General features: G+C 41.6%; 1 protein-coding gene and 2 long non-coding RNA genes across 5 annotated transcripts; 2 read left to right on the forward strand and 1 right to left on the reverse strand.

Moving 5' to 3' along the window:
* The first annotated feature begins 46,909 nt into the window (after positions 1 to 46,909).
* On the forward strand, positions 46,910 to 59,248 carry LOC137466555 (uncharacterized). The gene is made up of 3 exons (XR_010995215.1): positions 46,910 to 47,761; positions 49,500 to 49,607; positions 58,884 to 59,248. It is a non-coding gene; the product is annotated as an uncharacterized lncRNA (long non-coding RNA).
* Positions 59,249 to 83,677: 24,429 nt separating this feature from the next.
* Positions 83,678 to 89,992, forward strand: LOC137469021 (uncharacterized). The gene is made up of 2 exons (XR_010996312.1): positions 83,678 to 84,326; positions 89,436 to 89,992. It is a non-coding gene; the product is annotated as an uncharacterized lncRNA (long non-coding RNA).
* Positions 89,993 to 91,067: 1,075 nt separating this feature from the next.
* Positions 91,068 to 119,259, reverse strand: FGF9 (fibroblast growth factor 9). 3 transcript variants are annotated; one of them, XM_068181344.1, is made up of 3 exons: positions 117,723 to 119,259; positions 111,058 to 111,161; positions 91,068 to 92,782 (listed from the first exon to the last, which is right to left on the reverse strand). In XM_068181344.1, the coding sequence occupies exons 1-3, from the start codon at positions 117,997 to 117,999 to the stop codon at positions 92,537 to 92,539; spliced, it is 627 nt and encodes a 208-aa protein (XP_068037445.1). In that variant the 5' UTR covers positions 118,000 to 119,259; the 3' UTR covers positions 91,068 to 92,536. The 3 variants fall into 3 exon arrangements, with proteins under 3 accessions (XP_068037445.1, XP_068037446.1, XP_068037448.1); XM_068181345.1 differs by lacking the exon at positions 117,723 to 119,259 and adding an exon at positions 116,298 to 116,367; XM_068181347.1 differs by lacking the exon at positions 117,723 to 119,259 and adding an exon at positions 111,672 to 112,675.
* Between the last annotated feature and the right edge of the window lie 2,637 nt (positions 119,260 to 121,896).

The raw sequence follows: 121,896 nt of genomic DNA on the forward strand, positions 1-121,896 counted from the left end.
CAACGTTGTCACAGTACTCAGTCAAGTCATGAGATACAGACATTAAAATGAAGTCTGTGCCTTGACTGTCCTGCTTATCATACCTGATCTAGTTGAAGGTGTCCCTGTTCATTGCAGGGGAGTTGGACTAGTTGAGTTTCAAAGGTTCCTTCCAACCCAAATTATTCCGTGATTCCATGGTTCTGTGACGCTGTTTCTTTTTTCAGCACTGACTTGACCATATCTGGTTGACCCGTTCTGTGTCTGAGGCCTCTTAGCCTGCATTTAAATGGCAATTTTTCACAGAGTAATATGATAGAAGGTATTAACCAGTCTATTGTTATGTTTGCTTCTTTGGAGTCAAATGGGTTAGGTGTTGCATGACATTATGGAAATACTCACAAAAATGGCCTTGCTAGTAAGGAAAACAGAGTCAAGAAGCACGGTAATAGAACGATAATGTCATAACTGCTGTGCTGACAAATAACTTCCGAAAGAAAACGATGGAAGGAAAAGCTGAGACTCCCCAACACATGAACAGTGCCAATATAGCATATGTTCCTCTTGCTTTATTAAGACAAGACTTCACTGCCAGCAAAATCACTGCTATTCAAAGTTTAACAAAGATGTATCAAACGACAGCAACCAGCAAGAGCATTAATATTGCCTTTGAAATATTAATGTGCTTCCTGTCCTCCACATGACAGTTTTGTTCGATATCTTTGTCACAGTTAAAGCTGTCTCCACTGCTTCATTACACCTGCCAAGTTCTGAAAATGTGTTTGGGGCTTAAATCTGGATATCAAGCCATCAGCAGGGGAAAAGAGCACAGCACTTTACACAGTAATTGAGATTCTGACTTTGAGCTAATGAAAACAAAATCCAGTGCTTAGTCACTGATGGGAACTGCAGGCATTTTAGTCAAGGCCTCAAACCTCAATTGCTGGCTGCAACTTCTGCTGCTGCAGTGTGGGGTAGTCACCTAAAGATAAGTGCCTTATACGACAGCCAAACCATTTTCATCTTTGAGCAATTCTGGCAGTTGCCTGGCTGTCTGCCTGCCAAGCAGCAGGGAAGGAGAAGGGAGGGGTGGAGACATGAATTGTCACTGTGCATAAGCATACACGAGATGGAAGTAGTGGCAGGTGACTCAAGATTACAGAGACAATGTCTGCATGTGCAGGAACAGGATTTTGGGAGCCAAAGAAAATGAGAAGTTGAACTTCAGGAGAGACATAAATGGTGACTGAAAGGGCTTATAAAGGTGTATGAGCAGCTAAAGGAAAACTAGGAAAAATGTGGTCCTGCTGCTGAAAGGGGCAGGAGACCTGAAAGCAAAGGACCTGGAAGTTCTCAATGATTTCTCCACCTTGATCTTTACCAATTAGAGCAGCCTTCAGCAATTCCAGGCCATGAGACCAGAAGGACAATCTGGAGCAAGGAAGACTTATCCACAGTAGAGAAGAATCTGATTAGTAAACATAAACAAGAACATGAGACTTGATAGGACAAACACACACGTGCAGAGACACCTGGCCAATGTCACTAGAAGGTCAATTTCAATTGTCTTTGAAACATCATGACAAGCAGCAAAAGGTCCTGACAGCTGAAGAAAACTTACGCCATTCCTATCTTCAAGAATGGCAAGGAGATCAGTGATCTCCATAGCCCAGCCAGCCTCACCTTAGTCCCTGGGAAGGTTAGGGATCAAATCCTTCTGTAAGCCATTTACAAACATGAAGGACAAAATGGTGATTAGAAGTAGTCAGCATGGATTTACAATGGAGAAAACATGCCTGACCAACCTTGTATGAGGAAATGTCTGGCTTGGTGGATCAGGGGAAAGCAGTGAAGATTTTTATTCTGGATTTTACCAAGTGTGTCAACAATGTCTTATATAACATCTTAATTGACAAAGTGAAATACTGAGTGAGCTAGATGAGTGGATAGTGAGATGGGTGGAAAACTGGCTGAACTGCTATGCTCAAATGTTTGTGATCAGTGGCATGAAGTTCAGATGGAGGCTAGTCACCTCAGGGGTTGGTACTGAGGCCCATAGGGTTTAGGGTCTTCATTTATGACCTGGATCACAGGACATAATGCACTTCCTGTATGTTTTCAGACCATACTGAACTGCGAGGAGTGGCTGATGCACCAGATGAGCATGACATGCTGCCATTTAGAAGGATCTTGCAGGGTGGAAAAATGCACCAACAGGAGTCTCATGAAGTTCAACAAAGAGAAATCCCAAGTTCTGGCCCTAGTACAAGTGGGGTCTGACCATCTGGAAAGCAGCTTTGGAGAAAAATATCTAGGCACCCTGGTGGCACCAAGTTGAACATGAGCCACCAGTGTGTCCTTGAAGCCAGCAGCATCTTGCTTTGCATTAGGAAAATGTTGTCAGCAGTCTGAGGGAGGTCACCCTTTCCCTTCTCTCAGCATGGGTGAGACTCAGCGGGAATGTTGGATCCAAGCCTGGGCTCCCTGCACAAAAGAGTCCCTTAGATACTGGAGTGACTCCAGGGAAGGACCACAGAGATGATTTAGGTACAGGAGCATCTGTCATTGAAGGAGAGGATGGTAGAGCTGGGACTGTTTAGCCTAGGAAAGAAAAAGCTTGGTGGAGCTTATCAGTGGGAGGGGAGGTGAAGACAGAGCCAGGCTCTTCTCAGCAGTATCCAGTGTCCAGACTTGTTTCCTAGAAAGGCTATAGAGTCTCCATCCTTGGAAATATTCAAAACTCAGGTGGACCCAGTCCTGGACAGCCTCCTGTGACCCTGCTCTGAGCAGAGGAGTCAGACTAGGTGATCGAGACCCCACCCGACATCAACCATTCTGTGAATGTGTGAATCTGTGATTCTGTGTCAAACAACTTAGTCTTCAGATGTTCATCACTTCCTTCTGCACTGCAGAGTCCACCCAAACCCTGCAAGAAAAGCATTGACAGGCTAAAAATATTCCTGCAATGGTGCAAAGAGTAATCACACATTATTGTCTTCCCCTTATTGTGCATGTCTGATTAGCTCATGTTGTGATCATTTCACCAAACAGAGAAGCCCCAACAAGCCTGTGCATCATTTTTTAAACAGGAGCAAGACATAAAAAATCATCTTCACAGTTCAGGGACAAAGCGTCTTTTTGGCAACGCCCTGGGGAGATGGTTTTGGCTCACTGTCTCATTTCCTCAGCAGTACAAGGCACTGTAGGATCAAGAAAATTACAGGAAAAGATTAGCAGGCACCTTCTGTCCTCCTGTCTTAGGATATCTTGTGTTCTGTTGGAGCCCTACATATATGACTTTCTGAAGGAATAATTGTGGTTCTCAGAAAACAATTACTCAAAACTTGCTAAAAATAATAGAAAATTGAGATTTGTCTGAATTTGGAGCTCTCTGCCAGTAAAATATGCTTCAGTGTGAATAAACACTTGCTAAACTAACAGAACCTATGGACAAAACTAATTATCACCTGCACTGTGGTATTAATGACAGAGAGCATCTTGGTGACGACACTGTGCTACTTGAGGCTGACAGGGCCCAGTTGTGCCAATGGACACACTTTCATCAGAAGCTACTGCTGCTCCTAAAATACTAGGAATGCTGTGAATGCATAAAAACCTCATTGAAAGTATCCAAACCTTGAAACTACTGGGAGAAACTTAAAATCTGTTCTGAAAGTTCAACAGTCTAAGTGGCAACAGTAGTACATGTTATTGATGATTTAAGATAGCCTAGTTCATATCATTTGAACATGAGTTCAGGAGTGTTCCTTATAGTTCCTTCTCTCAGACAGAGAAGAGAAATCATCCATCTTTGCCATTGTAGGGTTCAATCATCTGAGCAAGGCCTCTGTCTTTTCTTTTTTTTTTTTGACAGTCAGACAAGGGCTGCTCTTTACCAGCAAAGAGGTGGAATTTTATACATGAAACAAGGAGGCCAAGGTCTTGAGAAACATCTTCTTACCATAGCTCAAAGTAATTTTTTCCTTAAATCAATGTCTGTTGTCACACACTGTCTAGATTTATAAAGTTATTATCATTTTCGCTAATAAATACCCTGTAAGATTTAGTAGCAATGTCAGTGTTACAACCAGAAAGATTTTCAGCTTTTTGTAAACTCTTAACTCATGATACCTTGTTCAGCTTCTTAAGCTTTAATAAATATCAGGCTGTGCTAAAAATACTATTTGTCAGATGACATTTTAAAAAATGTTTTGGATAGAGGTCTCAAATCCTATTGAAATGTTTTGAGAATATTTTTGACTGCCAATGCACTATGAACAGCAGGAGACCTTGCTGACCCCACCAGAGATTAATGGGTTGGAATTTGTGTCTTTCTGAGGAATGGAAGACGTCAACGCTAAAAGTTCCCTTACCCCACAGATAGCTGGTCCCCAGTCCTGTTGTTTTTTCCAGTCTTCAGAAAAATCCTTGGCAAGAACTATCATTTTTCCAGTCATCAAATTTCCAAGAATCTTCTCTTCACATCTCTCTCTTTTTCTTTGATGGACTCTCTCACCATAGTAAATACAGACTTCTTGCAGGAATGTGGGCCAGACATGTGTGTAAGCCAAATGGCTTATGCCTGGAACAGCAGCAAATGAACAATGAAATCCAGCAATGAGATTAAATAAAAAGGGATACTTTTTTTTAATATAGAAATGTTTCTTACTTCTTAATTGATTTGATTCAACTGCACAATTAATTTTAGTTCATTGAATGGCTGTCCGATCATGTAGGGACATTATATCAAATGCCACCTTATACATATTTGAAATTAAGTTGTCAAAACTGGCAGCACTGCAGAAAAATTTTCACAATTTAACCTAAGACAGAAGAGGCAGGTGAACTTCTTTTCCTCTTTTTCTCAATCCAGATATACCAAAAAGCTTGTTTCCTTGAACAGATCACCTAACATCCAGTGAATGAGTATGTTTTTGCCCTTTGCTGCTTGGCTTATACACACTAACATTGACCTATTAGTAGGTTCTTTCAATAGTATTGTTCCTGTTCGAATGGTAGAGTTTGGGGTTTTGGGCTGTCTCACTGATGAGAGACTCTGATTTATATAATTAGACACACATTTTTAGTTTAAAGCCCATCAAAGTGCCTTCAAAATCTTTAATTTTAAATGACCTGCACTGTACAAACTCTTATACTTGAAAACACATTTAAGTGCTTTAATAATTAGACACCTCACTTGGGATGTACAGAATTACAATTGTATTCTGATTTTCAGATATACTTACTAATTTTGACCTATATTATTATTTTCAATTTTTTCCACTGTTATGAGTCTATCCTGTCTCTGGTAAATAAAGAAATGGAAAGCTACCTCTAGCTTCTATGTGTAGTTGTATGTTGCCAAACACCTATAAATTAGAAACACTGTTTTTTAGGGAATGTGGATAACTCTAAGGAATAGTTGATGGATTCCTTGAGTTCTAGGCCTCATATTTACATCTTAAAATCAATCAATCAATCAATCAGTAAATCATATTTATATCTAAAAATCAATAATTCCCATATATTAAGAATATTACAGTCAGTCAAAAATAACCTCAAAAAATCAAGGAGATGGAGTTATACAAAATAGTCAGAATTACCTTGGTTCTGGTAAAGATTACAGAGAAATTCTCGCAGGAGTCATTTTTAGGAAGTTGGCTGGGAGAAACCAGCATAAATTTACCAATGACAAACTGCCTGGCTGACTCAGCTGCCCTCTACAACAGGAGGACTGGTTTTGTGGAGAAACAAAGCAGTGCATGTCATTTTCCTCACCATCAGCAGGCCTGTTGACATAGTCCCGCCTGGAGACAAACTGGGCAGACATGGACCCTGGGCAGATTCCAAGATGTGTGAAAGACTTTCTAGGCTGGCAGGCTTAGAGCAACAGTCAACACTTCAAAGGAATGACATTGAAGAGCAATGTTCCTCAGAGATATGTGCTAGAGCTGACACTGACCTGATGCAGGAGAACAGACTGAGGACAGCTCCTCTGCAAGGAAGTGTTGGGCTGGTCTTGGACAACAAGTTAAATATGAACAATCAGTGCATCTTTCAAAGACTAACCATGCATTGGCTGCATTAGCAAGGTGGTCGCAAGAAGACAAAAGGAAGAGGTTGCCGAGTTGGTACTTTTGGTACTTTTGTGTCTCTGTCTGGAGTACTGAGCCCATTTAACTGAGCAATTTAACTGAGCCCATTTATGAGAGAGATTTTGTCCAGCTAGGAATATCTGCAGCAGAGGTGTGGGGACTGGAACAATTGATATTTGATAAGCTGAGTCTTTCAATGTGGAGAAGACTAAGGAGGGGTCTAATTGCTGTCTTGAACTACATATAGGGAGGTTGTAGAGGAGGCTTACAGTCTTCTCAGAGGAACACAGGAAGGGACAAGAAGCAGCAGTAAAAGGCTGCAACAAGGGAAAATCTGACCAGGTCTGGTGAGGGTGGTACAAAACTGGGACAGGGGCTCAGAGATGCTGGTGGCATTTCCATCCTTTGAGGTATTTAAAATACATCTAGCAGTCAGACCTAGCTGTAAGTTAGAATTATTGAATCATAGAATACCTCAAGTGGAAAGGGACCCATAAGGATCAGTCCAAACCCCTCTTTCTCTCAGAACTACCTAAAAGTATATACCTAAAAGTAAACCATCTGATTAAGAGCACTGTCCAGACACTCTTTGTACTCTGATAGTCTTGGTACTGTGGCTGCTTCCACAGGGAGCCTGTTCCAGTGCCTGACCACCCTCTGTGTGAAGAACCTTTTCCTAATATTGAAACTGTGAGCTTCCCTTGACACAGCTTCATTCCATTTCCTCATATCCTTGTTAGCCATGACTTGAGCAGAAGTTTTGCCTGGATGACCTCCAAGGTCCCTTTCAACTGCAGTTATCCTATGTCCATGTCTCTAACAATAATTTAGGTCCTGTTTCTCACAGTGAACTAAGGAACAACAGTTGTCACAGCCACTACCCCAAAGACTATTAAGACACAGGATCTAACATCTTCCTATCTATAGAAATGCTCTTCTAGTCATAGTTGAAAATACATCTCCTTTACTAGTCTTGGAAAACACCCAAAATCCAGTTTTAACAGCTTAACTGGGAAGGACTGGAAGAAAGAATTCATCAGGGTAGAAGGAAGGAGCCTGGGATGCCACAAAGCCACTAAAATGAAGTTTTTCTCTTTCCTGGTCTCTCACAAAAGGGATTCTAAGTGTGGTGGAGTGTGGTAAGCAAGGGCTGCCCCTGGACCCAGGGCCTAGCACACCAACCAGGCCACAAGCAGCCCCTTCTGCGGAGCCAGCCAGTGTCACCCCACCCCCAGGCGCAAGCAGGCAATTTAGGTCAACCCAGCCCCTTTCCACCATCACCGTGCTTGCTCCCAGTGCAATAAATAGAAAGGCTATTTTGTCAAGCCCAGCTGTTTTTATTCAAGAACTTCTCAGAGGAAGCCTGAGTGCGTAAACAGGAAAGCAGGGGCTGTTTTTACTTCACCCATCTATAGCCAGTACACGCGGGTTGACATCAGGCAAGGGCCAGCTGCACTGAATGCACCCAACAATTTGCTCCCTAGGCAGCAGTACCAGCACCAGGCCAGGCACGGCTGGAGGCAGGTACAGACAAACACAACACCCCAATACCCCAGTGCCCATCCTGGATGCCCTCCAGGTCCCCATCCTCGCTGGGGGCAGCAGAAAGGCAAAGGGGCACCTGGAGGATCATCCTCTCTCCAGAAATTCACAAACAAGATATTTTTTTCCTGCAGGAGTGGCAGCCTCTTAGTGCAGCTTGCTGATCATGGGGGGCCTCACCACAGTCCCCCAGGACCCTCATGCTTGTGTGATGTGAAGTGCTGCAACCAGCAAGCACTGGGCACCTATTTTTAGCCCTTGTGGACTGGAATTGCAGGCTGCATTGCAGATCTCCCTGCAGAAACACTGGTGGGAAGGAAAAGCAGCACCACACTGTAATTTTTTCTCTAGTGATGGGGTTTTCTTTCTAAATCCTGAGTATCAGTTTCATTCACTACTCCAGGCTACAAGAAATATGCTTCACCTACAGCTATAACATCTTCTCTCCTGCCTATATGTCACCATATAATAAAATGTGCAGCAGTTTTATGGTCACTGTAGAGTTATTACAAGACATATGTGTAGAGAGCACACTGGCTCATATGACCACCCAAGCGATTAATAAAACTGGTTGCCTGCTAGAAGTGATCTTTAACTAAAGGTTGAACAAAATGGGTCTGGAAACCTTGAGAATAATTTAGAGTTGTTGCTTAAATCACAGAGACACAAAGTCTGCAGGAGGTGGTTCTTCATGTAGCTTTCATGATTAATGTTTTTTCTTTCCATGGTCTCAACACCTTTAAATAGAACAACCTACCAAATAATACTTATGTTAATTTGTTTATTTGCTGCCATAGAAAAAAAACAACATCAACAACAGTGCTAAGGGAACAAGTGTGAATAGTAGTGAAGAAGTGCCTTGGTTATGAGTAATTTCTGTCTCTATTTTAAACATACTGAACAAATTCTGCTCAGTTACACCAGCCTAAATTGGAGAAAAATTAATTCCATGAGAATTGATGACAAAATTTAGCCTGCAAGCTCAAATTGCCACTTCATAAAATAACAAAATCCAGTTATTAATTTCATAAATTACTCTCAGCATGTTTCATGCATTACTTGTAAAATTTTCCTTGCATATAACTTAGTTATATGCATAAACTGAACATAAATTAATTTCCTTATGTGTTTTGCTACTTGTTAATAACTTGAAAGCCACAACAGTAGTGATCTTAACTAATATCAGAGAGTAAAATGACCATTAGATCTGCAACAGAAAAGATAGGACATGCAGACACAGCAAGTCTGCTCTGCCAGGACAGTACCCCCTTATGTTTTGTTTTCATTGTACAAATCTGGTTGTAGTGTAGAGTACAGTGAGATCCCTCAGAAAAACAGATTTACTCCATGGTTTTCTAGATCCTCAGTTCACTATAAATAGAAGCACATGAAGACTGTTTGGGAGACATTATTTGTTCTGCATATATCCTATCATTAAGGGGGCTTACTTATTTTCTACCCTGTCTTTAATCTGGAAAAGATAAGAAAATAAGTAAACAGTAAGTTTAGGCTGGAAACGTCTCTGCTCTTGACCAGTTGAGTCCATGTCATACTGTCTCCCAGTTAATGCCCAGCTGCCTTTTTAAACTGTCCTCCTGCTTCAATTCCATAGAGTCCATCTGCCAGGCAGAAGTCATATACAATGCCCAGAGAGTCACTAGATCGACTTCAGCATTTACTAACTTTAGTTAAACTCACCAGGGACTACTATAAAGATTTGTGCAGAACTAACATAAGTCTTGGATATTTGATCCAGGGTTTAAGGTTACTGTTCCAGTAAAAAGGCAAAAATTTCTGACAATGTAAATTGAATAGTTAACAATAGACATTGACTATTCCAGATGAGTTTGAATTTGTTGAATTTAAATTATAGAAATAAGCAACCTCAGACACCTCTTCTTAGGTCTTCAAGAGTTGTAAATCAAATATAAACTACAGAAATTCAGTGGAGTTACTTGGATTCAAATGAGATTAGAACCTGACTCTGCAACTCTTTCAAGCAGTGCCCAGTGTTCTTCAGCACCCCACCAGTATGTAAATGGCTCTGGCCGTTCATAGTCACATCCAGAAAGTCTCTGACAGATGCCTTTCAGGGCAACTGCTACTACATGGTTATCTCAAGTTGTGATAATGTGATTTAACAGATTTTCTCTTTAACCTTGTGCAGGTGTCAGAGTGCAGGTAAGGAAGCGAACAAGTCCATGCCTGCCATCCAGTCCATCCTTTCTAGCCTCCCTCTGCGTCAGCCATTCAGAAGTGCAGTTATGGAGCCTCTTCTCATCCCAGCACAGGGAGACATACTGCAATGGACAAATTCTCATTGTCTTTTCATTCAAAATAACATGATACAACAAGATCTCAAGAGTGACTGCCTTTCTCTAACCCTAACCTCCAAAAGCTTAATACAAGACATCCATGACTTTTTGCTTTAAGTATGAAGGGGAGGAAGAAAGTATCATTTTACTGCAAAAAGACAATATTTCATTTTAAAAAGAAAAGCTGTGAGGCCAATCAATAGGTCTTGCCTGATGCACATTAATGGAAGAAATGCGTTAGTTTAGGAGAAGTTGGGAGGCTGAGTGGTGAAACCACAGACTAAGAAAAGGGACTCTGGGACAGAGCCCCTTGTTTCTTCAGCCTGTAAATTTTAATATTTCATAAAATCGTATCCATCCAGCAAAATCAGTTCATACATAGGTAAATAAGAACACAGCAGTACATGGCAGGAGACAGAATCAGCTCCTGCTATTCACGCAGGCTAAAATTTGGGGCAGTTTAGTTGTCAGTTCATGCACTAGGGAACGAAAGGCATATGGCTTTTCTGGGTCTAGGAATAAGAGAGTCACCAGTATGAAAACAAAGGAAGACATGGTAAAAAGCTAGAAGCTACTCAGAGAGTCCTGAGGTACCTGTTTTCAGAAAACAATCAATTCTGTGATGCAAGGAAAGAATTAAAAAGCTCCCTGGAGCTTCACTGCAGTGTTCAGTAGTGTTCCTCATGTTACCTAGTACAAATAAAATGTGAACTTAATAGGCCTATGTAAGGCATATTCAAACTCCCTTTTCCCTTTCCTTTTAGCTTTCTCTTTCATGTCTTTCTTCTTTGATTTCTGAATGAAATTTCTGCCTTTCCTTTGTGGTCAACCATGCCAGCCATCTAATGATCTCTTGAGAAAAAGACTCTTTCAAGAGTTAGTAATCATGTGCAAAGAATTTTGGTCATAAATACTTCAGGGATATTTTCAAGAATAAAATCCAACAAAAATAGGCAAGTTAAAAAAAAATACGTAGGAGTAGTCCAACAGAGCCAGCTGCACTTCCTCCTGTCACACAATCCTTCATGTATTCTTCAGAACAGGACAATTCAGAGGATCCCAGTAATTTCTTCTGCGGGGGTAAGCTGCTATTCATATCCTCAAGCAATACAAGTCTTTCTATGTTAATGGACATGACATAATTGACACTTTAAAGACATATATAATTCATCTTTCATGAAGTATTACCAGTACCACAATTACCAAAGGAATTTAAGAGACAATTCCTAGCTAGTCCCTTGACTTAAGCCTACACTTGCAGTTTCTGAAACTATTATGTGCCTTCTCCATCTGTGATGAAAAGGCATCTCCATCTTCACTGTAAAGGAAACCACAGCTTTGGAGATCACAGCAACAGTGTGCCCATAAGAATGATAACAAAATCAAATGCTCAGCTCACCTTTGCTAGTAGTCTGGTGTCCTGTGCCTCATCCATCAGTATGAACCCTGACAGCATCCTTAAACCACCCCTTCCTCTCCACCATATAGGTTGTGGGATTCATTTTCATGGATAGCACCCTACAACCACTTCAGCAACAGGTGTGGCCCTGACTGTGGAAAACACAGTATGGTCAGGCAGAAGCAAGTGCTTTGTGGGAATTCAGTCAGCCTCGTCAAGTCCAATGCAGTGACTGCCATAGGGCAAAAACACAGAGGTGTTGCATCCTGTTTAACACTTGCTACCTACGAAAGGCAATTTTTAGCAGCAGAGGTTCCTAAGGAAGAGAAAGAGAAGACAGCTTCTAAGACCCTCTAAGAAATATTCAGCATTCTTTTATACAGTGCAGGTGTCCTTTTCTAAACAGATATTATTTCATTTCTAAAATCTGTTAGATTTCTGCTTTATATCTATTTACAGTGACTCTCAAAGTATCCCTAAGAAATTTTGAAGTGGTGAATTTAGAGGAAGTTCTCTCTATAGCTGTGGTTCCCTCTGCCACTAAGAGATGAAGCAAAGAGATATTCCCCTCAGTTCTTTCACCGCACACAAAGTTCTGGCTAAAATATGTTCCTAAATAAAGCAGCCCTGTACCCTTGTTTTTCTCCCTTGTCTGTTGTTATGGTAGAGCAGGAGTTCATTACTCCTGTCAAAGCTCCAGTGGTACACCAGGACTGAAGTCAGATGGGAGAGAGAGGACATGTTTACTACATGTACATGTTACGGGCAACACCTGTGCTCAAAAGTGGGGTTTGCACCAGGCTTCAGCTGTGGCAAAGCAGGCAGTCACAACATGAGAACTGATGGCTGGAGGGCAAAGAGTTCCTTTCCAACAACCAGGAGTACCAGGTGAACTGAGTTTCTCTTAAATGTCTAAAGAAATAGCCATATTTAATGATCATAATATCCTTGCAAGCAGTCTGGGAGACCAAAGGAAATCAAAATCCAAAAGAGACGTTTACAACATCCAATTTGTTTCCAGTGAATCTGGTTCGTACATCAAAATCTGAAGGCAGAGAAAAGCACTCAGCAACAACGGCACTGCTCAAACTAACAAATTACTTTTCTCAAGGTTTGGATAAGTAAATAGATGCTCTTATTACGTGTTTATATGAATCATTTGATATGATTTATTGGTTTGTTTTGTCATTAAAAACTACAGGCCCTGACTATTCTCTACTTGTGCTGCATGTGTTAAGTTTTATCAGCCACATGCATTTTAATTTGGCTCTATTAATGGCTCCAGCTTTTTGAGTTTGAATAGATCATGGGGAATAATGCAAGGATCTATTTTAAGTCTACAGCCATTTTCTATTTTGGCAAAGAAATAACCGACAGTAAATAAATATCATGCCATATTTTAGATTCATGTGAATGATTCTGGATGACCTTACAGAGCTCAACAAAATAGGAAGCAAAAGAAATCAACAGCCAATATTAAGAATGTACAAAAATGAGCATAATACCGTTGATCTGCTAGTAAATGGAAGTGTGGCTGTATTAAGCTAACTTGAACAGCTATTTGATAATTTCTTCCTTTTCATACTTGAGACAAAAATAAGTTCCTGCTGGATTAATACCAGATCCAGGGTCAGCTTCTTGAAGCTAATCATGATATTTTATGCACAATACATAAATTAGGCCATTTCTGCATTTTTAAACATATTTCAGTTACTAATATTTGAAGCATTTTTCCTATTAGACCAGTCCATGGTCATGACATGGCCATAGATGCATGAGATAAAGTGCTGCTTTGGTCTTTGAAAGCATTGTTGTGAAGTGGTACTTTATTTTCCTTCAGCCCATCCAGCTCCCAGTCCAAGGTTATTTCCACAGAGGTCTCACAGTAACCTTTAAAACTTAGGGGAGTATAAAACTCTGAATAGAGATCTTGTTCATAATGTAAAGATAACTAAATCAAATTTGGCGTTTCATCTCTTCAAAATTTGCCTCACCTGCTGGTAAAGTAAAAGTTATTATGAAATAGATATCTTACCACTTTCCAGGGCACTTTAATGGCCCACTGGTAGAGAAATAACTGGTTTAAAGATATATTCTTGTAAGGGTGGATGTATGAAGCAGCACATTAGATGGGCAGTAGCAGGATGAATTTACTCTTTTTGTGCAGTTCTTATTTTACCCATTTTCCATTTTGTCCATATCATCACCAAGACTATGTAGGTCTTTCCCCTAATAAGAACTGGGTTTACTTTAGCTGGTAGTGCTCCAATTAATGTTATGTTTATCTCTAAAATTGCTAGAATTTATTAGAAATCCAGTGTGGGATGATATTAGGTTATTTGGCCCATACTTTTAAAATATTTTTTTTGTTTTTCTTAGGCAAAAATATGCAGGCCACTCCACTATCTGACTGCATTAGAGCTGTGCTCACTGGATTTGATCCACAAGACCCAAAACAGAACCAACATGGGTTACCCACAGGACAAAACATCTCATCCTGAGCTGGTGACCTGCCCAGTACAGGCATCACTGCTGTCACTGATGGTGCCACACAGCTCCTTTCCCACAACAGCATGAGCTGTAGAGATACGTGAGCAAACAAAGTTCAGCTCTCAGTTACAAGAGATTGCCCAATGATAAATGCAGAGGCCACTTAGACCTTTCTTCTTGTGTTCAGTCTCCCCTACATGTTCTCTGTTCTTTTTCTCAACTTAGAGGTATTTTACAGCACCCATTGCTAAGTAACACCATAGAGAAAATCAGTGTTTAGTTGTACTCCTCAGAGCTGAAGTCCTTGAATACAAATCAAGAGTTAAACCTGCAATAGGTACAAATTGATATATCTCCATTAATTCCTTTGGATCTACATCAGCACTCTGGTTTTCATCAGGATATCTAGTGGGAAAATTTTCAGATGGGTTGTTTTTTTATACTAAGACATAGCAAAATAGTAAAATAGTTCAGCCATAGATCTCTTCCATGGAACAGTCTTCGTCTTCGTTTTGAAACACAGATTGTCAGCTTACTTGTAAAAAAATAGTATAACAGCCTTTAGGTTCACCCACAGGTTACTCTTTTTTTTGCCTCTGAGGTTTTGGTTCATTGGGATATTTTTTTTATTTGTGGGACTTTTTATAAATCTCATAATTCATATATATCCACACCTTTCAAAAATCACTCTGTTGTTCTAAAGGAACTTGTTTTCAAAATAAAGAACTCATCCACATGTCCTGTCCTTGTGCTGGAATTGCTAGAGGAAATCAGATCTGCAGCCAGTATACTTTAAAGCTTTTTTCACTTAACAGACCACTTAGTTTACACAAATTGCATACTTGCTGGTTTCACCTGTCCAAATTGCAAAAACAAACATCTACAAAAGAGCCAAAGTAAAATCCGAGCATGCATTCAGAAGATAAATGGCACCAAAAAGTAGCTGTTTGTGGATAGAGAGCATTTACACTTGCATTCAGTGCAGAGTTATCAATGTGACAGCTTCCTTTTGTTACTGCTATGTATTGGCTTTGATTACAAACCACCGCGGAGCTGAAGGCTAAGAAAAACTTCCACATTTCCCAAATTATTTCTGGAATACGTGAAGGTCAAAAGGTCAGATTCTGCTCCACAGCATACCCACCAGCTGACACCAGTGAAGCAGCTCCCTTGTGGAGAGCAGGCTGGCAAGAGCCAAATACACTGAGATTTTAAAGAAAACTTTTTCACAGGTTACACCAGCTCACCTAAGATGCTACAAGGAAAGGGGGGGCAAAATTATATTTATACTGGGTAAAATCTCCCAGTTGAGTAATCAGGGGACTGAATGCTATAGGAGATCTTTTTAATAAAAAGTGTGGTTTTTGTCACTAACTATACTTGCTCCCATATCCTCCCCAGTCTCAAAAGACCATGAGTTCTTCCTCTTCAGCCACCATCACCTCTTTTCAGATATTCCTCTCCTGCTGTAAATGTGCCTATGAAAGCAGTTCCACAGTGGGCATGCAATCAGCACCCATGGGAACATTGCAGCTCCAGAACCCCTTCCTACATGTGCAGTTTTCTCAATCCCACTGAAATTTTTTTTCTTCTTCCTGCTTTTCCCCAGGTTCTCTCCCTTCATATTTATTGCAGAACAGCAGATTTTCTACAATAAAACAGGAGGAAAATTGAGTCCATCACTAAATGTAAGCACTGGCTTTATTCCTTCTGCCATTGGGCCCCATATGTGCTTTGCTTTTCATGATCTCATGTAATGGAGGGTTCAGGTGTTTCTGATGCTGCAGCCAGGCTCTAAAAGCAGAGTGATACAAATCTGAGGTAAAAAGGATCCTTCGATCCCTCACTGCAATCTCAGATAAAGCTGGGAATTCTCCGGCGCACACCAAGCAGCAGCTGCTGTGAACTGGCTCCAAGGATGTACTTTGGTGCATTCTTGGCCTGACTTAGTGCCTCATTCTAACTCAGTTTTCAACCACAGTCATCCTTGTGCTGGCTCATTATTACAGCACAATAAAAATAAAATGTTTGGACAGAACTGAAACTTCCTCCTAGCTGTCACTCTCCTTTGCATAGCAGGCCATTGTCCTGTATAAAGGCTGGCAGTTGTTTCCATCCTATGGCTTCTCTGATTTTCCTGTCAGATTATGTTTCCCTCTAATGCCTTTTGTGTACCTCTAGTACAATTAACAGTGTGGCTACTTGATCTCCGAATAGCAAAAGTCATATTCAACTCAGCAGGAGTCAAGCAAAAGAAGCATAAGATCTTCTGGCCTTGATCTGGTTAATTGACTTGCTAAATCAGACAATACTGAATTATCAACGTTCCTAAGTATTTTTCTTGCATATTTTAATTGTAACTGTTAGGAAAATTCATGTTTCATGTGATTAAAAAAATATGTGGGTATTTATGCAGTTAATAAAGGGAATGAATTAGACATGTGTTTTAATTTAGATATTACAAGGCTTTTCATCATTTAATGAAGTGAGTTGCATCTGCTCTTCACACAGATTTTTTTTTCTTTGAATTTATGAATAAAATGGATGGGAAAGGAAACAACTACAATCAAGACATTGTAGTCCTCAAAATTATAAAACTCTCTAGCTTGTGAAAATGTGGATTCTTCATTTCAGATCTTGCTCAGCAACACACTTCCAAAATACAATCATTCTTAAATGTTAAAACCACTGACTCTAGCCACTCAAGTGAAGGTCCTCTGACCAAAATATTAAGGAAAACTCATTCCTTCATCTTTATTTGATGTTTACATTACAGCTCTGGGCCTTAATGGCCTTTTTGAGGAAACTGATACCTTCCAAAATCATCTTTAAGCAAAAAAACAACAAAAGAGCTTCTGCAAACAGAAACTAAAATAAAAGGTTAGATGAGAGCCTGTGCAGGAACTGTGAAATATTTCTGTAATATACTATCTTTTAGGAATATACAATCTTTTAGGAGCAGTTCTCAATGTTTCCCAAGCTGTACAAGCCACCCTGCAAAGGACACCTGGGTGCAGGTGTCAGAAGACACTGACACCACCTTACTCTGACCAGAACTGGACAAACAAGATCCAGGCCTTAGGTCAGCCTATCCATTCTTGATTAGAATTTCTGTCAATGCCCTCAATAACATCATGACGTTACTCCTCCAAAGATGCTGCGGTACTGTAACATTTTAATTTGCAAGGACCTGCTATCCTTGCAGGTCCAAAACAAGAGACATCTTACATATTATTCATATTGTCTTGGGCAGTGCATATCTAGAAATAAATACAACAATTAAAGCATTTAGAAATCCCATATTGAAGAAATTCAGAGCTAGTTGGTTTTCACAGTGATCAGACTGTAAAGGAATTAACTGCATTTAAAAAGAGAAATATTGGTGAGAGTTCAAGTGATTTATAGTCTGAGATTTTTGGCCTGGACTGCTTTTGTTTTCAAATAATTGTGTTTGCTTCCCAGAGCAGGTGAGGAATAGGAATGTGGAGAACAGTGATCAAATTTCACCCAAAAAAATACTGAGGAATAAAAGCAGCCATTACATTAATCCTCATCTTCAGAAAAATTCCACTTCTTGTCAGCAGTTGGTAAAAGGAGCAGGCATAAGGTGACAACAGGGTAATCTGCCCTTTCCATGTCCCTAAACCTCATGAAAAACCCACTATCCTTGTCTCTGCCAAGATTTAAGCTTTTAACCCTTTAGGTAATGTACAGGAGTTACACTCTGCTCAAAGGATAAAACCATGCTTTCCCCACCTGGAAGCTGTCTTGGCACTCTGCTTCCATCCTGGCGACCACTTGTATCAGTGATTACACTCACATTTTTTACTTGCAGGTAAGACCTCTGAGTGTCTGGCCCAGAATCAGTCATCATTTATCTTGCTGGGAAGACTTCTCTCAGCCATCTAAAGGTTAGGCATCTCATCCAAATATGTGGCCCAGGCACATGGGACGAGGTTCATTCCTCCTCAGCCTAAATGACTAAGATGGCTCAGCTCCAGAGGGACCTCCATCTTTGCACTGGTTATAGAGCAGGCTAGACCACTAGCTTAAACCAGACCTGCAGCTTTTTGACACCTAATGCTAAAGTAAATGGATGCCACCTTCCTGACTTGTGTGGTCTTCAGACAGCCTCCATCTTCTCTAGTTCCATTTCTTCTGGGATGTCCTGACCACTGTATACTGGACAGAGCAGACTTTACCTACATTATTAAGATGTAGGAATTATAGGCATTATTAAGATGCATGGCATTATAGACCAGTGTGGCAGCAGAAGCATCTGCCTATTGAACCATGCTTGAAGTGATCTTGAGAGAATTTGTAAATCCATGTTCCCTTTTTAGGCTATTTTTATGCAAAATGTACATTAGAGTAACTTTAACACCTTTATTAATATTATCTGAGGTGTTGAGTTTACTTCTGACCTTTAGTAAAAGGAGCCAACAAATTTTTGAAAGAGAAGGTCAGCTGAGCCTCTTTTCATGAAAATCATATCTAGAAAATCTCTACTAAAACAGAGTACTCGCTGACTTGAAAGCCATCTGATTCTTAAACAATATTTCAATCCAAACAAACTGATCTTTAAATTGAACCTTGCAACTACTTTTGCAAAATCAGCCCTGACATTGAGGTACATCTGGTGAGCATGATGTCACATTTTTTTCTGTGCATGAGCATTCCAGTAAGTTTGCAGATGAACTCTAAGCTCTGGTGCAATTTAAAAGCTGTAGACTGAATACGCTCTTTTCAGTCCCTGCCAAACACCAGCTCACTGCAGGATTAACATATACATAACATTCAAACCATAGCATGTGTCTGAAAGAACAGCTCACCATAGTGCTTGGACCACAGCAGTGCCATAACAGACCTTCCAGTCACCCCTAGACTTGCCCATAATAACACACAAGTGAAAAAGTCTGAGGATGAAGTGAGCTAGGACCTAGTCTCTAGACCCTCCCCAGAGACAATGGAGGGAGAGAAGCTCTGCTCTGGGGTAACAAATCTTGGATGGGATAGGATGGAATGGGACTAACCACCTTCTGGAAGTGTCTATTCACTGTTCTTTGTGCAGAGATTGAAGACAACTATTTCAGGAGAGACCTCTGACTTTTAGACAGCATCTGTCAGGATGAAACCCATCCATCCCTGGACAGGAGAAGCTCACATTCCTGTTTTTTCAGCCAGCTTGTTTGTCTTTGCCCTGAAATGAACTCCCATTAACCTCGGAGTAAGTTGTGGCTGAGAAGTAGTTTGTGAATCTGTTTTTCATCTTTGCCACCTTTCAGCTCTCATTTACAAGCTTCCAGCTCAGCCTGGGTGCCTGGCCATGGCCATGTGCGTAGGCATCCTACCAGACATGCCAGGGCTCTTCTCAAGAGAGGGAACTCAGCCACCAAGCTGTGTAGACACAGCCTTTGGCATCTCACTAGAGAAAGGGCCAGAGAGACTTTATATTCCTGGAATGGCCTTGCTTCCTTACAAGAATATCTCAAGTTGTACTTATTTTCTTGAGGTTTTCTTCTTCCTGGAAGGTTGTTATCTCTGTTTTTATTCACTCATGAGAAAGTGAAAAGAACTAAATGCCACAGGGCTAGGACATGTAGGAGGGCATGTAATTTGCCAAAGACTGTCTGAGTGCTGAACCCAAGTACTGCTGGAATCGTAATATTTACTACATTTCATATTAAAGGCAATACCTCAAGCTCTATTTTTTGTGTATTTTGTTCGTCCTGGCTATTAATAGCCTATATGACACCCATATGATCAAATAAATCTGGCCACTGTGGAGAGCCCCGTGGAAGTGGCTTGGTTGTGCTGTGTGTGGGCTGAGTTTATGAGCGGGTTTCGAGGAAGCTGTTCAGGGGTTTCACCACCCTCCAGGGAGTGTCTTGCAGTTTTCAGGGTAGGGGGGAGAAAAGGGAACTGAGACCCCCTCTGTGGTGGCAATACCTCTGACTGCTGCCAGCCCGGGGCCAGAGTGAGCCCAGGACCTTTGCTGTCCAGCCCTGGTGATAAAATACCTGGCCATGTGAAGCAGTTTCTACCCCTGAGTGAGAATTTAATTCTTTGTTTGCAATTTTATTTCATTCCATTTTTAAGCAGTGAAAGAGTAAGACAAGCTGGTAAATAAAATCTCAAGTTGCTTATTCAAGCTTTTACTTCTTTTCATTTTGTCTCCTAGAAACTAAGGGCAAGTTAGTCTGTTATGACTAGGGCTTGGATAATTAGGCTTTTGCAATTATTTCTTTTTCTTAGCAACAGAGTACATGGCAAAGTATTAATAATATTCCTTGTTAAGGTTAAAAAAATATTCTTTTTCTGCAGTTAATCAAGGCATTCTTTTTAAAATCATTTTGCCTATGAAATTGTTAATGAGATTTAAAAATGTTCTGTGCTTTGCCTTCCCCCAAGAGACCTTGGCTAAGTACTACTTCAGATAATGGCAAAACATACAAGTAAGTTGCTAAAGGGACTACCCCAGCACTGAATTTACTGCAAAACAAACAAAAGTGGCATAAGCAAATAGGTGAACTCTTGAAAAGGGCCCCAGCAGGGCAAAGATTTGAGGTTTTTTTCATTGGTTTCTCTGGTTCAGAAAGCTTAATTTCTCAGCAAAAAACTAGCCATGCATGGCCAGGCAGTAGCAACTAGGCATGCTAACAAAATAAGCAATTTTAAACCATTCAATCAAGCTAGCCAAGGGGAGTGGATGAAAAAGGCATTTTTAAAAGCTGTTCTGTGCACTTGAAGTGTCTTTTTTCATTCCTCTGGTCTTCAGATTCCATCCAGGACACGTCTTTGCATGTCAGCAAAATCCAGATGAAATCTCAAAGACTGAAATTCTCTGCTGGGGGTTTAGGAGAAACTTGAGTGGTCATAAACCTTGAATGGAGGAATTTCATTCACAGGAGGAATTTCATTCACAGAGTTCATTTGCCATATTATTAAGTATCTTTTATTTACATTTTGTAACTGTATCTTCTGCCTGTACCATGAAAACTCTTAGCAGCTTTTAAACAATGGATCTTCTGTAAAATGTGCTTTTTAAAACTTCCTGAAATGAACTCTTCACACTGTATATATTAGATAACTAATATTGTACTACAACTCTTTTGGCTGCATGTTTTTCCAAGAGCCACAGGAGTTCATTCTTCCTATGCATCTCATTGGAACATATCTCAGAACCATCCATCATGTGCAGATCAGCAAGGTTGTCATGAATGAAGAAATAAGAGTTTTAAATTGCAGCCCTACCACCTGAGAAATACACTGGCTTTAAGACTTAGCAAGGTGTTTGCATTCCTGTCATGAAACCTTGAACATCCAATTAAGCATAGGGCTCTGCCTGAAATACAGCATTTTGTGGGATTACTTGTATGGATCACAGCATGGCTGATGAAGTGGTATTTGCTTTGTACTTTTTATGTTAGATCTGACTCTGGAATTTTACCACCTGAAGTGTATTTTATTGACAGTTCAGATGAGCAATGCTGATGTCCTGTAAGCAGCAAGTTGAATTGTCAATACATAAAGGCAAAAGTGTGTCTGCTATGATACTGCTCTGTGCAGATGGGCTTGGCTGGACTGGCTGCATTTCCCCAGGATGATCAGGCTATACTCACTAGATATGTAAATGTAAAAAAAAAAAAAAAATCTAATTTCTCAATGTCATCTAAAAGCAGTCATTTCTGTGGTGTGAAACTAATCTATCAAATATATCCTGTGTATGACTTAGTTAAAAATTTTGATCTTTAGAAGTGGTTTATATGGGAAATATACCAAGGTGTCATGTATAGGTATTTCAGATTAAATTAAGGAAAAATACGAATCCATGCACAAGAAAAAAACAAAGGTAAAAGAGGGGCTTGTGGAAATCTCCAAGAAATGGGTTTCCTTCTCTGTATTTTTTTTTATTATATTCTGGAGTAGGTTTCTAAAAGCTGCCATAACCAGAAGGCTCAGCAACAGCCATAGTTCAGCTCCTAGGGTAGAGGATTATGCCATGTTCAAATAGATTTGGGTACATTCTGCTCAGCTCTGTTCTTGGCATTTGGTGTCTGGAGAGACATTAATACTGGTCCTTTTCGAGATTTCCTCATCATTCTTCAGTCCCACACTTTTAATGCCCTTGTAATTGCCTGCCTTTTCCAGATGCAAGACAAAGCATGTCTTGAATTTGGCAGAATAGAATCCAGTAGCTGGTTTTCCTTAAAAGTGTTTTGTCTAGATCCAGCAAAACACTGCACAGAGCAGGCAGTATAAAACCCCATTCTGTTTCAAACTGAGTCTCTCTTTTCTTTCTCATAAGTATGTACTATTCCTGCCATCACACAAGGCCCAATATGAAAGTAGATGCCACTAAAAATCAACACTTCTAAACACTGCTTCATTACAGTAGCAGACAGACAAGTTCTACCAGTAGAAGGGCTCAGATATGCTGATTAGTGTTATAATTGATGGTAAATATTTATAAAAACAATCCTAAACTCAGTATATATCTGTAATATTTTTTCTCAATTATTTTTCTTTCCTTTAAATGTAATTTCCCACTGTCTAAAATACTTTCACTCAGTTCTCATGAATTTTAGGATCCTGTTCTAACCTGCTTCCTTTACACTTTTTAAGAGGGTTAAATTTCATTCACTTTATGTAGTATGCTTTGACACTTCAGTTGCTACAATAGAAGATGGAAAGTAGGTAATGCATATTCACAGCTCCTGAAACAAAAGAAAGCAATAAAAGACATTGGAATTGCAAAATGAGGCAAGAAGAAACACATTTTTCCCCGAAGGGATAGGAAGTACTATTTTTGCCTTTGTGTGGAAGAAGGTGATGCTGCAGTCACCTAACACATTAGTAAGATTAAATGTTGATAATATTACTCTTTGTCAGCCTTGAGGAGGTGAAAAAGTCACCTGACAGTCATATGAGGAATACAGAATGGTGGCAATAAAAACATCTACATAGTTGCCACCCCTATTTTGGAAGCCTGCTGGAAAAATCCAGAAATCTTCAGCTGTAGGCTGAATCTGTACTCTGCTCTAACTCCATAAATCTTGTTATTGAGATAGCTGTGAATTATTTGCACTCCTGTAAGTCAAACTGGAAGCCACAAATGTGCATTCACAGTGTTACCTGAACAAGAACTGGTGAAAACACCCAAAATGATGAAGAAGCCAAAAGCCATTGTTCAAACATTTGTGGGATAACCAGACTCTGGAAATAGTCTTAAAATTTTGTTCTGATTTTTATCTTTGGCCACACAGAAAATAAAAAAATATAAAGATACATTAAATAAAAGTGATTGCATTGCAAAATGAGAATATACTAAAACATGTCTGCAAAATACTCTTTTTATTATGCTACATTTTTAATATCTAAAAATAAAGACTTGTTTATTCAGATTTGATGATAACATTGACTCACCTATGATGCAGCAAACCAAAGATTTCTCTAATGTGTCTGTTTTGAACAACTAACTCACAAAACAAGAAGTCCTTTTAGTGACAATAACATTTTATTATCGCAGAAGGGCTGTCATTTTTCAGGCTGGGAACACAAAATAGCACTTCGTATTTACCATGTTCATAGTCATCAATCTAAGTACCCTGGAGTGGAAGACTTGAAAGGCTTTACATATAAGCTGCCTCATATGGCATTGCACGTGTTTCCTCATTTGATATAAATAGCTTCTGGTTGTTCTTTTCTCCACTTGGCTTCACCTCTTCTGAGGTCAGGTATTGTGCTGATCTCACGCGTGATGAGGGAGGTCAGCCATGGCCATTTGGAGATGCACAGGCTGACTCAGAGCATGAATCACACTATAAAGAAGACAGTCTGTCGCTCAGCTTTTATGAAAAATTCTCGCTAATTTCAGTTAAGCTTCCTGTTAGCAGCAGGCACTTTAGAAAAATGAAACTGGACTAGGCTTGTTGCTTCTATTGAGAATACATCTCCTTAAGGCAGAAAATATATGTCTCCTTAAGATATGTCACCTCAGGGACAAATCTCCTCAAGATACATCACCAAGGTGCCTGTTGTTATGATTTAGCTGTATAGCCCTGCAACCCCAAACATTTCATTTCTTCCCTGTGAGAACAAGTGCAGAAGTAAATAAATAAAAGAGGATCACTAGACTCCTTTAACGCCTCCCAGACCAAATGGCTAAAATGGCCTGCCAGCCATAAACAAGAGCTGGGTGACTATCTGTACAGCATTTGTCCCATGATATGGGATGACACATGGGAAACACCAAATACACTGAAAGGAGAGGAAAGGTTTGGAGATACAATCAACCTAAGATCAGGAGAGATGGATTCATCAAGATAACCCAGGCAGTTCACAGAGAAGGGATGAGCACAAGGTGGTCTGTGGTCTTCCATTAGCATCAGGGTGCCCTGCAGCTTACACACACACTGCAAGAACCACTGCACTTGAGTTAAGCTCTGCCTTTTTCTCTTCTGCTGTCTGCTTGTTTTGCTCAGCAGCAGATCCATCTGCACAGTGGTCAGCCCTTCCTACCTGCAGTGCCGAGGCAAGGTCTCGCAGGCACCATCGTACTGCGAGCAACAAAGAGGATTTGCCAAAGGGCCTGTCCAAAGGCTACACAGTGATGTAGGCACACACAAGGGCCACGTGGGAGTCTAGTGATGTGCCAAATTGCTGGGCAACTGCCTGTTCTCAGTGTGGCCATAACAGTGTCGACAACACAGAGTAGCACACTGAAGTAGGTTCTTCAGGTTTGGCTAATGTCTCTCCACAAGCACTGCTGCATCAGTGCCATTAGCTGTTAGCACCAGACAGGTTGATCCCTTCTCCCAGCTCAGTGTTACAGTAGGGAAATAGGTGTGGGGGTGTGAAATGGGCAGTTCGGTCATAAAGTGAGAGCAGCTACTCCAAGCCTGCAGGTTTGAAGAGGCATTGGCCAAAACACTTTCCTCAGGAAAACTGCAGCCCTGAGCACTCAGAAGGGGAGGGTGCACACACACACCCCCAGCTCAGGGGCCTGGGCTTGTCTTGCAACCTACTCAGTGCCAGCAAATATGTGGGAGTGAAATTCAATTGTTCAACACCACAATCAACTCATTCAGTGCGAAAACCAGCCTTCAGACTAATCCTCCTCAGAGACAAATTACGAGGAAAGTTCCAGCTTGTAATGTTGTCATTTTGGTAACACACATGAAAACAAGAAAAGGAATAGCTTGATTTGAAATGTTCAACACCTGCAGCTCCTGTTGACTGGTATTTCTGACTACTTGACAACTCTGGAAACAAGACCAATCCCTTCACAGCAGAAAAGGGCTCTTTTTTCTCCCTTGTAAGCAGAATTCACATATAAATCATATAGAAACTTGAAAAAAAAGTTTAAGGCTGAAATCAGAGAGATAACTGCACTTTCGGGCTGAAAATTATCAGCACACAGAGATACAGATACTTGTAGAAGTCTCCATTTACAGTGCAATATGACGTTCCACCACAGTACAAAAAAAAAAATTATACAAGTATGATTATTACTGTAAGAAGCTATTGCAGCTGCAGTAAGTGATCACACCATTTAGAAGACTGTTAAAGACACATTTTAACTTCATCTCCTCACTAGGGTCCCTGGGATTTTTTGCTTTGTTATTCTTTCAAGTAAGTGCGAACTGGGGGTTTTGCCTTTTACAGACCCAATGTTCAACTCCATTTTTGTATCTCTAAAAAACAGCAATTTCTGATTTAAACGGCTCTGAGCAGGCATTCATAATTGAATTCCACTACAATTTTTGAATAAAACCACAGATAGGCTGTTTGTTTTTTCAAGCTAAAATTAGTTATAGCCACCAATACAAATGGTCTGCATTCATGCAGGTTTGTGTAGTGGGCTGCCCACAGCACCAGCATGGTGCCAGATACAAACTTAAACTAGTAATTTGGAAGGATTTCAACATCAGCCTTCCCGATTTCCCTGTCTAGGGGCCTTTTGAGTAATTAAAGATTACCCAGCTCTTGCAGGAGGCCACCAATGCATTAGCTAGAGTCAACATCAAGCTTTGGAACAGTGTGGCTACCTGTGCTTAGTCCCAGTATTCGTAAGTTGTGAAAGAGTGACAGAGCTGGTGGTAGGGAAGAAGCAGTTGCCCTTCACAGGTGCCACTGGTGAGGTGAGCAGTTGCTTCAGGGGAGGATGACAAACAAACTAGAAAAATACCTGAGAAACCTATCAGAAAATGTGGCAAATTTTATTAGAAGTCCTTCCCTCTGAAAGCAATTTTCAATGCTGCTTTACCAAACTTGAAGGATATCCTAAAGCAAGGTCTGGTACACCTTGATATTACCATGAGAGGTGTGGGCAACTCAGTACAATGAGTTTGCAGATATCTCCAGCTGACAGACACCGCGTCCCTGTTAAAGGGTAAGCATTCAAAAATATCTATAATAATAGGGAAAAGGAATCTTAAAAGAACAGAATGTAAGGTTCCAGAAGGTACAGAGTTATAAAATTAAGGACAAATAGCAAATCCCTCTAAGTGTGAGAGCCCCATGAGCAAAGGCAGTTTAGACAACACAGAAGAGCAGCCTACAGTAGATCACAAGGTGAACATTAGCATATTGATGCAAAAAGAAAAATAAAAAACTACTGAAACACATAGTAAAATTATGTGTAAAACCTTAATTAATCTTCTGCAGTCCTCAGGAAAAAAAATGTTCTTGTGAGAGTACAGCTCAGTTCCTGCAGAAGTATAAGCTCCTACCTGTTTGGACTTCTGCAGTGAAGAAGGACACACTGACATGACACGAGAGGCACCTTCTGTCCAGGGTAGGGGAATATGCCTATTCCTACTTCAGTTCACTGGCAGCTCCCAGCACAGCAGCAGGAGGTTGTCTTGTCTAGCTGCAGAAGAGAATCAGTTGATATGGATAATCAATGCTCAGCCGCCCAATGCTGGAAACATCAGTGCCAAGTAGCAAAAAATGTCTAAATAGTCTGTTAACACAACCTATTAATAACTAATTGGAAAACAGAATCAGTTCATAAATTATTCTTAAGTAGAAATAAGTTTTATTTGAAGGTCCTACAATTTACAAGAGATAATGTCAGCTCTGCTCCCAACCATTTTCCAGACTGTATTTCCACCATTCATAGCCCAGTGTCTTTTGTATTCAATTTTTTTGAAAGAACCACAAGAAAAAGGTGTTTACGTGAGATAAGGCACCAAAAGTCTAAAAATCTAAGTGGCTGTCTGCCCTGCAGTGAACACTAAGTGTAGGCTAATTTTCAAAGGCTACAAACTAAATATTGCATATTGTATGGACTGTTCAGCAAAACCAAATTTATGCAAAAAAAAAAAAAACTGGTGCTGCTAAACCAGTTTTTTACAGAGTCCTGAGTTGTTCTCTCCTCCCCTTTCAAATACAATACATGTAGTTCCTGATAGCTAAGACACCAAGAGGCATTTGCCTCTGTTAAATCCCAAAGTGTGATGTGGTACAGTATGTAAACCTGGATATACAAGATACCTGAGAGCAAATTGTGAACACTAACTCAGGGAAATCCCACAGTATATTAATTTCATGTGATGGGATGGTAGAGAAATTTAATGAGCTTCTACTGGAAGCATAGGAACCCCTTTTAATCCTGGGTTAAGTAAACGTTCTGTTCTGCCATGTACCTCACCCAGCAGCCACAGCCTGGAGAGAGGCAGTAGCAAACACATCACAGGCAGGTACAATTAATCTTACTTTAAGTAGCTATGAAGCAAAATGCCAAAGAGAACATTCCTTCCTAGCCCTAAACATATTTGTATAACTTTTAAGACTTTAAAACACCTGAAATCCAGAAACTGTAGTAATGGGGAAACATTCCTGGTATGATAGTTTTTAAGCATTTTATATTATGTAAAGATGACAGCATTCTAGAATTATTTTTACAAGTATGTAGAGGTGATTACCACTTACTTAAGTCTACAGGATTTTTCCACAATAGGATCTTTGGCTGAGAAAATCAATTCCAAAGTCCAAAGTTTGTGACAAGCGATTAAACAAAACTGTGCAATGTTACCATGAGACTGGCGACTGGTGTTGGCATTAGGATCATCAATGATAAATCCATCTTTAACATGTTTAAAAACTCTTAAAGAAAGCAGATCCATTATTATTTTTCAACTCCTTTTTTATGAAAATTAATATTTCTACAGAGAAATTTTTTTGTTGATTTATAATTTATGTCAACTGGTGAAATCCCTGAGGTACAAAAATGTAAATATTTACCTAGCCAAAAGTGCTTTTATTAAGTCTCTCTTCAGGACAAAAAAAGGAGAGGAAAAAAAAAAACAGCTATTGTTTGTTACATAAAAATAGGAAGCACAGTAGAATATTCAACAAACTGATTTCTGACACCCCAGTGCAGCCCAGTAGGTTTAGCATAAAAACTTTAGTTAGGAGCTGCCAGGAGATATTTCATTGCATTTGTGTGACATTCTTTAACTGGTTTTCATACATTCCAGTTTCATGTAAATATATCCATGTAGAGCTAATGCTGTGGTAAAAGTAAATGTTTGAGACTCTGCAAAGATTAAAGGGGTACCGTTAACCTCACTCTTGCCTTTAGCTGAAATATTTCCTGATTTTTTTTGAAAGTTAAATGTATATTTTTTCTATCATTTAAAAGCAAAAATAATATAAATGTCTCTTTTTCTGGCAATTCATTGTCATTTGAATGCTAAAAGCCACAAACATATTATTGGAACTGAGTAGCCGTGACATTGTGATACTGAGAGTCTTAAAATAAAGGAGAAAAGAATAAAATTACCCCTTGAACCTCATTTCAATTCAAAAGAGAAAAAAAAATCCCAGGCTTGTTAACATAAATAGTATGTGCAAATATGCATAAGACAACAGCCCCTTGGTAACATTTTTCCCACAGGAGGGAATTCCTGCAAAATTGTAGGCTATGTGCAGATACTTTATTTTCTAAACAAAAATTGCATTATGCCAAAAGACATATACATTTCAACCACTATTAGGGTGTAATTAAATTATGTTAGTTATCTTTGTTTGTAATACAAGGAACAAGATTTCTGTTGAAAGCACAAGGCGCTCCTAGGTTAATATCCTTTCATCTCACTAAGTGTCACACTGTAGGTGGTCTGCAGTGCTTTCTTTATACAGAACTTTTCACAGGATTTGCTTAATTCAATGCTACTTTTTAGCTTTTGGGTCAAGTGAAAAAAATAGCAGGAAAGCCACAAGAGGACAAATTCCCCTTTCACTTAGCCTGTGTAAATCCTGTTGAATGGGGAAAGCAGGACAAAGGCTGAATACTGTGCCTTTGACATAAGGAGAAATACAAATATTTCATGAACAGGGCAACAAATGTCTTTGAAAGTTGCAACAAAGTAACAATTTCTGTAAAACTGCAGAGCCCATTATTTCCTATTCATTGAAAACATATGTTGATGCTGTTGCATATCAGAAACAATCAGAAGTCATTTGATTTCTTATTTCTAAGACTAAAACAGTAGCTTACTTTTTAATACATAACCAATTGTTACAAAACATCTGGTGAGCTGTACCTTTCATAGTTTATAGACAAATTGGAAAATCTTATGCTTCCTTTTCCCTATAAATGCAGTATTTCCTCAGTCCCAGTAGAACTGCTTTGCCTTGCTCACTATTTCCATGCTGCTGGTGGACATAGATATTGTACATAAGTCTTTAAAAAGAAAAAAAATAGATTTTCTAGGACAAACTCTTCCTCTCCCACTCTTCACTTCCCACCTCCCTGCTTCTCTTGCACCTCTTTGTGTAACATTTTGCTGCCTCAGTTCATTGCCCAGGATGCCACACAGCAGAGTTGACAGCTTGCACTGCACAACAATTAGCACAAAGTCTTCCATGCATTAAGAAGAAAACTAATGCCATGCCAAACACTTCCAGTGTAAAATGTGAAACTGCTTTTATTTAAGGAGGGGCCACTAAGTTTTACATACTCAGAGAACATAAATGCTAAGAAAAGTTATCCAGGTCTCTCTTACTGTATTAAATGTTGGAAAGCTTTCTACAATATTTGATTTAGTTCACAAATCTCATTCCAGAGCCAAGGATTCTCATATCAGATGACCCTAATGTGATTTCAAAACTCACCTGCTGACTCTCTGACATACAGAATTTGAATTTCCCAGAGGTTTATATAATGAATTGAGGTGTGCTGAAGTAGCAGCCTCCAAATATATAGAGCAACATTTTTAATTGCTAATAATGTAACTAAACTAGGTTATCAAGAAATAATCCAAGACACCCAGACAAGTTTTTGTAAAGACCAAGGCCCAAAGTTGCCGGAGGTTTGAAATGTCAGGTCTCTCCCAGTGAGAGGAGCTGCCATTGCAGGTCACTGCAGCAGTGCTGGGGCACCTCATCAGAAAGCAGCACACAGACAGCAAGGGAGACAGCACACACTTCATCAGTCTGACAGATAACCCAGAAAAGAGTAGGGGGAAGCAAATCCACAAAGAGAAAAATCTGGGCTCATTGATCATCCAGTAGCAGAAGGAAAAAATTCTGAGGAAAGACGTTAAAAATTATTCCTAAGCAGAAAAGTGCAAGTGTCACCAAATCCATGTTTAGCTGTAATATGAGCAACAACCAGAGGATGTGGTTTTAGCAAAGACAGACGTTACATAGAAGGATGAGGCAATGATTGTCTAAATACAGCAAAAGGACTCACGGTTCCCAAAGGCCCACCATTCCCCAGGTTGCACCATAACCCAAAGCTTCAGCAGCCACCTCAGATATGTGAGAAAGACAATTTGCCCTTGGAACCATCTGAAACAGGTATACATGAAGCAATAGTAATTACAGATGGGAATCCACGGACATACTGCATCTCATAAAAATATGTGTAGATTTGTGGTTTGCAGAAATACGTGTTTGATATATTTGAATGCAAAAACAAGGAAAAATTTTAAAACAACAGGATATTATGTTATAGGTATCTTAATGTGAAAGGAAGAACTTGGAAGAGATGGTTCATCAGAGAAGGAAAACATTAAACAGATGATGCCAAGGAGGGCCAAGTGTTTCACGCCTGGTTGATTTTTGTTGTCATAAAATGGCAACCAGTACAATTACAAAAACAAAATTTAAAAAGAATATATTAAAATAAGGAATGAAAAGTATTCAGGTAAATTGTAAATCAATGAACCCTTTGAAACTTACCACGACATGTCTGGAAAATTGGTTCATACAAATCCTGAAACTTTATCAGTTATCTTCGGAAAGATGTAGAGGACTGGTGACATAGCAGGACACTAGAAAAGGACAAATGAGATGCTTATTCTTCAAGCAGATGTAAAAAAGAACCTGGGCAATAATAGGCTGGTTCAACTTTTAAGCCCCCTTACAGTAATGGAACAAATAATTTCCTTAAAATACACTAGAGAAAGAAAAAAGAATTAAAAAAAAAATAAGAGAACATGGTTGCAGCAAGTGTATTTGGAACTACCAATTTGGCAAAACTGATCTAGCTTCCTGCAATAACTGGGAAACCTGTTTCATGGGTAAGGGAAGGACCATGGGGAAAGACAAATAGTAAATATCATATAGCATAACATTAGTTAACATATAGTTTGACCTTAGTCAAGTTTTTGACACTGCTTATTATGAAATTCTCATAAGTAAGCTCAGAACTTTTGTATGTGCTATAGTTCACAACCAAATGCAGAATCAGACACAGGGCAATTTTTGGTGTTTCACTGTCAAAAAAAAAATGTCCACTATTATCCTATATCTTCCTGAATTACTTGTGTGATGGAGTAAACATACATTGCTATATACATATACACAGACAACAAAGAGATACATTGAAATATTCATATGTATCTTTTGTATCTGAATTAGCTGGTGGTAACAACAGTTACAAAAAGTCAGAAATTCAATTAGGCATGAATCTATAGTCCAGAATTATTTTTTCAGAAACTTGATACAGATTGCAAATATCAGCATAAGATTAAATAAGCTTTATAGGTAGGTAGAAATAACCAATTACATAAGTACAAATAGAGAATGAAAGGAAAGGATGGTTACGAGAAATTAAAAGCAGTGCACGAGTCACCACACTGAATTTCTACCAAATCCCAAACCTCATACTGGCTGAAGGGGTCACTCTAAGGCGTCTGAAGTCATTGTCCCACACTTCTTGGTATTGGAAAGGCCAAGAGGAGTCTGAATTTATATCCAGCTTGGGGAATGTATTTTCAAGGAAAATAAGAGCTTTTGGCTAGATTGTGATTGGAGTTCTGTCAGCAAAAGTGGAAGAATTTGTGCTACTTTTTCTGAGGGAAAGCATGATGCATCAGAAATTTCCATGCAGGAAATCCTGAAAAAAGTCTTGCGTTACAGATCATTAATAGCTACAATAGATTACCTTGAAAGGTTGAATTATCCTATCCTGGAATTACTCAACTTGTGGAAGAAGTATCTGCAGGAAAGAATTAAGTGAGTTAGTGCTGACTTTGTGCAGGGGAATGGACTATCTGATTTACTGACATCTTCTACAACTTCACCGCCTGGGATTTTGCATCAGGGTTTGACAGTAGCTATTTGCATGGAATTTGTATCTCCTGCTTCATCTGTGAGTATTTGATCTCAACCAACTGTTAATTGGCCCATTTCTAAGCATTTTTTCCCGTCTGGTACATCTGTATATGATGTAGACAATGTTTTGGGGTCCCTTGTTCATGGAAGAGTAATGTCTTTTCTGACTTTTTCAACCCTTTCCAAAAGAAGTCTGAAAAACAAAGTATGGAATCCAAAGCATCCCCTGCAGGGCTTGGGAGCAACTGTCTGGTGCTCAGGCTTCCCAAAGGAAGGCAGACTGATTGTCTCACGTGCCATGAGAGTAGTTGGTGGCTCCACAGTCAGCATTTGCTGCTGTCCTGTTTCCCTCTCACCTTCTTGCTTGTATTTGTCCACCATCTCCATTCCTGCCCAACATGCAATGAGCGTCTTTGGGGTGAAAATGCCTTTTCTTCTTTTTGTTCACACACTTGCTATCAGGCTCCTGAGAGAAATCCCCAGGCACTACAATTAATTCATTATTGCTGGTGATAGTGCTATTAAAATTTGCTGTTTACGATTACTCACAAGTAATAATTACATGCATTCTTATTTTCCATTTGTTCAAAATATGCATTGGGAGAGAAAGAGACAATGTTTAATCTTTTCTAAATAACTGATTTGCGAGGTTATTTCCGATTTTCAGATACGAAATATTGTGTTCCTTCTACATGAAGTACAACATTCATTTGGGGAAGGCAGAGATAAAGGAGGGGATAAGGCTTATGTCATTTGTTGTCTTTCTTAAGTCTTCAGTCAACTCCTGTAGGGAAATATTACTCTACTTGTTATTCTTATAGCATACAGATATTAATTCCTATCTTGCATCCACCTGCTTATCTACCACATTACAGAGGGGTCCTGCCCACATTTAATCTACTGGTTAAATGCCAGTTTAATTCTTCTATGCTGTAGGCCACAAGAAATGTGTTCAAAGGACAGCCCCTCATATACACACCACAGTATAAACATTTTAATGAAAGAGAATTTTTTGTAGGAGGGGGAAAAAAGTTCCTTTGCTTTGAAAATAATGAATAAGCTCTCACTGAAATGAACCTTTTATGTATACCTTTATGTTTCTGATCTGGCAGCTTTGAAGAGCTGATATCATCAGTTTTAGAACCTGGAGTCTGGCCACTATTCTCTGAAACATACTTTACAATGGAAAAGACCATTTGCAAGCAAGTAAAACAACACAGAGAAAAAAAAATCAGGTCATTTTTAGAGCTTGCAGGTTTTTTATTCCTTTGCAACTTTTCTGCCTGACATACTAAATATTCAGTGTCTCTTGCTCACCATACCACTGCCCCACTACTCTCCTGCTTCATTAGGACACTAGAGCTACTGATGGCAGAGTTTAACTGCAATTTTAATTTCCACTGGAAGGTGTTTGTGTAAGTCCCACTGCATGATGTTGTGCAGTTGTTCTTAACAGAGCTTGCACTGCACCTGCCCAAGAAGGTACAGATTTCTTCAGTTCCTCTAGCATGCAAGAATAAAAGCACACTGGTGCTTAAGTTTGACTGCATTAAAACCAAAAAAAAATTCATGCGAGGGATTCAGCAGAGATGAGAAACTTGCTCTAACAGCACTCTTCATGCACATCACATTTCTTATGGGAGTTACCCCAGCTCAAAAATTTAACTCTTTCTATGAACATAGGAGCTGAGGCAGAGGCCATAAGGCTCAGCAAGCCTCAGAGGTTGATCACTGACCCCAGCAGAGCAAAGGCAGTGCTTTTGAATCATTTCCTGCCTTGGCTCGGGCAGCTTACTTACCCAAGGCTGCAGTGAGAGCTGGAGTCAGGATTAGGGTACATCATGTTTCTGCACACAGGCTGTAAGCCATGATTTACTACATGGACCTGGGGCGCAGCTTTCCAGATTTGGAGCCACACGACCCTCCAGCCCACCACTTGCACTGATAGTCCCTGCTGGTCCCTGGCTGGTTGAAAACAATCAACCTGACCCTTCACCTGCAGATCCCCAGTGCTCCTCCTTCTGTGAGATCTCACCCTCCAATGCCACAGAGCTCCAAGGCACCTGTTATTCTAAATCTGCTCCAGGTGAAACTGGGATCTTTAAACATAAAACCAGGTTTAAACCATCCAAAAATGCACCACAAACTGAACTGCCACACAAGTTTAAACCACCCAAGTGTTAATAGGCTATTTTCTTTAATGAAAAATTCAGAATCAATTTCCTTCTCTTTTTATAATCATTTCACAGGTTTCCAAAATAGCAGAATCTGTATCAAAATATGCTCCAGATAGTCTTGTAACAGGAACTCATTTTGAGGGTCCTGAGTTCTGAAAGGCACAGACCCTTTTCTGTACATAATGGTCAGATGTGTTGTGGGTCTTTGTGCTTTCAATAGTAGTGTTTAACTCTTCTGTAGAGTAAACAGGAGACAAAAATTCAATCAGATGTCTGTAAGTAAAATCACAAAAGGATGAAGAAATACTTCTGAAGTAATCCAAAGACACACTACTTACTCCAGCAAACCACTTCCTTCAGTGAGCCTCAAAGGCCCTGGGATATGGTCTGTCCACCTCTGCTGACAAACTGAATAGTCCTGAAGGACTCCTCTGCTTTCCACTGGAGCTTGTGCAAGTGAAGGGTCAGGCAGTCTGGAGCACAGCTCTTCTGAGCTCACACTCTGATTATCCCACTCTCAGCCTTTCTCCCACTTACACCAAGGGGGATGGAGCAGCAGGCAGAGGTAGCTTCATAAATTCCATAGATCAGTGTCACTATAAATAATCTCTTGATTTGTAATTAAAAGCAGCATCTAGCCTGAGGCAGTAGGGTGTCCTTGAATTTCAGGCCTAGAGGGAATGTTTTGTCTGACCAAAATGTGAAGATAGTAACTAAGTCTATATGGAGTTTAGAGTTATACCCTAAAGCAGTACAGGGTTTGAAAAATATAAAAGCTAAAATCCTAAGGCATCAATGTAACCCCCTACAGCTTGCAACTACTTGGGGATTTTTCCTTCCACCTCCCATGGACAGCTCATAGCAGGGACACTTCGGCTCTGCTCAGCTCCTGCACACAGCCTGAACTGCTCTTTGTGGGAAGATTTTGGCTTTTGCTGGTTTGCTACATGCAACTCTATTTAGGGTGGCTGACAGTATCCAAGCAAGTATCCACAAGTATACTGTGGTGCGTCAAAGTCTGCTGGGCAGCCACCAGTGATTTGCTTCAGCCAGAATTCAGTGTTATTAGTTCATTTATTTGAAGATCCCTTCTGCATCTTCATGTGAGACCAAATTATCCTCTCAATTGCAGTAATGTAGATCATGACATGAATAGATAAGCAGTGAACAACATGATGTGGTTCCTGTTGCAATGGCAATCTTGTTGGCCATTCTTAGACCTTGGACTGACTCCCTGTGTCTCTGGTCCCTGCAAAGAAGCAAGGCAGAGCAGCCCAAAAAGCAGCACTTAAAAGCAAGGCCTAGGTGGGCACAGTCCTCCCCACAAACATGGTCTAAGAAAACATGGTCAGTCTCTCAAGCAGAGAAGACACACCTGAAAAACTGGAAGGATCTGCACAAAAGCCCATGACAAGCTGAGCTGCCTTAAAACATTTGCTGTGATTTTCCATAAAGAGAAGTTTAAAAAGTCGTTTACTATTCTGGTTATTGGGGTTTTGATTCCATTGTTCCATTCTCCTCACTCAAACACTTTCTTCTCCATATCTCAACTAAAATTGCTTTTTATTAAATAATACTTATTTTCTTTTTTTTTTTTTTTTTTTTTCTGAACATAAGTCTGCTCTTTTTACACTTGCTTTACAAGGAAAATTTGGCATGCAATTTGGTTGCATATCCTGATGTCAGCTTATTGAAGGCAGGTGCACTCTTTAATATATATGGGCACAGGGACCCCTTCCAGACTATAAAATAATACTGGGCATGTCCTCATGTGTAATATCTCTAATTTTTTTCTATTCATAAACCTAAAAATATGAGCTGTTCTTTTGCCTATACGCATTACAAGTGAGTGTGAAGAGGCAGGCAGCATATTTCTACATTACACAAAGACAGTGTTAAAATTACTCCATTAATATTTTTGTCTATCATAGTGTCTTTATATGACAGTAAGGTGAAAAGGAAATTATACTGTGATGTTGCACTTTCATTTCTAACAAGAGAATCGTGATAGAAAATACTCCATGGCAAAGGAGCTTCAGCTGCCCATTCTTTTACATAATCTGGAAAGAGGTGATCCAGCATGCTGTCAAACAAAAATCCTTCATTTTTTATTTACTATTCTTATAGAATTAGTAACATAGAATGGGGAGTAAAGGAGAAAAATTATCCAGTCTGTAATGAAACAAACATCATCCATGTGATGCCATTTTCAGAGATCTATTGTTTGGTATAGTTTTTATTTTGATAGATCTTCATGCAAAATGAGATGACCTGTGAATGGTAGAAGAACACATTTTTTACTTTTTAAAAGTCAAAAAATATAACAGATAATAAATGGCTTATATAATTTCATTCCCATTTTCTTGTGTTCATTCAAACATTTCTAAAGGCCAAATCTATGCAGGCAGCAATCCCATTTAGCTGACATTGTGGCTGTGCCCTGTGCCAGTCCATCTCCTGTTTACCTGGACCTGCTGGAGCATGGATTTTTTTGTCTCTGAGATACTTGACCATGTTCTTCTCTGTGAAAAAACAATATCCAAGGATAATGGAAAGAAGCTCCATGTAGGGCTCATCTCAGCATGAGATCAGGTTAGCTGAAAATAAGAAGTGCCTCAAGGTCAGATATGTCAGAAGATATTCAGCAACATATTTTTCACTGATCCTCGGAGCATCTAAATACTTATGTGAGCCTGTAAGGCCCTCATCACCAGTAACTGAAAAAGGCCAGGGGCACAACCCTGGACACCACAACTCAAGTTTTCCAATCTGCTAAATTGTTAGTAAAGTCTCTGATATATGGATCCAGCCTGTGCCACCTAGCTGTCCCCAGAAATACCCTGCATTTGGGAGTGAATGTGAGTCAGGAACCATATCCAGGAGGAAGCAGGAAAGCAGCTCTTATGGCATGGAGGAGAAGAGAGCAGAACAACAGCTGTGCCTGCCCTTTGGTGACAGGTATTCTCAGCCCAGGAGAGAAGCCTGAGGCATTTGGGAGGGCGTGTTCAAAAACTGATGTAGTACACAATATTTGTGGGTGTTTTGATTTTTTTTTTTTTTTTTTAACTGAGGGTGTTTGAGAGCTAGTGGATGTGACTGACCAATAAACGCCTGCAGTGGAATAAATCTCAGTGGAGATGGGCAAGGGCAATGTGCCCATGAAGCCCAGAGAACACAAAGCAGTTGACTTTATCTCAACACAAAGGGGGCCCGAGGGGATCTTTGTCTTCACAAGAAGCTATCAGCAGTTGAGTGGATCAACCAGTGGTGTAAATGTCTCCCTGAGTTATCCAGACCATTATGAGGGGAGTCAGCCTGATGCAGAGTATAAAAACTAAATAACTAACAAAAGAATTTTGAAGACAACAGTGGGCTTGAAGTGGCTTCAACACGCTCATCCCTTTCTAGAAACTGGGGATGTCCAGAGTTATGACAGTGAGTCATAGAGTCACATAATCATAGAATATCTCAAGTTGGAAGGGATCCATAAAAATCATTGACCCCCAATGCCCTGCTCCTCACAGAACTACTACAAACTAAACCATATAATTAAGAGTACTGTCCAAACACTCCTTAAACTCTCTTCCAGGGACTGTCCACCATCTCAGTGGAGAACTTTTTTCCTTATGTTTAACTTTCCCCAACACAGCTAGTACAGTGAGCCTATTATAGAGACCAGTGATGGGAATCACACTGGTATTGTGACTGAACTTTGCAATTGCTATCATTTGCTAAGTGTGACTTAGATAAGTATTGTGTTCTCAGAACATTTTTTATCACTCTACTAAAAAAGAATTCCTGTGTAATTTAAAAATAACTAATTTGCTATTAAGCATAATTCTATCCATGTGTGGAATATCTAAAAGAAGCTGGTCAGAGAGTATTGGACTCTACCAGGAAGATCACACCTCTTCTTTCAGCAAAGACTGCAGCACTATGGAGCACTCTCTCTGAATTTTGGGCTTACCTGTATCAGCTGCCAAGATGCAGGCATTCCTTAATCCTTAAGTCATACTAAATAGGGACCTGGACTTATAACTCAAATGCACAAATACAAGTCATACCTACAATCTTTGATTCTATCATCTCTCAATTCCAGTCAGTTTGCCTATGATGACACCAATGCTGTGATGTCTTCTGGTTCAGATAGTAAATACTTTTTACTCATTTAGGAGGTTTATTTTCCTTTTCTCAAATCCAAACCTACAGGACAGTGCATTTCTCTTAACTCATGGATAATGAGCCTATTATAAAGTCCTGTACTTTTTGAAAAACACAGCAAACCTGCCTTGGATCCCTGCAAGGAGTAACAGGCCCCAGATCTGGCCTAAAATTCACATTTAAGCACAAACATACACCCATTCAGCATGGACAGGAGATGAACTTGGGCTTTAGTCAGAGCTCAGATCCAGATCAACTCCTTAGTCAAACTTATCTATGATTACTATGCTATTACATTACATAAAAACCAATTAACTTCTGCAGAAGAATTTCATCCCATTCTTCAAAGATTTGAAGGTCATCTGGAGACTGAAAACAGGCAAAACAGTATCAAAGAATCACTGCATCATCAAAGTTGGAAGAGATCTTCAAGATGATCTACTCCAGTGGTTAACCCAGCACCACCATAATCATCCCTGAAACATACCCCCAGGTGCCACATACAGACATATCTTGGGCACTTTCAGAGATGGTAAATTCACCACCTCCCTGAGCAACTTATTTCAAAGCCTAACCACTCTTTCAGTGATCTTTCAGTGACAATATTTTTTCTTTTTTCTAATCCAAACCTTCCCTGGGGCAGCATAAGGTAATTTCCTCTTGGCCTTTTACTTGAGACATGTCAGAAGAGACCAACTCCCACCACAATGAAGCTTCCTTTCATGTATTTGTAGACTGCAATGAGATCCCCCTTGAACTTTCTCTTCTCCAGACCAAATACCCCCAGCTCCCTCAACTGCTCCTCACAGGACTTGTGCTCCAAACTCTTCCCCAGCTCCGTTGCCCTTCTCTGGACACGCTCCAGCCCCTCGATGTCTTTCTTGCAGTGAGGGGCCCAGAACTGAACACAGGATTTGAGGTGTGGCCTCACTGGTGCCAAGTACAGAGGGATAGTCACTGCCCTGCTCCTGCTGGTCACCAGTGCTGACCCAGGCCAGGATGCCATCAGCCTTCTTGGCCACTTGGGCAACTGCTGGCACAGAACAACCTACTTATCTAGAAAGCAAATGGAAAGAAGTGCTACTGTACCATGGTAAAACCTGAGGAGTGCAGCCATGAGGCACCAGCTCGCTTCCCTACTACAACACTTCTGCTCTTACAGCTACTTGCAGGCTTTACAGCTCATATGAACTCTTCTGATAAACCCTCGATGATATCAACTGTCAAACAAGCTTCTTAAAAGAACTATGTAGTTCAGCATTTGTTCTTCCATTTTAAGCTGTGGCTTTCCTGCTTGCACATCTAATACATGCAGGGAACACCACTAGATTTCATCCCGCTTCATTACTATCACATCACAAGAGTCTGATGGGAATGTTCTACTCAAAATCTGTTATACTCATCTTTATTTTTTGTCTTCTTTTCCTTCATTTCCTTTTTTCCCTGGTAGCAGAATAGGTAATGTGTAAACAATTTGTTAGCTGCTCCAGTGCTAAAAGTGGTACTGTTCTTCCAGATTCATAAGTCCAACAAAAGGAATAGCAAAGACATAGAAATTAGAAGTGCTTTTTTTTAAACTATCTATCTGAAGCTGACCAAATCAAGAATGGAAAACCTCTTGGTGTGTACATGTACAACTCATGAGACATAAAAATTTGCATCCTTGATGTCTCACCACTGATGCAAAATGCAGAAAATATTTTGCAGACAAGGCTCTGTGTTCATTAAGCATGTTAGAAATTTGAGCTCTAAAATCCTGTGAATTCTTTATTTTAAATTTTGTACTATGCAGGAAAATGCATTGAAGTACAATTCTACTCCAAGAAATTACTGTAGAATCAGCACCTTTTTCATTCTGTTTATCCTTCCTGTGCACAAATTCAGAGACCTCTCTTCTTCCAACAGTTATAATGGGAGATTTTTTTTCTATGTCTTATTCCTTTTATCACTGAAGCAGTCATACCGGTAAGATAGTAATACATCATTAACAGCATTACAAAGCCAAGCACAAGCTCCCACAGAGTAGGAAGCTACAAGTACAAAATGGAGACAATGGGTAACATAACCCAAGTGTCTGAAAGGAGAGTTTTCCCTGAGCAGCGTGTGTCCTGGAGCTGAGGAGGGTAAAGACAACAGGACTAGTTTAGCTTTCACTAGATATTCGGAGCCATAAACTCCCCTTGTTGAGTTTATAGCTCTGAATATCAGAGAGAGCAGAGAGCTTGTCTCTTTGCAAACTGGGAAGTTCTTGAATCAGAAATATGTGAGTTACAGTAATAAAAAATACCAAGAAATCCCTCAAATCATTTTTTCTGATCAAAGCTTAACACTCAGAAATTCATCCTGAGAGAGACCCTCCTTGTCATCAAAACTCTCTCTGCTTCCAGAGGTTGAACCCATTTCTGAACAAAGCAGAAGCTTCAGGCAACAATTTCATGGGCAGCTGACCTGGTGCGACATCTCATTTCCACTAAAAAAAAGACATTTCACTCTTTCTCTCTGGTCGAACTCCTCCCTCTTCCCTTGTTTTAGTTGACTTACTTTCCACCAGGGTAGCTGGTTCACAGAAGGGCCTGATGAGCCAGCACAAAGTAAACAGTTACAAGATGACTAGGAGTGATAGAGGAGGGTGGAGGAAGGAGGGACCTTACATTTTCAGCAACAATAAGCTGTAATAACATTCACTACCTCTCAGGGAACCACAGCCTAAATTAGATGTGAAGTACTGGGCAGTGCCTATCTTTTTCCATTGTCTCTAAGAAGATCCTACAGCACTGACTTGGCTCAGACCTCCAGCTTTCACACAGCTACCCTCAGGTGGGATCTGTCCCCTTTAGCAGTACTTGATCTGCCAAGGCAGGGTGGACTTGCTTTGATTTTAGCACATTTCAGCCAGGGACATCTTTGGGTCCTTTTCAATCTGTACTCAGTAGCACCGCAGTGATGAAGAAAAGAGTGAAATATAAGCAAATATTTAAAGAGAAACTTGAGATTTTAGCCTAATTATGGAGCACTCTGAGAGCAATGCAGGAATCCCCAGGAGGACACATAGAGTTCTGTGAAGGCACTAAGAAGTTGAATCTATTTTCACTTATTTCTATTTACATTTGTATTTTTACAGCAAACTTAATTCCTTACATTCAGCAGAGTTGAACAAGATCAGAGAAAAAAGTCCATTGTTTCAAAGGAGGAGAAGGCTAGTGTTAGGAATGAAGGTGTGCAGAGTGTGTGGTAGGGTCAGATGCTCAACAGCATTTATGCACTGAAAGCAGGTCAGACAATCTGCAAGAGATGAAAAATTGTCCTTTTGACTGCTTCCTTCAAAACTCTTGGTCTGTGTTCACTGATCTGATTCAGGTGAGATTTCTATGAAAGTACAGGTAGAAATGAAACACAGTACCTTTGTAACTACACATTTGCATTACAGACTTGGATTTTTAAAGAGGCTGATAAAAAACAAGAGCCGCGTGTCAAACCTGCACCTCTTGAGGCTGTCTTAGCATAACTGTCTCTAACTTGCTGAGCATCTTGGGACTCATAAAAAGATGTTCAAGGCATTTTTATACTAACATTTCAGTGGATCAACTAAAACACCAGCATGTCATGCATGGAATGAAAAATACCAAGAGTTCAAATATGAAAGCAATGAGTTCAAGTGAGCAGAACCAGAAAATAATGGGTCCAGGAGACAGAATCTTGGAAAAATCAGTCTTTTTTTCTCTATGATCCTAGTTAGACTGACATTTTTGGGGGATTGCTAGATACTACATGGCTAGTGGATTGTCCTGGAAAGCCTTGTGTGATATTTTTTGTGACTTTTGTGACTGTAAAAGGTATTTGCAGACCACTGACTGAAAAATCTCCTGTGCTGTGGAAGATAGGCCCAGTGTTCCACAATTCAGGTTGCAATGCAAAAATATTTGTGATTACCTGATTTAAAGTGGACCATTCTTTATTGAGACTATTTCATTTGTTGCTAATGAACCATTGATACTGTTTAACACTGCAAATATCTTTACCTTTTAAGCACAAGCTTTTAAAGGAACAAATTGCCTTGGTAAGAGAAATTTTCCTTGGGTTTTCTCCAATCATTCTTGCTAATGTGCTAAGTTCTTCCATCCATGACCTTAGGAATAGGCGACACACTTTAACCTAGAAGGTGGTTTCCTGTCCCTTCATTATCTGGTTCTTTAGCATATCTGTGTTAAACTTCATTTTTATTACTAACTGAATACATTCGGACTAAAAATTTTGTACGGCCAAAGTAGGTGTGGTACTATTTATAAATCAAGGGCAAGTTATGCAGTTTTCATAAGGTGGTTTATATGGCATATTTGAAATCTGGAGGTGTTTCAGGAATGTATCATAAAACCACCTTCCATAAACTGTCTCTCAGGAAACAGTAATGATAACAGAGGCAGACAGATCTCACTTTAAACAAGTTACCTTGTACCCTTGATATACTAAATTTCTGGAATTTTTTTTTACCAGATTGAAAATCTTTCCAACTTTTTGAAGTCTTATCAGCTAAGTTTTCAGAAGATTCACTTTACTGCTAAGATTTCCAAACATTCAGTAATGTTGAGGCTATATAGCTGTATAAATCTTGCCTCATAAATTTTACAGATTTATGAAAATCCTAATTGTATAGCATGTACTGGAAAAAAGTAAAAATAATTCCATATATAAAATAATAAATGTACATATACTATTTAAGCTTCCAGAACCCAAAATGGTGAACTTATAGATTCCAGAAAAAGATTTGACATCTGTGCAGTTTACTAAATGTGAACTCTAGCTTTTCTGGATTTTACCTCACTTGTTATTTTCACAGAAAAAATGTGTGCAAAGCTTCATGTCTGACACTGTGGGTGTCAGAAGCCTGAAAAGGGTGAAACAAATTGGAAAAGTAGAATGAAAATATATAAAAACCTGTAAAATTACTATGTTCCCTGACTGTAGGCAAGAGCTATATTTAGATCTGGTAACCATAATGGGATATTGGTTAGAAGATGAAGGACAAATTTCAATACATGTTCATTACTTTCAAGAAATTACACCTTGGAGTAAGTATTTTATATTGAAAAAGTACAGTAGTAAAAAAAAATAGAAGAATGTCTTGAGTGCAGAAAGTAGTTTACCTAGCCTATATTCTTCTGTGCTCATTTTGCTGCTGTTGGATATAACTGTGTAAACAAGGAATGCCTTTCACAGCCAAGATTCTCCGTTTTTTCCATCCTTCAGTGAAGCCAGTTCACAGCATCATGACCGGTTCTTGTGTGAAGAAGCCCTGGGAGAGTTCCATTTTATTTAACTATACTGAAATATTTTTCTTGCATGTTAAATATCCAAGGTCTAATAAAACCTATTTACCATCTGACATTTATCTCACTTGGGGTTTTTTTTGGTGGGAGGCCTTGACAGCCCAGAGGAATAGCTAGGATACCACAGATAAAACACAGATATTGATTGTTCACAAAGGAGCATTTCTTCCAACTGTTTCCTAAGTATTTGAGTTTTATGCATGCTAATTGAAACACAGCACACATATACAGTACAAACTAATTTTATTCCTTTACACAATTCCTTCATTTTACACTGATGCCATAATCATTCTGACTACACCAATATCTACTGAAAACCATCTGGTTTTGCAATACTAAACACAAACACCCATAAATCAGAACATCTAAAGCAACAAAAATTAACTTTTCCAGATTCCTTTATAATGAACAGGAGCTACTACTTTGAGGAACTCTTTGTGTAACTGTTCATAGAAATTACATTATGAACCTGGAATATAATATATATATCAGTACAGCCTGAAGTTATGATGTTTTGAAAAACACCATGTCATTGATGCTTAAAAAACACTAGTAATGAGATAGAAACATTGAAAACAAAATAAAGCACTCCTGGGACTGAATCTGATTCAATGGGTTCAGTTTTCATCATGATGAACTTAATGTGAAGCCAGAATAGTAAAATATCTGAAATTAGATTTTTTTATCCCCCCAACTCCTCTCCCTACTGTCAGCCCTGTTTCCCACAGCCCAGCTTGGAGTGTTGGTTTAGTGAATTGATATGGAGTGTGACAGGAAACAGCACAAGGTAAAAGTCAAAAATGTATGGTGAAGAGCAAGGTGGATGTGAGAAACTGAACTCTTCCTTTTGGATAGGGTGGCCATCCTCCTCTGTGAAGCAGTACCCTCATCTCTCTGATGCAGTAACACTTCTTATGCGCTATTACACAAGACCTGGGGAGTCAGAGCTTAGTTCCAAAGGAAAATCACAAAGACTTTTGGATGCACAGCATTGCTGTCTCAATGTGCTTAACAAAAACTTTGGTCACCTTACACTTCCTTACAGATGGGGAAAATAAGTCACAAAAAAAAGCTGTTGGGGTAGAGCATGGAGCAGAACTCACGTCACCTGAAAGCTAGCCCTGTTCTCTGACTGCCAGGTCAGAGAGAGAGGTTTAGATTGGGTAGGAAGAAAAACTTCTGCACTGAAAGCGTTTTCAAGCACTGAAACAGGCTGCCCAAGGAAGTTGTGGAGTCATTATCCCTGCAGATGTTTAGAGGCACAAAGATGTGGCACTTAGGGGAAGGGCTTAGGGGTGGACTTGGAAGTGCGGGGTTAATGGTTGGACACACAGGGACCAGGGTGTGACATAAGGCAGCTCTGCTATTACTGTAAAGAGAAAGAATGGCAGAAGTGTGTTGTGAAGCTGAAGTCAGTGCGACGTGGGATTTCAGGTGCAGACAAAAGAACAAACATTCCCATCACGTGGAGGACTCCTCTCAAGTGAACAGTGGAAAGATTTCTTCACCAGAGTCATTCCACCAGCCACAGCTGATCATTTTTTAGGCCTATAGAAAAGCTTTTCATAGAAATTAGCTTGGAAAGCAGCAATCATGAGGTAATTCTGGTTTTCATACAAAGGGAGTTTGAAAGCAGGTCAACAGCTCAAGTGTTACAGAGAAGGAAGGAAGAATGACAAACTCCACAACTCATCAGCCTATAAAGCTTTTAATAAATGTGCCAGCTCTTTCAGGTTGTGTCTAAAGTATGCCCTCAGGGAAAGCTGGTGTGTGGATAGATAGCGGCACAGGCATAGGGCTGGCAGACTGACTTGAGATAGGTCTGAAGCCACAGACAGAGAGAAGTAACATAAAAAAGGGAAAAGAGCCTGCAACACGATGAGGTCACTGCTTGGAGGAGGTGTCTCTGAGCAGGCAATGGCTGGGAAAGGATGATCAGCCCAACAAGAGCAAGGGGTTATGTGGGCAGATGTGGCCGTTCAGGTATATTGTTAATAAGGAAGCAGGAGGAATGTTGGTTTTGGTCCTAAAGGACTAGTGAGGCCTTGAGCATACAACCCACCAGCCTTCATGTTTGGGTGGAACTGGAGGATGGATGGGACCCCAGTGACAGAGGTGACAAATGGCAGAAATGCTAAATGCCAGCCAGGGCATCTACCCCCATGAGGGGGCACTTTTTCTGCTGGTGGAGACTGTGAGCCACCACAAGGATTTTGAGGAACTGAGTTCCTCAAAACTAACTACACCAAAGAGGATGTGTGTGTGGTCATCACAGACATTTGGATTATTTGTAAATGAAGCAGCAAAGGGGAGGGCTCTCCAGAAATCATATCCCAGCAAGAAAAAACTGGGAACAAGAGTAAAAGCAGGTACAGAAACACAAAAGTTCTCAGAGAAACAGGAGATTGTCAATGTGCAAGTTGAGTTTGACCTTGCAAAGAGAATGAAAGTGAATGGCCAAAAAATTTGTTTCTATAGCCAAGAAGAGATAATTAAATAGTTAGCTATGCATTGACCGGAGAGATGTAAATCTCTAAATAACCTATATATTTCCAAGATCTACATGATCATTGTGTCTTTGTTTCAGAACAGATCTGCTTCATGATGAAACATGGACATGCATGTGGTCTTCAAACTGCTGACGTCTACAAAGGGCAAGGTTTTGAGCACTGAAAACACCCCTTGTTATCCCCTTAGGAGTGGGCACATTAGAATCACAGAATCACAAAATCACAAGGTTGGAAGAGATCTTCAAGTTCATCAAGTCCAACGTAGCCTTAATACCTCAACTAGACCATGGCACCAAGTGCCACATCCAGTCCTTTTTTAAACACAACCAGGGATGGTGACTCCACCACCTCCCATGGCAAACCATTCTAATATTTTATCACCTTTTCTGTAAAAAACTTTTTCCTAATATCCAACCTATATTTCCCTTGGGCCAGCTTAAGCCTTTGTAAGAGAACCTAAAAATCTGTCTTCTGTTATTATTTTCATTTCGCTGAGAAAAGTGGAACATAAGAATGAACACACAGCATGGGATTCTGGTAAATCCATCCTAACAAAAAAGTCCAAGAAAATTGAAAGCCTAGTTCTTAATGTGAAGAGAAAAGGAATCCAGACCATTGGAACCTGATTGTTTGAATTCAAAACCATATACAACTTGAAAACAAAATGCATGATAGGAATAATTAAAGACATGAAGATAAATAGAAAATGGGATAAAAGGTTAGCTAAATTAGCATACCAGTCTCAAAAGAACTCTTGTTCTGAGAGATTAAATTAAAAAAAAATATGTGCAAGATACAATCTTTCATTGTAAAATTAATCTGGAATAAATGGGGATTAATACAGGAATTGTAAGGTACACCAGGAACCAACTAAAGACAACGAGCAAGTGGGGAAGTACCTTGCCACAAAAATGTTGGCTTGCTAAAGAAATTTTCTGATAACAGAAATTTGGAAAGCATTCTTCTCAGGGAGGAGAATCCGAGCAAACAGGAAGAACTAGATGACCTTAAGGAGTGAAGCAATTGAAATGGGATAATATTTAATGGTATCAAATGGCATACTCTGTACCTAAGGATTTATAGGACAGATTTATGCAATAAACTAGGAGCACATCCATTCAAAAGGTGAGGAGCACACCCTGAATGTGCTAACTACCCACAGGATCTGTTGCCAACATAATGCAACTGTGACCAAGGTAGTGCAAGCCTGAAACCTACCAAGGCCCATTTCCAATACAGTTAGGAAAGTATTGGTGCTATTGCTAAAATCCTGGGAGATCATGATTGGGCTATTATATACTGTCACAAGGAAAGTTTCCTCCACCCTAGATTAGGCATCTAAAAATTAAGGATTTTTAAGTATGAACAAGTCATCCAAGACTCTTCTATATATGCTGAAAAGAAATCCAGAAAGCCATTAATCTCAATCTGTAGTCAGGTCTAATACAAATGTAAAGCTTTGGCTTCTAGAAGTTTCTCTCATCTCTTCCTCATCTTTGAGTATAAGGGTGTGAACACCTCAGATGTCTGAAAAATGGGTGAGGTAAATCCAGGTCAGGAACAAAAGATAATGAACACAGTCTGGCCTTTTTTACCAGGAACAAAATATACAAATTGACTTGATAAATTCTGAAAATAAAAAGATGTATTATCATAGCCATGAGTGTTTACAGATGTAGTGAAAAAGTTCTAAGCAGGCTTTAAGATGAAAACCAGTGCCAAAAGAGACCAGGAAAGAAAGAAATTACATTGAACGACTTTATTCCGTCCTATGGAGCTACATTTAAACCTGGCTAGATATCCACTCACTGTTTAATCACATCTATGCTTCACCAGCTCTTTAGAGATAGTCATTCAATATTATAGACAACTTCATGACTTCATGGTACTTGCAGTATATTTATAGCATACACCTTCCCAAAGTAAAACACTGTGTATACAAAATTGTCCTAGACTGGCCTGTTGGTGTTTGTCAGTGGCTGGCAAACCACAGTGTTTGTCAGTTTGCTAAAGTCATCTTTGTTTTGCCATTATCTTTCTTTGTCTCTCCTCTAGACACAACTTTGCTAAGATTCTGTCTGAATTTAAGTATCAGTACTAAATTGTTGAGAAAAATACTGCTTAACACATTCTAAACAGACATATTGTAGATGACAATAAACATAAATCTTTGAAAATACCCTGCAGAGTAAATGACAGAACTTCAAATAAAAGCGTCCTGCTTGATATAAGGTTATGCCATTACTATGAATTGTGTATCAGCACGTATGTTTCTCAAATACTCTATGTTTCTGCACATATGTTTCTCAAATACTCCATGTTTCTGCATTATTTTGCAACCCTGTGACCTAGTCTAGCATTAAATCATAAGAAGTTCAGCCTCTGAGTTTTATCCTGGCCTGTAGAGCACACGTACCATTACTGTTTCATAAATAGGAATAAGACATTTACACTTCCATGCTATATATCTGCACAGCCACTTACATGTTGTCTCTTTCTTAAACATGACATCTAATATGTAACATCAAGAATAATCAGATTCATATATCCTTTCAACATCTCATGATTTTCAGAAAGACCTAAGCTCTAATCACACAACCCTCCTGTGGCCAAAGGACTGGGACAGAATCACTTACTTCCTATACACTTTTCTTGCTAATGCAAGCTGAGATATAAAACCAAGGACAAAGCCTTCTTTCTAGGTATATAGCAGAGCCCTTTTGAAGACCTCAGGGGTGGAAAATTCCCAGAAAACAATTTACTTGTGGTGGTAGCTTCAATATCCTGCCTGAGGGTGCCTGTGTGCCATCATGCCTCCCTGGAATGGTTGACCCATAAAAAGTCTGCCAACCAGTTATAACTGGTGGACAGCACACCTATTGCTTGACTTCAACAGTAACAAACTGCAAGGAATTTATTCTGGGTTTTTTTTAGAAAATCAAGCATATGTGATTGCAGTGTCAGTTCCCCCTGATAACCCCTGAAGCCACTGACAAACCTCAGCCAAAACCTAGAAGAGTTTCAAAAACAAATTAAGTTCCTGTAAGTCTGTGAGGGAGTGGTGGTGAGATAGAGGAGGGAGAGCCCCAAGGCTGTCCCTCTGGAAGGGGAAGGGCAGAATGGCACTGCAGGGACGCAGCAGAATTTGGTATCATTTGCTGGGGAGCAGCAAACTCTAGATGGGTATTCTGGCTTGCAAATTCCAGCACCATCGTTTGGAAGCAAAATTCAGGCTTGATTTGAAAAGGCACACAAAATCAGTCAGCCACCAGAGAGGTCTGCTTAGCTGAAAATCCCTAGGGAAAGCTGCACCCCAAGCACAGCAAGCACCAGCTCCTCCAGTGCAGCCCATTCCTCCTCCTTGTCAGCAGTGGAGGAAGAGCAGGCAGTGGCTGCAGCATTGTTCTTTGGTACAGCCACCCAACTGGATCACAGCAGGGTAAACACCCACCAGATAATACAAATATTGCTTTCCTTTTCTTTGAAAAAAACAAAATTCATATCTTGATGATGTGTCCCCTTAAGGGATAGCTCTCGCTACACTATGAAGATTGTAGTTTCTTCCAAAACTGACTTCAAATGCTACAACATGCACCTGTGGTATCATTTACATAATGGCAGTCATGGAAGACTTCTGTCGAGCTCTCTAACAGAAAATCAAGGTCTAAATTCCAGTATATATAAATAAATAAGTAAATAAAGAAGGCAAATCTTCTATACTTTGGTTTTTAATGAACTATCTCTCATCTTCCCTCTTTTGTGAAAGGCTGTGAAGCAGATGAAATGGAAAAGTTCAGCATCAGTTTTCAGAGAATGGGCTACAAGGTTTTTGCTTGCTCAAGGTAACCCTGTTTGACACTATCACCTGTGAATGAGCAGATTCCAAGGAATGTTTGAAATAAGGACCCTTAATTCCTTCTCCAGCTTAACGTGATCAGCTCTTAGATGTTTATGGATGTGCTTAAATTAAGCAGAGTTCTCCAGAACTGCAAAAAAAGGGAACACTTCTGTGTCAGCAGGATTCCCATATGATAACAATCTCTGTGGGAGGAGGGGAAAAGTTTTATTATTTTGTGCAAATATCTTTCTGTGGAAACTAAATATAAATGGTTAGCAGACTGAAATTGCTGTGAAGACTTCCAGTTCAGAGCAAACTCCTGAAATTTATTACAAATACCAAAGGCCAAAGGGGGATGAACTGTACTTCAGAGGTGGAAGGAAAGAATCTCCCAAAAAAAAGCCACAATCAATGTGTCATCTAGGCAAATTAATATCCCTACTCCCAGACACAGATTTTTTTGAAAGGGAGGGAGAAGGGTGCTATTTTGAGTTATAGGGATACTTCAGAATTCAGGGCTTAATTGCACTTTAGCCATACAACCTTGTTTTAGGTATTGCTTTTTTCAAATATTTCAGGCCTTCCTTTTTGAAAGTTCACACCTTCATAATGCCATCTAGTAATGCTTCATAAAGTACTTGAGAACCAACTGAGGTAGAAGTCCAGATTGCAAACATGAAGATTAAGATCATTAACACACACCAAAAAAAATATATATATAAAAAAAAATAAAACAACAAGCATGTTCCGCTCTCAAACAAAACAACACCAATCCTTCTTTCTTACTTCCTGATTTGCTAATCAGCGATAACTGGGGGAAAACAACCAACGATGTTTATACCTGTACATTGGATGCTGCCCTCTGGGCAAAGGCCTGGCACCTTCCCTCAGGTGCCACTTTCCTGGACCCATGTCAGACACTTGAAGTAAACAAGGAAACCCTTGGGGAGAGGCAGCACAGGGCAAGGACAGGGCTGGTGCTGACATGCTGGCTCTGCACCTGCCTCACAGCCCGGCACCTCTCCCGCTCCCTGCCCTTTGCACACCCAGGCGTGATAGGCTGGGGTACTTTTCTAAGCATGTTGTATCATTAGCTCCTGAGGCAGGGGGGTTTTCCTGCCCTGTGTTTGCACAGCACCTAGGAGGCTGGCTCTGTATTTCTGCAGGGCTGCTGGAATAAAAACTTGAAAATAGCAAGTAGCAATGGAGCTGATGACAATCATCCAGCACGTTTACCCTCCAGGTCTGGCAATGTTGAAATTTCACTGTGTTACCAAGAAGTTCCTTGCGTGTCACGGGACCTTGCTCTGATAAATTAGTGTCTAATCCTAAGGATGGCTCATTGGTTTTCAGTATTAGGCCCTTAATCTCCTTCCCTACCTCAGGAATCTTCTCACCATGCACCCAGAGAGATCATCAGTCATTCCTTTGCCCAGAGATACCAAACAACATCAAATTTTTTAGTAAAGATGTCAAAGTGTCTGTCTAAACATCTTCTGGTTTTGGCCTGAAACTGATAGGGGTTGAAAGTCTTCAGCTCTTCCCTAAATCCTGACAGCTGGCTAACAACAAATAAAAAACAGCCCAGTGATTTACTATGTCGGTCCCACATTGTTTTGCTCTGTGTTTCTTTAAGAAAGGTGCGAGTATATGTGTAAGAGTCTTGAAATACAGTGGTTGCCATGGCAATTATCTGTGTTTAGAGAGTGGAGGGGAGTAAAGTTCCATGTAAGTGGTCAGAGTAGAGTGCAAGTTAAACATGCCTCTTTGCAGGTCTAAATTATGTACTTTTCTCTCCCGGCCCCATCCCCCCTCCAAATATTTGTGAAAATATGCATAGATTGTCTGATGAGCTCCAAACTATTCTTGCAACAATGCCAGATTTTTTTCTCCCCCTCAATATTCCCACTTACCTGTAAATCCTGTGAGACTAAAGCATAAGTCTGCAGAATTGCCCATCCACTCTCCCATCCAGAAGTTTCCTTATCTGGTTCATTTCTTCTTAATGGGACTGAGTGCATTACTCTTACAAAACTAACAGATCAAAAATATAGGTACACCTTAATGGCTGTAAATTTAATTGGAAGGGAATGCTATATAAGTATAAATCATCAGGACAAATATCCCTTAGCATTTATACTGTGCTTTGTATTTTCTAATTACTCCATGGATTTGTTACTTTAGAACAAATATGCATTGTGCCTGGAGCTGGAACATCTATTCTCCATAAATCTTTCTTCTCATGTTCTGTCTCATTTTCATTTATCAACCTAGATTTTTCCCCATTTCCTCACATACACGATAAGGATATGATTCCCAGCCTCCACGTGCATGCACACAGCTTGTGTAGTTATTTGCCAGGTGTTCCACACTTTGAAGGGCTCTTTAGCTTTCACACAGGAATATTCTAATGCTTAAGGACAATGATCACAACAGAAACTCTACAGGTGATAGTTGCCTGCTGCTCTGATTTTGCAGGGATAGTGTTCACCTCAGACTCCACAAAACGAATGTCATTTTCAAAGTATTCACGGGTGAGACTCCATTCTGGCCACCTCCTGTCCTGAATGCCGCTTCAGCCAGAAATGTCTGTGACGGTAACAAAACCAGAATTCATACCTTGCAGAAGGCCTGTAAGGAGCAATGGTTACACTGGGAATGAGCCACTGCTTAATGCTGATTTAGAATTCACATACAGCACCGACGTCTTTTGCTTGAATATAAGAGTGAATTCAGCAAAGGAAATGACACCATGACAGTTTGACACAGCTGCTCTTTAAAGCGTGTTGCTAGGGGCTTCTTTAAATATTAATGGGTAGATTGCAAGATGGAAATGCATGATTAGGTACTTTTGAAACACTGGATCCTGAGGCTCTGCTGGTTTCCAAGCAGCTGTTAGTAAAGGAGCCATGGGTTCCAGCAGCTCTGATCTGAGGAAAGGAAGCTCTATTTACTTCTAGATCCAGAAAGACCATGTTGGATAACACTGAAGGCACTTCATCCTTCACTTTCCATCCTTTACCAGTGTTTTGAAAGTTTTAAAAATCTTCCTCTGCAAAAGAATGGTGGGTAATTTTATGTTTTTTTAAGAGGTGTTTGGACTAACCTTTACAAAAGAATCAGAAATTATTTGGTCCTTGTCTCACTGTGTTTAACCCAGTTTTACATGAGGCAATTAGTGACATTGATAAACAATTCAGTTGATGAAGAAAGAAAAAAGAAAGATTACCAAAATATGATCACTGTTATAAGATGTGTGACCAGCATGATGCCTCCACAGCAAGCAGTTTTATAACCCCCTCTGGTAGGAAACATCGGAAGGGAGGCATTTTGGGAGGGATCTAGGCAAGGCAAGGGTGGTGAACAGTTGGAGAATGGATGTGGGAAAGGTCTTTCATGATTAAGGGTGTACTACTGTTAGAGAAGTGAATATGCTGTACTGGTAAATGGTGTCCTTTGCCGTTATGTTAGGGCTTTTATTTCCAGAGCCGAAAGAATGGCAGATCACAAGCATCGCACCAACCACTCATTCACAAAGAAAGCACTGCACCCATAAAACTTCTCTCTGAGCTGAACTGATCCAGTAATACACCTTACCAATTAAAAGGCTCTCCCAAAACTACCACCTCACAGAAATCCCATTTTACAACTAAGCAATGCACCCTCTTCCCTACTGTCTGATTTACTGCCCATGTATTGCTCTTCAGATTACTCTCTTTTTATATGTAGCTGATTCAGTGAGCATTGGGAGCATGATGCAGACTCACTGGACAGTGTGATGAAGCTGAGTGGCATTGCTTAGATTATCTCAGAGTGCATGAGTTGCTTCTCAGGGTCGATAAAGACCCTGCCCCAGAGATTCTGCTGCCTAATGATGCTATAATTACAGTAACCTTTGTGAAGGCTTAGCAATAAATAACATTTTCCATGAGGCTAGTACTGTTTCAAAAAACAGTGACTTGCATATGCAGGGTATGACTGCTTTCTCCATCAGCTGAAGCCACATCATCTACTCCACCTTGTCCCTGTAGCAGGAGGCAGCTGTAAGCCAGTCTGTGGTTTAACCCCCTTTCTGAGGACACAGGTTAAATCTGTATTCTTCTGCTCATGTGCATGCATGGGTTCTGAAAATAGTCTAAGACAAAAGTGCAAGAGCATAAGATGAGTAGAAAAAAACAGTGGCAGAGATTAAATGGGAAAACTGTCCTGGTTACCAGGCAGTCTGCCCAGCACCTGGCTTACCAGGTAGGTTTGAATGAGGCAGATTAGAAATGCAGAAGATATCTCGGAGAGGCGAAAGTCCATCTCATCGCAATAGTATTCTGCACATTGATGCAATTCAGTGAAAACGTGCATGGCTAACTGTCCTCTTAAACTCAGGAAGGAAGGTTTATGAAACTCCCAGTGACCATGTTAGCGCCAGGACATGTGTGGTCTGGCCTCCTCCACCATATGCCACCCAGGAAGCCTATCCTGCCATGCTTGCCAGAACTGTGGGTCAATCTTAACTTTAATTTACCTTTGCACTTTCACAGTACACCCAGGCCAGGGATCAGCCCCCTTGTGGGTTCCATGCTGGCATTTAAAGCCCTACTAGATAGACCCAGCAGGGTCCTTGCTCACGGGGGAGCATTAGGAGCGTGATTTACAGGCATTTCAGCCCTCCCTACCACACCAGACATGAAACTATGCATAGCCCGAGTTTTGGGCCATTTAGTGCTCTTTCATAGACTTCAATGTGGTTTTAGCTTTATGGAAAGTATTAGCTATTACAAAATAACTGGTAGATAAGATCATGACATAAGGAATCTCATATTATTTCAGTAACTATCAGTTTTGTGAAGTCATGAGAATTTTGGCCCAATCTTGAAAAATACCTACAATGTGTTCTGCAAACATTTGCAGCCTTGCACAATGGCTTCTTTTTTTTTTTTTTTTTTCCAGGACTCTTTGCATGCTTCCAAAGTGGTTTGCTGGATTGGGCCCCAGACACTTGGGTACTCTGTAGCTCATTCACATGCTATAATGAGTTCATTTGTACTAGATTTTCAATTTAGTTGTAGAGTTTAGTCCATTTCAGCAAACTTTCTTCATGAAGTAGGAAATATAAAGCTGGAAGCATTACAATACCATAACCATGAAACACAGACTTCCTGCATTTCAGTCTACTTTTAAAAATAAATAATGTCTGTCATTTGTAAATTTTAAAATAAATTAAGTGCATGGAGGAAGGTATTAAAGAGAAAACACCTTAAAAACAAGTGGGGAAACTCAGTCTTTTTCATTCTGTGAAGAGTGTGACAGCATATGGTAGATAGTGGGTGGCTGTTCTAAACATAACATGTATGTGTCCAACCTAAAATGTTTTATTGGTTCCTACTTATGAAAGCAGCAGCTAAAAAAGACTGATGACTGTTCTTTCTATATCAGCAGCATGTAAAGGCCCAAGGAAAAGAAAAATCAGTCTTTAAACTCATAAACATCTTTAAACAGCCATAGAACTCTGTTTAATGTACCATTTTTCTCACAGTACCCCAAGTTTAATGTTTCCTCTTTGTGAAACCATAAGGCTACAGTATTTTTAAATATCACTATTATTTTCAGATAATCCTAAAATATGTCCAGAAAAAAAGGGGAATAATCTTCCCTTTTCCCAGAATTACTGTAGCTCTCATCTCAATATCCTTTGAGAGTACAGGTATCTAGGACTACATACTCATGTTAGTTTAATACCAGAGAAAATTCAAGCCACAACTACAAGCCTCCCAGATCTAAAGGAGAAAACAGTTTTATCCCCATCTTCATTGCAACTCAGTACATTATAAACATGAAAGTTGAGCAGGGAGCAAAATTTCCCCATTGTCCCCTCCTTTTTTCCTCTGAGAGTTATTATCATGGAAGAAACTGAGGCTGAAACTGGGAAATCTTACACTGTGCTCCAAGTCCAGTTTGTTACTAACCTGTCTTCCTGTGGCAGTGACTCCTGTGTCTGAGGCCAGCTGCCAAGCATGCTCACTCTTCCTCCCACACAAGTTTCATCCTTGTGGTCAGCTGTTTCTTGGAAGCTGGGGAGCATAATTGATATTGCAACTATCACTCTGTGTGCAGAGTGAGCTTACACAACTTTGTGAGCATGCTTTTCATGCCCTCTCCACCCACCTTTCTCTAAAGCTATGTTTGTTGGTAAAAACAGGATTCAGGTGTCAGCTATATGGGTGGAGCTCAGGTGCTTCTGCAGATGTGTGTCCTAATCCTCCTCCAGAGATCAGACTGCACCCAGGTGACCATCCCTTGAGTGACCTCAGTCCAGTGGCACAAGGGGCCTTATCCTTGGCCCTTCACCAACAGCAACACTGCCATTACTGCCTGCGAGCATCCTCTCATCTCAAAGAGTGTCAGCAGCTAGCCAGCTCGCTGGAAAAGCAGAAAATACGCACATGCTGCACAGGTGCCTCCCAAACCTGTCTCAGCTCTGAATTTCACCTCCCATGCAGATGAGTTCACCTGGTTACTTGGGGTTCAAAAAGCCAAGTGTGCCCCAGCAAGTGTGGGATAGCTCCCCAAAGTGCTGGCTGGGAAACAGATAAAGCACATTTTGTGACTTTGTCCCAAAACAGCACAGCAAATTTGGGATGAACATGAGTTTTGGAACAAATTCAAAACTGTCTGTTTGGGGTTTGTGGCTGGATTTGTGGGTTGTTTTTTTTTTCTGGTTGGCTGGGTGGGTTTGGGGTTTTTGGTTGTTTTTTATCAATATGACACAACTCCAAGCCTTTCCAATGAAAGGACTACAGAGCTGTTTATCAGACAGTGCCTCACCCTCAGTAGGACTGGCCTGAGAGCTCCACCAAAGGATTCTACAGAAAAAATACTGCTTTGTGTTTGCAGTCTTAGCCCTGAGAAAGCAGAAAACTCACCCAGCCTGCTGTAGTAATCACTTTTATCAGAATTAGAGCATGAGAAAATCATTTGTGTCTTTCCTAACATGATTCATCCAAGTTTGGAAAAGGAAACACTGCTGACACACTTTGCTTTTTAATGGTTTATTCTTCTGAGAGCCTCAAATCTTCTTATTCATAACCTAACATCTCCAGCCCCACATGTGGAATTTTTATTAGAACTTTTTCTTTTTTAATTAAACAGTAACCTGACAAAACCTTCAGATAACTTAATTTTTATGGATTCTGTGCACTCTAACTTCATTATTTATGATGCATATAACCTCAAATGCTTGCACATGCTGCTTTAAATGCCCACAAGATTCTTGCCTCAAAAGATGGTAATCTATGTAATACAAAAATCTCTGAGTGAAGCTATGCTGGTTATTGTGAGGGAAACGCAAAAGAAAAACAGCCACAACAAAGACAAGTGTGGAAATTTGGTTGCAATAATGTGATGTGATCCCTGGTAATATACACATGTACCTTATGTACTTGAGGTTAGTTTTATATAGCACCTTTCAATTATTTTACTGATGACAAATATGTTTACACAGCTCTACAGAGCTACTTGGGAAACTTTACATAGCATTGCAGTACACTGGGGAGATAAATCCTGGTTATACAGGGCCAGCATTATCCCTGCTCATTGCAGTAACTGGGAATTGAAGTCCCTTAAAATGTAGAAGGAAGCACCAGGTCACATAACACCTCAAAATACTGAGGAGAAAATAAAGGTTTTCAGAGTATTCATCTTCTTGGAAACTATTCTCAAGTTACAAAATAATCAGTGATAGTTAAAAAAATCTTCTAAAATTCTCTATACTTAGGCCCTTGCTAGTTCAATTATGAAAACAAACAGAATTTATGTCACTTTATTATAACTCAGAGTGGTTAAGGACAAAATTTCCAACAGTGTTTCAAAGATGTTTTTTTGAGAGTATCTGTATTCCTGGCAAAGAGTTTGCTCCAATACCTTTCTTTGGTGGGATTAAAGGAATTCTTCCATATTAAAAGTTTTATATTTTGATGGATACTGAAATTAAAGTCATACTTTATTATATCACTGGAATATAGTAAATGTAATTAAATATGGTTTAAATTAAATGGTTTGGAAGAAAAATCTGTGTAGTCATTGTCAAACAATATTTCTTCAAAAGTAAAATTGCTGTTTTAATGTACACTTCTTTGCATGTCCTATATGAATTGTCCAGTTTTGCTGGGTGAAAAGACAAAAAAAAAACATAGAAAGTGTTCATGTGGGAAGTATTCTCTTTCTTTGCTTTTAAAGCATTTTTCTCTCACTAGTTCAAATACTAATTCAAACTGCATAAAATGGAGAGTAAATCCCTGAGCATCTGCAAACAGGGAAGAACTTCCCAGATGACATTTATTGGATGTCCTTAAACAGCACAATTACATATTTTCAATGGAAAAGGTGACCAATCAGCTTAAATTATCCAACTGAGTGAATGGAATCAGCTTCTCTTGAACCAGGAAAGTGGATGCGGCCTGACATAGATGTTTGTTTTCTTTTAAAAGGCTTGTCTGGGATCTAACCATGATTTATTTAAAGTGGGAGTACTGACACAGTTACAATAAGAGAAAAATCATTTCACAGTTTTATTGAATGGACTCCATCAATAAATCTGGGAGAAACAAATTAATACAACAGGCATTTAAAAACTAGTGATAACAAGTCACAAACCAAATCAAAAATTTAATGATTATTTAATGATTAATTATTTAATGATTATTTAAATGTGTGGTATTTCTTCTGCCTGGTTTCTGCTGAGGCACCTGCTGTAGTGTCCATACAGGAGATGCTATGTGAATGGGGATGAGATGGGCAGAGAAGAGGCTCATGGAGGTGCAGTGGGTTATGCAGGTCAAGGAAGCTGCAGACCCAAGGAAGACAGGGAGTGGAGATATTCAAGGCCTGGTTTTGGAAACATCTCTGTGCAGCAGTGCCAAGGTTGCCTTCAGTACAGAAAAGAAGAGCATATAAATAGGATTCACTGCTGACACTGGGCTGGGAGGCATCTCACATGTGTAGGAGACACTTTCTACTTAAATGGGCAGAGACCACTTAGAAGGTTTTGCCTCCAGCAGTGAGAAACATGGACACCAGCATTTATAGTGGGTATTGTGGCAAGGCCAGTGGCTCAGCATTTCCAGTGTATGGCTAACTGCTGACCTGGGGATGTGCTACCTCCTGCTTGAGCTTCTTTTGTTCTTTCTTTCTCCTGCCTGTGTTCTTCTTGTGAGAGGCTTTGTCTATCACAGCATCAATTCCCCCTCTCTTCTTTGCAGCCAGTTTGGTGAAAGTGCTCTCAGACATAACTGACGGGCACTTAGAGGAGTGTTTGTGTCAGTACTTCCCAAGCCCTTTCCTTTATCAGGTACTCAGAGTTAAGCACATGCTTAAATATTTTACTGGATCTAGGCCCATTCTCACACACATAAACCAGACAGGGACAACTAGAAGTGGTCAAGAAATGATGGGACACTGCTCACCAGGAAAGCATGTGAATTGCTGTTAAACAGGTGATAAATTGCAAGAATTCAAAAAACACCAGTGCCATAATCCAGCTGTTAAGTGACCATGTTCCCAGGGTGCACACACTTCCAAGAAAAATTAAAATATGGACATGAGGCATATAGTTGCTAGCGGACTGCTGAGTGCACGGGATTTATGTCTCAGTAGTTAGTATTATATTACACTCACAAAGTAGTATCCAAATATCAGCAGCTGTGTCTTGTATCCATTATTTCCCTTCTCCCCCAAATATAAACCTTCCTCACCTTTTTAATTAGAAAAGCTGTTTGTTTACTATGACATGGAAACATTTTACATGTTGTTGTCCAAAACTGCCATTATTAAATAAGCAGGAAAATATGTTTGGTGGTAAATAGCAATGACCTTTAAAACAATGTCAAGCCCACACACACCATGATTTGTGCGTAGGTATGTGTTCCTTTAAGTCACTGTATATTACCAGTAATGTGACATAGAAAGCTGCTATGGAAAGTATCTTTGGTTGAATAACTGTAGGGTAAGTAAATAATTAAAAACTAAAGTGCATAGCCAACTTACCTAGTAAACTGCTAAATTCAAACCTGTTCAAGGGAGGACTGACTTTATATTCACATCTAGATGTATAAAAATCTTTTTTTTTTTATCATGAAAAATATTTACAGCAGTTAACTGAGGAACTGAGGTCAGGACATCTCTTATTTTCTTGGCTGACTCATCCATCACTTGTGCAGCAGCCTTCTCATGCATAACAGAGGAGCACTGGTGTCACGCAAGCGGAGAAGTGGTTGTGAGAAATGCAGGAGGAGAGGCTGATTTCACCTGTGTAAAATAATGTCATTTTTCAGAAAACATCTACAGAAGAAAACCCAGTTAGGCTAGAGTGCACCCTAGCCTTCCTCCAGGTGAATGTAGAGGTTGTGTGGAAACAACCAGTGAAATATAGAGGTTGTGTGGTGTTATTCCAGGAAATCAGCAAAGATTTTTCATGTCATTATTTTTGTTGGTGCCATTTGTTTCAGTTTCATTTTGCATTTAGAGAGGAGGGAGAAGAGACAGAGAAGGATGAGCAGGAAAAGTTGTCTTTAGGTTAAAACACTTGCTTTGAGTGCTAAATTATTTGAAAAATATTGTGAAGTTTCTCTAAGAAACCTCAGCAAGCTGTTTTAATGTAGATGCAAATAAAACTGTGTGAGACCTCGAATCTCATGTCTCACATTTAACAGACTCTTTTATAAGGAAGGGTGTGCCAGGGTGTGCAGGTCTACATGGACAGATTTCGAGCCCAGCGCGAGCATGATACAACAGCTTTACGGGATACTTGTACCATGGGAACTGCACGGGCAGGGCAAGGGTTGGTAGGAAGAGCTAGTAAGGTATAAATAAATATGTATTTGTAAATATGAGAAATTTGTGGAGAGGGCCTGCAGTACTCTCTTACAAGGGATGGGCCAGAGAGCAGTGCAGGTGTGTAAAGGTAGGTCTTCTCAAGTACTTACCCACAGGTTTGGTAGAGAATTTTTCAACTGAGCAGTTCTTTACTGGGAAACAGTGATTCAAGAAAATCACCGTTTTTCACAAAAACTTACCTGTTCTGATTAAAGTTTACTCAGGAACAGGCTCTGAAAGACTAGATGAAAGCTAGGGACAGAGAAGGGGAAAGAGCCCTTGCAACATGTTGGTATTCAAAGCATCCAGTTAGCAGGAAATAAAAGGGTTTGGCTCAGTCTAGATCAGAAGTCAGAGCATGAGTTTTCATGCTTGTGAGTGAGTCCAGGGACAACTAGGAGATCCAGGAGAGATCTTTTTTTGTGCTTTTCTCAAGAAAAGCAGCCATATATCTTGAGGATATGTCAAACTGGAACTTTTTTTAACTCTCAGAGCTTTACAGGATAAGATCATTTCTCAGCAAAGATATCCAATCTCTGGTAGTTTTCTTCTCATACTGCAGTGTAAATGTCTCTTTGATCAGGCACCCAAAGGTCACAACCAACCCTTCCCGAGAGAGTGTGCTAGGTGGGAGCCCGCAGACCCTCCTAAGCTGGGTGCCCCCAGGCCCCCACTATCCTCTGGATGCACTCCTAGTGGCAATAAATTTTCTGACTGCTCTGCTTGGGCAGTTTTGAATGGCTCTAGGTCATAAGAGGCCAAGGAAGAAGGAGCTGTAGGCTTCATTTCAGCAGAGGGGACAGAGGAGCTGCTTGTACTAACTGAGACAATGCAGAAGCCCTCCAACTTTCTCAAACTAAGAAGGAAGTTTGGAGAGATGGCTTCTTGCATTACCTGCATTTCGAACTGCCTGTGTCTCTTGATGAGCATCATGAGCTACACTCAGATGCAGATGAGATGAGCAGAAATGAGACACATGCATGTGCTATGCCTGTCTCCTCCTGCTCAACGTCTGCTCCAGTAGTAAACACCAGTTCAGGAAGGAGCAGAGAGGTAGAAGCAAAGTCCAGGAGCAAAGGCCATACCATTCAATGTACAGCTCATGGGAAATGCAGCAACAATCCAGGAGTAAAGATTGAACCTTGACTTCTTCCACAGCACAAGCTGTGAACAGTGACACAGGGAGGACAGCCCATCCTCCTGCATCTGTGAGGCTGTTATTCCTTCAGTTACCTGAAATTAGCTTTAAGCTGTCCCATGGTCAGATCATCATGGCCTTCAGATGACAAATAGAAAAGGTGGAGAGAGATTTTGAACACTGAAAACCAACTGGACCGAAATTTTTCATTTTCTCCCCACCCAGACTTTTTTTCTTAAACATGTTTCTTGTCTCAGTCAAACCAGAGATCCTGGACAACCCAGTCATGTCCCAGTATGACCTCTGCTGCCATTGCTCAGGACTTTGCTTCTTCTTAATCACATCCTGCCACCAACACTGACTTCCAAACACTCCTGTCTTGGTAAAGCTCCATTTCCCAGCACAATAGCCCACCCCCGCTGGGATGTTCCCCACCAAAAAGAATATCATTGCTTTTCTTCTTGAAAAACAGCCTCCTCTGCAAGTACTTCCTGTCTCAGTTTCTTCTCCATTGCTGCTTCATCACCTGAATTTTTTGCCTGTTTTGCCTCTGCCTCTGCTGAATAACACACTCTACTGAGAACAAGGCCTCATTTTATTTGCTGTGTAAAATGTCCACATACATGGATGGAGATGTATAAATAATTAATACATGCCTTAATCTAAAGATTATGAAGAAGAAGGTGGTGATTGCTGCAGAAAGATTAATGTGGAAAAAATAACCAGACTGTAATTTTCTCTGGAGACCTATGAAAGAATTAACCCAAAGGAGGCCCCCTTAAGTACTTTTGCAGATAGCCCAATGAATTCCAGGTATGGCTTTGCTTTGCATTCTTCATTTTCCTTTCTTCCAATATATATCTGCCTATCTTACATGCACACGTTCATATCCTTGCCTCTTCCTCTGTGGATAGTTTCTTCATGCCATTTCATGCTGCAGCAACTGTAGTGTCATTCTTTTCACAGTGCAGGCAGGGTAGCTAAAGGGCTCTTGCAGAGATCTGAAGTTGTACAACATACAGATCTCGAAACAAGAACTACAGATGGAAGCAGAAACACTTGCTGATCCTAAGCTGCTTCTTTTCTAAAGGTATACTCAATCCTCAAGCTCACTTCCTGCTGGGAGGTAGAATGAACAGATAAGCACAAGCAGGGCCTGTCAGCAAGTGACACAGACTCCTCCAGAACAATTTGGTCAGCCCAGAGTTCTGCTCAAGTCCATAAATCTTGAAGCGAGACAGAACTCATTAGCAATGAGTAGCCTGGTGCCAGACAAGTAGCCTGTGTGCCTCCCAGATCCCAAACCTGGCACTTCTGAGTCCAACTTACTTAGACTCAGCTCAAATCTGCTGAACAGTTAGGAGATTTGAGGAGCCTCATGTGGGTGGAAGCTGTGTGGGTATCAGAGAGCAAAGGTATTTTGCCCCCAACCATCAAAAGCTCCAAGAACTCCCAGCATGACTCTTCAGTGACCACAGACAGCAGCAGAAATCTCAGCATTGCTTTTTTCCTGGGCTGAACCCAGTGTTTCTTCTGTAAACTTCCACTTTCTTTGTCCCTTCCTCCAAAAAGCTGCAAGAGCAGAGTCTGGCTGGGCTAAGGGGACTGGGGGACACAGAAAGGAAGCACCTGCAGCTGGGGCAGTCGAATCCAGCCAGTCCAACTCAGTTGGGAGGGGAAAGGTCTCTTGTCACCCTTCAGTCTTTCTAGCAGTGCCTTACAGGGAAAAAGCAATTTTATAATGGCTGGAGCTTTTTGATGCCAAAGAAGAATGAAGGAAAGTTACTTAAAGCCAAGATTAGGCCTGCACCAGACATCATGGTAAAAGCAGCTGAGCAGAGCTTGTACACCTTCCACCCACAGTAAGACCTTCACACTGAGCAGGACAGAAGTTGTCTGGGCCCTCGGGGCTGGCAAAAGAGCACATACAAGCCTGGATGGGATGTCAGTCCTGGTAAGGACTGTAGTGTGGGAACTTGGTGAGAGGGTACACAGCTGGATCAGGTACCTCAGTGAAAGGGAGCTGTGCCTCGTCTCATGACCATGAGGAAAGGCAGAGGACAGGTAAAGCTGGCACAGAGGAGGGCCAAGTCTGGAAGGCTTCTAGGTAGCCCAGCAAGCCCTTGTACCCCTTTTCCTCTGGGTCCCTCCATGAGCACATCACTGCCTATTCTTGCTTTCCTTCTGTTTATGCCGGTTTAAGTCTGGGGCAATAGTCAAATATGAAACTAGATACAATCAGGGAGCACAGGCAATAATGGAAAGCACTAGGACTGCTTCCACAAATCTGCCCTTTTCCTGCCCTCACACTGATATCCCTGTGAACCCTTATTTAACCAGGTGTCTGGTAACCCACGCTCTCCCTTCTAGCCCCTTTGAGGGTCTCATTGTTCCAATGTCACAACTTAATATTTTTCTCTAACAGGATTTTGGTCTTCCTTCCAGATCTTTCTAGAACTTTCTTCTGATGTCACAAAATTACCTTCAGTATTTCAAATACAATAAATCACTTAAGCCTGCTGACTCCACTTCTTTGCAAAAGACATTCAACTTCTTTTCAGTGCTTTGCAAGATCAAACCTTAAAAGCAGGCTTAATGGTAGCTCCTGAAACTCAGCTTTCTCCTTTGGCTTACATCAAGTGATGATTACCATTTGTTCTCTTTTCTATAAATTTTCAAATATTCACCAAAGATACTGGTTTCCTTGCTGGTGTAATCTACCCCATTCCATTTATCAGCCTATTAAAAAAAATGGTACAGTAATTTCTTATATGGATTAGGTGTTTCAGATAATTCCCAGATACTGTTTTTCTATTTTGCTGATTTCTGTGCTCACCTCCAAGCTTGCCTTGATCCTTTTCTCTGCTTAGCTCCCACACATATAAAGGGAGACTCAATTGCCCAAACGCACATTCCTCAGTAACAGTTTACATTAATGTCTCCCTTCTTACCCTGTAATTGCAGTGTATGTATTCAGGTCCCTTGCATTCATGTTTGTGAGAGTAGAGGGATCTTGTGCGTACCTGTTTTATCTATCACAGCACCAAGAAAACACAGACACTTTGAAGTACACAGTTGGAAAGTGCACAACCAAACTGTTCATAAATACACTGCTTAATCATTTCACCCATGGGTGAAAAAAGCTGCCTTGGTCTTGAGAAATGTTTGGTGAATAGGGCATTCTGTGTTACTACTTTTCAAGATTCAGAAGACAGATGAGGCTGTGAAGATTGTTGTTATGTATAATTTTTGGCCTTTTGGTTTACAATCAATGCCAGTGTTTGGGATACAAAAGAGTCACCAGCAGTAAATAACGGTTTCTGATCACACAATTAAGTTCTCATGACTACATAATAACTGAACCATGTTGCAGTTTCAATTAACGTGATGGTCTCTGTCTCCAGTCCAAAAATGTTGTCTAAGTCGTGGTGCATTAAGTTAACTAAACTGAATAAATAGATAATGGCGTTAACTGCTAGGGTGAATAAAATGTCTTTTAAATTAAATGAGAGGATCAGTGCTCCCTATGTGCTTGGCTATACTGTGCATTGTAGCATGCCAATAGAACAGTTTAGGATAGAAAGGTCCCACCCTGCAATGTTGTTGCATGTTCTGGATGTTCTCCAGACAAACCCTAAGTACAGTCTTGAATTCAACTAAATTAATAGGCTCCAAAAAAAAATACAGCCGTGTGCACTCTTGGAGATGAAGTCCATAATTCCCACAATTTTTCAGGATCCGGATCTTGACAACAAGAATTTCAATATTGCACCAATAAGCCCCCCAGGCTAACATCATCTGGAGCCATGGAGTGGGAGAGAGGGAGGGACCTGCTCCCAGGAACAGCCTCTGTGCAGAGGCTCCTGTAGAAGTCAGTATTTCGGGATCAGATCAAAAGGGATTTAAGCTATAGCAGAAAAACAGATGGGGAATTGGTGAGGTGGAAAGAGAGAAAGTGCAATTAATCCAGACAGCTGGCATGGCAAAGAGGCAGGCCTGACCACCAGCAGTGGAAGGAAGCACGGGGAGAGCCAAGGGGTGGCTGCGTGGGATGTGCTGGGTAGCACTGATAGGACTGTATGGATGTGAAAAACATGGGAACAACAGGCTTTAGAGCATGATTTTTAGAGTAGAAAATAAAATTGCTAAAGCTCATACTAATTCTGAAGACCTTGTTTTGTTAGAGGTGGGAACCTCAGATCTCAGTGAACGCCTCAAAACTGATATGGGGACCTCTGCTTATGCGAACAGCAAGGGAGTAGGCAGCATTTGCAGCAGCCTGGCTGTGGGGCTCTGGTAGAGTGCCTGGGAAGGAGCAGGAGTTAGGGAAGCACAAAGTGTTCAGCATTCAAACGAGTGACTGCCAGACCATACACTAAAGGTAGATCTGTATCTGCAGAAAGGCAGCTTTCCTTTTAGCAAACAAGGCATCGGTCAAAGCATCCTCCTGTGACTGCCATGCAGTGTCTTGCACAAGGGCCACCAACACAGCAACAGGGAAGAACAAGCAGAATTTATCTTAAAGTCCATATGACATGGGGATGCAAAACACTGTGAGAAAAATCATATGCAAGAACCACTCTGCCCACAGGGAGCTGCCTGGTATGTCAGGAAGCCTGTAGGCTTCTCTGGTCTTCTTGGGATAAACTTTTCCTCCTGACACACAGAGTAGAGTTTACACAGTGGAGTCTGAGCCATCACTTTAGTAAAAGCAGATGGGGCCCTGCTGACTATGGAGAAAAGCTTGAAAACTAAATCAAAAGCTTCAGAATCACAGCCTAAATAAAAGACAATATTTACTTGTTTGATGACATTTATGGTGCTTGTGGTGGCTTGGGAGTGTGAGGGACACTCAGCAGCAGCAGACAGGAGGCTGAACCAAAACCTCCTACCCCAGGCATATGGGCAGAATAGCTACTCCCCAGGGATGGTGGCTGCTGATCTGTACACAGCACGAGCCTGCAAAGCAGTTCCTGCCTTTGGCTGTACTGGGCAACAGAGCAAGCTCTGATTAATCACATTTTAGTGGGTGGAATGACAGTTTCCATTATTCAGGAAATATTAACTTCAATCAGCACAGACTTAAATTTTTTTCTCCCTCTCCTTTTAATCAGGAATGTATGTGCTATACAGTTAGGCTGCACTTGATACCAAAGGCTCTGCATAGTGGAGAAGGCTTTCTGAAGACCTATAAATTGCTGTTGAGGGGAACCCTGTGATGTGGTTACTTGCAGTAGCAGAGACCAGACTCAGTGACCTTAGAGGTCCCCTCCACATCTTTCCTTTCTCTATTCCTTTCTCCCTCCATACAGTTACATTCTGAGATATTTTATTTTTAAATACAAATTCCAAACGAGCTTTTGTGCAACAGTTAAAAACTGCTGGAAAATGTGTGAAACCACAGATTGTGATCTAATTTGTGAACAGGACTTCAGATGATGTACATTGCATCATCTGATTCTCTAGCCAACTCCAGTCCTTCCAAGGTAGCAGCAGAGCACTATGACACTGTAAGAACGTTAAAAGGTATCTTCTTGCCTAGTAAAATGACATGCCAAAGCTAGGTAGACTTGGGAGACAGCAGAACGGTGAGGATGGAGTTAAGGGGGACTTCACCCATCAAATCATGTTAGCTCAAAAACTTCAGCAAAATCAAACCAAACTACTTCATCGAGTTTCTGGTTTTATAGGATTGCTTTTGATGAAACTCTCTAGAATTTCAAAATCCAAACAGAGTTAATGCTATTCTAGTTATGGGTTTTACCAGCTGAAACTCACCATATAACTATAACTGTCTGCTTACATGTTAGTTTAGCATTCCACAGTAATTTTTTTTTTTTTAATAAATTAAGCAAAGGCTTAATTTAGGCTCTGTGAGGCTAAATTGTTAATGGTGTATGCCAGTAGTATTGCTGAAAGCAGTATAATTAATCCTATTTTCACCAGTTTTATGGTGTAAAGTAAAACATGTATTCTAAGCTGTTAAATCCTTTTTAGTAGTATAAAAATCAAACTTAAGCAAATTTTCTTTTGTGCCACCTCAGTGTAGACATGTTCATTTTAAATTAAAGCAGTCAAACTCAATAAGGTGTTTTGATGTGCAGCTTAATTCTAATAAATTTTAATGGCTGCTACTTTTCATACATAGCGTGTGGAACTTGTTAATTAAAAGCTACTTCCTTGTGTTAGGTCTTGATCACATTCCAGCATCTCAAACTTAATGTGTTATTAAAATCACTCTTTGACAACCCAAACCTGGGAGGCACTGAATACCATCAACTCCCAGTGAACTTTTTAGGTTACTTTGCACGTTGGAGGCTTTACACGGTTTAAAAGCCAGACAGAACTGTTGTGATCATCCTTGCTGGATGAAAACCTACTCCCTGGTTCTGCACATCCCCAGAGGACTCAAGTCCAGGGCTCACCAAAATTAGATTTTGAGTAGTAAGGAGCAGACAAAGAGTACACATATTAGTCACACTTACCTGATGGCTCACTGGTTTTGCTCTGGTACACACAAAAGAAGAAATGCAGTTACTGAAATCAGACCTCAGAGCTTTTGAAAATGAAAGTATTATTTTATCAGCTATAGGGAAAATTTTGGGGAAAACAGGCTACAGAGAACTCTGATTCTCTTGCCTTCCTCCACTGGTAACTTGTTGATATATATATCATCCTATGGCTCCTACAGTAGCTTATTGACATCTGCTCTCTGCCCTCATGTAGATCCCCAAAGGCCGTTCCTCCTCTGCAGAGACAGAGGCTCTTGGGTCAGAAGGCCCTGTCCCTGGCAACTCAGGTTTAAGCGCTGACTGCACAAACCAAGGGAGGAGACTCAGCACAAAACCTAGACAGGTTCCCAAGATGCCTCTACCTCCACACTGCTTTTCCAGAACTCACTGTGGCTTCTGCTCTTTTTGCACCCTTTCCCTTCATCTAGGCCATGAGTCTGCCAGAGGCAGAGGTGAAGTCAGGTTCAGATATTATCTCAGGTCAGCGTATGGCACTCCCAGACCTTGCCAGAGCAACTCCAGCCACAGCGCAGTGGACATCTGCCTGGAGTCCCTGCACAAAGCTCAGCACAGAATTTACCCTGATTGTTCCTCAGTTAAAAGCAATGTCTTCCTAAGGAGACCACTAGTGTTTTAAAGATTCTAGTCTTGATTTAAAGCCCTTCAAATGACTAATCGCCCCAGTGAACCCAGTGCTCAGGGCCTTTATGCGGCGATTCCCCATCCTCAGGTCCCATCTTGGACTTGCCACTACCACCAGCGGCACAGTGAGCCGTTTATATGCAGATATCTGCAATACCACTTTCCAGCCCTATCTCCTCCAGCCACGCTAACCTGCAAGGACCAGTTATTCCTTGGACTGAGGAGTAATGGTTATGCCTCTGCAGCTTGGGCTTAGGGCCCTTGGAATCACAGAAAACCAGATTCAGTTTCTGCTCCTGTGCTACTCTAATATGAAACTGTAGTATAATGAAAAAAAAAATAATGAAAAGAGATTTATCTCAAATCTCTTCCTGCACAAGTAAGCAGCTTCCTCTGTAAGAAAATGCTGCATGAAACTTCAATTCATAAAAGGGACTATATTAAAGACTCTTTACCCCTGCAATTTTAGGAGGGTGGGGGAGTCGGTCAACATCTACAGCCTGCCCATGTGCCTTCCTGTTGCAGCGCACCATCGGGGGCGTGCTGGGCGGCAAAAGCAGGGGCGCGACCATCCCCCTGCGAGCTCTGCAATCCCAGTTATCAGAAGGTCCAGCACAGGGACAGACAAAGACAACACAGGTCTTGGGGTAAACCAGAGTGTATTTATCAGATGGACAAGATGGAACCCCAAGACCCCACTGGGGTGGTGAACAGGAGTTTTTATACTGTAACTTAGGAGGAGGGGTGTAGAGAACATTAACCAATGAGGTTAAGGCTGGGGAGGGCTCTAAAGTGGGACTAAAATATTGTAAACCTATCAGGGGAAATAGGGGAGTGGAATAACACAAAGTAACAAATAGGGTGTCGAGTATAACAAAATAGACAGGGAACACTCTGGAAGGAGGGGTTGGGACAAGGAGGATTGGCAGGGAGAGTTCTGGAAAAAGGGGCAGGGATGGGGAGGATTGACAACTGGGAAGGGAGGAGGTTAGGGATGGGTTTGGGAAGATTGACAAATGGGGAGAGGAGGGATTAAGGATGGGAACAGGGGGCAAGCACAAATTTAAAGCAAAAACACACCACCACACCTTCCTCTGTCTTTCCTGCCTTCCCTCACTTCTGAGCAGTTCATTTTTGCTTAGCCAGGTACTTGGAGAGCTGTAAAACCAGCAGCACCTGGCACAGCCAGATATATTTCGTGGAAGCCCAGCTCTGCACACAGTGGTCCCTGGCAGCCAGCAGCATCCCCACGCCGGTGCCTGCTGGCCTCTGTGCAGTTCAGTGAGGGCTCTGCTGAAATGAACTTTTTTGAGGCAAACCTGCGGGTGAGTGCTAAAGGTCAGGATGCTGGCAGGGAAGATGCACAGCAAAGCATAAAGGAGCTTTTCTGCGGAAGTGCTCTTGGACAAATATGCTTAGCTCTGAGGAAATGCCAGACTAGGCAGAGAGGGGAATGAAAGCTGTCCCGTTTACCAGGGAAGAGGCAGCAGTTGCCTGTGTCCCAACCAGCCCTGTACTGGCAGCACCTGGCAGGGCCACTTGAGCAGCAGAGCACCCAGCTGCATGGCTTCGTTGGCCCAAGGATAAAAACTATTAGAAGAGCTTTAAATTGTTAGCAGGATCACTAGGGATGTGCTAACAAGTGAGCTCCCAGCATGGACTCATTTTCCTACAGCCACTTAGCAAGGGTCATCAGATAGTGATATTTGCTTACTACTGAGCTGCAGTGGATTAAAATGCTCTTCCCTGTGACATGGGGGGCTTTCTGGCACTCAAAATATTTTTTTTTTCAATGGCAAGTTACCAAGATGTATTACACATGGCAGGTTAAGATCAATGCTATCATTTTTACCAAACAAATAGCCATGCATTGCAAAAGGTCAATAAACTGGCAAAGGAAAATGTACAGCTAGTCATAAAGAAGCTTTTCTGTGGAAGTGTTCTTGGATAAATAAACATGAGTTCTTGTAAACACTGTGTACTTTCCAGATGCAAATATTCAGAAGGTGTGCTCAAAAAGCCTGAGATGGTTCTAGCTCAGCATTTTATTAATTGGAGATGGTGAATTTTTGGTCAGTTATTAAGTGAAACTTAATTTGAAGAAGTGTTTGTCTGCCTAGTCAGGCTTACTGCTTACACAAAGATGTTGATAAGAGCATTCAGAACAGTAAAAGATACTTTGAATGTTAGAAAACACCTTGTGAGATTAGATATGGAGCAGGTTGCGGGACACAGGATGGAAGGTAGCATGGCTGGGCAGCAGTTTACAGAGTTCAAACAGGGGTAGGATTGGTTTGGTTCAGCAATATTGTTTTGTTTGGTATCTTTAAAAAACTTTAGTTTTACTTAAGCCTGAGAATTGTTTGAAAACAGGATTTCTACTTGCTGTGTGAAAGATGGAAAATTTATTCACGGCAAAGTAACCCTGCTGGGTTGGGAGTGTAAGTTATTGTTCCAGTTCAGGGGCACACCTGAGGGCACAGGTTTAAAGACCCTGGGCTCTTTCAAGAGTGTAGAGGAGGTCTGAGGCATCATTGGAACAACCAGTCCCTGCCACCAAAGCAGATACCTGTCAAGGGCTGGCACCCCTGCCACGGCCCCATGGGGAGTTTTGGTGGGGGTACACTGTCTCATGTGCAGTGGTTATTAAACCCAGTGGTTGTTTTCCTAACTTGTCCTGAGAGTCTTAATTACTCTTGCTCCAAGCACACAACCACCCTGCTTCCATGAAAGCTGGACAGAAAGCACCTGTTGGGGTTAGGCAGTTCACTTCCCTCTTGGTTTGGGATTAGTCCTACTGTACACTTCCTGGCTTTTATTTTCCCCCAGAATAACTTCAAAACCTCTAAGCAGCACATCTTCTGCACCCTCCTCCACAGCTTGGCCCTAAGGTCTGGGAGAGCACCCAGCTCTTCTCTCCTCATTCAGAAGCTGGAATTGCTCATCCTGTGCCCTCTCAAAAACTGAACTCACTTTGCATGTCAGTGGAAATTGTGTGAAAATAACTGTATGTGTTTAGACTCCAAACCAGCATAAGATACCCATCATACAGAGGTCATCTGCAGTCTGCAACTTAAACACAGCGTGGGTGTAAGCAAATCAGAGATGCATTACAGAGCCTTGTCATGCAAATAACACTGACATCCATGCACGGCCTTTCCTCAAGTTTCCTTCTCCAGCAGGAGGAATTTGAGCCTACTTTTCACCTCTGAGCACAGTGGTTCCCAGCAAAGGCACTGCCAAAGGGCTGAGACTCAGTGGGGTGGGGAGTGAGCCTCTGCAGAGCGTCCAGCTGTGCACAGAACCCTCCCAGGGGGCTGGCTCAGGTGTCATGTAGCAATACATCCCAAGGCTACTCTGGCATGTCTCCGATGGCTCTGCCCTGGCCCCCATTGTAGCTGTTTTCCAAGCCACTCCCCAGTCTTGTAGTGACCAGAAACAGAAGTTGTTATCCTGCACTGTAGAAAGCTCTGACCAAAACCCACTATACTGTGTAACCCAGAATGAGGCTCTGGTGCTCTCTGGCTCCTGCCAGCACTGAGTGGTGCCACAATCCTGCTGCTCCATCAGCAGCAGCTTCCAATTTCCAGCCTTGGTCCCCTTGCTGCTGCCCACCTCCTGCCGGGCCATCCCAACACACTTCACATAACTTATCCCACAGTCATGCCAGGAAGAGCCAAACAGCAGCAGTGTCCCTACAGAGCTCCTCCAGGAACTCCCAGGCACTGGGTGCTGTGCTGCTGGGGGCACTGCATCCCAAAGCCATCAGCACCTGGATAAGTACTGCTTCATCTACCTGTTAGAGGAGGTGTGCTTCATTGCTTCTCTATTAGCTGAAAAATAGGGCAAGAGGAAGCTAGCACCATTTTATTCTCAATATAAATTGTTTTGCAGTGCTGTTTTTGAGCCCGGGAATTTCCCCCAAACACAGACAAATCCAGGAGCAGGTGAGGAAAGCATGTCTGTGAAACAGGATGCTGAGTCAGCAGCCTGAGATCTCCATAATGGATGCCAGAGGAGACACAAGCACCCACTCCAGGCAGCAAGCGTCCAGTGGGGAGAGGTCCCTGCACACATCTCCAAAGTCCTCAGCCAGACCCATTTGGTGCTGGCAGATTTGCTGGTGGCAAAGCTGGGCAGATACAGGACACTTGAAGCTGCTGCAAAGGGCACATCCTTGCTCAAAAAGGTCCAAAAACTTCTTTAACTTCTATAGCGTAGGCCACGTCTCTGTTGCAGTGATGGTTGACCTTGGAGGATGGAAGGTTGACCTTGGAGGATGGAAGTAGGAGGAAAAGTTGATAGACACAAGGGCAGCTTGCTTTTCTTCTTGCCATGTGTGGCTTTTTTTATTTTTTAGTCCATTTTTATACCAACCATTCCCCTGTGCTTCTATGCTGTAAAAAAAAGCTCATTTCCTTTCTTCTTTTAGTCAGAGACCAAAAATATTCACCAAACTCTAAGAAGAAACTCACTGTTCTGTTTGATAGAAACACATTATCTTATGAAGGGTCATGCTACCAGGGATCCCTCTTCAAGGTAAAATGAATGTTTGATGCTGTCCTATTTGTTCCCACGATGTGAAGACTTCAGCCTCAAGGCAGTCTCAGTATAAGAAACTGCTGAAAAATTGAAATATCTATCTAGATCTGGGGATTTAACAAATTTCTAGAAGTTCTCTTTTGCTCACAAGCTCACATTTGAATCAAAAACAATTCTTCCTCTCTTTCCCAATATTAAAGCTGACTTTAAGGAAAGCCAAAAGCATAAAGTGAAATAAGCAGAAGCAGAGAAAACAGAGTCCTCACAAAGAACAGCAAAAGCAGGAGAATAAAAGTGCTTATTCTGAAAGCCAGGTAGCCTTCATGCACCACTTGTACACTCAGTCCCTTTTTAGATATCACAGCTGCTCACCACCCACCTGAATATTATCCTCCCCCTCGATCTGGGGGACTTTCCACGTCTTCCTCCCCAGGATGGTTACATGACCTTTCATCACTAGGACGAGCTGCCTTCCATTAGCCCAGTCTCTCCTCCCCTCCTTATCCTCAGAAATCTGGCAGAGACTGCTGATTCCATCCTTTTCTCCAGAGCAAGGCTGTTCTCCAGAAAGTGTCTCTGCCTCCCCTCAAGCATGTTCTGGAGGTACATGCCTGAAGCAGACTGAATTGTACCTCAGTTTAAAGCCTGACATAGCCTGAAGCAGACAACAAGAGCCATCTCCTTCCTGTTTTTGACCCTGGATCATATATTAGTAAACTCCAGACATCCCTTATTATATACTTTAAATCACAGTATTCGAGATTTTTTAGTTTATTGACTGCTGACACAAATTCTTTGTATATTGTGACATTTTTGGCTCATTCCTCACTTCTTTATGTTTAGAGCAGAGAAACAAAGGAAGGGGAGGGTGGAGTAATCTTACACTGTCTATTAAAAGTAGTGATGGAGCACTCAAACCAAAGCACATAGCAGTGGGAATCACAAGGCTGGAGAAAACAGCTGGATGTGTGTCTCCCATGACGATTTTTTCCCCTAATGCATAGCGAAGGAAAAGGGGCTCAGAATTCACACATCATGCAAACTACAAAAATTGTTGAGAATGTACTAATGAGAATTAAATGCTGGTAGGTACTCTCAAATGTCATCTGAGAAACTGAAGTGGTGAGTACCAGAAATAGGTTGCCAGCTGTCTCTGGTCATATTCTTTGTACAAGAATGCTAACAGTTTCCCCCTCCTATACACCCAAGGACAAACTCTGCCATCGTGTAAATCCATGCAAGCCTCCAGCTTCTCCAGGACTGCACAGCTGTAAAAGGAATCTCACAGTTTTATTAAAGGCTGAGAAAAAACATTTGGCAGTGCTGCCTGCTGTCAGCTACCACCTTTCTGGGAAGCTCTAGCAGCCCAGCCTGGCTTGCAGCATCTCATCCCCCACAGCACACTCAGCACATTCAGCACATTAGGAGGGCAGTATTTTAACTCCCCACACTGTGGGCAGAAGTGCCCCACACAGGGCAAAAACGAGACAGGTGCCAGGCATCTTGAGTGTCAGCCAGGCAGTTTACTCGCAGTTGCATTATTCCCTGTGTCTGCCTCCCCCTGGGTGGTGCAGGCTTCTCCTCCGTGCTGCACTGCATCTCTGCTGTGCTTGGCTGCTGCACGAGGAAGCCCATCCCGGTCTGGCAGAGTGCGGATCCCACTGCTGCCTTCTCCACAATGCCCAGCACAGTGCGTGGAGCTGTTTTGAGGTGTCCATCCCCAGGACCTGCACCTGCACAAATGTGAGAAAGTTATTTCCAAAAGCCCCATTGTTCCTGGTGATGACAGCAACAGCTCAGGCAGCTCATTGTGGCAGGCCACATATTTAATTTTGGAAATAGACATGCTGTGATTGAAGGCTGGACACCATGTCTTGTTTCAAGCTTACAAATGTCTTCCAATAATTGTATCTCCAGTTTGAAAATTGCCTCACTGAAATATGTTCTGTGCCTAGCTTGGTCTCAATTCTTTTCTGTGTACCAAAGATAGAGGAATAATGTTCAGTGTTCCTTTATGGTTAACAGTTACTGGAAAAAGTTCCCCCTTCTCTTCTGTAGTTTCACCAATTATTTCTGCTTCACACCACATTTCTAAATATTTTGCTGTCTATGAATATCCCCTTTCCCTCCACTGGTCCTTAATACCCAGATTTTTGCAACTTGAGTAACCAAATTTCAGTGTCCTACATGTTGTCTCCATTGGGAAGAAAATGACGCAAACAAGAATTTCTTTTAATTTTTGCTGCAGTCCTATTTATTTAGACACTTTACATAAGGTCCTCCTGCCCTAAGCCCAGCAGGATTCAAACCTCAGGAGATGGTTTCTTTGCTCACTGACCAGTGATTATCCAATCCCCAAGGCCCCCCAAAGTGAGGCCCCCAAAGTGTGTCTTGCCCCACTCCCTTAGAGGCTTCCCCACTCATCCACAGACCTTGACCCCTTCTCCACTAACTCCCTTCCAGTTTCCATTCCTTGTCTCATACAGGCAGCTACCACCACACAGCCTTGCCCACACAGGCTTCCTGGAAGGCCCCTTCCCACCTGTCCAACTGGGATGTCAAGCTTCTTTAAAGCCCCCAGCACTTCTACTTCAATCTCACATTAAGCTTGAATTATATGCACAGGAGCAATGGGGTATCTCCCAGGTTATCAATTTAAAAAATATTCTCTGTATTTTTTTGCTCACCTCTCTGTCTTTACTGGATCTGTAATGAAGTTCTCAGCACCTCAGTACTGATGGCAAAGGGGACAGCGTTACCATGGCTGGGTACAGCCCAGGATGCTGGGTACCATGGCTGGGTACACACGGGATGCTGTGTCAGCTCCCCTGGAGTCAATCTGACATTTTTAAGGCAATGAAAGAAGCTTGTGCTAGGCAAGCTGTGCACAATGAGCAGGAACCTTTTCTTCAATAATAACCTCTAACAAATGGGAATTGAAAAAACTGTTGCCAAGATGTTCTTTTGAAGGTGGAAAATGCTGCCTCCTAAAATTAAATTGCACAAAGCTGGACAAAGAAAGATAGCAAACCACGTGCCAAACTGCCACTCAGTAAATACCTTACTTTCTAAATATAAAAACAACCTACTGCTTACACTGACAGTTCAGCACACTAGCAAGAAGGGAATGATGTATAACACCATACTGAGCTGAGCCTGCAGAAGGACACTCTTGTCTTGGTTACCTCTCTGTAATTATTTATGAAAGGGTGCTGGCAAGATAGGGTAAAACAAGTCCAAAGAAGAGCAGCAGCAGCACAGAGGTTGCTCAGCTGAGCCACTTTTGTCCACAGGGGTTGTCCAAACTCACAGCTGTGAGTGGCCACCACCAGTGACCAAGAGACTCCTAACCCTTGCCCTCTCAAGACAATTTGTTGCTCTTTTCCTTTATGCAACTGCTTAGAAACACTTCTTTAAAAATATATGCCAGCCAATGCAATAGCTTCCAATATGCTTGGCCACAAAGGCTCTCCCAAAATTTTTCCTGAAACTCGTTTCTGGAGAAAAGCGAGATAGAAAATGTTCATCTTTTCTTACTTTTATCATCCCACTCAGTTCATTCAGCACTGCAGAGAGCCTTCTTCTGTCTTAACCAATGTTTGGTACAGGACACCCTGCAGATTAATAGGTTTCTTATTTTATTCCACGTCTCATGCAGGCAAAGAGAAAAAGGAAGAAAAAGGAAGAAAGAAAAGGAAAGAAAAAAGGAAGGAGCAGATCTTTTTCTTACTCCTAGTTCTGTACCCTTTAGTTTCTCAACTAGCCAGCCCCACCAGCTCACCACTGCTGCACTGGACTTCCCTTTCCTTTTTAAATTATAATAAAATCAATTCACTTGTGAATTAAGTTATTTTTAGATCTAGTTAAAAAATAAAAATCTGCTTGTAGAAGTTTTTGTAGCTACATTTTATAAGAAATCAGCTTTCACAAAGACTGTGATTTACAATATCTAAGCTCACACATAAAATTCTATTGATTACCTAGAAGTTTACAGAGTTTCATGCACTATTACTTGAAATTCAAAGCCAAAACTCAGATCTTAGGAAATGCTGAAGATCTCAGTTTTATGTTAACACAAAATCAAATCCTTTTTCTTAAAGGGATGAAATGGATTCTCTTTAGCCAGCAGTTCATGAACTGATGGATTTTACCCTCATGCTGCTCCACCAACATCATTCTTTCTCCTGCTTCAGGTCTTTATAAATTTTCAAAGCTACACCCTGAAACTCTGAGCACTAGAAGCATCATGATCAATCATCAGCTCCAGTATCCACTGTGGCAGCTAAAATTGGGTTAAACTGGGAATCGCAACTGAGTAAGAACTCAGTTCTTACTGAGAGTAGTCCTCCTTTAAAGTGTATGCCCTTAACAAAGGAAGGTAATACATGAAAGTAGATTTTACTTGGTGCTGAATTTTAACCTTATAAAAATTGATAGTTCACAAAACTGTAATTACAAAGGTTCCTAATTGTCCTGTTTTGTGTCCCTATGCCAACTGAACCCAAAAACACAGGTTACCATGAACATGAAGAAGCTGAACATGAAAGCTCTGACCATGCCTGCGGTTCAATGACCATTTGCACAGACAGATTCTGCCAGCAGCAGGGTCTCAGTGAAACCACATGGGTTTGGACAGGAAAGAAACACAGCAGTTTTCAGAATATTCATCTCTAAATTCCAGGGAATTGTTGACATTTGACACAATGTAACAAGGCAAATATGTTGAGAAGTTACTTTGATTAATTAGGTATCTCCTGCATTTTGTGTCTTGGCATTTCATGACCTATCTGGGCTAGAAATATTTTAGTACCTCAAGACATGTAATTTCAGGATCAGTTCTGTCAGAGCAGAAATGGGAAACCTGCAGCACTGACTTTCTAGAATCTTTTCTAGTGAACAAACCAAAAAAAACCAAGTTTGGTTTCACAGTTCCTTTCAGCTGGATCCCCTGCCAGTATGAATTTCAAAAGCCTGCATCATGATTCGAACATGTTCCTATGCCAAGTGGTTTCCACTAAGTTAACAAATAGAAGTACTCAGCCCCATGCTACAAATCTATTCACATTCCAGAGGACTTGAGTAAATGGGCACCGGGTGGTCATTCGCATATTCTGTCTAGCAAAACAATGTTCCCAGCTTACTTACACAGAGCAGAAGTGTTCTAGGAATTTGCAAGTGTGGTGTTCTTAGAAACAGTGACCTGCAGCCACTTCTCCTGAAGGTATAAGCCTTACTCATGGTTTGGAGACAGATACTCATTTGCAGTGGAAAGGTCAAACAAGTTTGGGGTGAACAGATTCAGAAGATCAATAGTGCTGCTCTTCCCCTGGGGGACATCTCAGTGTTGTTAGCATACCTAACATCCTGGATGCAGGATCACTCATATGAGGATGTCCCCAGATGTCCATCTTTTTGTCCATCTAGCTGCAGGCTGTAGGTGAACAGAGGTAAAACCTAAAGATCCCATGAGGGAAATACCTTTAGTATCTATACTAACAATAAGAAGATACTATCAAATGGAAAATATGAGAACCCAGACTCCATATGGAGCTGGCAGGAATGAGCTGTTTTTAGCACTGATCCTTTAGTGTAACTCACACTACAGACATGCAAGTATCAGCTCCCTACACTCCCATTTTTGCAACTGAAATCACATCAAAGTAGGACACATCAGATACATTGCAACCACATTCAGATGATTTCCACCTTAATGTAATTGTTCAGCCTGTGAGGAGGAAATGCCACCTCCTGTTTCCCTTCAGTTTTAAAGTAATGTCACATCAGACAATACTCACAAATTTGCTCTTTCCAGCCTGCCATAACAAGAATAACAAAGCAATTCAACATTGTGTGACTCAGTCCTTCAGACCTCCTTGTGGCTCGCAGGAACTTCCAAAATCCCCTTTTGGGTTTCCCCATCTAAATACCCTCATGGAAGGAAAAGGTATGAAAACCAAACCTCGCATGCATGACCTTCCATGAGCTCAGTCTTGTCTTACTGAAAATGTCTAACTTAAATATTGTCTAAATTTTATGTCTTGAAAAAATATTTTTCAGACAGTACTTTCCTCTTGAACTGTCTAGCTGAGCTGACGTTTTCTCACTGAAAATTTTGATTACTATTGTTCTTTTACTGACAGCATGTGAGGACTCCTATGCCTCTGAGATGGCATTTTTTCATTTCAGAAGGTTTAAAATATTGAAAAATCCAGCGAGAAATAATCCTAGTTGCTATACAATGTCTTTAAAGGTATTTAATTGGGGCTTTTTTGCATCTGCAATTGGTGGTTTTGGATATAGTGTGTCAAGTTCAAAAAAATACACACCACTTTGAAATAACAATGACCTTTGCGTATATTTATAATTAAACTAGCTTGTACAGTAAATTGTATAGGTGCCCTCTCCTCAGATACAAAAGAAGAGAAACTCAGACCTTGCTGAAGCCAAGAACAAGACTCTGATTGGCACAAACGGCATCAGGCAGCTATCCATAATCTAGATCATAAAACCATAATTGGCCATCTCCATTAGGACTAAACTAAGAGGAATGTTGAAGGTCAGGACGAAGGTGTATTTGCAGCCTGCATAGTTTCTGTACACATTAATAGTCCTTCATGGTATTATGTTCACATTTTTCAGAATGTATTTGTGGTATTTTATTTGCTAAAGCCCGGTCGGGTGGTCGCTGCTGTCTGAGACAGACAATTACGGCAGTCCCAGCCATACCTAATCAAGAAAACTAAACAGAGTCTGAACTTGCCCAGGTAAGCTTTACCTGGTCAGCAGTGCTGCCCATTGTGTATCTTTCTCTATCTGTCTTAATAAGGACACCAGGAAATTGAGAAAAGGAAAATCTCTTCAGGAAGGGTGACAAATGCTGAAAGAGCACGGTATCTAACAGCAGCAGAACTGTACAGTTGTTTCCCTAACTTGCTTTCTTCTCTGTCCCAGCAGGAGAGGAAGATGAGTTTGCAGAATGGCAACTACCCTAGCTGCAGGGAATTTGCTTAGCTGAATCCTGCCTGACTCATGCTGCTCGTCTTTCCTGGGGTTAGGAGCTCTGCTTGTGCTTATTCACTGCAGCAGCAAAGAAGATCAAAGCTGACACATTAGACAAGACCCAGTGTTATGCCTGGCAGCTATCGTAATGTTTGACTTTTGGGACAAAATCATCCGCCTAGGTAGGTTTTTTTTGGTAGCTGAAAGAAAGGCAAGCAAAGGCTGCCCTAAGCAAAAGCTGAACTAAAGCCTATCTTCAAGCCCACAGGACACTTTCCAATGTCCCTGAGGTGCCCCCGCTGCATTGTCACTGCTGAAGCTATTGGCTCTGCCTCTGACTCTGGAAGCAGCAGCCTCGACCACCTTGTTGGGCTGCAGCACTGCCCACCCCAGTGCCACAGGCCCAGGCTCACAGCTACTGCCTCCCCACTGCCTGCAAAATGAAGTGAGCAAGTTTCTGTAGCACTAGAGCAGTAAAGATCATATGAAGGCAAATTATGTTTTGGCCTATTTCTCTGTACTTTGCTTTTTAGCCATCTTTTCATGCAATTCAGACAGGTCAGTCCAAACACTGGCAGCTCAGAAACTCCAGTAAAGCCAAGGTATGTGAAACAAAATAGGAAAAATTCCCCTAAAATTCCCCTGGTCCTGTTTCCACGGTAAGTATGGACCCTTTTTCAACTACTTCTTCTCAAATATGTGTTGTCATGAACATAAATTAAAACCAAGCCTGCTGGCTGCAGAATAATTAACATACTAAATGGATTTTTGCTTTCAGAGAGAGGATTTTGCTTCTGAAGGTCGCTTTCCTCTGAAGGAGCCAAGAAGAACACACTCTGCAGCAAATGCAGAAGTTTAGTCTGTCAACCAAGCACTTCTAGCAAACCTTCTCTCCCTTTTGATGTGCTTAAATAATTGGACACGATGCTCTAATACTTTAAAGCAGGGACAAGCAAGAGGATGAGGGTTCAATAATTGCATCTTATGGTATAAAAGGAACTTTGCTCATTGGAGCCCCTTTATTTTTGATAAAGGAGATGGGACAAGTCTGCAGTGCATAAAAAATGGGAAATGCTGTGCCCAGTTTTGCACCACACACAGTACAAGAGAGAAGCATGAAATAGAGAAGTTTTAGCCTAGCCTAGAGAATTACCAAGATATTCACAACAAATGACCTGCAAGGGCATATGAAGATCCTACTGCTGCATAAAGGACAGGGGTGATGAGACCTGAGTCAAAATAGGAGCAGAAAATAAATCAAGGGGAAGCTGGTGGAATTCCAAGACTGTAAATAAATAGCTACTTAGTGAGCTGAAGTGGGAGGGTCCAAGTGGCAGAGCCACCACCATTCTTCTGCTTCCACTCACTACCAAGTAGTTATTCATTTTATCGGTTGTTGTTTAAGTCATTTTTCCAATTATTCAGAGACTTCAGAAGCAAGAGAGTTGGGGGTTTTGTGCCCAAAAATTACAACATGAATTCAAGTGTTGGCTCATCTACTACTGTTTAAGTCCCCTTGCAACGATAAACTTTGTGCAGCTTAATTTCCTAAATTGCTCTGTAACATGCTCCCATCCATGTCTTCCCAGAACCTATGACCTCCTCAAGGAGGGAAAAAGTGGGCAATTGCCTTTGCTTTTTACTTGGAAGTATAAAATACACAGAAAAGAGAAAAAAAACCCTCATTGATCTGTGGACTTGCCTGATAGCTTGCCTTAAAAAATAACAGTAATATATAAATTTTGCCATTTATCTTGATCAAATAAAACCTCTAGGAGAAAACCTCTTTTTTAAACTTAATGTTAATTCTGAAATTCGGGAAGCTTTTGCTGAGAGAGAGAGAGGTCATGGATTGATGCCAGCATTGGAATGGTTTTGGTCCTGCCCACCCGTGCCACTGTTTGAGTGCGTGGAGGCTGGGAGGCCTGGTCCTTCCTTGCTCCTCTGAGTCAGTGGGCCACTACATCCCTCCTGTACCAGCCCTTACCCCCAGCACCCCAGGAGGGGTGAGTCAAGGGCAGGGAGATTCCCCCATCAGGCACTGGGCACCCTGCCAGCTGCTGCCCACAGAGACAAACAGCAGGTCCCAGCAACAGCAGCAGCAGTGGTGGAAGAAGCCCAAGGTTACCCAGTCATCCTACTTGAGATGTTTGACTTTTGGTTCAGGCCAATCTAGAAGTGAACATATCTTATTTTCTTGTTATTTTCACTGTTTGTGGTCTTCACAATGTTGTTTTCATCCTATTTATTCCTACAGAAGGCTATAGCTCCAATAATGCATCCTAACTGTCTGTTGGGGACAAAGCAGTGAAAAAGGATGACCTTAGCAATAGGAACACTTCTACAAAAATGATTGATTCGTGTCTGTGACAAGGAGAACTGTGGAAGAGAGGAAAACTTAAAGGCTATCCTACCTCCTCTCACTGTTAGGCCTGCATCAGTTGTACTGATCATGCAGATTTTGACTTCCTCCAAGCTAGGGCTTAGCCCTAAACTCACTTATGCGAAGACCAGTTAGGAACACATTGCCTATATCTTATGTAGCTGCCTATGGTCAACTGAGAACTTTGCAAAGGAGCACAGACATCTCCTGGTGCCAGACATGGCCCTTGCTCAGCAGATATCTGTGCTGTCAGCACCGCAGCCCGGCACACACCTTGGCAGACCAGGCTCTGCAGCACCCACTCTTGCCAACAGTGAGGCTGTTCAGTCCTCAGAATACGGAGGAAGAGTTTCCCAGCCCCAAAACAGACCCTCTTCTCTGGTCTGAGTCCTTTTAACACCACTTACATTGTAGAACTGACCCTTGAGATGGATCACTCATTAAAGGTGTGCAACACATGGTCTTCTAAAGTTGCTAAGAAGCATCAGTTAGCTGGAAAGTGGAGACAGTGTGCTTGGGGGAAAAGGGCAAGCAGGCAAAGCAGGGGGAAGAAACAGAAACATTTGTATTTCTGTTTTATTACATTTTCAGACTGTGCTAATTTCCCCCTGGCAAACCCAGGAGTTTCTTTGTCCCCCTGCTAAGGTGAACCCTGTTTTCTACACATCTCTCTGCTGCCTCTCCACAGGGACATGGCTTCCCTGTTTCAGAGAGACTTTCCCTACAGTGCAGACCAGTTCCTCAGCCTGTCTGAGTGAGCACTTTGCCTTGGTGGAAGTTAACCCTGGAGCTGGGCAGCAGCAGCTGAGGGGAAGTTTAAGAGGCATCTGCAGCAGGTGGGGAGGTAAGCACTTCTACTGTGCATCAGAGGCCTTGCATACCCGTGTAACAGCTGAATATGGTCTCCAAGACTACATCTCTGTGAACAAATCACATTTTCCATTAAGAAAGAAATGGTTGCTCAGCTGGACACTACTTCATGAGCCGTGGAACACTTACCTATTATCATAACTGAAAATATGACTGCAAGTAACACAGCTTTTACTTCAAAATTTCAACTCAAGATTATCTTGGCTGATTTTTAATTGTTTATTTAAGCAATACAAGAGAGGAAATGGAAATAGACAGGTTCACATGTACTATCAAACCTGTTGTTCATCTAGTTTTGGGGGCATTTTAAGATGTCACAGCCACCAAATTTATACAGCAAAGACCATTATTGACAGCTGAGATCAGAACTTGGCTTTTTTCCATGATGCTGCTACAGAAGAGTGGGGATACACCTGAGATCCCTTAATCTAATCAAGCAGGCCTGTTTGTCCTAAAGAGAAGGAAGGCTATGAGATGCTTCTAGCAGAGTACCTGTGTGTATGTAACAACTCATAGACAGTCCAGAAGGAAAACACCAGTCTGAGCAGCCTTCGGGCATACACCAACAGTGCATTTTTCAGATAGATAATAAGGCCATAAAAATAGAAACATTATTTAGGTGCATGGAATATGGGCTGAGGTGGGAAAGATAAGAGGTGCAAATTCTACTGAAGTCAAGCATGAACTCCTTCATGTGGTCCTGGAAAAAGGAAGGTAGTCTCTTGCTGAGGGAACTGCTCGTGCAGTACAATAAAACAAAAGACAACAGCTTCCTTTCTACACCAAGCAGCAGCCTGACAGGCACATTGTTACAGAGCCTGGAACAAGCAGGGGACACGCCACTTGGAAGAGAGCAGGCTGATCTCAAGCAACAGGAAATGTCAGTGACTGTGGCAGTAACACCATCCCCTTAGCAGAGCATTTACATCAACTTCATAGACATTGACAAAAGCTTTTGCTAAGATGACAGATAATATCAACTGGAAAGTGATGGGACATTACAGAATCCCAGAAAGACAGTTAGGAGTATGGAAATCTGTTGAGAGGGATCTTAGCATGAGCACGTTCACATTAGCTTCCTTCAAATCCACTTGAGATGAGGGGTAAAATGCAGTTTTCTTTTCTTTCACTGTTTCTTTCAAATTTTTTTACTGGGTAAAGACTGACTTGATTGGTAATGAGATTACACTGGACACAATCACAATTGCAAAACACAGGTTTCATTGATAGTATCAGCCTAAATACCCAAATACCACAAAATTATATTAGGAAGGTTGAGGTGCTAGGAAGAAGCACCTTAAAAATACTGGAAGGGTGTGGGTTTTATTAGAAGAAGGAGAGCTAATACAGGAGTGCACATAATACAACAGTCTATGTGGGAATGATTCCCATGCACATCGAAGAGGCCAAAAGAATTGCTTTCCTCCAAAGGACAGTGGAGTGGATGGGAGCCAGTGAGGAAAATATCCTTAATGGAACTGGGGATGTGAACCTGACTTTAATTCTTCAGAGAATGGTTCAGGTCTTAATACAAAAGGGATTGACAACCAAATTGTGCATCTTTAACACATGTCAAGTCCTTAAATTTCAATGAGTTGCCAACACAAAGTAATACAAAGTGGCTGATCAAGAGATTACAAGTTAATAAGGTGATGTCTACAATGTAGTTTAGATGTTAAATTATCTTAGTGGATAATAAACAAGGGCTTGCACAGAACGCTTAGTGAAAGAAGAAATGGAATGGATACACCATATCCAAATAAACTGACATTTTATATTGAACACCCTTCTAATGGTCACACTAGGGACACAGTGTGATGAAGACCTGAACCATCCTGAACAGAAAGATGTAAACACTTATTTCATCTGGAGTCAAACCAAACAACATATCAAAGATGAAAATGCACAGATAACTGTTTACCAGCAAGTCTTCTGCTTCCTGGTAATGACCATAAAACGGACCTAACCATGCAGGTTCTTTGTGAAGGTTTGTGAAATTAACTACAGTTCAAGAATAAAAAAGATGGATTGTAGCAGGAAGAAGAGAAAAGGAAAAATGAGACTCCTACCTGAGAAGTTACAGCCTTGCCTGCCAAAACATTAGAGATTTAGAAAATTGGCTTAACTAAAGAAGACAAGAGATACATCATTTGACTGCAGCTACTTCAGTCTGTGGACATTCATAACAAGAATAAAGATTTCTGAAAAGCAATAGAAATCATACTACATAAGAAATGTAAAAGAAAGAAGTATGCATTCAAGAGTACAGCTGTGAGGGAGTATTTCAAGACACTGTTTCAATGTTTACATCTACTCTCTCAACAAGGGTAGAAATAACAATAATAATTTTAACTAAAGCTACTCTCTGCAGTGGCAGGGGGGAGGTTGTCAATAAAATGAATGAGTTCCAACCTTACAGAAATGCTCTTTTCACCTAGACTGACTGCCTCCAACTGTAAAATATACATAAATCCAGACCCTTTGGACATGGAAAAAAATATCTACAGGGCATATTTTGCATATCACCATAATTTGACGGCCTGTGATTTCTCAAGAAAACAGAAATGTGAGAAACGTTTTGACAGTTCAGTCTAATTCCAGAATTCTTTGACTATGTAGTTTCTACTTGTGAGTTGTGCACATAAAAATAATTTCCCTCAACGTAAAGAAAAAAGGAGTTGCATTATTGGGCTTGTGGGGGTTTTTTGGGGGGTTTTTAGGTGTTTTGTTGTTGTTGCTGTTTGGTGGGGATTTTGGGATTTTTTTGGTTTTTTGGTTTGGTTTTGGGTTTGGTTGGGTTTTTTTGGGGTTTTTTTTTTTGGTTTTTTTGTTTTTGTTTTTTTTTTTTTGTTTTTTTTTTTTTTGTTGTTGTTTTGGTTTGGTTTTGGTTTTGTTTTTTTGCTATGAAGTGAAATCCCTTTTGCATCACTAAACAATATAGAGCTAAATTATATTTTATACACAGCTCTCAGTGATAAGATATTTGTGAGAGGTTGTTCAAGCAACAGATGAGGGTTTAATAAAACTGGCATGACTTGAGGATCACTTGGAAAGATTTATCCCATGATAACAACAACATACAAAGTATTAAAGAACAATTAATGTTGTTGCCCTCCACATAGATAATAGATATGTTAAGAAAAGGTCATCCTATGGACTGTAATAGCTATTCTGAGCACAAGAGCAGCATCTTTGCATAGCATATGGTCCTCTATCCTAATCCAGAATCACATGGCAATTTTCCTGCCCCAGGGTTCAGGCTAGAATAACTCTGAAAAATTATACAAAGGCAGTTGGACTTCAGAAATCATGAGTGAAAAAATAAAATAATCATTCTTAATATCATTGGATAGAAGAAAACACACACACAAGCTATTAAAGGTAGAAAACCATGAGGGGAAAAAAAAAAAAAAAAAAAAAGACTGGGTTTTATAAATTACTTTGCAGGTGGAACTTGGTTATTATTCTCACTTAAAATTTCCAGAACATCATTAAATATTTTCTGCTTTCAAACTTCTGGTATCTGACCTGGCAAGACACCTTCACAACAGCATTTTTTGTTTCTAATCACTAATTATCTTTTGAGACCTAGATTTAAGGTGCCAATTATCCATGACCTGCATACTTCAATGCCAAAGTGTTCAGCAACAAACTCTAGGGCAGGCTGTTCCAGCTTCTTGACAAGAGGAGATGAGTTTTTGCTACCGGTACTTACTTGGGGGCCAGATGGGAAAACCACCTTGTAATATTATGGAAAGGTGAAAGATCCCAAAAAGGCTGGACAGAACTGACTTGTGAACAGCCCATGGAGAGCTCTAACAGTTTAAGAATGGAGATAAAATTCTGCAAAACAGAAATCTTCTGGTTTTATTCTCAGATCAGTAAACAATGGGCCATGTGGAATAAAATATTGAGGATTACATGGTTGGTTACTTCTTTCCCCAGCTGACCTACAAATACGGCTGCCTACACATACACAGTAGAGGGCCAAGTTGTCCAAGATTTTCACCAAAATTTCAAAGAATCTGGAACCTCTCAATTTCTGCAAAACAAACTGCAGTTGTAAGGAGCCTGGTCACATCTCAAGGTTTGCTCATGTACCTCATGGAGAACTTGTGAGAATTCACTAGGTGGGAGTTCATGCAAAAGGGTATTCAGCATGGCTTACAGCCCATCCATGTCTACTCCTATAATCATGAGTAACAGAGCTGAACCTTAGAGACACTTCATTACTTGGTACAAGAGGCAGAGCAGAGCATAAGCTAGGGACTGTGAAAGGCATGCTGCTGAAGCATCTTCCCTTACCTCTAGCAATATTCTGTATGCAAAGAAACTGCCTTAGAAGCATCTTTTCAACTCCCTCCTATTTGCATATTTATTAAACTCATATTTATCTTATTTCCAGGGGGACAACAGAACAGCTTGATTTTTTTAGGCCAGTGTCTCATCTCCAGCCTCTACATCTTATACCCTGTCATTTTCGAAAGACATCCTTTTTTTTTTCCATCCAGTTAGCAGGCAGTTTGAGTCCTGCACTGATTAGTAGAAACTTAAGGCAATTTTCCTAGGATTTTTCTCTTTCCACTCCGCATTACCCAGCTCTGCCAGGTTTCATTTACCCCACCTACATTTGGGAGTGCTCTCTTACACATTACCAAATGCAGTTCCACACCAACCTGTATTATAACACTGGTCTGGATCTCCATCATCTTTTGGCCCATACTGCTTGCCCAGACAGATCTGCTTCTGGTGAAATGCTAATACAATTCTTGCCAAAAAGACATCTCCCTGTTTTTTTTTCCAAATTAGCAAAAAGGCATAGAAAATATTGATGATTTTTCACTTCCTGGAGTATTTTCACACTCTTTCTAGGAATAAGCAAGGACATCTCTTTGTCATCCCATTATTACACATGTGCACAGTTATAAGAAAATGCTCTGAAGGGACATCAAGCAAATAATACCAATTTTCAAAATTCTATAGTAATATATTTATACAAATTACAGAATTCTGTATGTATTTACACACCATTACAGAATACCAAGTAAAAATAACACCAATCATTCTTTTCTTTTTCCCTCAGATTTTTCTTCAAGTCAATTTTTGTGCTCGAGAAAGGTGCCAGATGGACAGCACTAAAAGGTGAAGACTTCTGTTTTTCCACAGCACAGGAGGCGAGGCACTGCAAGCCTCCCTGCTTTGCCGTGTCAGCTCCCTGCAGCCCTGTTTTAGCAGGATCACACAAGGAGCAGGAGGGCGTCAGTACCCCTTCACACCTTGGCAAAGGAGCTGAGCAGCACCCAGGTGACAATGGTTTTGCCCATCCCCCACCCAAAACCAAACAGAAATAGCTCATTTTACACAAGGGACTGAACGGAATCTGTAGTTCGCTACCCGAAACAGGCCAAATTTGACCCAGTGAACCTGCAGGGAGTGGCAAACTGCCAGCTCCTGGGCCTTCCAGTCTTGCAATAATGCCTAAGTTAAATTACATGTTTCTATATTTACATAAAGTCAGTATTTACACACCATTACGGGTTATTCGAGTAAATCGGTTACAGTTTATTTAGGACTGCCATAAACTCATAACATTTTTCTCGAGTTTAATCCTTTCTGTAGAAAAATACAAAAAAAAATAAATTAAGTAAAACATATTAACTAGTAGTAATGATTAGCCTATGACTAAAAAATCCAAGTCAATTTAACATTAAGACTTTAACTGTGGCCTAGTATTATGGCCTCAACTCAGAGTCATTTTAACCTTTGCAAAGAATTTCCTGGTGTGTGTCAGATTTACTGAAACAGCAGAGAGCTGCAACCTCCCTTCCTCGTGGCGGGCTTGATGCATTTACCACATAGACATGAGCCCTAGTCCTGCCCAGAAGCGCCTTTTCTTCTCCTATGGTCTCTGCATCACCCACACGAATGATCCGGCACCCGACCGACCCCCAGCAGCCAAACCATCCACAGCCCCAAAGGCTGGCAGACAAATGTGTGGGCTGCAGCTGAAGGCTGTAAATTCCCAGGGAATAACAGTCCCTAGACAAGTATCCTACCAATCAACTAATGTAATTCACGTCTCTTTATCATCCATGAACAATTACAACAAAATGCCATGTTATGTTTGAGATCACTGATATCACCGGTTGAGACATGGCTCCTCCTACCTGCTTCAGCATGTTCAGCACACCAAGCCAGAGGTTATTCCAGAACAGAAATAAGTTTCAAATAGTACAAATCAGATGAACAAGAGTGCTGTAGAGCAAAAATTTCTTAATTACAAGTAGGCTACTTTTTACATCCTACAACCTTTTACATCACTCCTCCAAAGGAGTCCCCGTGCATATGCAGACAGCCAGGGTGTCAGGACCAGCCCTGCTCCCACCATTTCCAATGGTGAAGGCTACACTCAACTTAATGGCACTGGATTGAAATCCTAAGGGATAAAACAACTACAAAATGCATTTGTCATATGGATTTTAACATGGTTTTCGTCTATGTTTTTTTCCCTTTTCTTCAGAGTTATTAGGGAAGAAAATGCCTCTTCCTGAGGGTTAATTTCCAAATGGCAACTGCTAACCAATATGTTTTTGTGCTTATCTTAAAATGCTACATACCCTTAAATATTACATACTGTTTCCTCACTTAGGGTTCATGAATATTTGAACATACTTTAGGAAAAACAATAAAAATAAGTCTAATACTGTCCCCCTCATTGTCATTATTGATAGAGATTTATTAGTTTCATTTTGCAAGTTTTACTTTAGGAAGGGTGCTAATATCATGTATTATGACAGTTCACACTGAAAGCAATTTTCCATAAAAGGTATTACAATGACCCCTATGGAACTTGTATAATTTCATAGTAGATAGTCAAGTGCACAAATAAACATGTTTACAAGAGTGATCCTGTTAACCTGGTTCCTGCCCTCTGAAATATTTATGTGTTCTTTGTGGAATCTTAAAATTAGTATAATTGTTGTTGGTATTACTTATGTTGTTTCTGGCATTCTCTTTAGGAAAAAAAAAATAGCATATTTATCATTTAGCTTTGGTATAATCTGCAATACGTTTTAACAAGTAGAATATATTCCAACTCCTATATTTTCCACAGCTGTGAAATTTACAATGATGTAAGAAGTCACTTTATCAGAGAGGAAATATTACAGACACATAAAAAAAAGTTGAAGACCCAGTTTTGTCTTTAATCCTCTGGGGTAAGCTATGAAACAAGCAGTCAGAAGAGTGAGGACTCAGTGTCATGAGTGGTGTGCATACTTGTACAATAATACGGGCACAAAAGAGATTGTCGCCTTTAGTACATGAGGGTCACTAGAATTTATTATTATTACCTTTTTATTGTTGGCTTTTTTTTTTTTTTATCCATGCACCTTTATATTTACTTGCATGAATTTACCACAGGTTCATAGTGGCCTTTGCCATTTCAATGCTTACAGAGCCTAAAGCTTCCAAAATGCCTATCTGGCCTGTACATATTTCATTAAAAATAAACTCTATATAATAAATAAATATATAAAATAAATAAAATGTTGCCTTTGGAATTTCTATAAATAAATTTAACTTTTTATTTTTATTTTTTTTACTAAGAGGTCTTTGCTTTAAACTCAGTGGGGTGAGACCCAGAGAGTGATTAACTGAAAAGTCTCTTGTTTAAGTAAGACTGCACCCTCCATGCCTTTGTAAATGCAGCGTACACTTGAGCAGGCCACCAGCCGAAAATCCTGATGAATCGAAGTATGGCAGCTATGCTGATATATGACAAAGTACAACTGATCAAAAATTTAAAAGCGTGTCTATTCCCCAGCATGCACCAGGCCTTCCTCCTCCTCCTCCTCTTCACCCTCCTCCTCCCCTCGGCTCCTCTCTCTCACGTTCTCACTCCCATTCATCCTCTCCCTTTCTCTCTCTCTCACACTCACTCTCTCGCGCTCCCTCTCGTACTAAATCAAGCGAGTGGGCATAGGCTCTCCTCCAGGAGGACAAACCTTTAAGTGCAGAACAAAATCAGCATGTTCCATCCAAGCCTCCATCATACATTATGCATGCGACAAAGTTTGGCAACAGTGGAGCTGATGTGATGACACAGCTAATCAATAAGAACCCACCGCATGAAACCTTTATAGTGGTTACTTTTTAAGGGCTCAAGTGAAGGAATTGTCTTTGTCAACTTTGGCTTAAAATATCCTTATATAGTTCTGGTACTTTCTCAGGGTCCACTGGTCTAGGTAAAAAATGTGTAAATTTTTGATGCCGTTTAGTCCTAGTCCCTTCTCTTGGAGTCCCATCTTTATTTAACGCAACGTAGTATCGTCTTCCAGTGTCCACATGTTTATATAGATTTGATGAATATGTGTTATACCAGTTTTCTTCAAATTGCTCTCTGAATACACACTCCTGGGTTAATTTTTCCTGTGGAAAGAAAAGAAAGAGCAGTAAGGAGACAGCCACTAAAATAAGCTACTAGTTAAAGAATCACTATTTTAATGGCTTGAAACTGGTATCTCCTCGCTAAATTGCAGAAGAAACTGTTTCAATTCTCCCAGTTTTAGCTAAGAAGTTCTGTATTGCTGGGTGTTTCAGGAGACAGTCAAAAGGGTAGAAAATGATATGTGAAGCAAAACTTACTCTCAAAGCCTCATTGCCCAAATCAATACATTAACAACAAAGATGAAAACAGATTCTTTTTATTTCTGATAGTTCTCAAGCAGCTCACAAGACCTTACTGGACTTTTGTAACTAGTTGTTTCAATGGTAAGTGCAGACATCCAAACAACAGATATAAATAAAGGAAACTAGAACCAGTTTGCAGGACTGTAATAAAAGTTTACAATCTTAAAACCTCTATGTAGATTCAATACGTGGAGAACTTGATGCATTTCATTAATTTAAAAACATGCAATTTACTATCCATCATTTGATTTATTATTTGTATCACAAAGCCACAATCCTACAGAGCTTCAAAGAGGAACATGAACCCTGTGTGCTGAGATAAAGTAGGTAAGGAAAAGCCCTCAATGTTTGCATTATCAGGGTTGTCCTTGTGTTCCATCCTACTGAGGATATCAACCATTCATCAGACCCCCCTGCCACCACAGAATCCCACTCCTTCCAGTTGACCGACTTCTTCAGTCTCTGTGTTGCCTTCTACATCCTTAAGATGCTTAAATTTGCTTTTAAAAAATTGCTTAATAGAGTGCTTAAAATGTAGCCACATGATATTCAGATTCATTTTAGGAAGGACTCATACAAATTACTGGGAAAAAAAGATTGTGAGCATGGGAGAGCTGATGGAAAGCTGGGAAAAATAAGCCTGAAAATAGCCTTTTCACCAGGCACAAGAAAAAAAATTGTGATAATTCAATGTATTTTTCATAACAAATTCTCATTTCAATAGCACTCACATCAACCACACCCAGCTTCCAGCTGAGGATCAATTTCTAATTATTACAAAGCTCCATAAAATGCATGTTTTTGACAGACATTAAATCTTAAAACAGTCCTTTTAGATAGGAGCATGGAGATGGGAAAACAGAGAACAAGGCCCAGATGCAGCAAAGTATGTATGGCACCTAAACCATAAACTTGTGCCTGCACACAACTAATGAGCCACGGCTCAAGCATCCCTAAGAAACCACCTTCCATGACTTTACCAAGGAGCTTCCCAAGGTTCACCATCACCAAGGTGCCTTTGGGGCCACCTCTGCTGCTTGAGACTTGGCTCACAACCCTTTCCCAAACCAATGTGCTTTGGCCCAGATGTTTCACTGCTGCTTTTGGTGGCAAGCACTCTGCTCCCAGGGCAGCCCACCCGGGCTGGGGACAAGTGAGGTCCAAGGAGCCCTACACACCTTACAGAAGCCACCCAGGAACTATCCTGTGTGGGGGAAACAACCCCATGCAAATGGGGAAAGGAAGCCAACACCCCTCTGCAGCTGTACAAACTGGGTATTGAGCTGCAAAGACAGAGTCCTCCTCAGGCCCTCCCAAACACTTAAAGGTTTGGGATTTGGAGGGTTCTTCTAAATTAAATTTGTGGCAACTCCAGTAAGCAAGAAAGGCAGCAAGTAAGCTGCTCCTGACTTCCCCTTTAATGGGCACTAGGTACTTCATTACCACTCAGGAAGGAGAAATCCCAGACAGGACCTGGTTTCAAATGTTCAACACCTGAAAATTCACTATGGCAGTGACCATATCCCTTTGTGGATGTGACAATTTATTTTTAGAGTCGTTTCTGACTATGACATTTTTAGTTCAAAGTACTTCAAACACAGCAATAGTCTACACTGGTTATAGGCAAAAGAAGCACAAATCTGTTCACATTAAACCCTTATCTGTGGGCCATACCCTGCAACCTCCTATTGACAATTGCCTCTATGTCCTTTGCCAGCTTGAAACCGTAGCCGCATTGAGCATCACCAGACCAGCAGCAGCTGCCAGGTACACCCATTGCAGTATTCCCCTTGTACAGCCTCAAAAGTTCAAACTATTATAAAAGGTAATCAACTGCAGAGAATAAGCTGCAGTGTTTTCTTTTGCATGAGGTTTAAAATCATCTGTGTTTGTCCTAAGGCAGATTTGGATGTTAAGGAGTATTATATACTGGACTTATATAAGTCCGTGGGGAAAGAGAAACTAATTCAAATTGTTTTCCTGCTCTCAGAAGGCATAGGATCACATGACAAGCACTGCAGAAGAACTCCCTGCTAAAAATAGCAGCATTTTAGGAAGATATTTCAGTCCTGTCATGAATTCATTAATTATTCACTTCATCTGCATTTTTTTTAGCATCATCATAAATTTCTATCTTTGCAAGAACTACTTCCCCATGCCCTGAAGGAGAAATTTTAAAATAGCCTCTCTTTATCTGGCAGGTTTGATGGATCATGACAGTGCTGTAGTACACGTAACTAGCAGACCCTGAATCAGGGAGTTTGCATTGTACTGCACTCTGGATGAGTTAAATGGATTTCAAGCTCATAAATTCATTTTACAAGCTTATCCTATTTTAACTTTCTATTTCCTTACAACACAGCTACATCCCTTTTGTCCTTCAAAATCCCCTGAAATTCATGTACAAACATGAGGTAAATACTTCAATATGAACATGACAGGGCAATCAGGATGTGGGATCAGATAGGTAGGGTCATTAACAATCACCCTTTAAAATAAAATAAATAATTTCTTTATACAGTCAAACCTTTTCCTTCTAGGAGACTTAGGAATTCTGGTTGTGGTCAAACACCGTTGGAGTAAATCAGTGTTGGCAACTTTGGATCAGATCCTGCATGTAATGTGGGACACTAAAATCCCTTAATATCCTTCTTCCCATGCCCTGGGAGATTTTTACAATAATGTCTCATCTAGTACCAAGAGAGCCAGAAATCAACATCCACCAGAATAGTCATTTATGCAGAATAGTCATTTATGCAGAATCCTTTGGGCTGGAAAGGACCTTTAAGATCCCTGCTAATCCCACCCCTTAACCATGTACCGCTACAGCCCTATATAACGTTAATACCTTACGCTCACGTTTTAAGTATGCATGTCTTTATTCCAGCCAGAAATGAGCATAACACAGGGGTGAGGCTGGTCCATCCTGCCAACACCACCCTCTTTTCTCACCATCTTAGGAAGGGAAAGTCTTACTGAAAACCAACTCTCCCAGTATGGAAAGGATATGATGTTTCCTGATCACATTTCTCCTTCTGGCTATGACTTTTAGAAAGTCCCTCTATGCATATTTGAAGAGCAAGATTTAGCCCTACAATGCAGCAATTTTTGCATACTTTTATTCCAGTAACTGACACCTCTATCAATTTTCCAGTGCAAATATTTCCTTGCACCATACTTAAAGTTGCTGGACATCTTTGTCGAAAGCTGACACAAATACCAAACATACCCAACTGGAACAGCTATGGAAAGTAACCTGCATTCCTGTGAAAGGGGAGGCTGCCTGCCTTGCTCAAATCATTTAATTCAGGGCCAAATAAGGAGGTGACCTCGAAATTATATAAATCAGATGTTGCACCACATTCCACGTGTTTTCTGTGAGGACTGTTCATAGAGTATTCAACTACAAAGTGACTGATTTTCATTTTGCTACATTTCCACGCTTCACCTGTTAGGTTTTTTAACCTGTTATTTAACACAGAATGTTCAAATAATTGAATTGTACAAAGATGCACATATCACAAAGACAAAGCCCCGAGAAAGATTTAATTCAGAAAACTGCTAATGAGTGGTCAGTGTTAGCAAACTCAGGACCCATTTCCCTTTCTACATTCTCTATCACCTAACAAGAGAAGAAAATAATTATGTTATCCTATTTCCAGGCAGGTTGATTAAAAGTCCGATTCTAAATTAATAAAGTGCATGGTTACAGGCATCAAAATGAAAGTTCTGCTAGCTTGTTTTAAAATAGCTATCCATGTGAATCGTAAATAAGTAGAAACATGTAAAACACACGTATGTTGCTCAGAGAATGGTTTCATGACTCTAAAGAATGTAAGACATTCATGCTGTTTGGTAGTTGAAAGAACAGTACAGAGTCCCGTATAAAACGCATCAATACTCTTTATTTCTTTCTTTCTCTCTTTCTTTCTTTTTTTTAAATAACCCTATGGAGCTAAAACTTCAATTTATTTTGCAACCTGACAAAAGAAAGCCTCTTCAGACCATCATTCCTAAAATCACAGCAAGTACCTCTCATGCCAAGCAAACCATTCTGTTCTATGCCATGTATAATCTTCCCTTTTGCAAACTGCTACACTGATTCAGTAGAGACAAGAAAACACCTAATCCAGAAGTCTGAACAACTATTAACAAGAAATATATCTGATGTAGTCAACATTTCCTATATACCTGCTGCACACTAACACCTTGTTAATCCACCCGATCTTAATAAAAGTCATGTTTATATATATAATCTCCTGAGTAATTTCATGCAAATCCCTCATTATGGCTACATGGCATTATTAAAACTGCATATGTAGTGAAGGGAAACAAAGAAAAGCACTATTCTCCTCTGAAGCAGTTTGCTTTGCTGTTCTGCCTACCAACACACACATTTTACATGCCATTGGCCCTTCCCATGCTGTAATGCAAACAGCCTCTAGAACAGACCATGTTCAGCTAATAATTAACACTCATCCAGAGCTGTCATAAAGGTCTAGCTTAGCATTTGCTGTGGTATTTTCTGTACTGTCATGCTAAGCCTGTTAGTTTCTTGCTGGGTGAACCACCTCCAGCCACAAAGAGAAGCCAAATACCAGTGTCCAAGCAGCACCACTCTGTTTTCCAAATTAGACCACAGTGTGAGTCAAGCCCTGCACACTGTGTGTCTGACTTGCTGAGTGTTACAGAGCTTTCTTTGATGAGTTTCTCCAAGCAGCCTCTTTTCAGAATGCTTTGTTTGATAATTTGACAAAACATGAAAAAAATGGGGGAAAAAATTGTCTACCAAGAGGACTAGCTGACTGGTTTTTGTGTTTGTATCAGTAGTTCTCCAAAAGCCTTTTAGACAGACAGCAGGAAAGCCTTCAGGGCCAGAGTAGAGACAAGCAGTCAGGCACCAATGCTGCCACTGATATACATTTCATATTCTATGTCATGTTAAATAAGATGAGGGAAATCAGGCAAGGTGTCCCTGGCACAACCACAGTTAGGCAACTGCATTCTCCCTACCTGAGGTCATCTTGTACTCTCACAGAGTACATCCAGGATCCATCTTACTTCCTTCCCTTAAACCTCTTAGTTAATTTGTGTAAAGTTTTTACTATACATCAATCCCCACTTAGAAAATAAAAATCAAGTGTGACTGTTCTTTGCTGCTGCCATGCAGAAGTAATGATGGTGCTTAAAGATTAGCATCTTTCATACAAAAAGCTTGTAAAGATCCCAAGACTCAGTAGAACTTGAACCCATTGGGATCATGATTGCCAAAAGCCACAACACCTACATAGATGTTGTGTTACTTCCATCTACACTGTGGTACTTCCATGCCCTGATGCAGACAACAGAAAAGCAGCGCTTCCTGAACAGAGTAAGCTGACTCCAGTACCAACACTAAAATCCCAGGACACTGTCAGTGCAGGAGGGATTTCAGTGCTTCACCCCTTTGTCCCATTACCGCTCTTTTCCAACTCCCTTGCTCTCCACACTGTCAAGAACCTTCTCTGGAGAGACCAGGCTGGCAGAGAGCACAATGCTACCCCAGTGCTGTTTACAGAGCTCTTCTAATGTGAGCTGCAGGAGGATAAGATGCCAGTTAGGCCTCCATGCATTTTCGCCACTGCCAACTCTTCAGTTTTTGGTTTTACTGATATCCTCTCCTTTGAGATTTCAGGTTTGCAGCATCTGTCAAGCTTTAAGCATGACCTCCCTGGACATGAAATCATTACAGAACGAGCAACCCTGCTGTGCCTGAGGATAGGCGGTCCATCAACAGCCATGCTTCAAGTTCACAAAGGCTCGGTTTATATCTACTCAGCCAAGCGCACGAGAGGAAAACTCATTTTCACCTAAACACCCAAGATCTGCTCATGACACTGTTGGAAGTCTTGACAATACTCCAGGGACATATCTCAGGCTGCATAAGCTGTCACTGTGTCTTTTCTCTGGAAGCTGACGAGCTTCCTTCTCCACAACAGAACAGGAGCAGGACAAAATCGACTCTTAGAAAACAAATAAACAAGCAGGTCTGTTCTCCTCCCTTCCATGCCAGCAGGACCAGGCCCACACTGTGTCATTTACTAGTCACACTTCCAACCTCTATTTTATTTTTGATTCCCTTGGCACAATAAAGAAGTGCAGTCCTCAATGTTATCTAAGCATCTAATTCATAACGCTTGGCTGAACCCTTCCAAGAATCAGAAAGCAAGGTGGTATGCAATCTGATACAGGGGCCAGAGCCAAGTTTTAAAGAAGATGGGAGAAGGGCTCCCGTCAACTTAAATGGAACATGGATCAGCCTTGCAATGATAAAAAGGCAACAAATATTTTAAGACATTAAAAGAACCATTTCAGGCACGCTCAGATTTACTGAAAGCTGTAACTTGACCTCCCCCAGCTCCCACTCCACAAATTCTCTTCTATCAAAAGACAACCTGTATGTCTAATGAGGGCTGACACTCTACAGCTACACACAGTCTTTAGCCTGAATACCAGTTAATGTTTTAACCAGACAGAGATTTTTAAATAAAACATGCTTTCCTTAAATCCAACTAAGATGAAACGATGTTTTGTCAGTACTTTTTGCCTTGTTCTGCAGTTCTCTAAGCACAGAATACAGGCTTAAAGGACAGATAGATCTCATTCAGCAGAAAGTGCTGCTTAAGTGAGCTAAACTCACATGCTGAAAAACGTTGTAAAGTGAGAGATAAAAAGTACTTAATCTGCATGAGCCTCTGCATTCAGTGAGTACTCCACAAAATGGATTTATCTACCATTAAAGAAGCACCTCATCTCTCAGCTACCAGGTGCCATCATAAAAAGAGCAGAATGCTCAGGACCCTTCATGAAACACTTTGCAATGGGGACCAAATAATTATTATACATATGTAGTGATATAAATGTACATTATAAAAGTAATTCATGTTTTATTCTTTCAGCAAGATGATTTGGTCAAGGACTAATGAACAAGAGCCTGTCTCTATATTTTGCTATTAATTTTATGCAAAGTTACCAGCTAGGTACTAGCTCAGAGGACAAGGACGTTACTGATCACATTGTCATTCTGAACAGGGGTCATCAAATAAACACAGCATCACAAGTTATCACATTTTGGAAAGATCCTCACTGAAATGCCACATATCCACTAGGGTCTTGAAAACCAATAAGCTTCACAGATAAATTTTTTTAATTATGTGCTTTGATGGGCACTACAACAAAGGATTGGCACACTATGATCTTTACCTAGCAGGCCTCAATTGCTTATTCAGTTAAAATTGTTTAAAAATGAGGCCTTTTGATTTTCCACCTTGTTTGGACATGAAGGAAGGCCAGTGTTTCAAATAGTTGCTGCTGAAGAAAAGATGTCATGCTTCCCTTTTCAGACAGCAGTGCCCCCTCCGTGGGCAAACACTTTCATAAACAGTCTCTCCAGGCGTGACTTTTTGGACACTCCCCCATTCCTTTTCCCAGGGGCAATCCCACCAAAAAGTCTTGGATTTAGTTACATAATTTTTAGTATCTTGCTTTCTGAGTAGAATAAAGGGTATTTCCTTAAAATTTCTCAGAAAATCCACACATCTTTGGTGTTGCTATGCCATGACTTATGCTGTCAGTGATACAGCTGACCCAGCCTTTGGGAAACATTGGAGGCTCTTCTCCATCATGAGACCCCTACTCCTCACATGCACACCAGTGGGCCTGTCTTTCAATGGGTAAAACTTCAGTCATGCAGTTAATTTCAGCTTTGATGAAAGAAGCTGTCATTTTGTCTGAAAAACCCAATATATATGTAGTAACAACTTCAACAGAACCAGTGACTGAAGAGCTCAAAGACCAGGTTGTTGGTCTCCCAAGTACTTGCAAACATGGATCTTCTAAAGAAATCAGGTTTTTAAAGCAAAAAAATTTGCAATTTTGTTTAAACTTTACCACATTTGTATATTCTAAAATGAATCAAAATATTTTGCTAAAGTCTTCTCAATAACTGTCCTGTTCTGAATTCAGATTATACACTATATGACCTCCTAACAAAGACATCAGCGAGACGAAATCCCCCTTGTCATGAAAAAGTAAGATTACATGTTAAAAGATTGCCTCTAGATTGCAGACTCTCATAGGCAGGAACCCTGTCTAGATTTAGGTTTTTAAAATGATGAATACAATACAGGTCTTATCTTGATTGGGATCTGCTGACACAACCATAAAAGTAATTGGTGGTTTTACAGGAGTAGGTCCAATCCTGATTCCATTGAAACCAATGGTATTTCAACCATAATAGAATCAAGTCAAAATTTCTCTTGAGCCACAACTGCCTCTATAATTGTGTTAAATTTGAAGAGCAAAGTTTAGCAGATTAAAGATGCAAAGCCTGGGCCAGACCTCAAAAGTATGCAGCATCCACACTAGAACAGAAGTTTTACCTCAACAGCAGCCTGTGGAACACAAATACAAAATCTTATCCTCAAATCAGATATCTGCCAGTATAAAAGGAATAAAAAGGAAACAAAAAGGCTTTATAGAAGGGGAAAATATGGATTTGCACTATAACAAGCTCTATTTCTTAAGCATTTTGAATGCTTCACAAATGAACCACGTTACTGCACATCACCAAATCAGCCCAAGTACATTCAAACTGCAAAGCAAATCTCAACCTAGTCAAAATCCCTAATGAAGTCCCCACAGGGCAGACTTTTCCTACTCTATCTTTGAAAATGATGAATGGCAAAGTGGGAGGGAGTGCTATGTTCACATACCACTGGCTCCTGAATCAGAAACAGTGCACATCAGATCTTTATCGGATACAGTGAATAATCCCCAAGCACATCTCAGTGTGTCACTGCTGCTGATGCTTTTAGCATGTCACTTCAACACAGTATTCTCAGATCAACCAAAGGCACTGAACCTTTTCACACCCCTGTATCATTACACAGCCAGCTCCAGAAAGGCACACGGCTGCAGTGACGGGTTACTACACAACTGCAAAGAAAAGAATCTGAAGATGTCCCACTCTTGCTTGCTGCGTAGGATTTGGGTTCGCAATGCAGTTATTGTTGGCACTTTAACAACTCTCTGCTGTTGAAAGCATGGTGCTCAACCCTTCAACCATCCCAAACTGCACCTGATTCCCCCACTGAGCCCTAGTGCTTGCCCAACCAGGCAGCAAGCCAGTTCAGGAAGCTGAACATTTTTCTGTGGCTTTATATCCCTCAACTGATCTCCTGACAGGTCAGATAAGTGCCAGTGTTGGAGCATGGAAGAAAGCAGAAGCATGCAGCACTAGCAGGGAATCAGAACTGCCCTTTCTGAAAGGGGCTTCCTGCAAGGTCACATTGGCTGCTTCCTCAAGCAGCACCTCTAGTCTCCTGTTTTCATGAGAACGCAAAATTTCAGACACCTTTAGTTCGGAGAAAGCAAATCATTAAACTAAGGTTTGAGTAGGATCTTACTTTACCAAAGCTTAGCTTTATATACACACACACAGAGAAACATATGTGTGTGTGTGTATATATATATGCACAAACATACACACACACATAGACACACACATAATTTATATAGAAGTTACACATACTTTCCTGTCCTAGGCAAGTAGTGAGAATCCAAGATCAACATAGAATTACAGCAGACCAAGGCAAGGAAATCACTGAGGGTTTTCTCCCAGAAAAAAAATATCTTCAGACCTATTTAGCATTTGAAATTAAGTCCTCTAAGGAACCATAGACTTGAGGAAAAGTGTAGTATCTATCTCACAGAACACTTCTAGTAAGTGTCCCTCTTTGGTGACAGTATTATAGTCTACGAAAATCTGATTTTAAAAAGACTGAAAGCCATAGTTTAAAAACAACCACAAAAGTTGCAGTTTCTCACAAAACTTTCTCCCATACTACCTGTGTCAAGTGTACTGACCTATCATTTTTTCCTACACCAGTACTCACATCTCAAAAGACTTTTTTTTCTACAGTCCTTAATACATTGCTGAGTGGGTTGCAGTTCCTGCCCCATTCTCCATGCTGATGCTTGTGGGGAACACCATTTAACAGTACCCAGCTTTCAGCAAAACTGCCCATCCAAATTCTAGGAGTGGTTATCTGCAAGGGTGAGGTAGAGGAGGTAACTCAAGTATATGGACTTTTCTCAGATCCATACCCTCCACAAAGGAAATGTCCACAGTCACAAAGCTGTTTCCTACTGTACAGTGCAGAGAAAACATTTATGTCTCATCTACACCTCCCTGCAAAAAATCCCCCTGGCCAGCTCAAAAACCCATTTCCTCACATCGTGAATCTTCCTCATTATGCAGCCTAAGCTTTCTTGTGACCCATTCAAACCAATTCATTCTTGTACTCTATTTCAAGAGTAGTGTTACACCTCAAAGTATTTACAGAGAGCAAGAGCATACCCTCTCAGTTTTCATTCTGCAGGCTAAGTAAGTCAAGATCTTTAGAGTCTAAAATTTGATAGTCTTTTCATCCCTCTGATCATCCCAGCATGACCTTTCTGTACCTGTTTTGGTTTCAATTCATTTTATTTAACACTGTGACCAACTGCATTTTGCATTTAGACTGTATCTTCCTAGTGTTGTATGGAGTGGCATTGATAGAGCTCTCCTCATATGTAAATATGTTAGGCACTTTAGGTCACCAAGGCCCTTCTGTGAGGTTGCCTCCTGTGCTGGAAATACTTCCCAGCTTTGCAAAAAAATTCAATAACACACCACTACCTTTTTATGACTAGATGTTTAATGTCCCTAATAAAATCAGGGAATAAAATCAGTCCAGGGACCTATCCATAAAAACTCCACTAATGGCTTCACTCCAGTTGAATACCTTTCAGCACTCCCCATTGCTGTCTTCTCTTCAGAGTTTTCACCATCTATCATACAAGTTTTCTAGTAACACTCATTCTATGCGCTGTAACAAACACTCTCTTCTGTAGGTCATACCTAACACGACCCTGAAGATTAGCACTATTTTCCATTTCTAGGAAAAGATATTCCTACCAAAAATAAAATACTGTGCTTGCCTGAAACTATTTATTCTGCTTCAGTAAACTCATAATGCATGTACTTCCTCTACTCTTTCATGTAAAAGGATGTTCCTAATGCCCAAGCACATCCCAAGCCAGACTGACAGCCCTCCAGCCAAACACAAACCACACAGCCCGAGGTACACACACACTCAAGGCTGGAAAACACCTGCATTGCCTCAGAGGGAAGCAAACACTCTCACCCACAGCTTGCTCCCACCTTTGTGCTGCACCTTCCAGTGACCTGGGAGGGAACCACTGTGGCTGAAGCCCTTTTGCTTGGCCAGATTTGTTTTCCAGTTTCGTGCTTCAATTCCCCAGGCAGCAAAGAAACACTTGTGCCAGCTAAAGGGAGGGAATGGATGGTTGGAGGGAAAATAGCTGCTTCTTTCAGTAGCAGTATTGGCTGTCCCTGCTCCCTTTGTTCCCTTGGGAACAGGGAGCTCCCCAAACCCATGTTAGCACCCAAAGGACTTTATCAGAAACAGGGCTAGCTCAGTTAGCATCCACATTCAAACTGTATTGCATTTACATTCCTGCCTGAATACACTGTGTTGGTAAAGACTTCTGTTCCCTTTCCAGGTATATAGCTTAAAAACTTTTCACCCTATAAAAGTTTTAGCACACATTTCAGGGCCCAAATCAGCTTTATTGCAGCAATTTCCATTTTATCCTCATGCTTCTACATCCCTAAGATACCATCTTTTCTGCAACCTGCCCTTCTCCCATTCTCTGCAGACCCTCTGCCAAGCACTCACAATCTTGAAATCCTTACACACAGTTTCACCCTTGCTGGGATACCACATCCAATGGATTTCTGCATCTCTGACAAAGTTTCGAGTTTCCTTCACATTCAGAGCCATAATCACCTTTTTGAACGGGGCTTCTTCAGAATTTGCCCATCAAATTAACAACAGGCCTGCTTCTTGCAGCCTCCTGCTTAAAGCAGTTTTACCCAGGGAGACACGAGTTGCTGTTGTCAGTAAAAGACACCTTTGGGTTTTTGATCACAAGAGTGCCTGGTTTTCCTGAGTGAAGCTACTTGTGCGGAAAGCCTGACCACTCCTTACAAGCCAGCTGCCATAGGAATCACCCTCTGTTTCTCCATTTATACAATTTATCAGAAGACACTTTATTATTGTAAAAAATAATAATAATATAAGCAGAAGGGTGTTAAACCAGGTGCTGCAGCCATTATCCCTCCTGGGATTTGACCACACTCAGCCTAGAAGTCCCTGCATTCACTCAAGGAAATTGCTATTAATTCTCCTTCCAAAAATTGTGCACTGAAACTGTCCTGTTTCCAAGCTCACCTCAGCCGTGGTACTTGGACACTGAGAACAGATAATTCAGATTATTATTTTAAAAATATCAATCTGAAACATATGAAATCATTGTAGATCAGAGGTATTCAAAAGGAAAGTGTGATGGTACTGGAGGGTAATTTATTTATTTACCCAGTTCTTAAATACCTGTAGTAATTATATACTTGGCCCAAATGCTGTTACCAACATGCACTTTCAACCTGCTTTTTTCTTCATGTTGTTTCCGTGCACCTTGACCTACCATCTGAAGGGCTGAACAATTCCCTTCCTTTATTTGCACAGGAAAAATAAAAGATATTTTTAGAATGCAGCCAAAGAAATCCTTGCCTACACCAAGCAATTTTCAGTGAACTATGACAAATTGTCCCTTTTTTTGTCAGAAAAACTTCTTTTCACCAGTCTTTGTAGCTTCATAGCCCTTCCAGGACTGTGGGGACCCAAACAAAAGCATAAAACACTGCAGGTGCAGCCCTGCTGGGACAATAAAGAGGCATATTGTCACCTCCCTGCACACTTACTGGGAAAACATGTTTCTTCAAGGACAGTACTCTCTCTCTCTCTCTCCTCCTCCACCCTCTCCCTAGTGTTTTAGGAGCAAAAGGCAAGTTTAGTCTCCCAGATCAAGCTTTTTGAAGGACAGCAATTTATGACCCTGTTAAAAGCGTTCCTACATCTCACCTCGCAGCACACACCCTGTAAGTCTGCAACCCAGAGGTGTGGAGCTTCCCTCCCTGGCCCCTGATCTGAGCTCTTCAGCTCTGTCCCAGCTGCTCTGTGAGTAAATGAAGCTTCTCTCTGTATGTTCCCCTGAGCTCTCCTTCCAAGCACTCTTTCCCCCTTCCTCAACAACTCCTCCATCTCCATTCCTGCCTTCCTCTCCCCACCTGCACAGCTCTCCTGGTAGCTGCTCCAGATCTTGCAACTACCAATATTCCTCCTGAGCACCCAACCTGAGCTGTCTTTTGCCACCTGCCAAGGGACAAGGAGCAGTGGAAGCACCAGCATTTCACAGAATGGTTTGGGTTGAAAAGGACTTTAAATCTCATTTAATCCAATCCCCCTGCAATGCATATCTTCAACTACATCAAGTTGCTCAGAGCCTGGTCCAACCTGACTTTGAATGTTTTTAGCAATGGGGCATCTACAGTATCTCTCGGTAACCTGATTCTGTGCCTCACCACACTCGCCACTAAAAAATTTTTTCTTTATATCCAGTCTGAGGAGAGGAATGGGGCAGATGCATGTCTGTGGGAGATCAGTAAGGTGGGCATGGCAGAAGTCAGAAGCAGCACAGCTCTCTACTGCAGGAAAGCCCAGAACAGCCAGGGCAGCTGAGGCAAGGGTGTCCCATGTTATTGCTTGGTCTGTGCTCGAGGTAGCACAGAGCTCCCTCAGAGGACAGCCTGCAGTGGGAATGATGGGCACCCCATGGTGTGGGGACACATCACAGCCTGCCACATGGGTGGCAGCTGCTAATATTCTCAAGGGCATGACGTGGGGACAGCCAACAAAAGCATGAAGGCTGTGGGACTGATCAGAAAGACCTCCCTCCCTCCCTCCATGGCATGGCCCTGAGGAACATAGTTAAGACACATTTGCTAATGTCCTTGCCAGACATGTTGGTAAAAGCTGTTTGGCAGTTAGGAAGGAAAAGGTCTTCACGTCTTGTCTTAACACCCTTTGGGTCCTCTCTGTAGTTTGCATTTTTCCTCCTTTCCAGTGGCAAGCACAGTAGCTGCTGTGAAACATGATGAGTCATAGCTGCAGGCTGCCAGGGAAAGACAAGGAAAAGGGAAAGCAGGGACAGATGAGACAGGAGGGAAAGCTGCTGTCACTAACCAGTATCCGAGTCATTGTTAGGTAGCTACCAATGGCTTCTCTGCAGCACCATGTGCACATATTTTCAGCTTCCCCTGGCTAAATCCATGGCATGAGGAGGAATTTGAGAACAGCCACGTTTATGTTACACATCTGCCTGAAAGCATCATGAGAGGCACTGTGCTTTTCTGACCAGAAAATGCAGCAGGAACTGCCCCCTGTGAGAGTGGGGAGGTGGGAAGAGTTGGGTGCCTTGTCAGGCAGCTAATCTATGAGGAAAGCAGAACTTTGAGAAGACCAAGAGGAGCATGACAGGATCAAGATATGCTGAAACAGCCATTACTGTTGTCTTTCATGAAAACTGGTAACAATCACCCACCCTGGCTGCTCTGCTTTGCCATATGTCCCATATCCAGTGGCACCACAATTATGCTGGGAAAAAATCTTCCTGTGTAAAATGTTTCAAACACAAATATAGAAGGATAGAGGTCTTTTAGGTCACTGATTTGGTTCATGCCTAATGTATTTTTCATGCAGTAATTAGAATGTAAATATGACCATGTCAGAGACAGGGCATCTATTCCAATAGTGTCAAGTACTGAATGCTTCACAAGCTGTGAATCTAAGCACCCACTTAGATTCCCAATGTTGATGTAGAACAAGACCAAGTGTTTCTTAGGCTGCTACTCAGTTGTGTGTGGGTTTCCCGTCTCAGGAAACACAGCCACAGTGTCATAAGTGTACCTGCTCTGTGACAGAGCTGCTGCTGTTCACAGCCCTTAGGGAAGAAACCAAGACAGAGAGATATACCTCACAGCACAACAGCACAAGGACAACTTACTGGTGCTACATAACAGTTCAGCTGAAGAGATTGGTCTGCTTAATGCAGGTGAAAAACTGATTTAAGTTTTTCAGTCTACCACATATCAGTCTCAAAACTAATCTCATTTAACCTGATCTTCTACTTTGCCAGAGAGAGAATTTTGTGCTGGATTGTGCTTTGCTTCTGATTCAAGCTGCAAATTTATTCCCATCAGAGAACTCATTTTCAATTAATTGCATTTTTTGACCAAAACCAAAAGCAAAACACTGTCACTTAAAAATGTCCAGGCAATTCTACACAAAAATCTGCTCTGAAGCCTGCTTATCTCAGTGTTTCTAAGAGAGCTGACAGTTGCTGAAATATAGGCACTAGGATTGCTAGTGTTGACAAGGCTTTAAAGCATCATCACACTGAGTAGCCATTAGAGGTTATATTTCATTAGAAGTAATGTAATTCAATTACCATCACTCTTTAGTATGTCCCATCTCTGGAGGCTGACAATAAGCTGTATCATCCATCAGATTTTAACCTGTACTTTGCATTCTAGCCTCAGAGATTGCCAGTTCTCCATTATGAATGGCTTCATATTTTAGTGTCATTTCTTAGGAAAAAGAGGTTATCCAATTATACTGTACATCCATTTGCCTGCTTGTCTCTCCTTAGCTTGTCAACCAGTTTCAACCAGGAGGCAAAGGTCTTCAAGAAAATTAAGTTCCTATCAGTTTTGCAAATAATCAGAGGCAGGGTAAAGAAGAGAAATTATTTGCACGTCCCACTTGGAAGCGGTGAGCTATGTAATCCCTGCAAAACGACAGTCTGGTGAGCATGGACAGCTAACACTGTCTCTTTCTCCATTCAAGAAACACAAAAGGCTGAGGAATTTGTGCTACTTTAGGGACAGAATGTCAGAGAGAACCATGCCTTGTACTGTGAGACACAACTCCTTAGGAAAGCAGGCTCCTTTAGAACTGCTGTTCATGGAACAACTATTTTATAAATGCAGTGAGATTACTAATTTACAAATAATTTCTTGTGCATATTTCTTCAGCAAAGAATGTCTTGACTAATTCACTCTGACAGCCAAACATATTGCAAATACAAAATATAAATTGCACAGGAAAGTGATGTAACTTTTGCTTTCCCAAGTCTATGCATTTAAGCTCTATCAATAACCACATTTCCTGTCTCAGAATGTCTGAAATGCAGAGTAACTGATTCACTATGTTTATATGTTGAAACAATTACCCTTACTGATGTTAATCAACATTACTGATTCATATTACTGTTGTTGTTTTGCCTTTTTGCTGCCTAACTGAACCTGATGTACTCATGTACTCATGTACTTTGTTAGGTCTTTATCACATTCATCAGCTGCACAAGGATTATGACTTATGACAACTTGCTCCTCACAGGCAACTGGTTGACATCTGTCATTGCATCCATTCCTTTTCTCACTCCCTTTCCATCCTTCCAAACTTTACCTCCTCCATATTGACATTTATGCTAAATCCCTTTTCTTTGGCCTTTCCCACTCACTGGCTTTCACCATCTCTGCATCTCCACTTCTCCCATGTCTACTCATCCTCCATCCCAGCCCTGCCCCTCATTTTACCATCTCTTTTTCTGCCTCCCACATACACTGTCATTATCTGTATCTTCCAGCTTCCTCACCTAGTTTGCTCTTTGTTCAGAAGATAATCCTCTTCAGCCCTCTCACACAAAATTTTGCTAGAAAGAGATCAGTGAACCTGGACACCCTTATGGAAACACATTCCTGGTTTCACTTGCTCACACTTCTACATGGATAATATACATGGAACCTGGACTTCCCTCTTCTGTTTTCACCTGCCCACTCACAAACATCAACTCATGTTTTCTCCTACTCTCACTGCCATCCCCACCCTTTTCCCTGTTACTGCTACTCCCCCATGACACAGGTGTCTTCAATTACATTCAAAGCCCTTCTCTATCACTTTGACTTCTTTTTGAGTGCTTCTCTTCAACATTTACACTATCAATGGACAATTGTAACCTTCTCCTCTGCTTCTGATGAACCCCTGTGAATGCACAGCTTCATTTTGCTTCAGATATTCACTTTTGTTTGATATTCGCTCGCCCTTCAATCCTGCCATCCTCTTCCTCAAATACAACCGCTTTTCTTGCCCTTGTAAGCTTTGGAAGTTGATATTTTATTGCTAGAAGAGCTTGTCTTCTACCATCTGGGGAATTATCTGCCAAATTCCAGATGAACATGCCCACAATCCACCCAGGGTATGAAGCCAGTTGTACATCAGATGCCTCCAATAGTCCCAGATAAGAGCCACGTCATACAGACACATGCACACGTACATACACACTCTCTGCTCTGCTGGAAGACAGCCCATGTTGCCAAGAACAGTCACCCATCAGCTGCAGGTAGGCTGGCAAACTTCCACATCTGAAATACCAAGTTTTAGTCCTCCCTCACACCTGTTACTCACTCCTGCTGCCATCCCTCAGGAAGCACCAGCGAAACTTTCAGGACAAGACCACCAAGCCTCTTGCCCTCCTTCCTATACTTTTTATAACTTCTGTCACACTCTTGTTTCTCATTCTCTCATCCACATATGCCACCCTTTGCCTCCCCCTCTGCCTTATTTTGTGAATTCCTAGAAAGCTCTCTGCCCACACACAGAAGGAATCCACTTTGTCTGGATTTAGGTTTCCACTGACAGGAGACATTTACAAATCTTATAGTACATCCTTTAGTCTTCAGTGACCAGCTCTGGCCATCAGTCTCTATTGTTTGTATCTAAATTGCCATTCATCTGCAATATTACTCATTCCTGATTTTTTCAACTTTTCCCTCTCCCACATTCATTATATCACCCACAGGGTCTTGTTTTGAATTAGACTGCAAGATATTCAGAGCAGAAAGAGTGCTCGTACAGCGCACACACATAGTGCAAAGGGAGCTTGTAAGAGCTAGCGTTTCCCCCACAGAATGTAAGGATCATAACTGCCCAAGGCCAGCAGAAACTCACCGAGCCATACAGTTCTCCTTTCTCATTCATTCCAAGGTAAAGTCCACTGTCAACTCCTCGGATGCTGACCAAGCCCACTGCTATACTGATAAATTCCAGTATACCTATGAAATGAAGGAAAAAACAAACAATGTATATATTGTTTCTATTGAAAGATTTTTCTTTTTTTCCAGCTATGACTTATCCCTGAATGTCAAGCAGCAATTTTCAAGACTTTTTTCCCATTTTCTGAGTTGTTTGGAAGAAGATGAGGACAAAATTAATATACAATACTTCAAGTATTTTGGGTCTTTGTTAGAATGATGCATCGCAGACATCATTAATGTATCAAATTTAAAGATTGCTCTCAATCTTTCTCATCATTCCTAAACACGTATCTTAAGCTCAGTTATTCTGATTTGCACAGCAGATAATACATCCAGAGGAAAAAAAAAAATGTTTTTAGATTGCCAAAATTAGCAGTAATGAGGAACCTATGAAACTTGTCTTGCAAAATAAATTCAAAAAAAATACATTTTAATCAGAATTGTGAAATAAAGCAATGTTACACATGGAATCAAAAGATCTCCCTTCAGACATCAATGAATCAGAAATACAGGGAAGGATTTACTCACAGTATGATCTTCCAGAGGCTTGAGAAATGAAAATCCTTAGTATAGTCCAGTGTCATGCATTTCTGTTTAGATAGTAACCATTCTCTCTGGTGTATTGTTATTTACTCATCTAAAATTCAGACATTAAAACATCCTACACCTAAGTGTAATAGTGTGTACATGATTAAGTTTTCCCATGCAAATAACAGCAAGCTTACACAGACATTTGTTCACTTAGAAATAAGAATACTTTGCAGAGAAGAACTGCTTTTGCAAATCTCCAAGGTTCAGCATCCATGTGCACAGTACAACAAGTATCTGTATCAAGTATTGGCTCATCTGGTTCTGAGGGTTTGGGGATTTTCTGGCAGCCTTCCCTGCAAATTGTTTACCCCTTCAATGATGATGCTACTGGTGAAATCTGACATAAGCCTAGGAATCTTGTCTAAAAATGGAAATTTCTTCCTATTTGGGAGTGCTTGTCTAAGACTTCAATGATCTCACAGGAAGGTACCCAACAACATTCAGAAGCATGCTGCTATGTTATGCTACTTTCTGAGTCACAAAATAAGGTGTGTCCTCCACAGAGTAGCATTTTCAATATATTATATGAATTTTCATGTCTAAGCACACTGCATAACTATTTTTTAAAGCTTATTGGAAATTATATGTACATGAAATAATGAAATAACAGAATAATGTGTTTTGAGCCTCATGTGGCCAATAAAAAAGCACTTTTGTGGCTTTTTTCAACAATTAATTTGGCATCTCCCACAAAATAGTTGTGCACTAATCAATAGCAGGCATGAATCACAGAGATCTAACATAGCACAAGTTGAAGCCAATAGGGAAAATTTATAGCCAAGCTAAGGTAAAGATGAAAAGTATTCCCTGTAAGGGAGTATTGATCATTACCTTATATATTATTCAGCACTACAAACACCATAGTATTATTGTTTTGATAACCCTTTTTTAAGGCCTGGGCATTTTAAATTATTCTCTACATATGCACAAATAAAATATACTGGGAGATATAAATAAATAAAATATAAATAAAATATACTATGTAATTATTTAAGTAATGTAAAGTGGCAGCATGCCGTTTATCTGGTGTCCGTAGTATCTCAGATACAATTGATCCATTGAAACAATTTTAAAATTCCCATTATATCTGGACATGCAATGCTTTCAGATTTCTTAGTAAGGCTTTTTCTCTAAAGCTTTTACTAAAATATCATATTACTTGATCCATGTTACCAAGCAATTTTAACAGAGTTTAAATCTTACATTAAGTGTGTATTAGACACTACTACAGCTAAGTTACTGAGTCTGGCATTTTCCATATCAGTCCAAATGTAGTCTTTAATTGCTGTCATCATTTCAAATATTTGGATGCATGCTGCTTAGTCCATCAAAAGAACAAAAAAGGCACTGTCACGTCCTGTCGTAAGTGCAGAAAATTAATTTAAGGTTCTTGGCAAAGAGCATGCACATATTTGAGATCAGAATAGAGACTTCTTCATTTGAAATACTCAAAAGCCTACTCACAGCAAGTTTTATATGCTATATTAAGTCCTTCAAGAGATTATATGGGGCCAAGCATCCACTGTTACAGAAGTCTTGTCAGCTTAAGGATTGCATTTGTCCCACAGTTCTGTGCATATTTTCACTGTATAGTTTCTATAATATACAGATAGTACTTAGGACCTGAACTAGATATTAAAATAGTCAATCATCTTCAGAGTGAGGCTGTATCAAGTGAAAATTAGGACAACTCCAAACTTCGAAAGCTAGGGCCCTATTTATAGCTAAATATGAGGAAAGGAAGAGAAGTAGAGAAGAAATAACTCGGTACATGGGGTGCTGAATTTCTTCTCACTTCATTGAACTGGTTTTATTAAGGAAAATGCTCAAAGACCCATTCCTTCACAAGGATAGGAAGAAAATTTCAGGGAAGCTAATTATTTCCTGCATGTCCACATCAGCCCTTCACACACCTTCTTCAAGATCCAACTCAGACCTGCTGAATGGTGCACCAGGACACCAGCCTGACATAAATGCTGGTCCTGCTCTCCTGACATGCTCACAGGTGAGAGGAGGTGTGTCGTTCACTAAAATGAAATTTTAATTTTCATCTGTCTTATCTCTGGTGAAGAGCAGGCCTACATAAGCATTTTCCTTAGCTTTTAAGCAATGAACACCTCTGTAATTTCACAGTTTTATGTTGTTGCTGGTTTGCCCTTTTCCCATTTTTGTCTCTGGCTACACGTTGGCTTTCTTTGTATCAATGGAGTGAAGCAGTTCGGCTTTCCCTTAGCACTGCCACAGACCATCTATGACAACGAACACGGTGAGCAAGTATCTCTGCCAGCCACCTCTTTGTACGGCTTCCAGGGGAAGAGGAGCACAGGGGGAGCGGTGGGGGACCCTCCGGACTGTCCTCTCCCCGGGCTGCCGCGGAGAGCAGCGGGGCGAGGGAAGAGGAGCCCTTCGTGGCTAAGAAGCCGCCGGGATGTCAGCCCAGTGACGGGGCGAGGGAAGGGGCTTCCCCTGCGCCCCCCGGCGCCTCCCTCTCGGTCTCCCGCCTGCCGGCCGAGGCTGCGGTGCGGGGCTGAGCGGAGACACGCGGGGCTGAGCGCTCCGCCGGGATGCGTCCCGCCTGTCGCAGCTGTCACCACCCCGCCCGCTCCCCCACATGATGCCAATTAAAAGACGGGAGCGCAGACACAGCATCCCCAGGCAGCAGGGCCCTGCTTCAGTTTCAGGCTTTCACAGCGCCCCTGCCCGCCCCTCCTCGTCCCCTCCCCTCTGCAACGCTCAGTAGCGGAGGAGACTGTCGGGCCTGCTCGGCGCCTTTCCCTCCGCCTAAAACCTGGCCCACGATTCCCAGTCCCGGGGGCCAGAGCCTTCACCGCATGCATCACCTTCCCCCCGCCCCGCCCCGGTCTGCTGGCTCTCCCCAGAGACAGCTCTGGGCGGGGGGCAGGCCCGCCCACCCGCATCCAGCAGCAGAGGGGCGGGCAGCCGCAGGGACCCCCGTCCGGAGCCGCCCCCGCGCCCTCCCGGCGCTGAGCCCGCCCGGCCAGCCCAGCTCCGGAGCAGGCAGGGCGGGCCGGGGAGGCGGGAGGGCGGGCGGCTGCGCGGCTCCCGCGGATGATGAACGCAGCGGTTCCTTGTAGCAGCAGGTCCCGGGGAGCGGAGGTCACCTGCTGACAAGCTTTTTTTTTTTCCTTTTCCTGCATGCTCCTACTTTTTTAATGCTGTGCATGCAGTACTTGTGCTGACGCACAGAGACACGCCTCTCCGCTGTTAAAGAGTTCCTGAATTTACAATGACTCTACTGTCCAGCCAATGCCCTACACTAAAGGAGACTGCATCAAAAAAATTTCTTTTGTGACCCGGGAGAGATAAGGCTTTGATCACCTGAGATCACATTACGGTGGGAACCCAGCCGGGTTCTCCCGGGGATATTTTCTTTTAGAGATGGACATCTTGCTGCAGGAATTGCGAAATGCCAGGGCTCCCAGAACCGGGCGAGTATAGACACACAATATGGCTCGGTTCATTGTACGCAATAGGCACACATCCAACATAACATCACAAAAGAATTACTCTTATCTGATGTCTCTCCAAAAGTGTGTGCGGGGAGGGGGATTCCCACAGGACAGAGCCCAGAGAGGAGTTTACGCGCAGCCCCCGGGGTTTTCTCTTTGTCCTCCTTATTCCTGGAGAAAAACTTCCTTCTGACGCGTACCCCCGCATCCACACGCGCATGCAGGTTTCCCGCACACGCTCGCAGGAGACCATGTGAGCCCGCTCTCCCCAGGGAAGCTCCGGAAGTTGGGATGCAGACCTCCCCAGGATCATCAGAAGACTTCAAAATCACCAAAACTCAAATAGCACCAGCTATTCTATGACCTTCCGGCAAACACAACAGCAATGTCACGGCACGGATACAAAAGTACCGAGATCCCTTCCCTCCCGCAAAGAAGCCGGGAGCCCCTAGGCATCCCACGGGTTTGCCGTGCCCGGTCTTCCCAACCCCGGAGCGAGCAGGGGCATCACCGGCGCGCTGCATGGGGAAAATGGGGAAAAGAGTTATTACCGAGGCGCGTCCCGGTGGGGGGAAGAGGGAGATCAAACCGACAAGGACAAAAAAAAAAAAAAAAAAAAAAAAAAAAAAAAAAAAAAAAAAAAATCTATTTAAAGCCAAGGCGCTGCAAGGAGTGGAAGAACTGCCCCTCGGAATTGTCAGATTCCTACAACTGCGGCTGGAAAGCCATTTTTAAAAATAGACGCCACGAATAATGTGGTCACCGCCGCCTTGCGAAGGGAACAGCTGGCGGACCTCCTCCGGGGGCGGCGGAGCCCCGCGGGCGGCCGGCACCCCGCCGCCCCGGCTGCCGGTGCGCACAGCGCCCTACACCTGCTGCGGCCCCGTTCCGCGCCTCCCCCGCCGGCCCCGCGCAGCGCCGCGCCCGCTGCCCTGCGCCCGCACCGCAGCGAGCAAGGGGAACCTGCGGCGGTGGCTCAGCAGCTACGCGCGGCGTCTGCCCGTGCCAAGGAAAACGCCTAGCTGCAACACCCACCTCCTCCTCACCCGCCCCATTCCCCTCACTACGCGTCTGCCTTAAACACTTTCCGCACTTTTTCTCGCCAGTAAGCGTGGATGTTGCGCCCTCGGGAGAGCGCGACGCTGCCCCCACCCCGCACCCAGCCCCGGAGACCGCGGGCGGGCTGCGTGGGATGGAGGAAAAGCCTGCAAGAAGCATGAGAGTGTCAGGGAGCAGTGGATGGAGGGGGATGGAGGATGAACCTGCGACCATGCGAGAGCCTCAGTCCTCTCCTCCCCCGTCCCTCCCTCCCCGCTTCCCTTATGAGCCCTTTGGAGATCATCTCCTACAATACCGGCATTATCTAAATAGCTTCACAAAGCAATAAAGTGCAGCTTAGATATCGTTCAACATCTGGCATTAAAATACAAAGAGAGAAAAAAAATCAACACAGGACTTTGTTTTTACGACCGAATTTAAGTGTTGTCGGGTTGGTTCACTCACAAGTTAACTCCTTCCAACAGCTGGGAGTGTGGCGAGCTAACCTGGCATATTTTCCGCACCCCTCCTTAAAAAAAAAACCCAAAGTATCAGCTCAGCCAGGCTGTTTTATTCACTTTCATACATTCAATCTGCCGGGCCTTTAACAGACCCCCTGGCAGCCGAGAAGCTCCAGGCTCACTGGACTCGCGTGTGCATGTGCATGTGTGTGTGCATGCACAGGCTCTCCGGAGCGGCCGCGGCCAGCAGCCCTCTAGCCCTCGCTGCTAAGTCACAAATAGTGTGCCCTGGAAAGGAAACCCAGGGAATGCTCTTTTCAAATTTTCTGCCAGCCTGACACGCCACACAGCTCGAGAAAGGCAGGTTTTGGCGCAGGATTCCCGGCTGGTTCCGGACCCCACCTGCGCTCCCTCTTTCCCGGGGCGCCTGTCACCGGCAATGCCGCACGGCTGCGGGTGCGGGCTCGGGCGGGCGGAGAGCCTGGCTACGGGTCGGCGTGCGCTGCCGCTAAATCCTCGCCGAGCAGTGAACCAGACAGGGTGTGCAATTCGGGCAGTTACTAGGGCAGGTTATCGGCAGAGAAAACGAAAGAAAAGCCCTCGTCAATTTGCGTATAGGACTACAGCCACTCCCTCCAGGAAACTCGGTGAATTTTAAATTGTAGTGGTTAATGATTAAAAACCCTTTAAACTGCGAAATCAAATCATTCAGCAGAAACGTCCCGAGCAAAAATTCCACCACCGCCACCACCACCTCCCAGTACGCGTCTGCTCTTAAGCAGAACTTGGGACTACACAAACATCGCTACCGAACACCATGCAAGGGCTCCTGCTCCGCCGAGGTGGTGCCGCTCGTGTACATCTGCACCCCCGGACACATTCATTTTTCCCCTCGGCGGATCAGCCATCAACACAAACCACCCTTCCCTCCCGCCTCGCACCCCCCACCGTCCACCCGCCCGCAGTTCTGCCCCATTATTTCATCACATGATCACTAAAGGGTTAAGGAAAATACCTACCAAATCTGCTGTGGTCTTGCCTGGTTCCCTGGATAGTACCATTGGGGAAGATTTCTAAATGAAATCCAGTCCTGCAGTATAGCTGCCTCCGCCTGAGGATCCCCTTTAAATGGTCCAAGTCCGTGACCGCAGGCCCCCTGGGTAGCCCACCTGCCTCAGACTGACCCAGGTGGTCACTTAACAAAACCGGACTATCCACCGGCAAAACGGGCACATTCCCAAAGGGTACTGCATCCTGCACACCGAAATAGTTCCCAACTTCACCTAAGGGAGCCATCAGAAGATTCTGCTTTTAGAGAATGAGAATAAACAATAATGATGGTGCCAAACCCAGGAGATATAAGATTAGGTATATTCCACTCCTCTCCCCTCCCTAGCGCAGTTAGAGAGAAAATGTTCTTTCTTCAATCCATTAAATGCATAAATAAAAGTAATATTCTGTTTTGACTGGTACAGGTTCAAGGTCAAACCAGTTAGTCTAAGAAACCACCACTTTATACTCACACACTGACATATTTATAAACATATAGATGTGTATATCTATATAAATGCATATATCCCCAGCTCTTAGCAAGCAATACGGTCTTCAGCCCATCCAACTGTAATAAAGAAAAAAATCCGTAGTTTCTCCATTTGGTTTAAGATAAGAATGACCATAGCAACTTAAATACCTAGGCGTTATAGGGATTTTTTTTTAAGATGCACAGGCTACGTCAGGATTTATGGATTCTGACTCCAGAAAGGCATGCGCTGTTTTTACTCTATAACAGACTGCATACATCAGCATGAATCCTGCAAAGGGGGAGGGGGGAAATCTCACGTTGTTGGCTGAGATAAATCCAAAAAAAAAAAAAAAAAAGGCAAAAAGAAAAAGGAAAAAAAAAAAACTTTTGACGTCCAAATCTATTATCCAGAATTCTCAGGAGGCTCAGCAGATGTCCACTGGTTTAGGATTATTGACGATCCACAAGCAAAGCAGCAACATACAAGTGCTTGTGTCTTTCTTGGCTGGCTCGAAACAGGTGTTGCTTCTGCAGGGCTCCCTGTGAAATGTTGTACTCCAGCACTGAGCTGCAGCTCTTGACTGTGGATCTCCATCCAGCACGCAGAGTGGCGCAGGAAGAGGCATTGGGCTGGGTTTAAGGTAGTCCTGATTGCTGCTGGAAGGATTCTCCGAGGTCCTAGCGCTCAGCCCTACCTGCTGCAATACCGAGCCGCTTCCAGCGCTCGGCACGGCGCGGAGCGGCTCTTGCTGCTCTGCGGCAGCGCGGCGCTCGCCGGCAAATAAATAAATAAGTGGGCGAAACTTTGGGGGAGGAATAAAGCGACGCGATGCTAAATATACCGCGCCCGCCCGCTGCGGGAAGCGGGCTCCTCGGGAGATGCCCGCATAGCCCAAGTCCCCGCTGACATTGGCGGGGGGAGCGGGGCGGGCAGCGCCCTGCCCGCCCAGCCGGAGCTCGGCCCGGGGCCCGGCCCCGCCGCAGGGGAGGCGGAGGCGAGCCCGCCCCGCACCGCTCCGCAGCCCGGCCCCGGCCCGCTCTGCCGCAGGTAACCGGGCTGCCGCTGTCCCAAGCGGGGTTCAAACTCAGCTCCGGCGGGCAAACCGGCGGGGCGCGGGAAGTTCGGGAGCTGGGGCGGGTGGTGGGGGTCGGTATTGCCCACGCCGCAGTTTTTGCCTTGCCGTTCTGGCCACCCGCCCCGGCAGTCCGCAGCCCTCCCGCTCTGCCCCTGCGCTGCCGGGGGCACTTTCGGGGATGCTGCTGCCGCTGCGGATAGCGCCTGGGGCCTGCCGCCTCCCGGGACGCCCCACGGGCCACCCGTGGCTCCTCGCTCGGCCCCAGTTTGTAAGAGCGCGGTGGAGGGAAGGGAGAAGCAAGCAGGAGGTGGTATGGGAAGAGATAGGGGTGCAGTGCGAAATACGTGTCCTCTTTGCCCCCAACCCCTCCCCCGCCCCCCAAAATGAAGTTATTTAAAACTGTCGGGAGAGACTCGGCAAGTGGAGAGAGGGTTTCTGTTTCTTCTTATGATGCCCAGAATTGGTGTTATTGTGGGTTTGCCCTTCGAAAAGAGCTGTGTGAATCAGCAAAGGGACAGAAGGTCTCCTGCACTTGCAAAAGCGTTCTTGAGCAGAGCTCAAGGACTGGACACGATGTGGAGCCTTGCACGAGGGAGAGGACACTCCGGCAGCCCCTTGAATTGAGCACAAAACCTAAAGACAGGCTCTTTTGGGAATGGTGGGGAGAGAGAGAGGTAGGGAGAAAAGGAGGAGAAATATAATATCTTGGGGGCTGGGGGAAGAGATTGCATGGTGTGAATGATGATGTGCACCACTGAGGTAGCGGGGTCCGGGAAGGTCATTGGTGGAGCCTGGAAAGAGAACTCTAGAGAAGGAGAATTTTGCAAGGGGGTGAATTAATAATCAACTCTGCATGTCCTCCTGCTCGATGGGCATGCAGTGGAGGGGGTGGTTCTCCTTGCCTTCCCCACCATAACAGCTAGCAGTCCAGCTCTGACTGGTGCAGCTCTCCTGCATCCCCCTGCTTGCCAATGTGACTAAACACAAGAGGAGGGAGAGAGACTAGTTTCCATGTCTAGCGGGGAAACTGCAGCAGGGAAAAGCTGTGTACTGAATCCACACGGACCTTTAGGGAACTGACTCATGCCAGTGGTGCAGGAGCCACCCCCCCTTTTATTTGACTCTAACAGTCTTTATTGCAATTTGAAGGACAGGATGCAGAAGCTTCAGAGCAGGGTCATGTCACTCTAGTTCTGTACAAACTTACAAAAAGAAAGAGTTGCTGCAGGTCAGCCCATGCATTTCAATATGCAGGAACAGAAAAAAAAAACCCAACACCAAAGCAGTAAAGTCCTTGCACTCTACAAATAGTTCCGAAGCATTTATCCTTTTTTTTTTTTTGGGATTTAAGGGCACTGCTCTCACACACTGGTTATATCAGCGTGAACAACTGCAGAATGACTTGGGAAAAACTGCAGAACTCACCATGTCAAAAATCATCATTCTTTATCAAGTGGATCATGGCAGGACCCAGAGGCCCCATTCAGGGCTCACAGTTCCATTGTGTCGGATACTGTAGACACATGTAATAAGAGAGATGGTCTATGCCCAAAGAGCTTATGATCTTAACCCATGATGAAAGACAACAGGTGTATAATACAAACCCATGGGGGAAGGATAAGGGAAAAACAGCCTTGAGAATAAAAAGCAACAGACCCAGCCAGTGACAAGTGTTTGGTGTCAGAAGGAAGTTTTAAGGAGATTTGAAGGAGAACAATAAAGGAGCTTTACGGTTATTAATCGGCTGATTTTTCCATGCATAATGGCTAACTTGGAAGAGAACATAAAATTGCTTGTTAAAAAATTGGACTGTGTAAAAGTAAAGGTTTGTGCCACTGGCAAAGCAGAGGGGAATATTGCCGAGTGACCATAAAGGCCTGGTATCTGGTGTGCTCTCAGGAAAGAGGTTCCCAGCTCCTTTCTAGTGCTTTAAATTTACATTTCTAGTCCCAGTGAAGAGTATTATATGGATTTTTTTTCTTTACTTCAGGCTTCAGTATTTTCTATCTTGTACTTCACATCAGCTTACCTTATGAAAAACATCTTAAGGTAAAGAAGAAAGTATTGGTATAGTTGCCTTTTTTTTGTCTTTGTGAAGGAACTTAAATGAAAGCCTACAGGTTATTTGCTGTAGGAAGTTTAGTGTTATAAAAGTGTTATCTAAGTTGAGGCTTTGATGTCTGAATTACTCATAAGTATCAAAGCCACACATGAATTATGCAGGACATCCCCAAAATTATACCCATCTGTGAGTAGGTGGTATTCCAACCTTGCTTCACATAAAATCTATGTGTGATGTGTAATGTCAAACTTACCCCTTACAAAAGTTTGGCATTGCTGATAGCTGGGGCTGTATCAAAAACCTACACTTTTATCCCCAAGACACTGAGGCAGGAACATCCCTAGCTCCCCTCTACTCAAGATTCACACCCACTTCCCTTATACCCTCCTGGAATTAAAGACTGCATCTGCCACAGTGAGTCATCACAAGCTTACTCATCATCTTTATGCAGGATTTTAACTCCTGAGAGCAGAACTGGTCAGAAGGATCCTGCATTTCTTGAGGAGTTCCTGGCACAAGTTCTCTTCACATGC

Source organism: Anomalospiza imberbis, chromosome 2, assembly GCF_031753505.1.
Source record: "Anomalospiza imberbis isolate Cuckoo-Finch-1a 21T00152 chromosome 2, ASM3175350v1, whole genome shotgun sequence".
NCBI classification, from domain to species: domain Eukaryota; kingdom Metazoa; phylum Chordata; class Aves; order Passeriformes; family Viduidae; genus Anomalospiza; species Anomalospiza imberbis.

Bases quoted from the DNA above. Each gene is read 5' to 3' on its own strand.
- FGF9 (XM_068181344.1), bottom strand. From the start codon at position 117,999: ATGGCTCCCTTAGGTGAAGTTGGGAACTATTTCGGTGTGCAGGATGCA. The intron at 111,162-117,722 runs GTAGGTATTTTC...TTCATTTCATAG, and splicing joins GCAAGACCACAGCAGATTTG to GTATACTGGAATTTATCAGT. The intron at 92,783-111,057 runs GTGAGTTTCTGC...TTCTTTCCACAG, and splicing joins AAGGAGAACTGTATGGCTCG to GAAAAATTAACCCAGGAGTG.